Source organism: Accipiter gentilis, chromosome 30 (genome assembly GCF_929443795.1).
Source record: "Accipiter gentilis chromosome 30, bAccGen1.1, whole genome shotgun sequence".
Classification (NCBI taxonomy): Eukaryota; Metazoa; Chordata; class Aves; order Accipitriformes; family Accipitridae; genus Astur; species Astur gentilis.
In genome coordinates, this window is record NC_064909.1 from 8355898 (window position 1) to 8478604 (window position 122707).

The window sequence follows — 122707 nt, forward strand, 5'->3', positions numbered from 1 at the left end:
GATGAAGTGGCTAAGCGATTATCCATCATATTTGAGAAGTCACAGCAGTCAGAGAAGTTCCCACTCACTGGAAAAGGGGAAACATAGGCCCCATTTTTAAAAAGGGAAAAACAGGAAGACCCAGGTAACTACAGGCCAGTCAGTCTCACCTCTGTGCCCGGCAAGATCATGGAGCAGATCCTCCTGGAAACTATGCTAAGGCATGTGGAAAACAAGGAGCTGACTGGTGACAGCCAACACGGCTTCACTAAGGGCAAATCAGGCTTGACAAATTTGGTGGCCTTCTACAACGGGCTTAAAGCATTGGTGGATAAGGGAAGAGCAACTGATGCCATCTCCCTGGACTTGTCCAAAGCATTTGACACTGTCCCACACGACATCCTTGCCTCTAAATTGGAGAGACATGGATTTGATGGATGGACCACTCCGTGGATAAGGAATTAGCTGGATGGTCACACTCAAAGAGTTGCCGTCAACAGCTCGATGTCCAAGTGGAGAGCAGTGATGAGTGGCATTCATCAGGGGTCGGTATCGAGACCAGCGCTGTTCAACATCTTTGTCAGTGACATGGACAGTGGGATCGACTGCACCCTCAGCAAGTTTGCCAACAACACCAAGCTGTGTGGTGCAGTCAACATGCTGGAGGGAAGGGATGTCGTCCAGAGGGACCATGACAGGCTTGAGAGGTGGGCCCGTGCAAACATCATGAAGTTCAACAAGGCCAAGTCCTGCACATGGGTTGGGGCAATCCCAAGCACAAATACAGGCTAGGCAATGAGTGGATTGAGAGCAGCCCTGCAGAGAAGGACTTGGGGGTGTTGGTTGACAAGAAGCTCAACATGACCCAGCAATGCATGCTTGCAGCCCAGAAAGCCAACTGTATCCTGGGCTGCACCAAAAGAAGCGTGACCAGCAGGTCGAGGGAGGTGATTCTCTCCCTCTACTCCACCCTCGTGAGACCCCACCTGGAGTACTGCGTTCAGCTCTGGGGCCACCAACATAAGAAGAACATGGACCTGTTGGATCGAGTCCAGAGGAGGGCCACAAAGATGATCAGAGGGCTGGAGCACCTCTCTTATGAAGACAGGCTGAAAGAGTTGGGGTTGTTCAGCCTGGAGGAGAGAAGACTCCAGTGAGACCTTACAGCAGCCTTCCAGTACCTAAAGGGGGCCTACAAGAAAGCTGGAGGGACTTTTTACAAGGGCATGTAGTGATAGGAGAAGGATTAATGGCTTTAAACTGAAAGAGGGTAGATTTAGATTAGATGTAAGGAAGAAGTTCTTCACTGTGAGGATGGTGAGGCACTGGAACAGGTTGCCCAGAGAGGTTGTGGATGCCCCATCCCTGGAATTGTTCAAGGCCACATCGGACGGGGCTTTGAGCAACCTGGTCTAATGGAATGTCTCCCTGCCCATGGCAGGGGATTTGGAACCAGATGATCTTTAAGGTGCCTTCCAACCCAAACCATTCTGTGATTCTATGATACTATGACATTGACAGGAATGCTTGGAAGGGAAGATCCCATTTTCTACCTGGGATGTGTATCAGATCCTAGTCTATTCACACCTTCACCAGTGGAAACACTTGCTAAAGTACCTGTGTCCCTTACTGTTGACGTACACTGCATGCATACAGCTGGACACCACACCCCAGGAAAGTATTCCTAGTGGAAGAAAAAATACAGCATCACCTCCAGAAAAAGATTACCTACTTGCTTGCATTCATCTTGTGCAGAGCACTGAAAAGTCTGGAAAGAGATAAATGTCTGTTATACAGGGATTTACACACTTCATCCAGACAATTGACTTAAATTTCAAGCCTGAGACCAGAATTGATCATTTATCAAGTTAATCTTCATGATGTATTTAGTGTCTAACTATAATACATTCAATTGCTTTCACAGTCTGTAGACCACAGGGCAGGGGGAGAGCACCTGTTAAGGATCAAGAATTGAAAAAGAGGTATGCATTAGATTGGAGTTATAAATATTGGCTCCAATCCTGCAAATGCTTGGCATCCCCTGAGCACCAGTTTGAATGAAGCTAGAACTGGCCACCTTAGTGGTCTGATGATTGTCTATCTGTTTTAAGCAAAGACCACCTTCTTAGTTCATTGAGAGGCATGCAAAAGGATTAAATGCTCAGCATGGTCCACTTTTTTCATCCCAATGAAACAAAGGATCAAATGAAGGTAACTTGATTACAGCATTAACTTAAATTGTTGGGAGATCTAGTGGCTTCCTTTCACCACTAGTGCCTTGATGTTTAATCATCACTAAGAAACTTTTGTTTTGATTGTCACTTTTTGTAATGCTCCTGCCAAAAGCAAGTATTAAAAAAAAAATAAATCACAGCTCAGATATGTCTCCACCCTCATATACAAGATAGCTTTTTAAATCATGAGCTTTTCCAGCCAGTTAAAAGTCAGAATCTTATTTTCTTTCTTGAATGGATGAAAGAAAGCATAATTTATCAAGCAATACTCTGATGTCAGCAGCACTAGGTAAAACTGTGAAACCTCTGATCAAACTGAAGATTTAGTAAGTAAACATCTTTAAAGCTAAATTTCCCAAAGTACTGCATCTTAAACTTCAAAACTGAACATTTGTAATGAATTTTATTTTGCTAAACTTAAGTACAAATAATAGAGAAAATACTCAAAACTCTATGGGGTTTAGAATACAAATCCTGCCGACTTTGGACAAAATCTATACTCTTAAATCTCTTGAGCATATTTTCAAAGCTTTGCCTGTTTTGTAAATGACCACCATCAATTTTTAACATTTGCTTTGATTTTCCAGCTATTCTTCCTACATATTTAATCTAATTTCATTTTCACTGAATCTTTTCTCTAAATCAGTTTAACTGTAAAGAAAGTGGGCAAACTGCTCATTCTTAAAAGCAAAGGGTGCTGTCTCTGCCATCTTAAGTCTGGAAGAGTGGACGTACAGGCAAGTTTCTTGGATGCCTGTAATCATCACACATCAATAGGTGCTGACTTAAAACAATACTACATGCTGGGGGGAAAAAATGACCTCTTAAATCTCTAATTAAATCACCATCTTCCTTCCCTCTAGCTCTACCCTTTCATTTGATGACCACTTCCAAAATCAGTGGGAGGAGGGGTAGCATTCAACCACCACTGGGGATCAAGCAGAGGAATGGAGGAGGCCCGTTGGGTTATTTTCCAACCCACATGTCACGAGAGGTGATTCTTCACTCTGATTTTGTACAACACCTTGACACCACAAAATCCTGGTTAGAGACAGAAGGTTTTCAGCATTCCTGTAATCCAGTAATTCAATTAACAGACTTGGAGGCCACTGAGGTTATTCAGTGTGTGAAGAGTTGGGGTGCCATAGCTCTACAATCACAGATCCAGAGTAGTACAATTACTTCTATTCCAGACTTCAAAGACTGGCATTTATATACTGAACAATTGTAATGGAGTGTTTTAATTACCCAAATGAATAAGACGCTCACATTTAAAATCATTGCTGCATGGAATGTCTAAACTGTACTTAAACATGACACTTTGTTTTCAGTTCAGTAAGCCCAGGTACAGATCAGTAACATGTGTGAAAGTCAGAAACTGCAGAGGGACCAAACCTGTAAATTTGCATTTGTACATTTTTTAACTCTCCGGGGTTAGTTCTGGATTACCTCTGGTTAAAAAAAAAAAAAAATTATGTCAGGGTGCAAATTCACACATCTGGGTAGCAGGGAAACAATGTGATTTTGTCCATTTATACTCAAGAATGGGTTTTATTTCAAAATGGGAAAAATATATAGGATGCGTATTATTTATTAGTAATTTGAAAAATAGCAAGAAGTACAAGCTAGGCTATGCAAGATAGATGTAAGCTACTTTGGTCTGACTTTTGCTTTCTTTTCTGAACTGCCGCTTCACTAAGTGGCAAGCAGCGGAGGTCAGAGGGCAAACGAAAAGGATAAGCGTCAATGGGAGGCCCTGTGGTGTGACACAAGTGCCTAGTGGTATATTGTCCACAGCCCATGAAGAACTTGTCAACAGCTCAGTGAGAATCCCTCAAAGGAGCGTCTACGGTTTCATTGCATCCTGCTCCCTGGAGGCAGTGGCAGATACCCAGGGAAGGAACAGCTATATAAGCAAGATGGCTCTCTAGGAGCTCTGCTGTCTTCTAGTATTTGTTTTTATTTATCAGCATCAAGACTGTCAGTAGAAAAAGCTTCCAAATAACTGGAAAGTTCTATATAAGCAAGAACTGCTAGAAACAGGTTAGACTAAAAATTAATTATGCCTTAGAGAGCTAGATGTGAAAAATAAAGACAAATAATATTTGCTAATTTGGCTCACACTACATTAGGCCCCTGCAAAATCTTCTTGTGACATCCCAATGTCCGGTCAGTCATTCTCCTATGAAACCTGAACTTACCTAAGCAGCAAACAGGCTTTGATGAACCAGAATTTCCTACAAGGGAAATAACTAAGACATAGTGTCCTTTTCAGGAAAAATTAATTATCAGGTTATCCTCTGAAATTCAACCTCTTGCAACAGGCAAGCTCTCATTTAATTCATTCTCATCACTGAAGTTATCAAGGACAGCATGAAGAGCATCTACTGTTAAATGATACTGGTCAGAGTTTTCAATCTTGGTATACAGCTAATAGAGTTGAACAGAGAGAATCTGTCTTACAGTTAAGGAGAATTCCTGCCTTTCTAGAACAATCAGTTAAAAAGTATGCAATATGCACACACATTGCCTTTGTTCTGGTTTTATATGGCTCCTGGAACAATTGAGTAAGAGCCCAGGAAAGGGCTTTTAGGCCTAATATCATACAAGTAATAAATCATCATCCCTATTCTGTTTTGAAAAGAAACCAAGAAATAAGCTGAAGAATCTTGAATTGTGTCTGTAACAATACAGAGAATGAAGAGGTTCATCAGGAAAAGCAATCAGGAGAAATTAAACAGCATCTGTTTGCTGGACAAGGCATATCACAAAAGTGTTTGTGGATGGACATGCAGCCAGGTTTATTCATATAGAAACAACAGGACTAATGAGAGAGAGAATGTATGAAGAAAAAAAAGTGAAAGAAAGCAACATCTTGTTCTCTTGGCAGTGGATTTTAAAGAAGCTGCAGCTTGTGTTTCTGCACAACAGGTAAGGAACTGGTCTGGGGTGGCAAAGCACATTTTAATGCATCTGCTCTGGCTCTTAATGAATTCAAGCATTCTGTATTTTCTACCTTACTTTCTGACTTTCCCTTAATCATCGTTTTAAACACAATAAAATATGCAAGTAATGAAGATGGATCCCAGTATACTGGCCACCCAACTTTAATGCAGCAGAGGAATTTTTGCCATCTGAGAGGCTGAGTCAGGTTGCTGTATTATTTTTAACTGTTTGTAGTAGCCTACAGTCATTTTTGTCAACTTCTCCGACTATCACCTGTATTATTCCAGATCAGCTGTGTTGAAATAAATGGGGTTATGTCAGCATGAACTGAAATGCAGAGGTGAACCAGACCCTTGCTCTGTAAACATGATGCCATTTGTGGGATGTAATTTTACGTATTTACATCCACTGCTCCCAAAGCCAGAAGAGCTCAGGCTGTCTCACTGAGCAAAGCAAAATCCAGAGCACCAAGTTTTTGGAGAAATGACTGGCAAGGAACCAAACCATAACTCATGGATATTAGAAGTTGGGTTGAGCTGCTCTGAATAAAATACTGACCAAGTTATTATAAAACAAATACCTTATGATTGTTAATAACAATAGTAATCTACAGTTGTCTAAACCTCTGAGGGGTCTTAAAAACGCTGGCAAACATCAGTCAGTCAGCCAAGCCTGACAGCATCCCACATCTTCAAGAGACATGCACAGACACTAGAAGCAGCATTTTCAACTTGAAACCAAGAGTATCCAACTTGAATCAAGTCTTGCTATTCGGCAATATTGGCACCTGCATCTCCTGTTGACTGTAGCAGGAACTGTGACTCCTTCAGATCTGTGAAAATTAGGGTTTCAGACCCAGACCAAAAGCTGTCTTTGGAGCACAGCTCCTCTGCTCCAAGCAAGATACATGCACGCTTATGTCACAGCAGAGCAGACAATGTCAAACAGGAGTCCCAGCAGCTCCTGGACTGACAGACCCCAGTTTCTCAGTCTTTGGAGTCTGTAACAACTAAGTTTACATCTTAGTGTTGCAAGCACTCAAAAAAACCTTGGCACTTTGTTCCTCATAGTGATAATGCAATCCCACTCTTTATACTAAGCTCACCTAAAAACAACCTGACTAGGGACCAGCTGCCTGCTAAGAGCTGCTCGCTCAGAGAAGAGAAGCAACATGGCAAGCAGGCTCACTGGGAAGCACAGGCTAGCACTCAGCCATGCTGCTGCTGCTGCTACAGGAAAGCAACTTAATTTGGGTGCATGTGAAGCGTGTTGTGTTCTCTGCAGAAAGTCACACTTTGATCAGCTGCCTTTAGAAACCCAGAGGAAGCTGCTTTTAAATACAGTATTTGAACCTTTGGCAATAGGAAGCTTTTTGCCTTTTTGTCTCAAAGTTTCCCAGTAGGATCCAAAGGCTTGGGAAATCACAACTATACTCATCCTCAGAAGCCACATTTACTGTTTTTGTCTTGTAAGCCCACTCCCCATTAACATCAACAGGAGATGGACATGGAAGCTGAAGACCTTAAGAGATCAATCCACTTTTCACCCCTTAATGCTCAAACCCCTAATAAGAAGGGCATCTAAATTAACTAGGCACAGCTTTCAAATCCACTTCCAAAACTGACTTTGGTCCTGTTCCTCCCCTGTTCAGAGCCAGAAGTGGCTTTAGCTTATGCAAACCGCATCAGGCTGTTTGTCTCTTCCCACAAAGATAGCATTGGCCCTAACCGCGAGCAGTCTGCTTCATACGTGGCACTTGTGGGGCAATTCCCCATGGTCACGCTGTGCCTGGCTGCCGTAACGCACCAGCACACTATCATTTCTTACAGGTTGTGGTTCTGAACACAGCTGAAATCACTCCCTGGGATATTCAGAGTGTTAATGGGAGGAAGGGGGAGGAAACCAGAAACTTTTTTCTGCAAATCCCACATAATCATTTTCATAAATGATAGAAAAAGTCATTCACAAACCTCAGCAACTGTTAAGGGATCACAACACAGAAACAATAAACTTTTCAGATTTCTTTGTGGAAAATGGACGAGAACAGTCTTTTGAACAAAAGGATAATTATCTGGCCTTTGAACAAAGAAAGCTGGCTGACTTGAGAGAAAACCCAAACGACTAACAAGATCCTGCTAAACTTCTACTCCTCTGTCCAACCAAAGATATCCAGCAAAGTGCCAATCTTGCATTACTAAAGGCAGCTTGACTTTGTTGGATGATGGGCACTGTAAGGGGATGCAGAAGGGAGAGCGACTAAGCAGAAAGAGAACAAAATTTATGTGAGTTTTTTTCACAGACCTGCCAATCCCTGGACAATGGTAGTGTGGGAAACCAGAATAATGCACTGAGCTCTAAAGATGAAAAACATGTTGAAAGGACTAGATGTCACTGTAAAATTAAAAGATAAACAGCATCTTACTCTTCAGTGGCACCAGTACCATGTGACTTCATAAATTATGTGAAAACAGATTTACAGGCTCATGCCCTAAACTCATTCCTCCTCTGATAAGAAAACATGCAAATCTAATGATCTGGAGAAGAAAATTAAATCCCCAGGACTGGATCATATTCAGAATAAAAACAAAGAGGTTCTTCAAAAGCTAATCTCTCAGAAGTCTCGGTACAACACGATACTCTCTCAAGGTGCAGATTTCTCTACCTTGCTGCTTAAGTATGCTTTACTATGCAGAGCATAACAATAAAGAACATTTTTTAAAATTCAGTTAAAAGGTAACAAATTATCTTAAATGGCACAAGAAGAGAAACAAGACCCTAAAGCATGAAATTAGAAGTGGTAGGAATCAGATTCTCAGACAAATACAGAGATGTCACTCATTATTGGCTACTAGATATATTTATTTTATTAAAATCTAGCATAGTGTTTTCTTTATCATCTACTATGTCAGGCATTTCTGAATAAACATATTCAGATATCCAAAGCAACCCCTCCAATGAAAAGAAGTGAATTTTATCATTATACTGACCTGTAAACAAAGCCAACTGCCAAGGGTGTTTCAGGGAGCATCACCCTAATGAAACCAGAGCTGGCAGTTGCCTTCCTGCAGATTTCTCAAAATCCAGAATAATATGAACTGTCCCCCAGGATCCTACCCAAAGCCTCCTCGCTCACACCCTTCCACTCTGTTTTCAGCTGGATAAACCATTTCTCCTCCCCATAAAATTTGCCTGCAGAAAGGACCCCTTAGTTTATACCACCACCATAAAATGGGAAACACATCGCATTGCAAGAGGCCACCTGTGGAGTCTTGAGATCTGGTCCAGTTAAAGTTGCCACCATGGAAACACAGAAACTCTGGCTCCTGTGGATAAATGGCTGTAGAGGAACCTCAATGCCAACAAACTCACTGACTTGTCTGTTTAGCCAGATTGTGACTTTAGGGCTGGTGGTGAAGACAGATGTTGGAGAGAGCTGTTGATGTCATGTTCAAATAAACCAAAGGAGTTTCAAGTTCATATCCCTCTGCAGACGGTTAACCTCCGTGGCGCAGGGAGAGAGCATGAGAGTCACTATCACACGTGATAAGGAAAGCTATTTCTTTCTCCTTTTATTTTCCTGAAAAGGAATCCGAGAAGAAAACACCACCACAACTGCTGTTCCCTAACCACAATTAGGGAAAAGATGCAGACCAGCATCTTTCAAACGCTCTCTTCCATGTGGTGTAACTTGACAAATGATGGAAACGGAAGGCAGTCAGTCCCACCTTTGCAGTCCCAGCCATGCCTCGCATCCTCGCGCTGACAGGAGCTTCTGCACGCAGCTAGCATAAAAGCGAGGGAATCGGTTTCCTCAAGTCAGAGCCTGGCACAGACAGTGCCAGAAGATGATGCCATAGGAGCGAGGTGCAGACTCTTTCAATTGGTAGCTCCTTCCCTGCTGTGGACCCTACCACTTCAAAATCCCTGCCTAACCACAACCCTAGACAACTCAAAGAAAAGGAAGGGGAGGACTAATGCACTGCATATTTACTCTACCTTTTCTGTGATCTTTGGTGGTGAAATTTTGCCCACCCCTCTACCTCTTGCCTGTCAGCTATCATGTGCCCCGTTAAGGACCACTCCTACAAAGTGCTGAGATTATTAAATGTCTTTTGACTTGGTTCTTCGGGCATTCATTGAGTAAAGGGGCTGTCCTGGAAGCCTCTTGCTTGAATCAAGACCTACACATCAAACCCATGATTTGTTGCCTTTCCTACCGTCTTTCTTTCAATCATCCAACATTATCTCCAAAAGGCTGCAACAGGAGCTTTAAAAAAAAAAAAAAAAAAAAAAAAGATTAACTACCTGGTTCCCAGACTAGCTTCTTCCTACAGACTTGCCTATGGAGTAATCCCAATTTCTGAATCAGTGAGGAAGACTCACATAGGCCTATCTTGCATTCTAGAGGTGTCAGGTCAAGCACATGATTGATCTTACTCCAGCTGGTCACTTTAGGCCAGTTACAAAATTGCAAACAAAATTTATTTCAGCAAGTAAGAAATTATGGTATTTATAGATTAGAAACATACATCTTTAACACACTCACATTTTCTTCCATTGGACCTGTGGAAAACTGTAAAATACCTGCAGGCTAATATTCCAGTAGCCCATGCAGCTTCTGTTTTTTCCACATACAGATTGTTCTTCAGAAGGTAGCCACTAAATATTGAGTGCTCATAGTACTAAAACCAGGTAATGAGGTAAATGCATGAATCTAGAAATTGTTAAATTCTTTATTGTGTTCTGCTACTTATATATGTATGGGCCTCAAGGAGGAAACTTCTTCTTTTATATGTACATGTACCAAAAACTCCTCTGTCCTGGGACACACTGACGACTGCTCTTCAACTCACCTTCAAAAGTTAAAACTGCTTTTTGACATTTTTGTATTTAACTAGTACATCTATTAGTAATAATCCCTCATTGTTCTAACAAATTTCTCAAATAATCAAACATTACTGAAAAAAAAAAAAAGGCTAATATCACTTTTATTGTTTCAAAAATAGAAGTGCATACACATGATGCAAAAAATATATTAAGTAATCCAGTGTAATCTGGATCATTACTTTAAATGCATACTCTGAAACCCTGAATGTGTCAGCCTACAAGTCCACTTCCTATGTTTTTCTATCTGCAAGATCTGCAAGTAATTTAGTCTTGTTTTCACAGAGCGCAAAGACATTCCATTTGTTTACACTAGAGACAAATTTTACTCAATTGACGCAATTCCATTGATTAAATAATGGCTTTCTTCCTCATTTTAGGTAATTTTGGCCTTATATCATGACATAAAAGAGGTAAGTGATTGTCATCTGTGTTCATATTATGTGACGAGCAGATTATCAGGTATGAGCCTTACTGCCTAATGACAGGAGCTTTTCAAGGACTGATTTAAGTCTGAATGCTCATAACCTGTTCTGAAAACTAGGCAGATGATTAAGTCAACAAAGGGTCAACTGTAGGCCAACTACAGGTGATTTAACTGGAGGGAACTCTAGTAGTTCAAGTGAAATAAAGTAGATATAATTTGTCCAATTTATGCATTAAAAACACTGCTAAAGACCAGGTTCTATGTATCAGCCATCTTTGCGATAACCGTTCTTTAACAAGATTATTGGACTTTCAGGTCCTCTTTACAGTTTGGGGTTTTTTAAGGGAAAAAGCATACAAAAGTCTGCATATTCCTTATCAGCATGGAGTTTTGTCTTAGAATAAAATGCAGAATTAGCTGTTGCATTTGGAAGATAAGAAAATAAAATCCTTAGCAATCCTAGTAAATAGAGCACCATTGAAACACCTTCACAACAAGAGAGGCATTTGACCTAATGTGCTTGCACAGTGCTAATCCCAAAAGTGTTACTGTACCCACCCACAGGCTCATTTTCTGGTCCTGAACTTGTGCGAGGTATTAGCCACCGCACACAAGGCCCGGGAGAGCCCCGTTCCTCAGGTGAACACGGGGTGCCCGTGGGGATGCCCGTGGAGAGGCAGTACGAGCCTCAGCACAGGAGCATCATCACGGGTGCAAGCACAGCGATGATGCTCACCTGTACACCAGCTCTTTAGCGACCTACCAGAAAAGGCTTTTTGAATCTTATTTCAGTGAAGTACCAGTGACATCTAGTGGGCAGCTCTTCTACAGTAATGGATCTAATGGGGCAAACCCGGTTAACGTTCCAATTTCTCTGAGGGAGGCTACAGAGCAAGGCTTAGCCAGAGGACAGCAGATTTAAAAGGAAACTTTAAAGGTTTTCTAGTCCATCTCCCTGCTCTAAAGCAGAACCAGCTACACCTGCGTCATTCCTAACAAGCACTCGCACAAACAGATCTTAAAACCCTTCTGTGATGGAGCCATAGCCACACCAGCCATGCTTCCTTCTGAGCACTCCAGCAACAAGTTAGGCAGTGAATTACTTGCTGCACTGTAACATCCTTTCCTTCCCCCTCTTGTCCTACTCACATCAGGCATGGAGAACAGCAAATGCTTATAACTTACCTAGTTACCTGGATGAGCAATGGTAGTATGATACCTAAATGGCCCGGACAGGTTAGTTACCTGCCTAGCGAGTCACTCTAACACATGCAGCCTCCGCTTCTCACAAATGTATGGCTTGTCCAAAACCGGGTGAAATTTCACAGATGCAGCAAAACAGCACATCCTTGGCAACAGGACAATGCCCCAGCCAAATTACAATACCTACTTCTAAAAGTAAGAGCACAACCCCCCTCTTCTCAATCTCATTTTCAGCTATAGTTTCAAAAAATAGCCTACTCAAAGTGCCCTGCTCACATTGAAGCTTTTAGCCTAGCTCCAAGGTTCAGCAGCATGTGCAACAGTAGCAGGGATTTTATAAGAGAGAATATTAGGCAGTTGTAGCTCCAAGTACCACTTACCTGTGTTTGCCTGTATATAATGTATCAGCAGCTAATCCTTTCCGAAATAACACTGCTCAAATGATACTTCATTTCTTAAACCATGGTACAGACTTGTTAGGTTTCAGCAGTAATTCCAAACACTAAAACCATCTAAAAGCTATAAAAAAACCCAGTAATTTATTTTCTCAATAAGATTCTATATAAGCACTTTATAGACACTCCTGAAACTTGCTTGAATAACACAAAGATTTTTTTTTTTCGATTTTTTTTTTTTTTTTTCCTAAGCCAGTATCCAGACCTTGGCAGTTTAGGCTGCTGCGTGTGCTTCACACCACACAGCAACATCTGCTAGCAGTTAATTTGGAAAATGGGAGACTGTCACCACAAAATGTAGACCTTTTAAAATAAACACAAGAAAAATATTACCAAGCAAAAATAAAACTGCATAATAAATATAAGTGGGTGGTAGCTACACACTGGTATAGAGGATTTTATAATAGATCAAACAAATCACTATACTGAAACTGCCCACCACAGTGCCGCTACCAAGAGACTGCTGTTTTCAGGCTGAGATCTGGACCTCTCTCTCATCCTCCCTTGCCATTTCTTCCCCTGTAAAAAAAGAAGTCCTAATTATCTATTTACTTTCATGGGATGGTAATATCAAAAATATAAACCTCAAACCCTAAATTTCCGAAGTACTCTGTCAGCAAGAAAAGCTCGCTCTTTATGAGCTCCAGCTATAAAGGAGCAAAGAAGTACACTCCCTCCCAACATTAGATGAAATATGGCTTGAAAGCAAAGTCAGAACTCAGTTACTGGGCCTTGGTGGAAGTGTTGTTCTCGGATGGACTGTTTGCATTAAATAATGGGGTCTGGAGAAAAAGCAAAGTTTTTCCTTATGTCTTTATATTCCTCAGTATGAACAAAAAAAAAAAAAAAAAAAAAAAAAAAAAAAAGAATAATTCTGCCATTTTCAAAAAGAAAACGGAAAAAAAAACCATATAGCAAATAGATAATTTTAAAATGTAGGGCAAAAATTCCAGTGGTCCAGGAAATATGTGGGTGCTGGTCTCTTCTGCCAGGTGGCTGGAGATAGGACGAGAGGAAATGGCCTCAAGTTGAGGCAAGGGAGGTTTAGATTGGATATTAGGAAAGATTTCTTTACTGAGAGGGTTGTCAGACATTGGAACAGGCTGCCCAGGGAAGTGGTTGAGTCACCACCCCTGGAGGTATTCAAAAAGCCTGTAGACAAGGCACTTCAGGACATGGTTTAGTGGGCATGGTTGATGGTTGGACTCGATGATCTTGAAGGTCTTTTCCAACCTAAATGATTCTATGATTCTATATCAACTGCCAGTGGTTACTTTGTGAGCCTTGCCAAATGGGGCTTAGTAGATGTTGTCAGGATCGTATTGAAAGAAATATCCCACTCTTGTATGCCATTAAACCTCAGTCAGGAATCACAAGCCCTCCTCTGTTTGCATTTAACTGGGAAGCCCATTGGCAAAATGAACACTTCAGCTACCGCTATCATTGCAAGGATGGGATCTCCTGTACTGATTTTTCTCACACTTCGTTGCTCTTAGGGAGTCTCCCCCAAGTTTTCAGAAAGACTGTGGCATCTTTAGTCTGAGAGCATATTGCTTCACATGAGTCAGGTTTGTGCTTGGCTCTAACAGTTCAGACCTGTTGATGATCACATGGGAGTCTGTATCATGAATGTTCAGGGTGAAGGGTTTTGTACAAAGCTCCCCAGGAATCACATTTAAAAAAAAAAAAAAAGCCAGAGCATTAAGGCTCTCAACTTGAGTGCTCAGAGTGTTTTGGTGCACAAAATGACCTGGATTTGGGCAGTAGGTTTGATAAAGGTCCAGCTGAAAATAGTGGGGGAAAAAAGCTTTTTTCATCATCAGTGGGGCAGGATTAAATCCCTGTTGAACACTGATGCTGCTGAGGGAGATTTTAAAAACACCCACAGAGATGAGCTGCCTATTTACCATTCACAGGTTTTTACATCTCTCTTGCTTTCTTCCTCATTCTGCCTTTTTGCTGGGAAGAATGGAAGGTGCAAAGTGAATGCAGGGACAGACATTTTCATGGCTCCAGCACATGAATGTTGCTCTCAGCAATTCAGGTTTACTCTTGGTGATGGGCAATGGTTTGAGGTGACTCTAGGCAGCTCAGGCACTCCCAGTTCCTCACAGATAGTCACCAATTCTGGGAGTCTCACCTCGGGGTGAGAGTCTGAACCAGATTTGTCTAGAGTGTTAATCTCTCACAAAACCAGCTGAAATTATCAGAGACTCAATATCCCTGTTGCAGTCTTAAACCCCTCTACCACTGGTTTGGGCCCTCTCCTCACCTCACAGGGGCAGAGTAAAAATGTATGCATTGCTATGAAAGTCTCAGATAACTTCAGCAGCAGCACCACAGAAAAGTCCACAAAAAAGAGAGAGCTTTATATATATAAAGGATTCTTTGGAAACATATATGACCCAGAAGAGCTGGCATAAAACCATGGAATAATAAAGTGAGACACTGAATAACTGTTCCTTCATTCAGCAAGTGCTATCCATCATGTCCCCTGTGCAAGGCTGAGCTGCCCTCAAAGGTGCAAGCTACATATGAGAGCAAAGAGGGCCTCTTCTACAGTGGAAACAGGCATTGCAGACAGTCTCAAGGGAAGAGCCCTGTCCAGTGAGTTCTCTGCCCCCTTGGGTTTGTCAGGAGCTACAGGAAATGGTATTCCTTACAGCAGAAAGATGGCTTTTGTAGGCAATTAAATGCACTACCACTGATAGTACTTAGGTCAGATGTCAAAGGCGGACTGGTGCCAAAACAGTGATATATGGCTGGCATGAAATGGCTTGGGGTGTCACCATCACCTTCCATCTGAAGATATCAAAGACACAGTCGGACATGAACAGATAACATCCACTAACACTTGGAGAAACAGGAATTCCAGCATTTCCAAATATTTCTATCCCCAAGGTAGCCCCAATGAATTAACCCCTGTAGAACCTATAAGTATGCAAGTATACTTGGTTACCAAGCCAGAAACCGGAAAACAGAAAAATAAGAATCTGACAAGCATTTCAGGTGTGCTATGTGACCAATTTTGCTGTCTGATCTGATGAGGTATATTAGTATAAGGTTCCTCTTCCTTCAGTATGAGTAGATCTAGCAGACACAGTTCCCTTTGCTATGGGGAGTGAAAGCTGCTACTGTCACCCTCCCTGCCTCAAGGCTGCCACTCTATACCCCAGACAGCCCTTGATTAACCAAGCCTGAGTTAACCACATTAGACCTATGCTGTCTTTCTCCTCCCACTCTTCTGTTGCTGTGAACGTAGCTACTTGTCCATCTTCATTGTTTTGCTCCCCGGTGAGGCAAGGTCAGAGCACAACATCCCTTTAGGCTCCACAGCACTGGAAATGTTTACATGCAGGAATCACTCTCTGCTGTTAAACCGAAGTGGGCTAGAGCTCACTTGCTTGAGACTTTTGTGTTTATTTCATAGCGGTGATTTTGAAACCAGATCTGTTCACATGGGAACTGCTGTGTGTTGGCTGCAACTATGCCCATAATCCATAGGAATCACAGGTTGGGAACAGAACATCATCTGACTCTTTTACTGGAGGTTCTCACTCCCCTTTTATTATTACAATATAAAGTTAATGATACAGCCAGGCATTTAATGATCTAATTGTAATTGTCTAAGGGGCTCAGCTCTTTCTGATTGGGTGCAGACGTCTCGCATCCAAACTGAGGACTGGGAGTCTTCTCACTATGGTAAAAGTGAATCCCTGGTGGTTTATCTGACTTACAGGCTTTTACAGCTCAGATCTCAGTAATACATTGTCCCTCCAGAAACTGCACTATTATACATTTCATAGTTATAAGTTATCTTTACATTACATTTCTCTTCTGTTATTCAAAGCAGCCCATTTTCCCAAGAAGCATTTAAAGTGCCACACTTACATAGCCTGTTTTGAAACTGGCAGGCAACAATGAAGACACACACAAGTCAGCGTAGCTTTTGCTCACATGCTTGATTTGCTGTTCAGATTCCAGAGCTGGTTTTCACGTCTGTTGCAGGGTGTCTGTCATCACTTCTCTTCAGAAGCCCAGCAGGGTATCCCAAACAATACCAGCCTTGCAATGGGGAAGAAAGTTCTTTCTTCCCAAGGATTTAGTGGCAAAATCTCAAACAACAGAGTGAAACATTGTGTGTCGGAGCCCAAACTGGAGAAATAAAAAAAAAAAAAAAAACAAAAAAAAAACAAAACCCAGCTTTTTCACCCACCCATCTTTGCCATGAGCCCAAACTCTCCCCGACTTATGGCAAGCACCCTGGAAAATACAAGATTTTTCTGAATTAAAAGACCATATGTCCCAACCACAGTTCCTTTCCAGAGAAAATCATAGAAAGTCCTCCTGGAGCCTACTCCAGTGGGAACAAGAAATTCTTGCTTACCCTTTCTCCTAGGATCCTATGGGAAGAAAAAATAGGGAGTGGTTTCAAGGAGGACTACATGGTACTAAGCCCCAGACATCACCAGCACCAGTAATTTGTAAGCGGATATCTTGGGGTCAGCTACATTCTGCTGGTACCTGTCTTTTGTCTGCAAGGAGAAAACAAAAAACAATTTTTTCTTGGTTTCAGAGACTCCCCTCTCAGCTCAGGGCATGTGCCACTGCAGTTTTTGTGGCCTGCCCATCAGACTGCTGTTATCCCAGCTGCTGGCCCCTCCATTACAGTCATCCCAGGATCCTAAGAACCAGAGGGCCACAGGTGCCCATCTCCTCCACACACAGCTGTGTGCACAGGACCGGTTGAACACCAGCCTTTATGTCAACCACTTCCCCCACTCCCTTTTTAGCTGTCAGCTCCTGCTGGTGGTATCTGTCTCACACAAAAAGAAAAAAAACCCACTGCAGTCACTGCAGGTGGCTCATCAGGCCAGGGTGCAAGTGCTCCAGCTGAGGACCGCTGCATGGCTCGCCTTGCACCCTCACCACCTCTGCTGCAGCTCTAGGAGGAAAACAACGGTAACTCCAAAATGCTGCTCTCCTTTTCTTAGGAACCTAGCCCAGATGCATGCCCCTTCCAGAAGCTTTTTCAATCAGCTGCCCATACAGAGTCCATTTAAAGTCCCCTCACACCATTTCTTAATCATACCTAGTATCTGCTGCATTGTGCCTGGGAATTGAGGAAACAGACCCCAGGTTCCTGAATTATAATGATTTCTTTGCAGTGACTTGAGGCTGTCTCAGCAAAGCTTTTTTTTTTCAGGAAGATTGAGGAACATCATATTCATCTGTGGGCTCCTAATCCCTTTAGACTAAAGACTACTTTCAAGAGTTTTTTCAAATTACTTTCAACTTCTTTGGTTAGATCTTGCAGGAAAGAATCCACGGAAGATCTTATCTGAACCCTGGCATGCAATGACCTTGTTGCTCCATTTCATCACTGGTTCTAGGTCACGTTATTAGGGATAACACTGGGAATTACAGGATTATCTTAGGCTTCCGGATACATTTTACATTGACTAATTTATTCTGTCTTCCCTTTCATGAATGCCTGATGTAATATATATGAGACAGAGGGTTTATAAGACTCTAAGGGTATTAAGCTTTCACCTAATCACTATTGTTTGAGGTCTTATGGAAACTCAGCCTGATCTGCAGCTGGGTATTACTAGTATCTGACCCCAGACATGTGATGGTACATTAAAAGTGCTAGTAAAGTATCTGGTTAGCAGATTCATGAAGGGAAAGTTAATGAACTAGTACTCTATGTATGCCGCTGTGCGTGTAAGTTATATCTGGCTGCCATGTGTGCCCAGAAGCAGTTCTTTCTCAGACTATGCTGAAAAGCTCTGTCACCACAAGTCAGGCGCACCCTTGATACTTTTCATAAGGCTCCAGAGGAAATTAATGTTGGTTCTTCCAGGTTATAGCTTTTATATGATAAAAAAAACCCTACACCAGCTGTATCATATGGAAAACAGAAACAGATCAGAACTGAGACAGGTAACATAATCCACATGCAACTGATAATTCAAGTACAGGTCTGATGTGCAGCATTTGACAGAATGATAGATGAGGCAGGGTTTACGTCCTTAAAACATCCAATATCAGTGGGAAAAATGAAAGCAACACAAAAATATGCAGCCTGATCGTGACTGAAGGTGAGCTGTAAAAAGGGAATAATTGTTATTGAAGGTGACCTTTCAGTCTGTAGTAAAGTCCCTTGTTATTTCAGTGTGCTTTATGCTATGACATATGTGACCAATCTGCAGGTATCAAGAGATTTTCTGTATACCACCAAGCTCCGAATTATTTGGTCCTGAAGATGTAGTGGATATACAACAGCAATGCATGCTGTACCCTTGTCAGAGTTGCCAGCCTTATGCACAGGACTGAAAGGCACTCAGTTAACAAGATGACTGGATGCTTAATAAATGCCTCGATGAGGCAGAGAGGTAAAAAGCTTGGAGGTCACTCCCATGGTGTTACCTCAATATCAAACTGGAATAACGCAGCAGTGAGTCAAACCGAGGACATACTAAGCAACTAACACGAGGGCTCATTTCTTGACGTGCTGCACATGAGACTGGTGAGAGCATCAAAGTGAGCCCTGAAGACAGCATTTTGGGTGAATCGTCCCTTCTACCTTTTAGTTACTCATTTGCAGACCCTTTTTGTGGAATAAGGCAAGACGAACTACACATAGAGGGACAGGCTGTGTTTTATGGGAATGGAGGAGGTGTACTTGTAGTGAAATCCATCTTGTGCCCAAAATCCAGTGCCCAATTTTTCAGTAATTATCTGTACCAGTAGCATGTAAATGGATCCCTTAGATTTTAATGCAAATGTTAAAAATATTCAAGTATAGCTGTACAGAATTTATCATTGTCCACATAAAAATTCCTCTTCAGGATCCATCATTTCCCCTGTATCCTCATTTGCCATTTTCACTATCTCTGGCTTTGTCTCATCAGAATTCTTCTTTTAACCTTAACGCACAATTTAACACAGAGAAAATGAAGATTTATGACATCTCATCTGCCCAAAACAGGAAATATTCTACCAACACAGCTCAGCATGTCTGCAACTGCAAAGTCACTCAAGCTCATTGTCCCATGTCATGAAAAAGATCTCAGTTACAGAGAAGGTCCCATACTTTGCCAAATTTATAAATCTTAGAATTTTTGCATGGCTGAACTACTTCACCAATACAAAATGAAGGCCTTGAACCAGGGCTCTGCTATTTCAAACAAGAAATGAATTGTAGTTCTCAGATACTACAGCAACAAGCATGGTGGATACACCTGGCTTGGCATGTAGAAGTCAGATAACAAAATTTAAATCCCCATTCTTTTGATTTTTGGCTGTTTGTTGTCACCCAGTGCATTACGGTTTGAACCTTCTCTCTCACACATGATGCAACTAACCCAGCTTGGCTACAAGGAGACCGGGGCACAGCATTTGCTTCTCACAAGCTACTGAATTGCCATGCGGGCAGAGCCTTGGTGCCAAACCAGAAACTGGTTCCTTTTTCTTTCCAATTCCCTTCTCTGCTAAGCAAAGGAAAGGGAAGGGTAGAAACACTCACAAGGAGATTAACATATCACTGATCCCACCTTCCCTTTCTTTTTCTGACTGGCTGTGTGCTCCCGTCACAGCCCGTCAGGTGGTCAAGAGACAGTGTCTATGACAGCAGCTCCAGCATCGTATGGTGGGAAGTCCAGGGAACCTGCTTGCCGCCTGTTTCACCAGAACTGGCATTGTCTGTGGAAATGAGTCCACCAAGTTAGAGGTGAAATAAAGTAATCTGAAGCGATCAAGGCTTTCTATATCTACATTTTTGAATGGGATATTTAGACTCTTTATTCCTAATTATTTTTTTTATTTTGAAAAAAATCTTGTACAAAGTGAAAAGATAAGAAAGATCTACCCCCCCTCAAATCCTAAAGGAGGACCTTTTGAACCTGCGGACAGCCTCAGAAACAGACTCTTAATTCAGAGAAGTGACAAAGCAGCTCATACTCCAGAATTCAAACTAAAAACAATTCATCAGATTTATGCCTGGCCTGATGGATGCTTTCCTAGCTCATAAATGCATTACCTGTGGCATCTAGGAATAAAGTGTTCAGCCTCAAAAAGGAAGAGGAAATACACACGAATGAAACCTTGTGTGGGAATAGTCAGTGCTGTTCTTCCCTGCTTAGCAGTCTGAAAATGCTGCTTCAGCTTTGGCTATGTTTTCTCAACTTTAGCTGCACTATGACCTCAGATGACCCAGACTGCTATGAATCTGGCCACTGTACATTTGATCCAGAATACTAAACAACCAGTGTCATTTTCAGCCAGTGCTAAATCCAATCTGACCTAGATAGAAAAGCCCTTACATCCCATTGCTAATCCCTTCGGTTCCATCCAAGCAGTGAAGGCTGTAAGCAAACAGAGCACACAGACTTTAAGAAAAGCAGGCAAGCAAATCAGAGTTTCACAGAAATCTGAAAACTCAGACTTCAGGAGATAGACCCAAATAATACCAGTCTCCATATTCTCTAGAAACATATTTCTCTGTATTGCCCAAACGCTTTCAGACCATTCTGTGATGGCAAATAGATTTTATCTTTCTTCATTGTCTATCTCTCTAGGACTGGACTGGAGCAACAATGGATTTACTATCTATTTCTGGTCTTCTAAAAAGGTACACCTTGCACGAATCTTCCAAGAAGTTAAAAAGAAAAGTTATAATTTTAAAATATTTTGCTTCAACATGCCAGACATTCCATTTTGCATTCTTTCCCTTAAAATCATGATTCTCAGCCACAGGCACTTCATCAGTACAGAAAGCGCTGATTTTCCCACAGTTTCTCCAACAGTCAGACAACAAACCTGCACCAAGATGGTTCAATTTCATTGGAGTCAGCACCTACTAAGCAATGTGGTTTAGGTTTCTTTTAAGCATTCAAGAACGTTTTTCATAATAATGCCAGATGGCCTTGCAATCAAAACCTTTGCATTCAGCCCTTTACCTCCAAATTCACTGCTGACAGTATATGGATTCGAATTTGAATACACAATACAGAAGCTGTTTCAGATTTTCTCAAAAAAAATAAAACAAATTACCTCTACAGCAACAAATTTTTCAACTGCATTAACTGTTCTCTGGCTTCCGCACACCTTTCCAAATATTATGTGAAGAAAAGAGAGAGAGACATAAGAAAGTAAAATTTCTTGACTACCATCACAAAAGAAATTGTTCCTTAATTACAAAGAGGACACCCTTAAGCTGAGAACTGAAGAGAAAGGCAATCTATACCTTTCCCCATCATTTCACTTTGAAATATGGGGTAGGTAGAACCAATTGATGTGAACAGATTTAGTAAGATAAACACCAGTGACAATTTTTTATATTCAACAACACCAGGCCTTCTCCAGGGCAAAGAATAGGAATGAAAATACTTGTTATGTACTCTTGCAAAATGTAGCGTGTCTTTAAAAAGAAAATATTTGCTTATCACTTGTGGCTGTATAATGTCAAACATACGGTAGCTACATGATATTTTAACCTTACCCCCAAGCTACAAGGAAATTGAATAGATAGTTGGTTTTCTAGTGTGTTTAAAGTAACTATACATGAAAGGTCAGACTTAGGCAGAACAGTAGATAAGCTCCCCAACAAGGCCAGTAGGGCTGAGGAAGCATGCTCATGTGCAATGGATATCCCAATGTTTGCTTAGAAACATGTCATAAATGTAACATTTAGTGATGGTTTAGAGTACTCCACATGAATAAGTAGTGGAATTTACACAGGAAATAAAAGGATATGAGAGACTGATTCAGAGAGTAGAAAGATGGCTGCATTAACACTCTTAGACCAGTTTCAAATTAACTTGATGATATACTACCATAGTTACTGGTCTTACAATCATGCTTTACAGTAAATGTAATCGTATTTCCCATAGATAGCTTGCACTGAGACACCCAGCCTCAGAACAATATCCCGTATACATTTCAGCCACAGTGTATTAGCCCTTTGTGATGACAAAGCGATGAAATGGGGAAAATGTGCCTGGATGTGCCTAGGCTGGACCCAGCATCCTCTGAAGTCAACTGAAATAAGTTTTCCACAGGCTCTGACATAAAACTCAGAAGAAACATAAGCACAATTTGAGGTGCTTACTATTACAATTTGTAAACTTGTAATAACTGTTGGAGGGAAATTGTGTTGCAAGTTTGTTTCATGTCAATACAGAATAGTCCAATGTTTTGGAGAAAGAGACACAGGATTTAAAACTTCATTATTCAGCGATGGTGCCCAACACGTCTGGAAGGCAGGATGTCTCAGAGAGTGTAACGAGTCCTACCATGGTCACTCACCACCAATGTATAGATAGGACGTTGCAGTGAAGGGTACCGTTCTTCAGGCAGGTGGGTGTCTCACAACAGTTGAAATCTCATCAAAGATGGTGTTGTCTAGTCGTGAACTCTAGAAAATTTTTGTCTGTTCCAGTGGAGGTTTGGTAGGGGAGAACTCAAAGAGAATGTCTTCCCCTCATTAAATTGTTTTTAGAGCGCACGATCCTGCATTGGAACTTGCACAACAGAGAGGCTGAAATAGTTCCACTGAAAAAGGTAAAGATTTTAAAATATTTTTTTCTTTGCAGATAGATAGATATGTGGGTATAGGCCTGTCACAAAGTTACCTTGCAGCTAATTACATAACTTTTTTTTTAATCCCATATCACCACTAATAGCTATACATTTGACTGCTTTTTTCTGAGACCACTTGAAGCAGTAGTCACTAACTGTTGCAGTTTACAAATTTGCAGTGGACAAGACAACTCATATTGCAAGTAAAAAATTACAGCTTTTGTTCAAACAAATCACTCGCAGATATCCCTATTTTCTTTCTGTGGTTCATGGAATCAAAAAACACCTCTCTCACCCAGCTACAGAAAACACTCCCAAAACAATACTGTTTGTCAAATAAGCTCAGTAGGACTGCATCCACAATTTCCAGGTCCCTCTGTAGCTGCTCTTCAGCAGCAACAAATGAAGCTGCACAAGAGCTCAGCAGGACTGCAGAGCTAGCACTTGGCAGTGAAGCAGTCCCTGTCCCCAGCCATGGTCCAAAGCTATCCTGAGACCTTTCACATGTGCCATCTCAGTGGAGCAACATTCACAGGGACACAGGAATGGGATTCATGGACAGAAACATCATGTGCCTCCTTCCACCATCATCCTGAGCCAAAGCTTGTGCTATACTTCCGAGAAACAACGGTGACTGGACCTTAGAAAATCACTAATTTAATGGAGGTGCAAGTGCCAATTTGAACAAACTCTGTTTAATCTGATATTCCCTCGCTGTAAACCTGTGATACTGTACTTCGCCTGAATTTTGATGAAATTTTATTTAACTGAAGTTTTGAGTGTTCCCCCTGACTTCCATAAGTTTGGGGGTTATTGTACACCAGTCAGTTCTCTCACATTCAGCATACAGTGCCTGTAAATTTCAGGTTAATTAACTCACATCTGGTTTTCCACAAGCAGAAATAGTAAGTTCTGCAGCCAACTACTATTACTAGCTAAAGTGCTTTGTACTCTCACTTGTCTGGGGATGAAACTAGTGCATCTTTGATTTTTAAATCTATATTCTTAAAGTCTGATACCTTGTTAGAAGGCCAAGGGTTATTAATTTCAAAAACAGAAGGTAGAGTTTAATGAGTAATGAATAGCAGCTGTTGGAAACAAATCTTTGTAGCCCTGGGACCGTCTTTCCCTATGTTACAATTACACTTTGATTGACCTCAACAATAACTAACAAGCATGCCCAGCTGGATCATAAACCAAGTATATACTATGTCCAGATATGGTGTAAAATTTCACATCAATGAAACACTGTCAGTCTAACTTTGTCCCATCATATGTCAATCAGACTTACAAATAAACTTATTAGAGCTGGGACATGCGATTTCCTAGGGAAAAGTTCTTTACTGGCAATGAATGCACAGTTTAGAAAAATCATAAGTACATAGGGATGGCTCTACCTCTGAAGAAAAGCCTTTTGTCATGACAGACGCGTGGGGTTTGTTCACTGTATGAATATGTACGGGCTTTAAGAAGGAGAGACAGTTTTCCAGGTTGCCTAAAACAGCTATATCCCCATAGTTGGGAGGCTGAAAGCAGAAAAAAAATAAGTTTGGGTTTATCCAGCATCTGACATATTTTCTCTATGAAAGAATGTGCTGCACTGGGACCTAGTGTTTTTGAGGGTCTGTGGGTGGGAGGCCTGTGGAGTTCACTGGGGGTTCAGTGCCTCTCTCCTGTGGATGACCGCATAGTGCAACACCTAAATTTGGGATCTGTCTAAACAAATGGGAATAAAAAAGCAGGGACAAACTGTTTATACACACAAAACCAGAAAAATCTGGCTTGTGCTGTTTGGTGGATGGATTACTCACAGTTTTACATCCTGTCTTATCAGATAGGAACTTTGGTCTATAGCCAAACAATATTAGGGATGAGCCACTGGTGAATAAAATACTCCAGCCTTGGGATTTAGATATACTCACAGCTTTGTAATGCCTTATCCTCCATCTCCTGACAGTTCCAGGTGAAACAAACAGAAAAGCAACAAATCTTTCTCTCATCAAGTGACTGGACTTCTCCTAGGCTTCCCATTTAAAACAGCTATGTATTATTATTTGTATTATTATTTCTATTGCTAAACACTTACACTATTGTTTGTCTTTGCTTTCTTTTCTCCAACTGACACTTCTGCTCTATAATGGCGCATCACTGATCTCAGTCTTCAAGAGAAGTCCCGTTATCAGGGTTTCCTGATCTCATCTGTCTTTACATAGAACTTCTTTATAGATTCTTATCTGATCTCAAAAATTTTGCTCAGGGGAGTAAAACCCAGTACCAGTGAATGAGTTGTATACTCCCACTGATTTCAATGGAATCAGAAATGTAATTAATTAAAATGCAGTTGGCAATGGCCTCAGTTCCAGCCACATGATTGCAGGTATAAACTGCAGTTATGGTATCATTTAAAAAAAAATATACTGTTCTTTCTAGCTTAAAGAAAAAGGGAAAACAAAACAAAACAAACAAAAAAAACCCCAACCACTCACCAGTAGGTACAATTACACTCCACCACCAGCATAAAGCAAACCCCCAGTACCTCACACCATCCCCTACCAGGTCATCAGGCAGACAAGCTGAGCTTACAGCACACACTAACTTTTGACAGACCCCAGCCCAGGTGGATGGATTTGGGAAGTGAATTCCAAAGCCGAGGTCAAGTGTCTCTGGCTGATCTCAGTTACAAGTGCTGCGCTGCAGGAAGGGAAGCAGCCTCCTGGGTAACCATTTGGGGCTTTATAGGTTCAAACTAACACCTTGAATTCTGCCCAGGAACTTATTAACAACCAGCAGAGCTGATCTAAAGTGTTCTTGGCATGAAGCTCCACATTGTGCACCAGCTCCAGTTTCCAAGGGTCTCAGCACACAGCCCCGTATGGAGTGCATGGCGATAACATAATACGGTGTCAAGGCGTCAAAGGCATGGATAACTGTGACAAGGTTTCTCCACCAGACAGGAAAGGCCCATTTTTCTTAATAGCAACATAGGAGGGGAAAAGACATGGATATTTTGTCAAAGACTTTTCTCAAAGTGTTTTTATGCCCTGGACACCACTAATCTTGGAGCCCTTATAAAAGTTCCGTTATGGACCTGCCCTGTGCTTTGAGAATTTCCTGACCTCACCCTGATGAAATTAATAAAGTTACCTAGGTGTGAAAGCAGCGTGGGGGGTCATATCAGCCCCCAAACTCCTCAGGTGTAAAGATTAGCTAGGATATACTAGAGAAATTTTAGTGGATAGAATGTCTGTCTTTGTTCTCCATAGAGCTTATTTCTGCCATGCCCCATTGAAGGTTTATGGAGGTCAGCAAATTTCTCCCCATTCTCAATTCAGAACTGAGCTGTACCAAGTAGTATTTTTTGAAAAACCTATTTAAAATCATATATGATTGAGCTGTTTTTCTCCACATTTCTTCACTTGATACTTATTTTCTGACTGTAATTACATAAACTACTCAAATTACTTTAGGGCTGGAGAAGAATCTAAAGTAATACTTCACTTTGCTTTAACAGACTTGCTGAACCAAAAGCAGAAATAAACAAATACTTGTAAAGTAGATTCCTACATACATAAAGGCAATTTGAGTCTCCGATAGTCCAGGTGCAAGTGTCCAGCACGAAGTTGGGGACACAAGCTCTGACACACACTGTCTGTGTTACTGGTTTATGAGCAATAATATGCAGTAGGGATGCAAACTATTCTAGACTGAACTAGTCAATAAACTAAAGTTACTAGATATGCAAAGCAAAGTATTATTTTAGTTTCTTGTCCAGTCTGGAAAATTTTAAGAATTTCTTCTACAATTGAACTGATCTATGTAAATAGAAGGCTATGTGTTGAATTACCAAGAATGCATCAGGGTGTTTGCAGTTAAGTACCTTCTTTATAAGTGATGAGTCAACAACATAAGGCTCCTGGCCAAAGTAACAAAGCTGGCTAAAAAACTAGACATCAAAAGACCACTTCAGTTAAAAAGCTTTCTAAGAGAAAGGGGTCACAGACAGACAGAAAGAGTGAGTGAAAGGCTACAGAGTGGGAAAGCTTTCTCCTCCATGATACTACAAACAGCAAACATTGAGAAAAATTCAAGCAGTCTGGTACGTCAAAGAGAAAAAGAAAAAAAAAGACCCTTTTCTGAAGCTAAAGAATTTTAAAGTAAACATAGCTTCAAAAACGTAACTTTACTTTAAAATCCACTTACCCTATACTACCTAGCTAGAAGAGAACTTCAGATCACTCTCCTCCTCTTGGAAGGAATTAAAATGAAGGACCAGAGCTCAGAATTGTTCCCACAGAAATGGTTGCACTTAGACCCAGATACACAACAAGAAGTGACCTGAAAGTCAGAAAATTGTGTCATCAGGAGGTTCTCCCATGTCTTTTCCCTTACCTGGGAAGGTATACGAGTTGGAACCCATCTTCAAGCCCTCATTTTCTCTGAATTTTCAATTCAAAGAGAAATTCTACACTATGGAGAACTGTGCAACAAGTGAGTAGAATGCAAATCCTGAAGGATACCAGTTATTGCTATGCAATGGCTCAACAGAAAGCCCATGTATTCATTCAGAACTGGTTATTTCAAACAGCATCCATCACATTCACAAGTTCCCAGAGTCTCAACTCAGAGTCTTTGGCAGAACGAGAATGGGAACAGAGACCCTTCCACAAAACAGCATGATTCCAAGATGTTTTAGCAATGGTATCATGCTTTGTATGGTATAAACATTGCTCCAGGCAGCTAACCTGCAGACAGAAGTTCCTTAAAAAGGTGAATGCTCAGGTTTTACTAAAGTGAGCTCCAACTACTATGAAGATTATGGCTAAACCATTGAAGAACTTAACAGAGCCAACCACCATCCACTCTCAAAATCTCTGCACAGAGGTGACCATTCCTTTAGGGCTTCACTCTAACAGAGACAAGTAATTTTAGATACTATCTGAAGGCCCTGAGAACATAAAAAGGCAAAGTCTTTCTCATGTTGCTGTTCATCACCTGAGCAGAATAGCCACAGATATGAGGAAAGAAGAGGTGCCTACATATATCACAACCAAATCTTACAAAACACCCACAGAATTTACATGAAATACATCTACAAATCTGAACGTGCCTACCTTAATATTTATCCCACTCCTATTGGGACAGGCAAGTACTTGTTCCTAAGCCTATTATTACTTTTGTTTTTGTTAAGTAAGATCCCCTGCCTTCGCCAACAAATGTTGAGACAATACAAACGTAAAATTTCTATCCTATACATCTTAACGTGTCTTGTATGTTGTACCAATTCTATCAGTGCAAACTCTACCTCCATTGCAGGAAGAAAACATACAACTATTTGGATTGGATTTGGCAGGACTGAAAATAAACTGAAAAAATATTATGGAGATTATTAACCAGTCACATAGCACTGGAATCCAGAAACACTGATCTAGACAAACAGAAAAGTTTCCATTTGGCAAAGAATACCCTGTACCAAACCCTGTTGAGATGCACCTTATAGATACAGCCATAGTAAAAATGCACATTATATTGATTTTGTAAACACAGCTCCACTTCAGAAGGACCCTGATTTTAATTGTGACTGACAGAAGCCCAAAACAGTGAGGTTTAAGAAATATGTCATAAAGTTGAAATCTTTCCTCCACTGACAGCAGCAAATATTTTTACATTAGGTCACCAGTTCATACTTAGCTGACTGTTTGGGCACCAAACCAAAATAGGTTCTTCTTTTGCTGAGGCATTAAATAACCTATCTTGAAAGTATCAAAAGACAACACACAGAATTTGAGGAGGGGTTTTACAGTATTCGTGGACTTTTCTAAAAGAAAGTCCATCTACTACAGTCACTAGAAAAAAATAAATAAATGCAGGAAATGCTACATCATACTACAGAAATATCTTGAAAGTGTTCTTTAAAGAAAAAACCCGAAACTCTTACGAACTACCTCCACATTAAAAGAAAACAGAGGTCAGATGTGAATCTAAAGAATAGCAAGTTAATAAAGTATCCTCCTCTGAGCTTCCAGGAGAAGAAAAACAGAAGGGGGTGTTAAATCTTTGAATAAATCTCAAGTAAACACAGCCAGAAATGATGCTGCCTTTAGCCACATGAAAGAGAATAGAAGGATTTCTCTTTTTAAATTAGTCTTTATTGTCTGCTTCGTAAATTGTGATCACATGTGGTACTTATTACAATGAAATTTTATTGTTACTATAGCCCTCTTCCTTGCATTTGGTGCTTCCTTTTTATTTTAAAAAGAAAAATGTCCACAATTCCTTCGGTTCTGTGACTGAAATTTTATGGCTGTGCACATGGCAGAGGGTCACGGTGACAACCAAGGAGCCTGGGTAAAATATAATATACACATTTTTAAGTTCAGATTCAATGCAGTAGAAAAGAGTCTAGATAGTGTTATCCCATCTCTCCATTTCATCCTCACATAGACATCTTTTTATAGGTAGGATGGGAATTAAAGTCTTAACGAGATTTTTGTGTGCCTGTATAACTTCAGGACTTGCACTCCTTATTCTAAAGCCCACCAGAACCGTTCCATTAGGCACAATTATTTAAGCCCTTCTACAACTGACCAAACCCTTTACAAATGTGCCAAACAGGCAAAGCCAATTCACAGATTGACACAAATTCACCTCCCCACTGAGGCCATGAATCACCACATATATAAAACTAAAGAGAGACACTGATATGACCGCGGATAAACACATTCCTCACATTTTTTTTTCCAGTTGGAAACTGACCCACGTTTGGTTTGAATTAAAGATTCATCGCACTGAAACAAATAACTAAATGGAAAGATATGAGTCCCTTTGAAGAGCGTGCAAATCAAATTTGGGTGATAATTAGCAGCAGACAATTGAAACCTACTGTTTATTTGCACAGAACCTGATGTTACTGAAACACGGCTTGAATTCAGGCACACTGAGAACCAAGTGACTGAGTTTTCAGGAATTAATTTAACAGTTTAATATCTGAGGTGGAAACAGCCATGCTTTAAACAAAATGAGACAGATGTGTTCAGACCCTTTATTGCAGCTACTGTCCCCTACTGTCCAGTTACTACACTTTCAAGAGTTTATATGCCGTAATTTTTTTCCCAAGAATACTCCTCTCTTGGGAAAGTGATGCATAGGGATGCCATAATTGGAAAGAAGAATAAGCTGCTCATAGTCAAGTTACAATGAAGTATTACCTCCTATAACGTCTGCCCAACTTAGTCCCTGTTTGTTTAACTTGGTTTGCCAGGGAGCATAAATACATGTGTCATCAGCTGCATGTTTGGCAAACCAAGCAGTTTTTTCTTGGGATGTGTTTGGCCTCAGCATAAGAGGAAGCATAACTTTGCAGCACAAGTGAAGATGAGAAAAATGGCTCTCCAGCACACAGCAGGCTGGAGTAGCAGCTCCCATAAGATAGATTTGGCCAGAGATTTGGCCAGAGCATTGAAGTGAAATTTTGGTGTATTTTTCACTTCACCACATGTTTTATAGATTATTTTTTTCAGTCAGCCTGAGCCACCAGCAAATAAAAGAAGGCCTGATAAAGATTTTTAAAATATTAGAAATGATAGCATCTTTGTGTTGAAGGGAACTAGCAATCGGGATAATGAATTACACAGGAAAGAAATGCTGTTGCAAGCTTTAAGACACAGATCTTCCTGTATCGGGAGACTGGTCCCAGTTTGAGAGACTAAAGCTATCACTCCAAAAGAAGGAGACAGCGTTCATTTCACACTCGCTTTTATCTGCTGGAGTTCTGAACTACGCCAGTAAAATTTGATTCCTACTGCTTGTTATTGCCTCATTTTATATCAATTGTCCATGACAGCAGGGCTGGAGGGACAGTCATTAGTGCAGCAGAGATGGCAACACCTCTCCCACACAGATCACTGGCAGTGGAGCAAGAGCAACATCCCAGGTCGTGCGTGCTGGAGGCCGCTGGGTGGCTTTAAGAAGCACCAAGGGCACCTACTGAGAGGCACTGCAGGCGTTCCCAGCCCTGGGCATGGATCAGCAAGGAGCCATCCCCTGCCAAGGAGAGCAAGGACCAGACCAACATGCTGGTCCTCACTCCAGCCCAAGCCTGTAAGGGAAGCCATCAGAGCTTTCTCTGCAGGTCCCCATTGGTTTTTGCTCTGAACCTGCTGTTGCTGGAGAATTTGAGGCAGTCCCTCCCCTTCCCGCCCAGACAGAAAACAGAGTGAAGCTTTAAGGCAACTGCTGTCCCATCTTGCTAAATGTGACCTACTTCCCATGTAGGTATTGCCCAACTTGACTCCTGTATCAATAATACAATTGCAAAGCCAACGTGTTCTTTCAGGTCTCTGGAGACAAGTTTTGCCTCTTCTGGGACAGCTAACTCAAATAATTTAGCACAGCTCCAGAGATCAGGTTTCTCTGGCCAAGGTTATGTTCTTCAGGATAAATGCATTTTTCTTCAAGTAGTTTGGAGGGTGTTCCCGTGTATTTACCCCTCCATCCAGAGAAAGCACATTCCTATTAAATTTCCATGTTACTGAAGAACAATGATTTCTGTTAAAGCTAAGATTCTATTAATCATAACTACAGTCACCAGAATTTTAAGGCTCCAGAGATGAACTGGGGCTTGGTCATCTGACTGACTGACCACACTAACAGATTGCCACTAATCAACTGAGTATTCAGTAACAAAATGCAATTCTTTTAGCTGTCACAGAAGCTAGCAAAGCTTGACTCCTGTAAAACTCTTTCAGTAAAGCTTATGTTAACATTATTTAGTTTGTCACCAGCTAACATACATAACAAAAGAGACCAAACCTCACCTGAAGTACAGATCACATATCCAAGCTGTTAGAAATCTCAAAGTCCTGGCTATGAGCTAGATGAGTTACTATCACAGGTATTTCAATCAGAAGGAAGAAGATATTATGGCCCTAACTGACAGAGCTATGCTGGAAGAAGCTCTCACGTATTTTGGCAAAAATAAAAATAGTTGTTTATTTCCTTTAAGGAACTGGCACAAATACCAGTAAACTAAAAACAAACAAACAAACAAACAAACAAAACAAAAAAAAAAAAAAAAAAAAAAAGCATCAGCTAACCAACCAAACAACTGGCTGCCCTTGCCTCCAGAAAATAAAATCTTTGGGACGCTGTAAAATACACTCCTTTGTACACTTAAGAACACATTCATGGACATTTTCTCTGGTAGCCACACCATTTATCAAGTCTACCATTTACCTTCCTCACGTCCCACTTCTTTCTAAGGTCACACTACAGCTCAGAGATGCTTGATTTGTGCAACACAATGCTTGTGGGAACAGAGAAATAAGCAGCTCAGAGAAAATGTTTGGGCTAAAGGGAAGCAAAATGACCTTTTGTGTAAGCTCGTAACTGCAACCTTAGACAAACGTCTGCCAAGAATGGTATAGGCATAGAGGATCATGTATGGAGGATGATATGGCTCCTCAAGACCCCTTTCCAGCCTTCTTTCCAAGCAAGTTACTGTTTCAGTCTACAGTTCTACTCCTGTGTTCACTTATTGTAAACAACCGTAATAACATCCCATTCCGATGGCTTTTTATCTTGATACAATCGAGTTAGCCCTGTGCAACTCAGAAACAACCTTAGCACTACTGCAAACACACTTTAACACCTTGAAAAATAACTTGCATGATTTGCCATAAGATGACCAGCTAAAACAGAAGCAGTGCTGTATTGTGCGCACATGAGTATTAACAGAGATCTTTTTTCAACAGAAATTAACCAAATTGAATTTTACAACTAACCAATATTTTCTATTTGGGGCTGACCTGTTTCATCATAGGCAAAAATAGAAATCAGATCGGATGACAGGGTTTAAGACAAGGAAAGGAAACTGCAGATTGCATGCATTTTGATTTTTAGGAGCTGCAAAGACTGAAAACACAGGACGCTGAGAAACACAAGCTTGGGGCTAATTGTGCAAGGTAAGTCCTTCCAAATGCCACTACAGTGAACAGAAGCCACTACAGTGAACAGAAAACCTGAAACACTATTCACAAAATCAGAGCCCTTAGCAGAAACCTAGTATAGGTTACAATATTTTAATTACAGACATCAGCTGTCATTTTTCCTACTTGTATTTTATCCATAAAGAACACCAATTTTACAGTAGAATTGACCTCTAGCAGTGAACACACTGTGGCACGCTGAATCTCAGAGAACCAGGTTTACCTGCCAGCCCAGCCACTACCTTGCTATATGACCACAAGACAGGCATTGCACAGCTGTGGGACTAAGCTTCTCCAACAGAAAAGCAGACATGATCATGTCAGCATCCTTCACAAAGCCCTTGAAGACTTCCTGATGAATCACAATATTGAAATCCCCATTATGGTTTTTAGAAGGAGCAAACCAGCAAGAAAACTTCAGAGCCTGTCCTTGCAGCCTCCCCCTGTGCAGCCTGACAGGCCGGGCGGTGTGGGGGCTGCCCGGTGGGAGAGGAGGGGGGCAGGAGCCCTGCACAGCTGCAAAGCCATCCCACAGCTGCTTCCCCACGCCGGAGCCTGCATCCCGGCACACACCGAAGCATAAACTGCTTCCTCCACCTTGTGGAGAATCATGAAACTGATGTGCAAACCGCAGTCACCAAGAATTGATAAAATACAGGAATTTTAAATCCAGAGAAATACCCCTTCCCCAGCCCAGAAAGCTCCAGAATTTTGGTAGTAGTTTCCTGTTCCACTTGATCTATCATAAGTGGTTAAAAACCCTGGTTTTGTTTTATTAGTATAGAACACCATTAAATTTACAAGAGATTCAGAGAAGCAACTTAAGAGATCACTGCTGAGAAGGAATGGTCAAATCTTAAACTGCCCTGAAATGTATAACTTTTACAAATTGTCTTCTCATTAAAAAGTGCAGGGAGTCCTCAATCAGGGTGGTTTTTTTCATCTCACTGCACTCCAGGTTTCAAAACCTTGTACCAGTAAATATCACTGCTGTTACGCAAGACAGTAACTACTAATCTGTAATTATTCTGGAACAGTTATATTCTTAATAAAAGGGGGTTTTACCTCACTTGATGCTTATCTTTGTTTCATTAGCTGTCCTGTTCTCCTGTATTTCAAGTTTACATGGAGGTATCCGATTCACCTTCTCTGCGTCAGCCACTATTTCACCAGGTTCCCTTTTACTCGATACCTTTGTAATCCCACAGAAACACTTTTTTAATTTCCTGTCTCTCAACTCTCTCTCTTTTTGCTATGTTTTTTTCAGCATAACAGAAATTAATGCTTCATTCAAATTAATTTTAATAGAATTACAATATTACCAGCTTTTCCTGGCTTATTCCTGCTTCCATAGCCTCAGATTTTGTTTGCTTTTTGACTACTCACTTATCTTAAATGGATGTTTTGATTGAAGCGTCCATATTGACACCCACCCCAACACAAAGTATGGTACCACACAGCTGAACTAACCAAATGTATTAACTGGGTGTTAATTGCATAGCAAGCAGCAGTGAAATTAGGTTTAAAATCAACACCCCATTAAGAGAGTTGGGAGAAATTCACACTTTGCACTACTATTGTGTCTGTGCTTACAGAACCTATACATGCTATTTCTTTCTGAAGAGTAGTCAAAATGCAGAAAAAATGGGTCTGCAGAGCAAATTTTAGCTTTTACCCAGATTCTATTGTCTACCTGCTCCCGATTCCTGCTTCCTTCTCTTGGGAAAATAAGAATTAAAAAAAACCCAACACTCCTCAAAACTCATTATCCAGAGGTACAAGTGATTTAAGCCTAAACCCACTCACCTGGCTGAGGGTGAAGGAGGCCAGACCCCTGCATCAGGCTCAGTGCAGTCAAGCATCCCAACAACTAAGGCAGGCTCTAACCTCTGCACCCAGCCGCGCGCCCCTGGGTTGTGGGGACACTGACCCTGGAAGGTCTACACGTTCCTACAAGCAGAAGAGGAAACAGAAGTGCGCAGTCTTGAATACAATTTTTTACAAGTACATGCAACGGTAAATAGCTGTTACCCATTACCAGGGCTAACGATTTCGTTACCACCTTTATAGGCAGCAGTTCACTGATGGGATTTGCCCTCTTCCCTGCTGTGGCTGTTAAGTGCCTAGCCAGCTGGATGACAGATTGCTCTTTGACTGGATCTATTACAGCACAAAGGCACTAAATAAATAATAAATTTTTATCACAAGGACTGATTTCAAGGTGCAGAAAAAGCAGAGGCTCATATGTCTGAACAAGGACCTTCTAAGTTTGCCATCTGTGCTCAGAGAGCAGTTGCCAGCACTGCTTTCACCATGAGCTGAAGGGAGAGATCAAGACTGTTCTCAAGGGGGAAGCTGGCAGCTATTGCAGCAGTGGGTAACAGACTAGGTAACAGAGACTACGGGTGAGGATGGACACTGAGTATTTTTCATGGTGAAAACAGGCAAGGCCTGTTAAAATGAAGAGCACTCACTCCATCCAGCCAACGCTTTATGACTGCCTGCCTGGAGTTAGGAGCTATAGCATATAGCAGACTCCCCAACAGAGGATCGATAGCTGTGGCATTTGATAACTACTCAAGAGCCAGCTCTGCTGAAGATGACACGCACTTTACTGCCAGTTGCTATTTTGGCTTCACAGAGACCAGTACTGGGATCTGGTATCTGTACCTGGGATGTATCCAGGGATCTGGGAGATCGATGCTCTCTTCCCCGCAGAGTCAATCAGAGGAGGAAATTTGGCCCTTGGAGGAGGCTGAGGAAGTGGGAATTGATGCTAAGCATTTTGCTAGGGAACAGACTCTTACCTAGGAAATGGAGATGCTGTTCAGACAGGGCTTTGGCCTCATTAGGCTTGGTGTAACTTTTGTGTAGCACACAGACAAGCCTTTAGATAGACCTGACTATAGTACAAGGTACCCACCTGTGCTGTCTTGCGCACCAAGACGGGCGTCCTTGGAAGAAGAGCAGGCAGTCATGTAGTTAAAAAGCTGTCTGACAGCCAAGGATAATTGCAGGTCCAAAAGGTAGGAATGTGGCGAGTGTGTGTAAGCACATGGATGCACTGTGTGACAATGTGCACAGGGCAGTGCTAACATGTCCTCTGCACTTAATCCATGAGAGCAGAAAAATTAAAAATATGTTCCCTTAAGCAGGATAAATAATCATACAGGCACCTGTTTTTTCTAAAATACTAAGCATTTGACTGGTAACAATCTTTTAACATGTTTCTGATGATATAATTCTCTTTCTAGGTCATTAAGAACTGAAGCCAATGTATTTTTCAATACACCCATCAAGTGTGTGACCCCAAAAAGTTCAATTCAAAACTGCAGTCAGTGAAACTAAAGTTACGTTTAGTACTGCACACTTAAATATCCTTTCTTCACAATTTTTGCTGAATATTATTGGCACAGAATCACAGAATGGTTGAGGCTGGAAGGAACCACTGGAGGTCATCTTGTCCAACACCCCTGCTCAAGCAGGGTCACCTACAGCCCAGGACAACGTCCAGATGACACAGCACTGCAAGATTTCTAAGGCAGTGCTGGACATCTACTTAAGTCGATCACTGCATCAGACATTTCTTAAATTCCCTTATTTTCTCATTATAGGCCTATAGTTTGTAGTTGATGCTTTTGGTGAAGGAAAGGCATGCAACCATTATTTCAGTGCCTTCAGACACTGTAGGCTACATCACTACAGAGGAGCAAAAGGCCTGCCTATAAAGATTAAAGAGAGAACTACTGGAGTAGAAAAAACGTGTGTGCAAAGGACCAACTGACCTGGGGGAAATAAGGCATAAGGGAAATAATATCAAAGGAAAAAATGTACTCACAATGAGATTTGGTTACATCTGTATAACTTTAAAACCTCCCCTCGTAACCCAAAGCCCACCAGAACCGTTCCATTAGGCACAATTATTTAAGCCCTTCTACAACTGACCAAACCCTTTACAAATGTGCCAAACAGGCAAAGCCAATTCAGATTGACACAAATTCACCTCCCCACTGAGGCCATGAATCACCACACATATGAAACTAGAGAGACACTGATATGACCGCGGATAAACACATTCCTCACATTTTTTTTTCCAGTTGGAAACTGACCCACGTTTGGTTTGAATTAAAGATTCATCGCACTGAAACAAATAACTAAATGGAAAGATATGAGTCCCTTTGAAGAGCGTGCAAATCAAATTTGGGTGATAATTAGCAGCAGACAATTGAAACCTACTGTTTATTTACACAGAACCTGATGTTACTGAACTACCTCTGGAATGGACACACACACACAAAGCTGAGTATTCTGCTTTCCACTCTCCCTTTTTTTTTTTAAACCTTTTACAGAAGACTGTCAGCTCACCAATGCTAAAGCTCCTGCAGCCTTGTTAAGTGAAGAAAGGGAAGCAAGAAGCAAGCAAAAATCCCCATTTTTTGGCTCTTCTTAAAAACGACACACTTTAACAATTTATGTCCGCTTCTTCTCCTCTTCTCTCCATACACAACAAAACCAGATTTCAAGTCAAATATTGCCTTTAGATTGTAGTGCAGACAAACAGATCTGTATCTGCCTGTAATGCTTTGAGGCTCCCTTAACCCAGTCTCACCACTTGTGGCATGGTTAACTCCAACCTTCAGTCTCGCATCCTTTCAATGCCTGGACGCTGGTATCAGAGTTGTAGCCATAAACTGCTATTAGCACCTTCAGGTCTGAGAGAGCATGGCAGATGAAAAAAACAAAAAACCAAAAAAAACCAAAACAAACAAACAAATAAAATAAAATAAAAATAAAAAAAAAAAAAAAAAAAAAACAACAAAAAAAAAAAAAAAACAAAACTGAATTTCCAGTTTACACTGTCACCAATAATCTTTCCCTGGTATCTAGATTAGTATTTATTTCTACTAAACTGGCCAGGTAAGAAAGAGAAATACCTTCATCCTGCTTGGGGTACATGCTGAACACATCTGCAAGGAAAATAGCAAAGGGAGTCTCTTAGGTAGAGAGGTTACAAATTTAAGACATAAACCTAAATTCCCCCAAAAGTTATTACATCTCACTTAAGGAAAACGGGAGCACAAATACACAGTTATGATTATTTGTACGATCCTGCTTGCTCACAATGGCTCTGAATTAAACTGGCCAGTCCCTGACAGAACACTGCTGCAGAAACAGGTCCAAGTGACTTAAGGCTAGAAGTATCTGAGAATGCTTATTTCCTTAGGGGCTTCAAATTTGATTGCCAAAGGATAAAACAACAAAAAATCAGAGCAGGGTGGCACCTCTCTTTTGGCTTTTACAGATCAAACGTGGTGTAATTTAACTTTTGCAAAGCAGGCGTTCAACTCCTTGGGAAGTAAGTTTTAACTCTTCAGACTGGCTAGCACAGAATTAAAATTGCCCTCCTTAACAGATGAGTAACACAATGCATTCTCACAAACTACATACTAATTATTACAGGTGTCATAAGGTTGTATACATTTTCAGTAACAACTCAAAATCTACTCTTAACCTCAGAAAAAAACAGCATAGTAGTAAACAGATTCCATGCCTTCCTTACCTCTTGGTAAGGATTATGTTGCCAATGATGCTCATTCAGTATCATGAAAACAATTCCCCAGTTCCACAATATTTTGGAGATTAATCGCAATTTTTAGTAATGTTCTTGCTCAATTTAAAATCAGACTTTGCACCTTAGGTATGTTCTTTCACAACCATCTTTCACACCGTTGTGTTGAGTCCATCCTTGCAACAATAAGACATACAAATCTACATCCAAGTATAACATTCACTATGTTAAATTCATTCTTCACCCAGTACCATCCAGGTATTTCCACAGAGGTGCAAGGAGAAAAAAAACACAGTAAGTTTTAATAACATAAAATATGTTAATTATGTGTTCTAATACAGAAATGCATACAATCCTGTACAACTTCCTGTGTGTACAAGGCATCCTGTGTTTTTAAAATCAAGTTCAGTCATTCAAATCTCAAATGTCCCTGCAAAATCCATCCCACATGCGCCTACCTACCTTCCTGCTCATCTCTTCCAAACCCTGGAGCCTCAGCTACCTTCCTGCTCATCTCTTCCAAACCCTGGAGCCTCAGCTCCCTTCAGCTTCACCTGAATTTCCTTCTCTGTACACAAAGGTTTCCAAGTCCCTGCTCCTGAGCACTTGATATCCAACCTTTCACAAATACAGCAGACTGGTCTGTTATTTGCCCCTATTAATAGGGGCCTTCCAAATCCCTGATTAATTTTACCTTGAAAGCAAGGTGAAATTGAAATTTTCAACCTCAGTAGTATCAGCCACATACATTTTTATTCTGTCTGCCATTTGTCAGCCTCAGTTACACCTAGGAATATCAAGCTGTGAAATGAACTACAGCAGGTTTCCAGCAGTGTTATTTTCTGCTGCTGCTCACTTAAAGGATACGCACCACACGTCATCCACAGTATGGATAAAAAAAGAGCCTAAAAGATCTATTAGGAAATTTAAAAACAAATATATAGTTTCTGTGTATTATTGCATTTTGGAATGAGACTTTGGAAGAAGTTTTGAGATGAAATCAGCTTCAAATTGAACTGAATTTTTTTAAAAATTTGAATTGAGTAACAGTGCAGAAGTATTACTGTTTACAGCACTTAAAAGTACTTGAGAGAACAAAACAGACATTTATGTATGTATGTCTTTTGTCACTGCTGGCCCAGTGGCTGAATACCACAATGTAAGAAAAGCATCTAAATACCCGTATTTATAATGTTAGCCTCTTGACTTCCAACGATAATCAGTGAAGCCAAATCAGGCCAAATTTTCTTTAGCTGAGTATTTCTGCATGCAGCTCCCTTGAAGCCTATTAGCTGCCTGACTCATCAGCAAATGGAATCCACTCACAAAAATAACAGCAAAATTTGTGATCACAGCTCTAGAAGTTATATGAAAAATTTAAAAACAAGCACCTTTTTCCAGTGTTGTTTATGCACCATCTGGTAATTTCAAAAAGCTGGCAGTTTTGAGTATCTCTGAAGTAATTCCTAAAGCTTGAAGTCAAGGAGAATCCAATTGCTGAGATGCAGCTCAGGAATGTCATGCATTATTTTAATGATTTCAGCCTTGTACTTCTCCAATTAAACTTCACAATTTGTCATTTCTGAGTTTAATTTCAGCTGCTGAACTTTAGTTTTGATCACAGTAATCGAGACAGGATTTTAGCCCCATATAAATGTCAACTATTTTAGCTCACTTTTATAATTCCAGCCACTGCACCACTTACTAACGTTAACTACTTGTAATAATTTCTTACCATGACTTGCACATGGTTTCACATGTCAGTATGAACATTTGGAGTCAAAGTTCACAGGACAGAGTAAAGCTTTGTATTTTCAGAACTTTGCAGCAGTTATTAAGTGTATAATGTTTAGAGGGAAAAAAAATAGCAGCTTATATGAGAACATTTTATTCAATCACCACCCAAAATAACACCATTAATGATATAATGCTACCTACCTAAGTGCTGAGATGGTCATCGTTGTAGAATCTGAGAGTCCTTGCATCGCCTTCCACCCAAGGATATCGTATCAATTAAATTTCTGCTTTTTTAATTTTTTTATTTTTTAAAGAGAAGTATTACCACCATAATCCTGAATTGAAAATCATCCTTCCACTCATTCAACAGACTGTGGATCAGGCCCTAAGTGCCAGGCGTCTAGAAAGGAATGTCAGAGTTAGGTCTACATTACTTCCAAATCAGTGGTGTGCAGAGACAGTGGAGCTCTATCAGGACATGCCTGGTATTGTAAATTCATTAGAATGAAACATTACTATCTTCACAAGTTGTAATAAACATATGACAGTAAGAACTTGTATAGCCCAGAGTTCAGGATAATTCTGAAAATTTGGCCTCTAGTATGACTACACTATGTAATGAAAAACTATGTATACATAAAAGCTAACTGAAACATTAAAAGCTGTCTAGATGTATCAGCATGGACTAACTAACCTTGCTTCCCCTTCAAAGCACTGAATTCTAAAATTGCTGTTGTTTCATTAATATTGTTGCAACAATTCACCTCAAATGAGAACACCTCATTTGACTTGGTAGTCTTAGGTTAACAGCTGGACTCGATCTTAACGGTCTTTTCCAACCTAAATGATTCTATGATTCTATTATTTCCTTTTCGGAGTGGGGTGGATGGGGGATCAAAAAAATTGGAAGAAATTCCTCCAAAAAAAATCCTGCAGTGCAAAAGCAGCAGTGAATACTGAGCACTACATTCCAGAAGGCTAGTAATCTGCAGAAACAATGGCACCCACATAAACAAAAGCTAGCATGAGGCTGAGCAAAGAGTATACTACAGAAGAGCCTCACGTTCCGATTTAGCTTGTTCCTCCGTTTGTAAAACATTTTTCCCCACAAAACTGTATATCAAGTCTAGAAAAACATAAAGCAGGGTTTTATGCTCAGCACACAACATGGCAACTTTAGAGGTTTTTGCTTTTACACCAAAAATACTGGTTCAGCTGGACATTTTGTGTCCTTTTATCTTTTTCTTCCCTAGTACAGCAAGCCTGCTCAAGCTTGCTTGGTGTTTACCTATTGCAACTCATCATTATGGATACATTTTTTTTTCATTTCCAGTACAATGACTAGTTGCAAGACTAGTAGCACAGAAAGACAAATGCTGATCCATAAATTATAAACACAAGTAATTCAGCATACCCACCACTACTGCAATCTGAAATCTGTATACAGTGTATTGTATCTGTGCACCAGAGCTGCTGCTGTTCAGATCTTCACTGGAACTTGTGTATTTTCTGCCATGACTTTCTTTAACCAAAGTGACACTGACCCTCAAGTCATGAAGACAATTTCTTGTATTTCTTGAAGCTGTCTGACAAACACATCATTGTGAAAACTCCAAGAAAGTGTACAACTCTAAAGGAAAAATTCAAAGGCTTATAAAGAAAACACTTTCTGAAGAAAAGAGGTATTTCTCTAAGATTTAAAATTACATACCTTTTCTTGTGCCAAGCTTATTATAGCAAATTTTTTTTCCTTGTATTGATCCTCAAAAAGAAAGGTGTTCTTTCTTAAATAAGCTATGCATTAACACATATGCCCAAATCTTCAGAAATTCTGCCCTGAATGTTGGAATAAGCGTAACAAACCCCACCACAAAAATACTATTGAAAGGCAATTAAAAAAATACACCATGTTCTTGTAATGAAAAGATATTCTAAAGTGAAGACAGCTGCAGAGTAAACTATACATCAAATGTTTCCCAACCAAGAAAGTTTGCCTGGTAATTCTACAGGGATATGATAAAGAGAAAAATAATCCAAGATGCTTAGCCATCCTAACCCAAACAGAGATTAAAATAATATATAACTGATTTTATTCATTTTTTCACTGACTGAATCCATGTGGGAAGCATTCAAAAGGTATGTTTATTTTGTCTCATTGACAAAATAATGAATACTAACCATAAAAGATTTCTACCTTTTAACACTGCAGGCCCTACTCCAAGTTGAGAGGCAGTGCACTTCACCAATCCTTCGTTTTCATAGCCTCCAAAAATAAAAGTGTTGAAGTTCCAAGCATAAGAGCTTTACTAGACCAGAATCTCAGCATACTTTCTGAAAAATTCAATCACAGTAAGAAAAGGTTCATCACCCCTCTAACAGTAGGAAGAAGCATTGTATCACCAGCAATTGTAATATCTTCTCACAGCCACAAGGAAGGAATGGGAAATACTGCAAACACTGTTATCTATAACCAAATACAACTGGCAGAACTCTGAAACATGTAGCATGGATGAGGTGGCCAGCTGACTAACAAAATCCCTCTTTTTGCCCTCCATCTCCCTGAGGTATGAGGAAGATGATGCCCCCTCTACCTTGTGAAAACGTTCTGGAGAAAGAGAGTGTGTCTCAGTAACCTCAGCATGGCAAGATTTCTAATGACAAAAGAGCAGGACCATTCGCAATCTTGTTATTTGGAGATCAGCATTACTATATGTAGTTATAATGCCACATGAACCAAATCCTAACAGCATATGTTCAGAAAGATTCATAAAGAGTATGGAAAGTTGGCCTATTAAATATCTTATAGCAGGGCTGCATTATAAAAAGCACAGGACTAAGAATATTTTGCAACCATATTACTTAAAACTGAGAACAATCCTCTTTTGGAAATGTAAACATTCAACTTTGTTAAATCAAGACAATCACAGATAGTTTTTCCCAAATCTTTGGCTGTATTGCAATGGTTGTTTCAATTTGTAATCTCCAACTAAACATTTCCTATCCATGGATTAACAATATATTTACTGACTTGTGTCTTTTAACAGTATTTATCCAACATAACAAAATAAACTGCAATTTGTTATACTTTTTTTTTTTTACAAAACATTTTATAAATATTTTTACAAAATGTATACAAAGCAATTTCAAGTGAGACATACTTTACAAATGAAGGTATTTAAGCAAATAAAGTCCATACCACACTGACAATAAGTGACACATCCTCTTTAAGTGAAGTCAGTCTGTAAGGCCTCCCTAATCTAACAGATAAATTATACTAAAATCTTCAAAATGAACATAGTTTTCTTAATTGCCAGTTTAAAATTTGTTTTAATATTAGGCAGTATTAAATAACATTGAAATCACAATGGTGATCCAGCAAAATAATGAAAACATGTTTAAAGTCATGCACATTCACAATACTTTGCTGGACTTGAGCCCATATGATTAATAAATTCATACTTTTTTTTAAGCACAACAAAAATACAATTCTTTAATTTACTGCTTCACCACGTACCAGAATTCCTTTAGAATTGAATTCAAAGGAATGAACAACAGAACATTAACAATCTAAGATTAATCTTGCTAGGATTGTTCAATGGGTTCCTCTCTTAAGTAGCTCAGAGAAATGTGTCTGACCAAATCAACCATGATTACCTTTTGTAATTTGTCGCTTTTTATATGCCATTGTCCCTGATCCCCAAACGGGATCCAATAGAAGACACATAGCCGGATACTTCAATTTTCTATTTGCTGTAGAGAGGCTGGAAACCCCATACCCATTTTGAGGTGGTAAAAAAAGCAAGTGGATCAATGAATGTGCAACTTTTCTTTTTTTTCCCTATAGAAGAAAAATGTAACTAGTTAACATACAGCTGTGTAACTTACTGTCTTCCTTCCTAGATAGTTCAGTTAATTAAATTTCCAAAATGATAAAATAAAATACACATCAGGATACACAGCCATTAGCGTATTATTAAATCTAAAAAGGCAATAGGTGAAGACTATATTGTCAGTTTTGCCAATAAGAAAACAACTCATCGCCTGAGAGTCTATTCTAAGGACACCTAACTAAAAATTTAAAACTGGCAATACTTATTATTACCTTGAATATTTTATACAACACTTGGGAATGCTGGGTTTTTACAAACATGTACTTTAAAGTTGGCACATTTTTTTTAAATGGCAATTAGTAAGTAACATACAAAACCAGTATTTCCATTCACGTTGAAGGGGAAATGAATTTTAAGTAAGTTCATCTTTCTCACATTGCTTTCTAGATTGGTTTCCTTTAGTGGTCAGACAGTGGACTGTAGCTCAGTACTGAGTTGCACTGTAATCTTCTACTGTCACAAGGATCTAATTCTGCCGCCTTCTGCACTATTCAGATGGACTGAATTACATGACAGCAAAACCTTTTGTTTTCTTTCCTGGCAATCTGACTGACAACCACAGCTTGTCACAATGAGCCTCTGTATCATGAAAACTGTAATCAGCAAGTCTGGAAAATGGCTGATAATTTTTCTAAGAAATTGTGGAGAAGGTCTGGGGGAGAACATGAGCATATCTTAGAAACCACAAAAGCTATATCCTCCTGAGCAGACGTATGTACTACACGCACGTGACAAATGTCAGTGCACTTATGTGCACAAAAGCACTCATGACCAAAGTAAACTAGGAAAAAGCAGCATGGGCAGCAAAAAAAAAAAAAAAAAAAAAAAAAAGATGTCATAGATTAAAATAAATAAATAAAATAATAAGAAATAAGATTCTATCTTAACAACATGACAGTAAGCCAAATACAAACCATGCAATGGTTTTCACTTGGCTCTACAATATGAATTAATAATTACACACTTTTCGATATGTTTAAACAATGGGATTGCTGATCAACTTTGGTCTGTACATATCTTGATGATTATGACTGCTACGGTGGATGATTTAACATTCTCTGACAGCAAAAAGCAAAAAAAAATAAAAAACAAACACTGGCCTTTAAATTTAATCAGAGTAAGGCTAATGTCCTCTTAAAATATAAGCTACAAATACCATAACAGTTTTCAAATAAAAGTGCTTTTGACACTTGGTCTAAAAAAACCAACAAATTAAAAAAAACATTTATACCACTTCAGAAAGACTCAAGGCTGACTACATCCAATTATAAAATGCAAAATCTTTTCCTCAAGAGTTAACATATATATGTATTATATATATAAATTCATGGCTCTATCATGGCCTCATCCTGTACACTTTGCCATTTACTGGCTCCCATTCTACCTTCCTTAGTCAAGCATTTATTACTTCATATCATGCCACTGTGACTAAGATCATATAATACCATCCCACAGACTAAAGTTACCCACTACAAATATATCATCAAGTACTAGTTTCTGCTCAGAAAGCAATAGAAAAGCACTTTAAATTATGAAGCTTTGTAAACACACTGATGATATCCTTCCAACTTAAGAATCCTAGAACTCAGATTCATTAACAAAGCAAATAATCACTTCTGAATAGAGGTACAGTGGCTTTTCCAGAAAAACTAAAAATTTGATGATTTGTGGAAGGGTAGGGGAGAATTGTTGCTTCCATCAGTTTTTAAAAACATTTTCTTAATAAATATATCCTTTCAAATGACTGTGATTGTCAGTATATTACCATATTACATAGGGCCTAATGACCTGCAACCTTGTTGTGTTGCAGTACTGCACAATTATCAAAAGCACTATCATAATACTTGAAATAGTAAGGCCCTAACAGACTGCATTCTAACAAGGATTAACTTTACTTGGCTATCTCACTGTAACCACAATGAGTATTGCTCTCAAACACAGAACAGAATCTAGTTTAGAAAGGTTAACCTTAAATGCATGTCAGGCTGTACTTGTGGTGTCATTCACATTTGCTTCTGCTAAGAGAAACATAACTTGTCCATGGTACTGTAACTATTAACACTCTAAGATACTATTTACAGCTGCTTCTAAAATAGAGTCAGTTTCTACAACACCTTCACTGTGGTCTGGAATAAATTTTTCCAGGCAGTTTTCCTGTGAAGCAATAGGTGAAAAATTAGGAAATTCTAATTCAACTGAGCCACTACTTGTTGCTTCGTTTTGTGGCTGTCTCCCAGCTTTTTTAAGTTCCAAGATGTTTTTAAATGTAGTTTCTAAACTCTTACTGAGCAGTAAGTCTTGCTGGGGTTCACCAGAGCCTTTCCTGTTATCAGGGTGTAAAACCTCATTCTTTGGAGAGCTCCTCAGAGTTTTGTCTTGGAGGGAATTATTACACGTTACCTTTGAGAAAGATTGAACTGTGTTCCTTGATATTTTATTGTGTGTTCCATGACTGCCTCTTGACACAGTTTTTGACAAGTCTTCAGAACTCGAAGAGTTCTCAGTGGACTTGGCAAGATCTTTCCCAGCCATCTTTTCTTCAGAAAGGGCCACATATTGGCTCTCAGAAGAACAATTAGCTTTTTCAAACTTTAAAGCTTTAGTGAGGCTCTCCGATTTTTTAGTAGAAGCTATTCCTTCTTGTGGTGTCAGAATGTTGTTAGGCACTAGAGGAAGTTTACTGTGATTTGCGGACTCTGCTGAGCTGGATTTTGGTCGGTCTCTGGCTTGGGTTTTGGTAGTCTGACTTCGAGAAGGTAATGTTTTGCTAGACTGATGGTCACTTTTGCCAGACTGTGCTTCTTCAGCTGTTTTATCAAATTGTTTGGCAGAACAACAAAAGTCGGCTTGATAACCATCTGAAAATTAAGTAGCAACATTTTACTTAAATTACCTATACATCAAAGTAACAGACACTCCCAATGTAGTTTCTGAGTATTATAATACAAATAACATCCACAGCCTACAGATTCATGTCTTTGAGAGATGTACACATGCTTAAGTGTTCTGCTGTGTCCACTGTAGGAGATTATCACCAAATTAATCAGCATACTACACACATATGTGCACGGTAAAACCAGACTAACGGCACTTCCCAGCATTCCAACTATGTAAATATGGTATCTGGAGGACTAATACCTTCTCCAATACATCCCCTGAGTATCTTTTAAAATATGCAGGCTATGCAGAACATTTGAACAAAGAGTAACTCTTATCTTATAAAAAAATAACGTGTTCCTAGTTACTACATTCAACAACAGCCTAGTTAAACATGCTGCCATTTAAGTGGCCAAGACATTCCAAAAGCAAGACTTCATTAAGATGAACAAGAGTATTCATGCTCCATACAGTGGTGTTTTTTCTGACTGCCAGCAAACTCACAGATTCTTCCCTACTAGAATTGAGACCATGCAGGAGTCATGACTATTGTCGAAAGAAACTCAGAAATATTTCTCTGCCGAACAGACCAAATATATTTTTTCCCCCCAAAACTGCCTTCAACCTTACAGTGTCTCTAGATTGTTGACTTTGGGAGTTATTAAAATTTAACTTGCAACTGTTTATTCAGTATTTCAATTACTGGAATGCCTAGCAGTCACTACCTCACAGTGGCCACAACTATTTTTTAAACACTCTGTATTTCCACTGCTTTTGTAAGATTTAGAAGTTAACCATTACTTACCAGGATCCACAAGTGCAAGACGCTTATCCCGGGTCAGAGATGCCCTTTCTTCCTGGTTAAACATCCTATCAATCATAACCATTTCTGCAGAGGGGTTTATCCGCTGCAGGAAAAGGAAAAAAACCAACCATCTCTGTAGTCACTCATATGTTGGTACCACAACATTTATAGCTTAGTTACTCTTCAGAGAAAAAGAACGTCTTTCGTTACGTATTTGTGGAGAATGTTCACAATACCACAACATCTTCAACAATCTTGACTGTGAGCCCAACCACTATTGAAACTCAACCATAAAATATTATTCACATTTTATGGTACATTTTATTTGTTAAAGATTTTAAAACAGGGAATTACTATTCCAATTGTAAGAATTGTACCTTTTCAGGATGCAGGATGTTTGCCATTGTACACCACAATTTTTTACACCATACAGTATCTTTCTCTTTTAGAGAGAAATCTTGCAAAAATCTTGCAATGGGACCACCCTATCATCTTTTTTCTTCCCTGCACTTCTCTCCCATCCTTCTAACTAGTTGGTGCTGAGTTGCATTTTGCCACGATGCCTTCAAGTCAGGTGGATCCATCCATCACAGAAGAAAGTTCACTGGCTACTAAGTCACAACACTTGCAACTAGTTCCAAACCTGAACGCAGTGGGGAATAACCTCTTCAAAATGACTGAAGAGGATTTAACATACAACACACCAGCTGGTAAAAGAACAGATTTTAACCTCCATCCCCCTTTGCACCTGCAATTACTTGCAAATATTTGATGGTTACTATCTTTCTTAATGGGACTGCCAGATTCCAAAACCGTATTAATTCTAACACTTATATTACATATTCCTGTCTCTAAAGCAGAGTGATTTAAATGTCCATTATAGTGAAATTCAGAACCTTTCCAGGCTCGAAAACTAGCATGTCTGAAGCCACAATGATAATTTCTGATGCTTGTAAATTACATTCTTAAAGTAACTTTGTCAGTTTTCTTTTTACCTCATGCCTGGGATTGTGAAACCACTTAAATCAGAAGCATTTCTGATAAAAACGTGAGGCTCCACCTAGCCTCTAAGGAGAAGTAATGATTTCCTGAATTGTAATATGATTTGGCTCCAATTATAATATGGCTGGAGACCTCTGAATGGAGATTTTCAACATTCTTTCAGGCTCTATCATCCACAGAAATATACAGAAATCACCTGCCTGATTACTACAGCCAGCTCAGCACAAGAGCAAAGCATAAGCAGAGAGCAGAAGTTCATGTGTTTTCAACATTTATGGAACTTACATGTAACAGCACGCTTACTTAGGCAGTACATGAAATACAAACTCAAGCCATTTCACCGATTTTAAGATGTGTGCATACACTTAAAAATGCAGGTTGGCCACTGAGATTGCTGGTGCAATAACAAGTACAATGGCTATACATATGTACCTCTAAAACCTTCATGTATATATTTATCACGTTTGTAAGGTGATAAATAGTATCAGTGAAATGAATTGTAATGCTAGCTCTCACCTTCCTGTACGTGTATCTTTTTTAACAAACTGAATCACATCCTATAAACTTAAAATGTACCTGTGTTATACACCTTACCATTGCATCTTCTATAAGCAAACATCTGTATTTGTTCAGCATAGCCTGTGTCCTCTTCAGAAGCTGTGTAGCTACAGATTCAAATTCACTGTCCACTAGAAAGACAAGAGTATACTTTCAAACACTGTTCTTCAGTAACCTGCACAAATTTAAAAAATGTTCCCTTTCTTATTGCTCTAACTTACATAAAGAATTCTCTCAATACGTTGATTAAAAACTTACTGCCAATTTTTAAAAAGAAAATTACCTTTTCTTAAGTCTTCCTCTGTTGGCAGTGATCCCTGGCACACATGGTATGAAAGCAGTCTCTGAACTGCATCATTTAATGATCTGAACCGACTTTTATCTGGTGTCACAGCATGCACCTGATCCTTCTGTAATTGTTGTAGAATACTAAAAGGAAAATTAATGACATATAATTAACACATACTCTAACAGAAGTTTACACATTGACAAAAACTAGAAAGAAATGAAGGTTAGATGAAACATCTGCAACAAAATTATAAAAGAAGAAGGACTTACAAAGCTCCTTTAGTTAACTGTTTAGCAGCAGGCCTTTTCTGTCCAACTAAATGACCATCCACCTAAGTTCAAAACAGAAGACAAATTACAATATATGCCCTCCTTTGCAAAGCCTAAGTTTCAGCATTTATTTCTGCCAATTAAGTATATCACCAATACTAAGTGTAACCACCACATAAGCATAAACACTTAAAACTATCTCCTATTTTCACAGGGCACTGTATCAATGGAAAGGTAAGTCACTTCTCTTACATAAACCAAAGGTCTGAAATGTTGTTTGTAGGCAAATTCCACTGTAGTGCACATACATGCTTCACTAGGAAAAAGGTTGGTTATCAAATTTAGGAGGTGGAAAGAAGAAAAGGTACAACTAAAACTTTTCCAAAGAAATCCGCTCTCAAGAACTGTCTCTGGATTTCGCAGCTGATGTCACCTTGCCTGATTTTGATGGATTAGAGCATCTGTCAGGAAACAGGCTAAGATTGTGTCCTTAAATTCTCCAAAGCCATGGTGGCTGGGTGGGGAGTGAAAGTGGTTCTAGGAATTCTATTTCAGTGTCGATGCTACAGATATACCCATCAGGTAGATCTACATAATCTTTTCCTTTCCTCTGACATTTATGAAGCCAAGGTTTTTCAAGGGAACACTGTCCTAAGATGTGAGGCTTTCTGAGGTGGTAAAGGCTTATGTTCCTACTGTATGAGAGGCATTACTGCAATCTAAGTATTCTCCCAAAGAAGCCATTCTGGATCAGAGTCTTTGTTTAATATGAAGTTGTTGGGTTTTTTTAGTCAACTAGTCTTACTAATGAAATTGGTCACAGAGAAAAAGTTACTTATGATTTAAAAAAAAGATTGCATGAAAGCTCTTTTGAACTACAACTTGGTTAGAAGGAATAAAAAAGAATGTGGTACAGAACATCCTTCTCAGCAAAGTAGGAGCAGCGTGAAGCAGGCACACTGTAATGGTACTTGCTGGCCAAAAAGAGTCTAGCGCTAATCAGAGCATGAAAAGTATTCACCACCACAGGAGAATGAACATCTGACCAACAACTACAAAACCAGGCTGAACTCATAATTGAGCACTACTGTGAGTATCTTCTGCTCTACTTGTACATCAGTAAGACAGGGAAAAACATTCATGTCATAACTACACTGACAAATACCTTTACAGCAAGGAACAAACATTTTAAATCAGATCCTGCCTTGTTTTCTTCTGTGATTTTGTAGTTTAGTTCCATCCACAATGAAGCCCACACTTTCAAGCCTACATCAAACCCTCGCTTCTTGTCCTCACCTACTCAGCCCATGAATGTAACAATTGTCTCCTCCCTCCAGAAATTCTTGTATTCCCTCTCCAAAAAAGCTGGCCTCCCCTTCCAGCCCCAAACCCTGGACGCAGTGTTAAAATTTTGTACATAGTTACCATATATAGGAGAACTTTTGGTGGTAAAAAAAAAAAAAAAAAAAAAAAAAAAAAAAAAAAAAAGGAAGAAGACAATGCAGTGAAGAATAAAACTGACAAAGACCAGATGGAATTTTTCTGCTCCTTCTCACAAACCATCCCCTGCCAATCAGCTAGAGAATAGCTGAGTTTGTAAGAAGTAATGATAAGAATAGGTCTAACTTATGTCCAACTCAACGAAGAATTGCTATGTCATACAAAATTATATCCAGGGAACAGTACAGTCAAGACTCCACTTACTGAATTAAATATCAAAGCAGCATTCAGAATATCAATTTGCAAAATATTCAACATTTACTATGTCAAGGTAGAATTTGACAAGCTTGAGTGACTTCATACACTCTAAAAAAACCTGCAAGGACTCCTAGATTATCAATATGGAGTTGAAACACCCCTAACTTCACTAAAATTTTAAGGGAAAGGGAAACATATAAATAAAAGTATTATTTACCTGTATACTCTGTTGAACTGATGATGATCCTATTACTTTTTCTTGGGGCTGTGCTGTTCCTAGAGATTGCTGTATGATTTTTCCTCCAGAGTCCTGTCCTACAAAAAACATGTTAAACAGACTGTCATCCTAAGAAAGAACAGAATAATTTCAAGTACCTATCCTGATCATTTTACTTGAGTTTTTAGCTTTTAGGGGAAAGACACATGTCTCATATGCTTCAAAGCATTAGTGCAACTACCCTGTGGAGAAACTGGCTCATAAAAATGAAACAGGACTGTTATTTTATGCTGCAAGCTACAAAAATCCTCAGATATAAATCATGTCCTACCATAGTACTGCAATGCAAGAAGAAATTCAAGTACCATAAGTATAGTGTCTCAACAATTTACTGAAAATCATATAGTACATTTTATCAAGCTTTTCAATACTAATCCTCTCTCAAGCATATAAACTAAATTTTTCTAGAGCTCCTGAAAGTATTTAGACAGCAAGCATCATATTTTTCTTTTCTAGATTTTCTAGATGGGCAGACTTCTTCAAATTGCCTTGCTCAGGAATTCAGACAGCATCTTAACAGCCATGCTACATTACAACCAACACAAATAATAATTTCCCCCTGCCCCAGAAAAAACATTCTGTGCTGATTGTAGAGAATTGCCTGGACAGCTTGCACATAACAGTACACAAGGAAAAAAAAAAAGGCAAGTAGATTAGGGAACCTTATTCAAGAGGCTTACTTATGTACAAAGAGAACATGAAGGTTACTGCATTTTTCTGTTTGCTTTGAATACATTGGGTTTGTTCTTTTAGTAGCATGGTATATTTTGCCATGAACAATTCTAACCAAAAGTGACACATTCAAAACTAAATCAAGTGATGACAGCCTTCACACAGCCTTGTAATCTCTATTTTTCTTTCCTCTGTATCTGAAGCAGCCATCACAAGAGAGGGTCTAGAAGTTTTGGAGAATTTTTAGCAGATGTCCATATTTTGAAAATTACTTATTTCTATTTTCCTAAGCTTAAAAAAAAATAAGAAAAAGGAAATACAATTCTGGGTTTTGTAGAGGGAAGAAGTAATTGCTTATTGTGGAGATTCAACTTTTCACTCTACAAAATGAAGTGCCATGGCTGGGAAAAATAAAAGCACACATTTGATACTGAAAAATTTAGCTTGCTTTCTTTTAAAAATAAAATTCTGATAACCTTTAGGACCCTATCAGCATGAGCCATCAATGCAAGTCTGACAGACTAAGAAGAACCACTTTCTGTTGCTGGAGAAAATTAAGAAAATTATTTTAAAAAGACCTTAGTTGACCTGATAGTGTGTTGCTCAGAAGACTTGTTAGCTGAGGCTGTCTCAAATTATCCTGCGTCTTCAATGCAGAAACTGGTGATGTCTGGTTCATAGCTTTTTTCTGTGCCACATACATTAAAAAAACCAAACAAACAGACAAAAAAAAACACCCAGTCAAATATTTACTGAAAGCTTTAACAAATGGAGGAAAAAAGCAAAAAAGGCAACTAAAATTCAGCTCTACACATCCTTTTTCAAGTTCAAACTCATAAGTGGTGAAATTTCAGACATCTCAATTCCTCCTAAGTTCAAGAATTTTATAAAGTAAATCAGAGATGAATAGAAATTACACCAACAATACAAATACACACCAGTTACATTCTAGAAGACCCATGATTTACCACTACAATGGGCCCTCAGAAAGCTCAGCTTTTTCAAGTCTCAAAATGGCAAGATGACTAAATAAGCTGTCTCCACAACAAAAAAAATATACAGTGGAACAAACTGTCCAGTGTTTAGCAACTAAGTGATACACTGTTTATGATATAGTGCAATATTTAAAATGCAAGTACAAATTAAAAAGATTCTGGTGAACTGTAGAATTTGTTCTGTGTAGTTCCCATTTTCAGCTCTGAAATTTCAGCACAAAACCAAAATTATCTTTTACAGCAATAAGAAATATTATGCTTTTGTAACTGCTGAAACCCACAGACCCAGCACATATCCTACGAATAGGAATATATACACACATGAAGAGAAAGGCAGGCCTCAAATTACTCATCTGCAAACAAAATGTTACGACCTGTGCTAGCAGTTTTGGCAAAAACTAAAAATGTGGTTCTACAACATGTTTGCCCTTATTTTCTAAATACACAGTATTTTCTAAGACACATTATTTCATTGCCCATTTTGGTCTTGCTTAAAAAAATCCATTAGACCTCTGCAAAAAGAGAAAGATCTAAGGTAATTAGCGTAAGTGCATTCCAAGACAGTTATTATCAGTATTTTATAATGACCAAGGAAAAAGAAACAAAAGCAAAAAAAGGGCATAAGTGGAATAACAGCTTGTTGCTAATTGTGTGACAAGTCACTGAGTTAAATATTGGCAGAGTTTGGAAGTTCACTTATGAAAACAGACAAATTTGAATATATACCGCAACTACATCAACTGGACAAAAAAAAGACCAGTTCTCACCTTAAAAGTAAATCCAGAATTTTTTAATTATTACTAAGTAGATCTCTTCTTAGAGAAAATATTTTTTAAATGTTATGCTTTTACAAACTGCTTTAAAAGTATTTCTTTTTAAGGATGCTACGAAACACCTCTTGCCTTGTCTTTGCTTCAAATTTGAAAGCTTCTAACTGCTCCAGACACACAGAGCTACAGTGGGCAAAATGCCAGTATGGTAAATAACAAAGAGAAACCCAAGAAACCTTTTCATCTTTAATTTGAATAGGTCAAACCTTGAAAACACATGCATAGTTTTTAGTGAGGTCAAAAGACTTGTAAGTGCTAAGAATGTACCTGAGCCTTTACATCTAGCTCTACGGTAAGATTTTCAGAGGAGCTCATAGTTGTATAATCGTATCATGTCCATTCCTTTAAATAAGGGCAGAAATAGACCACTGCTAAGCAGTTCTGAAAATATTACTATAAATCACCAGTAAAATCTTCTGACTCAATGAAAGTCACAGACTTATTCACTCAGTGACAGGCTTTAGAAAATACCCAGTCAAATGATGTCTCTGGGTTACAGTAATTTTCAGCCGTTCTGCAGTATTGTAACAATACAAACTAGCAAAATTAATGTTCTCTGTATTAACACCAACTATAATACTTCGTTAACCAGATTTTAACACAGCTTATAAGCAATTATTTGGCTACATTCTCAGAAAACTTTCATACCTGACCAAAGGCAAACTGTTGTTGTGTTACTCCAATTGATGTGTGACTAAAGGTGCTGACAGATTTGGAAGAGGATGCTGGAAGACGATGCGATGCACTGACTGGAACTTGAGTTCTGTTCTGTGTGAGCTGATCTCCAGTGAAGTTTCCTCCTGATGCAACAGACTGAACTGAAGGTCCCAAGCTAGGATGTACTGAACCAGAAGAACTTGCAACAGCGAACCGATTAGAAGCTGACATATTTGAGACTGTAGACTGCCCAGGTGACATCGTAGTAAAACTTGATCTACCTTGAGAAACATTAGCTTGACTGGGTGACAAATGCAACACCGTTGGTGATGCCTGCTGCAGTGGCACCTGTCCACCAACAATCTGTGAAGCTCCATGATTTACTATAACTTGGTTTCCAGGAGCTGTGAATGTCTGGCCGGAAACAAGCTGAACAGCTGTGTTCTGATTATTCAGCATCTGTCCTGAATATGACTGGTTGGGTCTTAGCATGTTTGTAGAGTTCCTATTGAGCATTACATGCTCAGCAGACACTTGGCTAGGAACAAGCTGGGAAGGCTGAGTCTGAAGAAGCTGTCCATTTATGGCCTGGACATGATGAACTGAATTAGAATTAACAGACAAACTTGTAGGTATGAGAAACTGATTTTGAGGTGCATGAGGCTGTCCCATAGGAGAATGGATAACAATACTACCTCCAGCATTGCTAACTGTCTGAGGTGTAACTGATTTTCTTGTATTTTGTTGATTAACGATATTAACAGACATATGAGGACCAACTACTGAACTCTGAGGTGAGTTTGCAGAAGCAAACGGAATCCCTTGCTGTACGTGATGTTGCTGTATTCCCAAGTTATTCACATTGTAAGCAGTCTGCTGACCCATCTGGATAGGCTTTGGTTGGATATTAATGGGAACTTTGTTAGAGTTTGGTGCCAAACCCCTCTGAATGATGATATTATGGACAGGCAATGATGTCTGAAAATTTGTGCTGTTAAACGGAACAGTTACAGGTTGTGCTACTGGACTTGAATTTGAGTTACCAAACAGTGAGTTACCATTTGGAGTTTGTCTATGAACCAAGAGGCCACTACTCATGTTTGCAGGTGTTTGTTGACCATTGCCTTTCAGTATTATTTGAGATCCATCAAGGTTATTAATGGTCATCATGGAAGGCTGATTACTAAATGAACCAATTAGCTGTATCTGCCCAGAACCACTAATCTGGCTGCTATTAGACAAATGCTGGCTGGGAACACTAATTCCGACGTGTTGCATAAAGCCATGTTGCACACCAACTGTATTGCTTGCAAAAGATGCTCCAACAGGTTGCTGTACCACTTGAGTAACTCCTATAGGTTGCAACGTCTGACCTGAGTAATTAGAAACATTAGAAGCCTGAGTAAAGGATGCTGATGAAGAAGGATGAAGCTGAGCTTGTGCAAACTGTTGGCTAGAACCTACACTGGCATCCAAATATGCCTCTTCTGCCAAAGTCTGTTCAGTAATGTTAGCCTCCTGCAAGGACTTCTGAAGAATATCAAAAGGCTGATCCTCAGTAAGATCAGGTAAAGGAGAAGATACAAGTTCATCTTCAAGAAACTGAAGGCTACTGGACAGCTGCAGTCCATCACTAGGCCCCTCTCCAAGCTGACCACTTACACCTTTTACAGACGACTTAGGATCAGTGTTCTGAAATGCAAAACAAGAAATAAATAATTTTCAGAAATTCCAAGCTCTACCTTGTTTCCCCATTAAGCTTTTTTTCATGCAAGCAAATTTTCTTTACAAAATTATATTCTTTGCATAGTATCTATATAAGGTGATGTTCATCCCATACAGTGGGCCAGCATAAACATGTGCATCACTTGCATCCCACTCATGCCCTCATAACAGACTGCTGGAGACACTACTCTCACTTCTCAAATCTCCCAATTCCACAGCACTCAGCTCTGCAGCTGCACTGTTTCAAGAGGATGTGACATGCTCTTGAAGTACCAATTTCCCTTCCTCAAGCTGAGCACTGTATGGACAAAATGATAAAAGAAAGGAGTGAAAAGACCTCCACTGTAACTCAGTTTGGGGCAAGGTTTCAGTAGCAACAGTAGTAGCAGGGAAAAAGCAAGAGAAACCTGCTCTTTCACAGATTTCCTCTATCAAGTGAGATCCATCTCTAAAATCCTACCAGTATTTCTATAGTCACACAGTGCAAACTAGTGACCATTTCATAAAGTTAAAGAATTACATTAATTCTTTGTTTAGAAAAATTTTAGAAACAAAGCAGTAAGAGAAACAACGCTACGGACTTTGTGGTTTATGCTAGCAAAAAGATTACAGAGAACTGTAAGTATTGAAACTACAGCAAATATTAAGCTGCACTTTGAAAAAATCCTTCAAATTTACATTCATAAATGCTGTAGTAAGGAAAATCAGAACCCACTTTGCTCTGGCCTACTGTCAATAAGATTTTCCTAAAATAAATTTATGTCCAGAAACTCTAGACAACACAAGTATCAGGTTTCTACAGGTGGAATGGCAAATTTAAATGCACAATAATACTTGCAATAGTTTTAAGTTAGACAGAGTACACCTTTATAAAATGCAATATCATATTTCTATTCAAAACCAACATCCAGTTTCTTTTTAGGTCAGGGTAAATGCAAAATGTGGGTGTGAAATTATCAGTCACATTCATACTCTGAGCCTTCACTTCTTGAAAGTCATAGACACTTGTTTTCACCTCATATAAACAGCGTGAAGATGCTGCAAACCGTAATTATCATATGCAATAACGTCCCCACCCTAACTTCAGTTCCCAAAGCATATTTATTCAGAATTTTACTCCGATCTGTTTCTGAATCAGCCTGTGTTGTTTTATGAAACTTTGGTCATGTTTTAAAATACTAAGAGATTGTTCCTAAAATTCAATAAAATATTTTCAAAATACAATTATAAAATTACAGTAAACTTTTTAACGTTTATGTTAACAGAAGGAATTAAACTAGTACTTAAATGTCTCAATGTCTGCACCTCATGAACACCTAAAATTACAAATCAGGTTCTCAACTGTACCTAGCTATCATCAGGCAGAGCAAAAAGGAGTCACTAACTAGGCCATTATTAGGACTCACAACCACCAGGTTCTCGTGGAGAATTCCCTATTGCATCTGAAACTTGTCTCCAGTGACAATGACCAGTCTGAAATCTTTCATGACTGTGTAACTTAAGAGGGCTCCAGTTAATGCTATTCCAGCTAGAACTCACAATACACCTATTACTATTATTACTAATAGCAACAGTAATAATAAATAATATTACATGCAATCAATATTAATAGCTTGAAACTCTCCCACTGGAATAAGAATCCCAAGTTTCATTCTCTGCTCCTAGGACTGTTTAACATCCAAAAACAATTTTATGTGCATAAACTGGAACCAGGGACCTTCCAAGTTAATACCTGAATCACTGCTGCCCAGACTCAGAACAGCCACGCAGAACACCATACTAATTTCAACAAGGAATTAGTGCCTCTGCAACTTCATGAATCTACTTACCAACAAGAGTCTTATTCTCACTGGCTCCATGAATATTGTACTGCCCTCTTAAGCTGTTCTACTATACTATAACAGGAAGGTGGAAGCAGTCACTAAGTACAACCCAGGTAACGGGGCAATGGCTAAAGAACCCTCTCATGAGGGTTGTAACAGAGACTGATGATTGCCCAAGGACACCAACCTGGAATCAGCACAGGTGGTACACAATAATTTAACTCAGAGCCGGGGCAGGGCAGGGGAAGAGGCGGGGGGGGAAGAGTGGACACTGCTTTCTCGTCCTTCAGTCAGCAGGAACTTAATCTTGTTTGTGTTAGGTATTGGCTGAGCACGCTTACCAGCTGAGGCACTGAACCTTTGACACTGAATTAGTAAACTCTGCCACTGAAAGGCATGAGACGAGCATCAAGGCTGTCAATCCTACTTCATGGTAGCAATGCTGAATACATACAAAGACAGAACTTTCAGCATCTGCAAAAACTTTAACGACAAAAAACTCAGAAGCGTTTAACTTTTCAGGTATCTTATAAGCAAGGACTGTGAAACCATCTATTTATATTTTAGATACCCCTTGCTCCTTCACAATGCACTGTAAGAATCCATCTTTGCAACCACGTTATTCTTCACTTAGATCAGCACAGGGCTCTCACACGAGGGAGGGAAGAGAAGATGGCATTGGTATTCATTATGAAGATACAAAAGCATGAGAACAGAGCACAAGTGGAAGAAGTGCTGGAGAATGAAAATACAGTAAGCCATCCTAGGAACACAAACTAGAAATCTCTGCTCCTCTTACCACCTGCCTTCTAGATTACCTAACCCCCCAGTTTCATATACCAAAAAGATCTTTTGGCTTTCACCAAATATTTTTGTTTCTTCCAACTGCTACTCCCTATAAAATAATCCCACCCTGCCCAGAATTTCCCAATCACTCTCAAAATTACTCCAAAAACTCACTGTCTGAAAATACATCAGAAATACACCCCCAACTCCTGCCCACCTCCTCATGCTTATCAGAATAATCTCTACAAAGAACAACTAGGAAGCCTAGGCTATGATAAATGCACGTCATATTTTTTCTCCATAACCTCATTTTTCTTAGGATGAGTCCTCAAAACCCACCTCTGCCATGTTGCATACAGGAAGTTGCTGTCTGATAATGGCTAGCCTGGCACCAAGTTGAAACCACTGTTCCCCATTAGCTGAAAATTGGGCACATCCTATTACTACTGGTACCCCACTCCCCCACAACTATCTCAACCAGCTTATCTGGAGAAAGAACTGTCACTCAACGTATATTTCTTCTACAATATTTAATAATTACACTTAAAGGGGAAGGACAGGACAAACATTTCGCATCACACTACCATGCCTACAGAAAAATCACTAGTTCTCTACACATAGATAAACAGTTTTCAGGATTTATTTATCCCAGTTATTTAAGGTCCCTACACACCTACAAGTGCATCCACATATCTGTTAGGAACATGGGACAAAGAGGCAGAGTCAAGATATCAGTACAAGAGGAAGAGGAATTACCAAGGAAACCCTACTCTATGTTTTCAAATAACTGAGTCATGGGATGAATGTTTTTTTAAAAAACACACCAATGAAATCAAAGAAATGTGGGTCAAAAGGGATCTCTGGAAGTCATCTAGTCCATCCTTCTACTCAAAGCAGGACTACTGCCAGCACTAGAGCAGATCAGCCTTGGCTTTATCTCCAAGGATGGGGATTCCACAACCTCATTGGGTAAAACTTGGTCCAGGGCTGCAATACACTGCTAGTGAAAAAAGAACACTGAAGACTACTTGCAACACCTAATGAATTTTAAGTGACTTCCCTAACACTGACGTTACAGGAAGGAAACATCCCAAGTTAGCTATTCAGTCTAAAGAACAAACAACCCCGATTCATTAATTTTAAAAAAGTGCTAGCTTAGATTCTACTTAGAAATAAGAAACAAAACCATCCTAACATACACAGGAGATGTATGAAAGACCAACTTTTAAGGTCTACATTTGAGCACTACTACATCCACAATCACTAAAATTACAAGTGCAGTTTACTGGAGAGACTTACACCACAGAATATTTTCACTGCTCAGCGAGCCATTTTACATATTTACAAAACACAGCCCAACAGTGCAGTATCTTTTGATTAATTCCCCACTGAAGACCCAATGAAATATTTAAAATACTAACAGTGGTTCACTGTTAGCATTAAGAATTCACATATGAAAAAAGGTCAAAACCCACATCTACTTCATTCAGTTTTATAAAAGCCAAGTAAAGTCATAACAAGAGCATGCAATCTCAATACAAATATAATTTATCTCCTGACCACTTACATTGGAGTTGGCAAAAATTGAATTTGAGTTGGCTACAGAATATTCTGCATTAGTCAAGTCTTCATTGCTCTGGTAAAAGACAAAAATCATATTTAGAAATAATACACTTAATGAAGCTTATGTATGTCTAATACACAGGAATGCTACTTACAGATTTACTACTAGGTCCATGTAGAAAATAATTCAGTGCCTGTGGGTCCCTTAAGGGGGAGAAAAAAAAAAAACGTTACCAATTTTAGGAAGGTATTTGCACTGAGTCTAATTTAACTAAGCCAGACACTGTATTCTTATAGATCAGGCTTATAGTAAAAACACGTTTCTTTCAGTGACTCCAATGCCAAGCTGAAAGTTTATACCATCTGAGGATCTGTGTTTCTCTATCAGCACAATTTTCAGATGTTGATCATATTTGTTATCATTATACCAAGGCATTTCAAGCAATAAACTATGTTCATCAGAAAATTTTAGTTGCATTCTACTTTACTTCCCTTTATGAGGAAATGAGTCTTACTCATATTCTCTTAAAACACACAGTATTTTATGACAGCACATAGTACAAAAGCAAAGGAAAATACCACCACCAAGTAACACAAGAACTAAACCAGTTACCACCTCTTCTACAGAGATGAACTATAATGCCTGTTTAGCTAGAGTCTAAGCCAACAGGGCATTTACAAACCTGAATCTGTAACGTATTTTCTGCCACCCTTAATATAAGTTAACAAAAATTTATGCTTGCCAGAGTAACAGTCCCTTCATGTGAAGAAAAAAGCAGCACCTTTTCCTAGTGAAATCAACCATAGAAATAACTAATTAAATATTATTAAATACAATTTCAGAGTATTCATTAACTTAGCACTACCACTGAATAAGACTCAGATTAAAAACATGGTCTGATAGAGTAAGTGTTGGCAATTCAAACAAATCAAAAATACATTAATGTAGCTGCACATATAGACCAAGTAAAAAACATTAAAAAGTTGTGTTAGCTGGGATTATTTTAATACAACAATTATACAGCACTTCCCGACATGTCCATTAGCATGAAAAGTAAAATGACATGGAGGTTTTTGATTTTAAAACATTTTTATTGATTAACAAGTAATAATAAAACATTTCTGAGAAGCAGGAGATTCTCATGTAAAAAACCATTAATTCAAAACATCTCTCCTTCTCTCTTGATCATCCTAGAAAATAAAGAAGGAACAAGTTAAAGATCTTTCAGGTTTACAAGTACGCTTCTAAAATACACCTCTATTCCTCGTTTTTTCATTTAAAAAACAAACTGCATTCATGTGTTTACAAAAGGTGTGTTAAACAGACAGCACGTGGCAGGGACTTTATGGTACAATACTACTTACAACATAGAAGTGGTTACATATATTTTCCAACAAAAGTGTCATTTTCATAGTAGATTACACTACATTTCAAGAATCAAAGAGAATAGAACTCATGATCTTATACAGGGCTCTATTGTGCTTATGAGTTTTAACAAAAAAATAACCAGGCTGTTTAATACTAATTACACTCACTGGCTTTAAATCATACAAAATGCAATTTAAAATGACAACACTTCATCACCTTAAATACTGTCTTTAGTAAGGAAGGAAATTTTAGAAGGCACTTACCAAAAATCAAAGATCAGGTGGAAAAAAAAAAAATGTTGTTTTCCATTCCTCTAGATGCTTAAGACAGTCATTGCTGCCAGCAGCAGGAAGAACACTGTAATTTTTCACACAAACACTCATTTGTATAGAGAGCACTTCATTTTCTGGACCACCTGTGAACTTCTACCAGTATCCTCCATGATTCATGCTCATGACAGACCACTTAATTTTCCCATGCAGTCAATTATCATCTTTATGTTCCAAGCAGGATGTGTTTTCATATGGCTACAATCTGCAATCTTGCACAGTATACTTCACAGAATGTAACTGTGACCCAGTACTGGCAATGCTTTTGCTATAGCATCCACAGAGTAACCCCAAAATCACAGCAGCCACTGTGGTGATATTTTGGTTTTTTCTGAAGTTAAAGCTCTCAGTGGTTTCACTGGAAGATTTGACTGAGTGAGAAAAGCCTATTTATTTACTACATTTAAGACAGTAAAAAATTCTTTTATCAAGTGGAGGTGACCGTTTAGTAGCTGCTACTAGGCTGATGTCATACTAGAAAGTTATCATATATGAAATGTTCAATTTTCTTATGTTTTAAATGCATTATAGCCTATTATCTGTTCTTGAATACTGACATAAATGTTAGCCAAAGGAAAGTAACTTGTCATATACACAAGCCACAAAAAAAACTTTCTCAGGCTTCAGCTATACTAATTATTTTTTGAGATTCCCATATGGAATTATAAACCTTCAAATAAATCTGTTATGGAAATAATGAGGGGGAAGAAAAAAAAAAACAGAACAAAACAAAAAAAAAAAAAAACAGGACCATTTAAAATCCCCAATTTTATTAAAATCAAGTATCTTTGAGCAAGATGCTAATAAATTCTTGTTTGTTGTGAATACTTAACAGTACTGGGTAATAGTTCTATTTTTCTAACACTTTTATGCAACTGCATGTTATTAGTAAAAATTAAATATTTATAATTAAGAAAATAATTTTACTTTTACCTTTAAAATACAAGCATAATGTGAACAAAGTATCTAGTTCCACTACTCAAAAAACTGAGATCTTTATTTTTTTTAATCCAAAAAAATAGTTCTTTGCAATGAAGTTTGTAACAACATTCCTAGTAATGTGCTTCAGCAGTGACCTGATATTACCATTAGCTGAGAAGACAATCCAACCTCCATGCACACTCATTCTTTAGCCTCTCGAGGCGAATGCCAGCATTGGACTGTCAGCTAGTATACACTGGAATTGAAGGCTTTGTGATAATGCACATCTCCACATGGAGGAAGTGAAGCATAGCTACTCATTTCATTTGCAAGTCACCTAGTCTTGAAACAATATTGAGATAGAATCACCTTCCAGAAGATGATTTTGCAAAATTATTTTTTCCAAACTTTTCTGAAAAAAATTGCTTAAGGAAAACTTACCCAATAAGATCAAGGAGACAGGATTCATCATCATCATCATCCATGACAACTAGAACAAAAAGGGAGAAGATGGATATCTGGTATGTATCAGACAAAAGATTGCTTTCACCAATAAAACCAATTTAGAATATCTCAATATTTTTTATTAAACAATTTATGAATTTGACAGATGTCTACTACTATTGGCAAAGTTCTTAAATAAACCTGCATCTTCTACAGAGGTCCACTGATCTATCTCAAAATCAAATTCAGTCACATGTAATGGTATACAAAATCCCATGCAACACTTTACTGTTTAGGGGTTTCACTTTACTGTTTAGGGGTTTTTTTAGAATTTTAAATTGGAGAAAGACAAATTATTAACCAAATTAACTGAACAGAACTTCTATGACTTAAAAAAAGTAGTGAAAAAATCAACAGTGAATGCAGTATCAAGACTCCAATTAAAATGCTTCTATAGGAATTTGCTCCCAGCTAATCCCAGTGAGGGAATAACCAAACACCACAGAACCTAAAAAGACCATTAGAAATTAGTGGCTATAATACTGGCTAGCCAAAAAGGTAAACAAATTTAGGTCAGTATCATGACAGTGCTGTTATAGGCTAGAACCAAAACTACAGCCAAGACATTACGAAGCATTAAAAAGAACACTTATTTTCTAGCAGACCTTTCTTAGGTATTGCTAGTGCCAATATGGCCACTTCCAGTTTCTCCTCAACAATACTCAGAAGTGTACTTGAACAAACTTGTGATTAACAGTAGAGTTCTGACAATCCTTTTAACAACAGGTAGGGAATTCATTTGCATTAAGCCAAACTGAATGTAAGCATCCATTCATTGGGTGCAGAGCATTTTTAGCCTCACAATATCATCACCACCAACTCTCTTATGCAGTGCCTACTCAGTCGGGTGCTGCCTGTACCAAACATGTCCTATCACTCTTTCCTCCGTCCACTGTTCCTTCAAAGCTTCTGTTTGCATATCCTGCTTCTCCTGTTCACCCTAAGTCTCAGAATGTCATCTGAGACCGCACCTTCTCCCTTTTTCCTGTCAGTAACTCTCAGGACTATTTAATCTTCCCCTATTCTCTCTGTAAAGATCCCATCTAATCCACCAGTTCAAATATCAACTGATGCTAGCATTCCCTAAACCTCTTGGTACTCTGGCTTCCATTTAGTTATCTAATCTAATCTTCACAGTGTCTTCTAATAACATCAAAATGATCACTGTGCATTCCATGCTTGGTTTTTTTCTCAACTTCCCTTAAAAAGTCTGCTATCTTATTTATCACTCAAATTTGTTAATATAGTTTTGGCTTTAATTCATTTTGCACTGTCTTACTTCTTGCCAAATAGAAACTTACTCTCCCTGATCAGATCCACACAAATCATTCTTCAGGCTCTCCCTTATACAGCCCTTTAGCTGAACATGCAGTTGGCTTTATTAGAAAAAATAATTACGTTTTTCCTCATTTCACAAACATGATACTAGAAAAGTCTACCCAAAATACTGTAAACTCCTACCAGTTTACAACAAACACTAAAACTCCAAGAAAAAGCTACATTTTTGTTAAACGCCAAGAATCACAACCAGTCTCCTCCAGAAGTGCATCTTCCTAATAACAAGCTTTAACAACATTCTTGTCATCACTAGCTGAATACACATGAAATATTATGTCACCTTTTTTTTTTTAAATGCCGGTTTACCAAAGAGCTAAACTGTATAAAACCATTACCAAGTTTTTATACAGCTGATCAATGTACCATCACAGAGCCACGAACCCACCTATGACACACAGCTCTTGCTACACTGAAAAGTTGTTCTGATCAGCATTCACAGCCTAAGGGGCTACATTCTCCTGCACCTCGAATACTGCAAATATAAAACACAGCCAGATCGCTACCATCTCAATATCCCCACAAATGATGGCTAGATAATACTACACAAACATGATGCCACATGGTAGAGCCTTTGTGACATACCACAGGACCAACACACAATTTAAACAGCACACACAGGGGTGGGTATGTGTGCTCAATATTTTTGCCTGTCTTCACTGGCAAGTGCTCCAGCCACACCACCCAAGTCACAGAAGGCAAAGGCAGGGACTGGGAGAATGAAGAACCACCCACCACAGGAGAAGATCAGGTTCAAGACCATCTAAGGAACCTGAAGGTGCACAAGTCTATGGGACCTGATGAGATGCATCCGCGGGTCCCAAGGGAACTGGTGGATGAAGTGGCTAAGCGATTATCCATCATATTTGAGAAGTCACAGCAGTCAGAGAAGTTCCCACTCACTGGAAAAGGGGAAACATAGGCCCCATTTTTAAAAAGGGAAAAACAGGAAGACCCAGGTAACTACAGGCCAGTCAGTCTCACCTCTGTGCCCGGCAAGATCATGGAGCAGATCCTCCTGGAAACTATGCTAAGGCATGTGGAAAACAAGGAGCTGACTGGTGACAGCCAACACGGCTTCACTAAGGGCAAATCAGGCTTGACAAATTTGGTGGCCTTCTACAACGGGCTTAAAGCATTGGTGGATAAGGGAAGAGCAACTGATGCCATCTCCCTGGACTTGTCCAAAGCATTTGACACTGTCCCACACGACATCCTTGCCTCTAAATTGGAGAGACATGGATTTGATGGATGGACCACTCCGTGGGTAAGGAATTAGCTGGATGGTCACACTCAAAGAGTTGCCGTCAACAGCTCGATGTCCAAGTGGAGAGCAGTGATGAGTGGCATTCATCAGGGGTCGGTATCGGCACTGTTCAACATCTTTGTCAGTGACATGGACAGTGGGATCGACTGCACCCTCAGCAAGTTTGCCAACAACACCAAGCTGTGTGGTGCAGTCAACATGCTGGAGGGAAGGGATGTTGTCCAGAGGGACCATGACAGGCTTGAGAGGTGGGCCCGTGCAAACATCATGAAGTTCAACAAGGCCAAGTCCTGCACATGGGTTGGGGCAATCCCAAGCACAAATACAGGCTAGGCAATGAGTGGATTGAGAGCAGCCCTGCAGAGAAGGACTTGGGGGTGTTGGTTGACAAGAAGCTCAACATGACCCAGCAATGCATGCTTGCAGCCCAGAAAGCCAACTGTATCCTGGGCTGCACCAAAAGAAGCGTGACCAGCAGGTCGAGGGAGGTGATTCTCTCCCTCTACTCCACCCTCGTGAGACCCCACCTGGAGTACTGCGTTCAGCTCTGGGGCCACCAACATAAGAAGAACATGGACCTGTTGGATCGAGTCCAGAGGAGGGCCACAAAGATGATCAGAGGGCTGGAGCACCTCTCTTATGAAGACAGGCTGAAAGAGTTGGGGTTGTTCAGCCTGGAGGAGAGAAGACTCCAGTGAGACCTTACAGCAGCCTTCCAGTACCTAAAGGGGGCCTACAAGAAAGCTGGAGGGACTTTTTACAAGGGCATGTAGTGATAGGAGAAGGATTAATGGCTTTAAACTGAAAAAGGGTAGATTTAGATTAGATGTAAGGAAGAAAAGTTCTTCTCTGTGAGGATGGTGAGGCACTGGGACAGGTTGCCCAGAGAGGTTGTGGATGCCCCATCCCTGGAATTGTTCAAGGCTAGGTCAGATGGGGCTTTGAGCAACCTGGTCTAATGGAATGTCTCCCTGCCCATGGCAGGGGATTTGGAACCAGATGATCTTTAAGGCCCCTTCCAATCCAAACTATTCTATGATTCTATGAGGTCTGTGAAAGAACAATCAAGATCATAACCAAGCCACAAACCTACCTATTTAGACTAAATTCTGTTCCTATTTCGCCATACATACCCAAGATCTACATAACCACATAACTGCAGGTTTAAATCTTTTTAACTGACACAGATTTGCAATGAGGATTTGTGTCCTGTTAACTTCAGGACAGCAACATAGGAGATGCACAATCAGACAAGTCCTTGCACACCCAAAAGCAACTACCCATTCAGTCTACTTAGAAAAGAGGGCAACTTTAGCAACACATGACCTTGACAGAGATGATCATTTAAGTGTGTAAAATATAAGCAAGCCTATCCTGTGAAATTTTCCTAACACGCTTTTTACAGCACAAATAGTAGAAGAGTTTGCTGCTTTTCTTGCCAACTATCTTTTCAGATTTTCTATACACAAGTTATACAAATTCTGTCCTCACCACTTGTTAACATACAGTGGTCCAACCGATGACTGATGTATGAAATGGGCAAAAACTGTATTAAGTCAAGACAGTTTGAAAATAAAACTCAACACAATGAGTGGAATTAGAGGATTAGAGTTACATAGCCTAGACCAGTGGTCTCTGAAGTGGGGTGCATGCAAGACAATCCACTGGGGTGCAGGAAGAAAATACTAGAACTTCAGTACACGTACACATATATTAGGGGTGCATGCTCAAAAAACTTTTACCAATAGGGGGGTGTGATCAAAAACATCTGGAGACCACTGGGCTAGACTCTTAAAGATTGACTCACTTCTCTGTTTGGATCAGTTGACAGAGGCTTCAGCCCATGGGCAAGGGGTGTGGATGGAGTCCCCAGGTGAGGCTCATCTGGGCAACTGCGGTGCACCAGTGCACCCAGGGCCCTGACAAGAGCCCATGCTAGAGACAACTGGGGGAAAATACACATTAGAAAGATTCACACAAGCTGCTGGAGAGCTGTTACAATGCAGCCTAATAAATATCTAGTTATCATCAATACTGTTCTACAGTGCCTTTTAAAAAAAAAAATTAAAACCACAAAAAAACCTGTTTATCATAAGTAGGCCAAACTCAGCCCTCCTGGTGCATCCAACTAATTTACAAGGGCAGTCCTTACTAATTAGTCACAACCCAGCACAGATATTCCCTGTAACTTACTATTAGCAAAGCCTCTACTGTTTTATTTCACACTGCTGCTACTGCACTGGTGAGCCTAGCATATACTTCAACTTGGGTCACATGTACTTGTGGAAGCAGCACTGCCTATCCCTTTTGGGAAATAACCAGAGTGCCCTTTATTGCATGCTCCCAAACAGAATATAAGAAAAGTTGAAAGTAATAAAACTGACGAGGAAATCCCAGTTATGCAGGCCAGTCCTCTGCGGGACTGTTACTACTTGGCCTTAAAGCATCTGCCTCCCTTTCGACATTCTCACCTACTAAAGAGCAAAGACCAACAAAAGAGGAAGACAGCAGTCCTGCGCCCCTCTCATCCACTTTCCCGAGTCAGCTCAAGGCTTTGAACAGTCGCCTGGAACAGAAAATTCATCTGACAAAATACCTTGATCTGTTTCAACTTGGGATTAGCTTCTTGATTTGGTTTTGGCCTGCCACAGGGCTACAAGAGTGCTAGCGCCAGCACAAGAGAGGGAATACGAGGGAGCTGAGTAGGTGAGTACAGCAGAAGGCAGCGGTGCTTCAGCCAGCTTAAAGCAATTGTCAGACTGTAGCCACACACGGTACAGTTAATCCAGCCACCACTTTCACATTAGCTGCAGTGCAGGCAGGTTGATGGAAGTGATTATTCTCCTCTACTCAGCATTTGTGAACTCCCATCTGAAACTATGTCTGGTTTTGCCATGCACACCCCTCCCCTGCCCCCTTTAAAAGAAATATAGAAAAACTTCAAAGTCCAGCAGCATGCCAATAAAAGCCTGCACACACATGACACTAAGAAAGTCTGAGGGAACTACATTTCTTCAGCCTGGACAACAGAATGCTAACCAAGGCACTACCTGCAGCCTGCCACTAGCTAAAAGGAGTACCAAGAAAAGCACAGCCAGCCTCTTCTTATCAATAAGCAGCAAGACATGAGGCAACAGCCAAAACATGGAACACAAAGTCCCAACCAGATATAAGGAAAAAAGCAGTTCACAAATAAGAATGCTCAAGCAAGAGGGTGGAATCACCCTCTTTTGAAATTTTCAAAACTCAAATGGCCCTGACTGACCTGTCCTAACTTTGAAGCTAGTTCTGCCTACAGCAGGGGGCAGGGCCAGATAACCTCCAGTGGTCCTTACCACCCTAAATTTTTAATCACCATGCTAGACAATCCACAGTATCACGCAACACATGCAGGGTCTACAAGCTGCAGAGTCATTAAAACTCGATTTGTCCAGAAACAGCCCAACCATTCATACATGCTTCATATACTGCACATGGGTTTTGTAACTTAAAAAAATGGGAGTATTCAAAACCACTGTAAATACTGGATTTTAAATTCACTTAAATTATATTCAAGCCTGGGTTGTGGTTTAACCCAGCAGGCAGCTAAACACCACAGAGCCATTTGCTCCCTCTCTCCCCAGTAGGATGGGGGAGAGAATAGTAAAGAAGGTAAAAATTGTGGGCTGAGATAAAGACAGTTTAATAGGACATAAAAGGAAGGGAAAATAATGATAAAAGAATATACAAAACAAGTGATGCACAATGCAATTGCTCACCACCTGCTGACCAATGCTCAGCCAGTTCCAGAGCAGTGGGCCACCATCCCTTGGCCAACTCCCCCCAGTTTTATTGTTCAGCATGACAGCACATGGTATGGAATAGCCCTTTGGCCAGGTTGGGTCAGCTGTCCTGGCTGTGTCCCCTCCCAACTTCTTGTGCCCCTCCAGCCTCTTCGCTGGCAGGACAGTATGAGAAGCTGAAAAGTCCCTGACTTAGTGTAAGCACTGCTCAGCAACAACTAAAACATTCATCAGTGTGTTACCAACATTATTCTCATCCTACATCCATCCAAAACACAGCACTGTACCAGCTACTAGGAGGAAAATCAACTCTATCCCAGCCAAAACTAGGACACTTGTCACAAAAGAATTGCTTTCCTTTCTCAAAGTCATTTATAATTTCATACAACCTTAATGCATAGCTTCAGATACAAAGAAGTAAAATATTATTTTCACGTTCTGTAAAAAGCCTAAGATAATGTCTAGTTTAGAAAAGCAACATTTAGAGCAGTAATTCCCCAAAGTGCAACACGATCAACATCAAAACTTGGTAAGCCAGAAGTAAACAAATTTATCTGCAAAACTGTTGTAAAAATCTACAGACTCACAAATTCTGAGAGTGAACACTGACCTTTGGAAATCAATGCTTTAAAGCAAGGAAATGGCTGGTCTAGTTAGAGCTTCATAGCAGGAGATAATCAAACTTGCATACAGTAACATACGTAGGACCTGAAGCACCTACTGTTTGAGTTACAAGATATGCACACTAATCCTCACAAGTTCAGTAAGACTTGGTACACATCCAGTCAGCAGGAACTCTAACGACACCTGTCATGCTTTGTAACAGCTCTGAGCAATCAAATCTTCTGTACTGTTCTGTTGCTCTACAACATTCTCCAGAATTTTAATCTACAATCCCAACATTAATAGTAACTTCACTATGGAATATCTGAAGAAATACATTGTCACTATAACAATAATTGTAACAACAAAAATAGAAGAAATCAAAGTTACTGTAATAGCCACTGTAGTAAATGGTATTGTAGCGAACTGAGTGTGCTACATCAAATTTATGACATTTTTATCCCTCATATCCTTTTTGAATACAGATGTAAGATAACTTTATTAGCCCAATACAAGCATCCATTCCTTGTTAAATTACATCAAAGGATCACAGTAGCGTTAAGTGATTCCACACTGACTGCAGAGGCGAAACGCCCAGAGTTGGAAGTCCTTCCCTCACACAAATTTCCACCACGACTTCCATTAATTTTCACAGTGCTAGTATTTCGCACAGTGCTTCTGAACTGGAGGGAAAAAAAAAGATGCCATTTTAGCACATATTAGGTAATGCATATCATTTAAGCAGTATGAGCTTCAGGTTGCTAAGGTGCTGTAACTACTACCTTACTGACACCGTCAGTTACCTCTGGTTCCTAATAAACAGGCAGCCGTGGATTCATTGAAGGAAACTTATACAAGAACAACCGGACAGACCTCCTTTGCATTCTCTGCAACACATGAGTATAAGAAAGGAGTATAAACCCAAGCACTTATTAATATATATTCTATTCTTAAATTTCGAGTCCATGCTACTTTTGAACAATCTAGTATCTTGCAAACTGGACAATTTCAGATTCTTGTAACTAACCAAGCATGTGTTTTATAATCAACTTAAGAGCTGCTCACCACATCAAGCCCTTTATTTTCAAGAAACTGATTTTTTGCACAGATGGAATACAAAACACAAATGTTAAGAGGTATTTGCACTTCCCCCCTCATTACTGTAAAAAATGATGCGCAGCAGAATAATGACACAGTATTCAATAGAAAAGAGGTAAATATTGAGAAACTTGATGGCAAATTAAAATCTCACTCTCAATTTTACTGAGGCAAAAATACAGAAGGCATAATTATCAAAAAGTTGTCATTTCAGGACAACAGGAGAAAGGAAGCAAAATTAATTTTTAAAATGTACTTTGTAAAACACAAGGATTTAACTACTCACTTGTAAACGATGCTGTGCTTATACTCTACAATATGTAATTATTCCTTACAGATATTTTGTCTTCCAGAGTAATCAACAAAAAGCAACTACTATACAGTTGCAAAATCTACCAGGAATTGTGCTCTAAAAAAGAGCTACCTAAGAAATTTGGGATTCTAACCTAGTAACACAGTACAATACACAAGTGTGAACTTTCTATATTTATGAAAACATGTTTTAATTCCAAGATTTTAAATCTGAGTAGTACTTTTAAGATGAACTTACAATGTTTGAAATTAGCTGTGGAACTGAATTTAATCATCAGTATTTCAAAGACATCCATACGCAACAGAGTACAAGAAATTTGTAACTTTAAATATTCAGAAGAATGATGCAAAACCTCTCTACAAAAAAATACTCCAAAATATGGATACTATTCAGGAGTCAGATAAATAGCAACAAGAAAAGAAACACAAAAGCGTGACATCTCATGAATTGCTAGGTGCGACATTATGCATCTTCATGGTTTCTAAGATCTGGTGGGACATGAACACCTAAGAGGACAGGCAGGGTCTTTACATGGTTATGAGGTACCAGCCCCACATACAGAAAGGCAAATAAAAACCACACACTAAAGCACAGACAACCCACAACAGGTTGTTTACCCAACTCTTAAATTTTATTTCCATTTAGTATACCATTAAAAAAAAAATTCTTGATTTGAGTTTGGCAAATGTGGTAACTTACCAAGCTTCCAAAACCTAGTGATACTTTAATATATTAAGAAAAAAATGGAAATCTGCAGTTCAGTTGTTAACAGTATGTATGATACTAAAGGTTAATCCAGCTACAGTCAAGCAACCGAGTATATGTGTGAACCCCCAGTGCAGCTGTCTAAAATCTGGTTTCCCTCAGACACACATGTTCAGCATCAAATCTCTTAATTTATTCAATTTTTTCCTACTGCACCCAGAGCTGCTCTTGGAAACACCAAAATCTTGACAAGACTTTCATCTGAAAACAGATGTTTTAAACCACATAGAGAAAATCCAGAGTAACTTGCAGCCGGGAGGTCAGGATGCTTACCTACCCCACAGGATTCACCAGGTTGAACACTAGGCTCAGCCCATTTCCCCAGCAGTGACTATCCTCATCACTATGCTACGGCCTATTTTGGGCTCAGTCTTCTAAGCTGCTCCACAGCATACACAATTCTTCAGGAATTTCAATATTCATAAAATATTTTGAAAGGTCCTAGTTTCATACCAAAAGAGGAAAAGAAGGAGGCGTAACCTCAACAGTTCCTTATTAACTGCTCAAAGGAAGTTAGATGCTCTTAACTATTTCTAGAAACTACTGTATGCAATAACGCAGGCTATTAGCATACATTATTTGTCCGATGCAATACTCAAGAAACGTCGAGTCAGATGTTTTTACCTTGTTCCTACTAGAGAATACCTGTGTATCATACTTCTCATTCTGTGCATATAATTTTCAAAGATTCTGAAAAAACACTTACGCAGTCCCAGAATGTAACTTCTTTATGAACTGATCATTTCTCAATTAATTTATAAACCAATGTGCAATTAATATCTTTTCATTGTCATTCTAGTCCATACTAGTTTAGGAGGAAAAAAAACCAAAACTGGTTACCTTGCCACAGGCATGGTTCACACAAGCTAACATGGTTTTATGTATGGGAAATCAACTGAAATTTGAATATGATGAATTGACAGACGTGCAACTAATTCAATAGTGCAGTCCATATCAACACCCCCCAAAACCAGACAGAAAATCCTCCACACTGCCAAACTTGTTCCTGTTGAAGTCAATGCCTTGCTGAAGCCAATGGAGATTTTGCCATCTATTTCAGTAGGGCCAAGATATTTTCTGTAGTTGACATATCTCAATAAATTCAAGCTTCAACACCAGATCTTGAAATTCCACACTCAGATCAAGTTCACAGTAAAACTACTACTGCAAGTTCCACCTGAGACATAAGATGGCATAAGATCAGCCCTTACAAAAATGATCAGTCTCTTGCAATGAAGTTAAAACTTTCTCCCTGGACTCCTCTCTCTTCACTTCACCACCCTTTCTTAATACCTTCAGTGAAAGAAAGGCTATTGTATTAAGTTTTGACAGCAATGTGCCCACTTTCTTTTCCTTTTGGTAAGCATTCTGTTACTCAAAGTAACATCAGAAATAGCTCTGGAACATTTTAAAACGAGTGCAAGAAAAGTAATAAAAAAAACTTGATAGTCTATTTGCACTAGTTGATCAAGTTTTTATTTTGTTTAAAACTGCAGCAATTCTCAAATAAAGCAAAAATAATACAGACATGGTAGTTCAGGGGCAAATGAACATTTGAAAATAAAGATACACGTATTCATTTAACTACATGATGATCTTGAAAAAACGTCAGTTCAGGTCAGTGTTCATGCATTTATATTCGTGCAACAAGGACTTTACCAATACTGCTTATTCCAACTTTCAAACTAGAACAGCTGCAGGTCACAATGAATATTAGAACAGTTTATTACTTGATGCTTTTCCTCTACTGCAAGAAAGCAAAACATGCTTGTTTTTGTAGACAATCCCCATGTCTATGCTGGACCGGGTATGTCACCATAAAAAAACCTTTCAAGCACAGATGCAGCTTATTCCAGCAGAACTACTAGAAGAAATTATGCCAACTCTCTGAACAGAATGAACTACATTATCAAAGAGCCTCTTATGTCTGGACTGTATCTGTTACTTAGACAGGGATGACACACTTTCGCACTCTCACTGCCGCATCTACACTAAAAAGCACCAGCCATTAGATTTAACCACAAGCCTAATGCAGCAAGAAAAGGCACAATCATTGACTATTAGAGCCACATTATAAAACCCAACTGCAGTTATGCAGATACAACTTGTCTGGAACCGAAGTGGAAGTATACCAGCAAAACTCTGAAAATACAGCTAGAGTACAATGAACACCCAAGTAGCACACCAACGCATCCATGCCTGCAAAGCTCTTCGACTATAGACTTACCTCTGTTGCAAAACTTTATGGATACAGAAAGGGACCTTGGAGGAAATTGGAAATGCAGCTTATACTAACAGGATTTGGGTTTTTTTCTCTCAGTACAACTAAACTAAATATATAAACTCTCCTGAAAAAGGACGGGGGGGGGGGGGGGGAACACGGGACGGACACGACAGACGACGGGACGGACGGGACAGGAACTAAGGGAACGTTAAGTATTTAACTGTGATAGAGCCATCTCAGTCAAGGGCACAACTATGTAGCACTGACCTTACCTGAGGCCACACATACACTGAAAGTATTATCAACTCAAGAATACAGGCGTAATATACAAGGTAAGTTCTCAAAGTACGAAAAAAATAAGAACACACTTAAAATACATGAGTAACATACTAGTGAATAAGCCAAGGTGGACCAATGAAAGCATAACTGGGCTTGTGTATTGACATGGTGAGCTTCTGCACTCCTCCATCAATGTATACAAGCTATGCAAAATACAAAGTACTACTTGCAACAACAAGAAAAAACTTCAAAGGTCAGATGCGGCCAAAGAAATACATCTAAAAAGAAGAGACCTAGTATATTTAAATACTATCTGCCAAAGATCTCAACTCAAGATGAGAATACACTTTACTTTAATGCAAGCAGGTCAGAGTAATAAGTATATGTAGTCATTTGGCATTATGCCCTGAAAGTATATAAACTGGTCATTTTATCCAATTTTGTAATTTCTTCATTATTTTCACAAATTAGTGAAAAAAATCCACACAGAACCTGCCAGACATTAGTGCATAATAAAGAAATTTTATTGTATAAAAATACACTACCGCTAAAAAAAAAAAAAAAAAAAATCACTATCTTGATCCCAAGACTACTGTTGACAAAAATAAACAATAATCATTTCAAGAAAGAGTGGATTTCATATAGTAATAAGATCTCTGAAATATGTGAATACTGTACTCCACACTCAACAGATTTTCAAACAGTTTTAGCAGGTGTATTGTTTAAAAAGCTAAAATGTTAACAAGGTTGTCCCCATGAAAGCCTTTAGAAAAGACAGTTTATATTCAGGCAATTTTTTTAGTATATTCCAAGCAATAAAAATGTGTATTTCACAAGAAACGTCATTTAAAAGCCTTCAACACCAACAGGCAAAGAATTTCAACAGTCTTAAAATGAACCCCAAATTTAAAAAAAAATCTCCCAATTCCTTCAGGAACAAGCAAGAGGCATGGGAAGCCCTCCTCTGATCTGTCAAAAAGCGTAAAATGAAGAACTAAACAAGCATTCCACACTTAGTGGGCACAGCATGAGCTGGTCTGGCAGCATACTTGCTGTTCCTGAACACAGATGTTGGCATTAAACTCAACCCTCTCGAAATCAAATTACACAGAAATGTACAAAAAAAAAAAAGTTCTGATCAAAAAATAGGAAACCATTTTCAACACTCTCCCTAAAAAACAGTACCAAAACAAAACTTTAAAAGCATATTAAAGTGGAGCTGCCAAATTTGGAAAAAGCACTGCTTCCCAAGACATAAAGGATAAAAACTTTAAAAGACGTTAGTCCCTCCCTCAAGAAAATTACCAAGAGAGTAACAGCAAGAAAATGAGTTATCTACCCACCCACCAAAAAGTCACTTGCCCTTGTATTTTTTCAAGCACTTTTAAAGGTATTGAAGGCTCTTCAGTGAAGACTACTTTGCCCTATGTGCTACACTAGAGCATTTTTTAAAGGTGGATTTCTTTTTCAATGACATGTATTTTTTGATCATTCAACAGATGATGTTCTTTCAAAACTTTTTTGTCCTACACTCTGAATGCATCTCATGTCAAGAAACACGTAGTTTAGAAACATGAAAAAATGCTCTGATCTGTGAGCACAGGCGCCTCTGAACCAAACCAGCTTAATACCCCACAGGACTGTGACCCAGACTACGCAGATGGGGGAAGCCTGAGAAGGCAGCAATTCAGAGCAACAACTCTGACGGGGCCCTTCCCGAAAAGGCCCATGCCCGAAGCAATCCACCCTTGTTGCTCCCTTTCACACACAGAGCCAGGAATCCTTCACCTCTCTCGCCAAACCACACACAGAAGAAACTCTTTGAAGAAAAAAAGGGGGAGACGGGGGGGAGCAAACAGCTTCTGGGATTTCGGGGAGAGGATCTCAAGGCCCGAGAGAGTAACGTCTTCTGAGACAGAAAGAGAAATGACCCGAGCAGGGCGCGACGGCAACGCCCCACACGGCGCGACGACAGCAGAAAGGACCTTAAAATGGCGCCCGTGGGGGAGGAGAGTCGGAGTGAAACTGCGCAACAAACGCTGGCAGGAAGCCAGGCAGCGCCATCTTCCCCGCGCTCTCCCACTCCCACTCGCACCGAGAGCTGCACCGCAAAGGCTGGTCGCCGAGCCCGGGCACGGCCAGAGCCGCCTCCGGAGGAACTCTCCCTTCTCCCTCAAATCCTGTTTCGTTCCGTACTGCCGAGCCCCGAGGAGGAGGGGAGCGGGGAGCAGAGAATCGAGGAAAAGCAAAGGCCTCCACCTCTCTCTCCTTCCCCCAGTGGTAATTTAGTAACAGTTCTAAGTAAATATAAACGTGCCCTCTATACGTAGTTTGATTTTGGCCGGTTTTTAACAGTACTACATCTGCTTTCTACCATAATCTGTAAGTGAATTTTGCGATTAACAGCAAAACCAAATTATAACAAGTATTGAAGCGCCCCATAAACCAATAAATGTGAACTGTGAAGAGTTCAGAAAATCCCCTCCACAAACAACAACTGTTTTAAGCCACAAGTAAAAACTACTTAGAAAAACATTGTTTCTTTTACGGAAAATAATCCCAGCAGCACAAAGGATCAGATTCACATCCACTCTACAGCAAAGCCAAACGGGTTACTCCAGAAAGAGACGGTTTATTGTTAGGTTTTAAAAAGAGGCGTTACAGTTAAATATTCTCTCCCCAAACGGAAAAAAAAATATTATATATATATATATACACAGCGGAAAACTTGGTCCCGAAAAGGAGAAAAAAGCGCATTAGCCCAAACCTACCGCCTGAGCATTTTGCGCACCCACAAAAAGCAGCACCGTTTCCATTCCTTGGTTAAAAGCAGGAGGCACGGAGCAATTCAGAGGAAATTGCAAATAAAGAACCAAACAAATCAAATCAAATCTAGTGGCGACACCAAAAACGAGGAAACCAGTGAAAAATAAATCCCCAGAAGGCACAAATCTGAGACACAAGCTCAAAGAAATGACAAGATTAGGGTGGTGGCGAATGGACGGGGTAAAGGAAAAAATCAAGCCAGGAGTGAAAATGGAAAAAAGAAAAGAAAAATCCTTCCCAGCTCCACAGCCAGGAGAGAGACGAAGTGTCTCCATTTTCCCAACGAGGAGGAAGAAAGAGTGTTTCACAGACCACAGAGCTTTAGAGAAAAGCAAAGAAACGAGGGGGGAAAAAAAAGAGGGAGGAGATTTGAAAAGATTATTTTTCTTTCTCCCTCACACACTCTCTCTATCCCCCTCTCTCCCTCTCACTCTCTCTCTCACACTCACACATACACACACACACACTCTCTCCCTCCTCTCCTCTTTCCATCCCTCTCTTGATGGCCATCAAGGGGGCGGAAAAAAAAAAAAAAAAAAGACAACAACAACAACTAATTTTAAACCGGCTCAATCAATGAGTCATTAAAAGAGATTTTTCTTCCCTCCTCTCCTGAATTTGCATGGCATCAGCAAGAAAAAAAAAACCCACCCCAAACCTCTCCCCTCTCTGCAGCTATCAGCCTGGACCTGAAACCTTATCTCTCCCTTCTACCCCCCCGCCTTTATTTTAAGAAACAACTTTTTTTTTTAAGTGCCCTCAGCAGCCACCGCCACCAGCCTCGCGGAAAAAAAAAAAAAAAAATATATATATATAGTTCATTTCCATGTGAATCCACATCTGCCCAAACAACAGCCACCCACAAAATATCCCTCTTCTTCCTCCTCGTCTCCCCTCTCGCTCGCTCTCTCTCTAGATATATATTTATATACATAGCCCCAGAGCCAATAGCTCTCTGGGCTGAAACCTAATATCCTGGTTTTGGCAACTCCTGGTTGTTAATTTGCTCCTCTTTCTTTTCTGTCTGTCTGGAGATAGATTTCCCCCCTCTCTTTTCCCTCCCCGAAGGAAGGGAGGAAGGAGGTTGTGTGTTTTTTTTTTCCTTGAAATTTTTATCACAAAATTATAATACACTCAAAGGGAAACTCACCGTCATGAAAAAGCAGTGCCTTGTCAACGGGGTTTCTTCGCCATCACATCAGGGGCTGGCAGTGTAAGAGAGAGAGAGGGAGAGCGAGAGAGCGAGGGAGGGAGGGGGGAGAGAGAGAGCGCGCGAGCGAGGGAGAGAGCGAGAGAGGGGGAAAGAGAAAGCGAGCGAGAGAGGAAAGCACGGCACCGCGCCGCGCTGCACCGTACCGCGCCGTACCGTACCGCACCGCGCCGTACCGCACCGCACCGCGCCGTACCGCACCGCACCGCGCCGGCGGAGCCCGGCCGTGCCGCTCCGCCGGGAGACAATGCCGCAGACCGGCGCCCGGGCACACGCACCGCCGCCCTGACATGATGAGTCCCCAGCTCCAACGCGGTCCTCGCTTCGCGTTTTTTTACAGTCAGTCCCTTTAAAAAGTTTAGCTGCCCCTTTTTTTTTTTTTTTTTTTTTTTTGAGAAAGCCGTAGACCTGGCAATCTAGACGTGCCCCGGTTGTTTACTTTCCGTTAAAAGTTGGGGTGTGCTTGGGGTTACAGAAAAGAAAAAAAAATAAACAGGTTCTTCCCACTAAAAAGAACATCAGTTCTAACAACTCGGTTGCTCTCCCTCGTGTTAAGGTTGAAAGCCACTACGCGCTTGGGGGTGGGCGCAGGGGTCCCCCAGAAAAATAAATGCAAGGTCACCTTGAAACAAATAAGATTTGATCCTCTCACACGTTGCAATATTTTGAATATTTTTAGAAACGTTCTTCTTCTTACCACCACCTTTGGTGGAAACAAATGACATTCATTTCAAGATGCTTAAAAAAAGTTTTGGGTAACCTAAAAATGCTAATTTGGAGTCAAATCTTACAGCTCTGGGAGTGCATTGATACAATTCTACAATTTATTTCAGCTAAAAGCATTAATAATTTTGTTCAAAGCTTGTTGGTTACAAAAACCTAATTCAACTTAAAATAGTTTATTAATCAAAAACATAATTTTAAATCCTTTATTCAGATGATTCAAAGAAGCCTAGTTCATTTAAAACAAAAACATTTTGATTGAAAACTGAGTTAGCGTCTTAGCATGTAGAGATATGTAAGGTAATGCTTTTAAAACAAGAAATCTCTATAAGACCCTTTTTCTGCTCGTAATCGTAATTCCCACGGACTTGCACACAGCAAGCTTTTCTATTTTTTTCCTAACAAAAAGAAACTTTGTTAGGACCCCTTAGAGACAAGAATTTGAAGACTTTATTTAGTAGCGCATTCTTCTTTATTAGCTTTACAGCTCAAAAAACACTTCGAGTTTTTAGTTTTTAGATACAATTACATGAAAGCAGTTATAGGCAGTGTACTAAGTAGACCTTCTCAAAAAATTTGGCCAAATTTTTTTAATGTTGAATAAAAAGTCAGCACCTCAGCATTGTTTTCAATTAGAATCAGGTTATTATTTTTTAAGTAATCAACCAATTCATGTGATAATATGGGAAACAAAGGTTAAACCTGATTCCAAACCTTTGCCAAAGCCAAGACTCACCTGCAATTCTTGTTTATGTGCATGCCCACAGTAGAAAATTTAGGTGAAGTTTCAAATCACTCCCTAAATGGAGAGGTTGGGCCCTAGCAAACAGGCCTTAGCATGAGTCCAACAGATTCTTTATGCAGTCCAGACATAACTGAACGCAAGCATGGCGCTGCCTAGTCCATCAGTCAATATATTAACTTCACTTTTCATAAATTCAGTATGGACCCGAATAGCCAACAATATGGACGTAAACACCACATACCAAAGAGCTCAGCATCCTAACTGCTCTTAAAGCCTATACTCCTGACACCAGCATTAGAAAATCAAAAAGGCCAAGCTTCAAAGTCCCTAACTTCAGCACATGCTTCAAGGGGCTGCCTACTCACCATCACTGGCTTTAGAGAACACTGCTCAAATAAGAACTTAAGAGCTGGAGGGACACCACAAGCGTTTTTCTGATTTGGTTAACAGGAAGGAACATTGCTTCAGAGGTTACAAGGCAGAACATCTGATCAGTATATTATTATTCTCCCAGTCCTACAGAAACCACAAATAGGAAGTAGCCAATACAAAGAAGGAATAGGAGGAAGGAGGACAAATCCTTTTTAATAATTTCCTTATCATAAGAACCATAAGGAAGCCTACCTAAATTGTCCATGATTGTACCATAATTTACACTTGCTCTCCCTGAAGGATGTTTCAAAGCAGCATTGGCAATAACTGTGCTAAGCAGGAAGAGTACAAAAAGGGAAGGAGAATGAACATCTATACAATGAAGCACCCTGTAGCAACTAGATTTCTCCAGATCTAATCTACACAAGTCAGTGAGTTTAAGAATCAAAACCTTTTACATTGCCACTGAGTGGACAAAACCAAACCAGAACACACTGTACCCTCTGCAGAAGTAAATTTCCATATATATCTATATTTGCTTTATCTGTTCAGAATCAAAATTGGCTTAGATAGAAACAGTTATCAAAAAAATCAAGGGTTGGATGTAACTTTATAGGTCAGATTGAAGTACACGCTTAATGTTACCTTCAATACTAAAAAGTTTGAATACAGTCTTCAGCTGTAGTGTTAGCCCTTTCTGGTGTGCTACAGAATTTTCCAGACCCCATTTATAAAGAAATACTGCTTTTTGCTGTGAGGTACTCATGCTTTTTTTAAGAGGATCACAAGGTGTTTCTGAACTGAGTGTCACTGCCCCAGGAGGTTGCCCCTCTTCTCACTGCCTTACTGCATTAACAGAAAAGACCCTACCATGTCAAAGTTCTTCTAACGCAAGGTCACTTGCCCAGGGCTGTAGTCCTCAACCAGAATCCTATTCTCCAACTTACGTACAGTGCACATGCAGTTGCTGTCTCTCCTTAGCCTCCTCAATCATATTAATTCATTTTCTCATTTATTTTCCTGTAGCAGCTTCAGAAGGAGTAAGGGGAAATAAGCATGAGAAGAAAGGCAAGACCAGTGTCATCAGCTGTCAAACTATGACCATGCTATTTTAACAGCTACCATTCTCACAGGTGTGCAAAGACACCAAATGACACTTGGAGTGAACTGATACACATAGCCCTGAAATCAGATTGTGCAGAAGTGAAAACTAGACTTAGATATTGAGAGAGAGAAAATAAGGGGGTACAAAACACCCTTCCTATTCATTCTGTCTCCAGGTTTCTCCTAGATCAAGTCATTTTATTATTCAGCTCATTTTTCCAGGTCTACATCACAAGCATACCAGTTCTTGTGCAAACATAAGTTAGTACCTCAAAAGAAGATCACACAGCAGCAGATTCATAAGAAAGAATGTAAGGACTAAGCTATTTGCATTAAAGGAATGAATTCCACAGTCATCCTCAGATTCCTGCATGAATTGTTGCTTTGTAACCTTAACTCACTGCATCATTTCTCAGGTATATTGGATGTAAAAGAATGCCATTTACTCCACTGCAGCCTTGCCTCCTCAGACTGAGTGCTTCAGCTCTATTGATGGACTTCTACCTCCCATACTTCTTTCTCTCTCCATCCCATAACATGTTTCTTGTGCCAGCTTATCACCAGACACGCCATTTACCCAGCTACATACTGCTTTGTTAATTACTAATTTAGATAAGAATAAACAACTGTAAGCTTGAAGGCACAGAAACATGTAGGTCATCATTAAAAGGTACAAGCAATGCAAAGGTAGAGGTCACAACACTTGAAAAGTAGGGCACTCAAATACAGTGGCAAGAAGGGAGAAAAGGACTTTAACTTGGAATATAAATGCAACATACCACCTGAAAAATTCAGCTCAATATCCGTATCAACTGCCAAATTTTGAATAGTTGCCACAGATATTTTGATGACCCACCAGTAAAAATTTCCTAAACGTGACAAATTTCAGCTTGATACCATCCCTTACTTACACAAAACACTACTTACAAAACCAAGGTCATAATTACATGATGTAACTCATAAAGCTGTATGACTCCAGTATCAATCATCATACCAAACATAGGACTATCTAACCAAGATGTATCTTAAGGGGTGACTGGTTGGGACATAGGCAGTAAGAGGAGGTAACAAAGAGTGAACCTCAGAACAAGAGATTCACACCAGTACCAGAAGACAGACAGGTTTCTATGGCTGGAGATTGTGTGAAGGCCAACAGGGCTGTTCTGTGTTGAATCCAAAGAACAGATTTTGGAGAACTGTGCTGCTCTGAGATGTGGATCTGACATACGGAAGACAATGAAGTAAAACCAGAGAATATGTGGTGACTGGGCCTCCCATTGAAACAAATGACATTGCAAAATTTTTACTGGAACAGATCAAGAATAACTATATCATGCTCCAGGTTATTTAAATAGAGTCTCATATTCTTCAGCTTAAAGTACCTTAAAAAGGAGAATTAACTTTGAAAGATTAATAGCTCTTGCTTCCGATTTACAATAATCTTAAGATATCCAGCCACTGAAATGTTTTGGGAAAAAAAACACCTCTGGAGACAGAACTTTACTACGGTATCTGGAGTACTACAGTATCTCCAAAAACTAACACCACCAAAATTTATAGAAGAAATTTAAGCTAGAAATGATGACAGAAATTGGGAGAAGCTTCTACAATATTCGTAGTTAATTTGGTTAGCATAGATGAATGGGAAAAAAAGTTAGGCAAGTAAGGATGCAGAAAGACATAGGAATATGATAATGAGTAGATGGACACAAGGTTAAAAAAAAAAATTAGTAGTAGTAATTAAAAACAGCAACCAGGCAATAATGCTAACAAAAGGATCATTCCTAATACCAACTGAGGTGCTGTGGATAATTAAAAAAAAAGAAAAAATCAAATAAATATTAATAGAAGGAACCTAAGCAGAAAACAGAAGCCTAAAACATGACAGGAGGCGTTACAGCAGTGACGGAAACACAGTGGAATAGTAAGTTATACCAAAAGCATTCATGTTCAGGAAAGAAACACAAACATGCTAAGCTATACTTGTATAAGGACAAGACAAAATGGAGGAACAGAAGGGACATTATGAATAAAGTACCACCTAAAGTCACAACTTAAAGAATGGCTTTACTTGGGTACTTCTGGGACCCTACTAGAAACCAACTGGATAAGACTTAGATATGAATAAAGATTGCTGTAAGGTAACTCTTAATATTATCACTAGAAAGTGTACCAATATGAATGGAATTTATTGTCTCAGATTTAGACTGAAGAACAAATGCTAATAATAGGAGGCAGTCCTTCAAAATGCTGCAAGTTTAGTTAACTAATGAATATACTAGGAGACAGCTAGAAATTTACTTACAGAAAATAAGTAAATTTGGATACAATGACTTCAAGTTAATTCTATTTAAATTGTTCAGAAAAATAAATGGAATATGTTTGCATTTAAGATTCACAATTCCAGAATGGAAAACTTTGATGTACTATTGAACCTAGGCAGTCCATTGAACTGGCTAGTCCGATAACCAAACATAGTTTTCTGAAATGCCTTAAAATTAAAAAAAAAAGTAAAAGCATCTGAAGTCTAAAGTAAGGCACTGAAAAAAAATTTCTTAGGAACTTCAGAACTAATTGAATAATTGCCTCAAAGGGAGAGTCCATAAGACAGCATCTGTAGCTTACACACTTGGTCTCCAGAATTTAACTAATGTCAATTAGCAAGTTAGGATTCTAAATACCAGTTAGCAGCTAGGCCTGGACCAAACCTAAGTGCTCTTCTGCTCTGAGCTTTTGTGTTTAGCGTATTTGGGCCTTGCTTTGTTAATCTTGAAGTGCCTCTTGTCATAAAATGTTATGCTTTGAAGTCTGTCCCTAGTTTTGGAGGGTAACTCATTTTCATAGAAATGAATTTCTCTACCTTTGGCATTGGGAATACCAGGTTCTCAGAAGGGACCAGCTCAGACTCGTTTCAAAACAAGTGCACCTTGACTGGTTGGAATATAATTAGTATCTTAAGCATTCCCAAGGATTACATTTCAAAGTTTTTGCATTACTCACAGCAATTAAGATGCACCAAGTAAGTTTTATAGTTTTAGCTCTAATTAGTGATTTTAAAACACACATATTTTACATTGTCTTGCCTTTCCATATGGCCAAATGTATAAAGCACAACATTCTAGTCCAAACAAAAGCTTTTTTAAAAACAATCAGTATGCCAAACAATGTTAAAGGAATTTATTTTTTTCCAAGAGAACACAAGAGATACAGTGACTTGACAGTCACTTTTACTGAAGCCTCATTCCACTGTGAAAAGCGTACAGTCTATAGTATCTTAAATGAATCATAATATAGCTTACATCTTTAATGCCTGATCACAGTGCCAGAGGAGTTCAAAGAGCCCTTACTAAAACGAGCAGTAGAATACTATGGTTGTGCAAGCCACTGAATTACCTACTTTGTAGCCAAAAGTAATTATGTTCATCTGCTCATCTCTTCTGGAGAAACTCGATCTAACAGGCAGAGATCACATGTATCAGATAAGAGCTCCATGCAAGATGCAGGGGCTGATGCTTTTCTTGAAAACACAGCTAAAAGAAAAAATAGCATTTTGTGTGTGTGACGGTGCAATGTATGTGCATTACACCCTTTGGAATAAAAAAATGTCAGTGCTGGGAATACATACCCGTGATAAGGAATAACTGTTTTTACTTCCTTCCTTTGCTTCAGAGTGCAAATCTACATCTTGAGATCACACCACAACTATGAGGTTCTTGACTTTCACAAACTCAGGGACATCAGGTTTAAAATTCCATGATTATGAGGCCAGACACCCAGTTGCCTCTGTGGATCTTGCTTCTACTCCCCACTCTTCTTAAAATAATGATGGAATGAGACAGGATCTTGAACCTTCACCTGAACTATGCAATACATCTCACTTCAAAAGGCTATGAGTTAATGCTGTTGAGCTAGTTTAAATCAGTACAAAATATTTCAGGTAGATAGCATCTAAGAGTGATAACCATGGGATACAGATTTAAACGTGGAAGCATGCGTAATGGAGCTTATGTTTTGGAGTTTCACAGCGCTAGATCTAAGTGAGCAAGTGCAACCTGCAACTTCAGATAAAACAAATTACAATGTACAGTCCAAGGAACAGCAAAAGGTGTTACTGAAATGATTACCATCTACTTTCAAACCAGAGAGGAACTAAAGCACATCTGGGGGGGAAAGGGTGGGGAGAAGTAGGAAAAAAACTATAACACATACAGAACTATGTACCTTACTTTTATCTAGCATCCTCAAACAGCTAAACTGCTGTTGCACCTTACCAAAATGAGTCTAAGCCTGAGGTAGAAGGCTTTCATTTTATTCAGGTGGTTACCATTTAGGAAATTGTAAATCTTCTGTTCTCTATGGCTTACAATGGAACACACTAAGCAGCCTTAAAACATAAAAGTTGCTGCCAGCCAAGTCAGGAAGAAAATTGTCAGTCTTTGTATTACCACAAGAAAATAGATATATACCAATATCATATATACCAAAACCTCAAATTGGAAGTGTGGAAAGTAATTTTGGAACATCAGGTTGAGATAGTTGGAAGAATTTTACTGCTCCCTTTTTAATTTTTTCATTATGGTTGTACACTTCACCTTCTTGTATCTGCGGTTATTTTGCTTCTAAGGCCACAAATCATTTGTGTGCATTAGCACGGTGAAAAGATTCCAGTCTCTCCCAGAAGCTCCTATTCACAAGTGTATTTGGTCCTCATTAATTTAAACCTCCAGTCACCTCTAGAAAAAACAATTCAGAATACCTAGCTTTCTAAGTGCTCAAATGGAATAAAAAGTAATCATTATACTGCAGCATGAAATATTTAACATTTATTTTGAGCTGTGTACACTAGTGTTTTCTTGTAATGTTTTCATATATAAAGTTGTTTTACCCACTGCAGTTCATCCTACTGGGTCACATCTGTGTAACAATACCAAGGCCATACTCCAACATACTGAAAAATAGCAAAAGCCTTTTTCTGTCCATATTCTCATGTATGGGATAACTACTTCCAGCACTTACCAAGTGTACTACCTACACTCATGGGAGCATAAGGCAGAAAAGCCTGCTATGTAAAATGAAACTTACACCTCTTTCTTATGAAACAAGATAGAAATAAGGCTGGGGTTTTTTTTTCTTACAGTGAATTAATTGCACCATATTCCTGCCTAATATAACATTACTGCAATTACTGCAGGAGTGGATTTGACTATTTATTAGCAAAAATGCCTAAGATTTACTAAATGCATCACTTAAACACATTAATAGGAAAAAAAAAAAAGTGACAATATTTCAAGACATCCTTCCTTCTTCATGATTGAACATTCTCCCTTTCTACAAGGTTAAGTGGTTTTAATTTAAGACTCAAAATCAATTTTTTTCAAAAACAAAATTCCGGACACATTAACATTGCAGTGTTGTGACAGTTAAGACCTGTAATGCATTAACCATGATATTACTCATCCTGCTGTCCCCCATCCAACCTGCTCCAAGGTACTACTGTTATACAACAATCCCTTGAAATCCCCTGGTTTTATATTGTAACAACGATGAGGAAAGAATATTCTCTATTTTAGTGCAAGTCCTTTATGCATTACAAGAATTAAAGGCATTTCACTGCCTTTCTTCTGTCATCCCAACTAGGCCTCCACTATTACCTTCAAGTTTCAGGTACTCCCTGCCCTCTAACTATGTTGTATCACATCTAACACGGAAGTTAAGCCATATTTCTCAGAAAACAGGAGACAATGGCTACTTTCAAGCTAAAGCTACTTTTGAATGCTAACCTTAGGTAGCATAACAATCTATACTTCCAAACAGGAACACGAGACAAAAAAACTCACGCTGTCGCCAGAGGACAGTGAATTCAGAGTATCTACTTTGGGTTTACCACCTCTTTGTTTCAATGGATTGTTTTAGGTCTTATGTTAACTTATAAGTAACTTTGAAATGCTAAGGGAAGGGAAGTGATATTTGTGGAACTGGACAGGAGTTAAATTTATTTTCATATGTTTCTAAGAGTGCTTTGTGTTAACTTTCTTTGCAAAAATTAACTTTCCATTGAACACAAGAGCAGTTCTCAAAAGAACACATCAGGAGGATGATCACTTTTCTACTTTGTAGCCAGGTGTACTTAATTTCTGGTTCCTGCTGCAGATGTACTGAAAGCACATCTCCTAAAAAAACACATAAAGAAAGTCTGCCTTGCCATGTTTCCACATGGGAATCCTCTGTGGATTCCTCATACAGACCTCCCTCCGGGGCACAGTAACCCACAGGCACGGCACTGCTCTCACGTTTTCCCTCTGGAACTGAACCCTCTTCCCCAACAAAACACTCGAGAAATCAAATAAGCCGCTAAGCAGAAAAACAATCCATTTGGCAGCACCTTTGCAGCTACCTGCAAGTAGTAACAGCCTTTTTCATAACTACTTCACTGCAGAAGAGGAAACGGCAGGCGAGGTTAATTAAACCGCTCCATTCACAGAGCCTCCTGAAGACATCGGCCCTCTGAAGCAGCCACCCACCCCGGCGCGCAGCTCCGCGCCCACCCGGGCACGGGCAAGGCCACCGCCAGCCACCCCGCTCGGCCGTGGGGTAGCCTGACGCCTACCAGAAACACACCACCGGCTCAGGCAGGACCCGAGCAGCCAGCGCGGCCTGACTCCATTTTTAACGGCGGGCGGAGGCAGCCCGGCTGAGGCGGCCGCGGCCCTCAGCCGCCCTCGCCGGGCCCCGCCACGGAGCCGCCCTCCCTCGAGCCCCGCGGCGGGAGGGGGAAGAGGCCCCCGGCCCCGCTCGGGCGCCGTCGCCCGCAGGAAGGGCCGCGGGCGGGTGGGGGGGGGCGGTGTGCCGGCAGCCGGGGCCGCCCCCGCGCCGAGGGCCGCCGGCCCAACGGCCGCCGCGCTCCCCGTCGCAGGCGCGGCCTAGGAGGGGGAAGGGCGGGAAGAAGCGGGCACTTGCGCGCGCGCAGGGGGGAGGGCGGGGGAGGGCAGGGGGTTATTTATAGCCCGGCTGCTAATTTGGGAAGCGGGATAACGCGCCCCGCGGAGCGCGGCACCTGCCGCCAGGACTCACCCCATCCCGCAGAGAGGCGCCGGCCCCTTTAAAACCGCAGGAGACCCCTCCCTCCGGCCCTCCTCCCCTCCCCCTCCCCGCCCGCCGGGAGCCCCCCCCTCCTCCCCCCCCCCCCCAGCCCGCCAATCGGCGGCGGCGACGCAGCCGGGGCTGCCGGCAGCCAATCGACGGGCCGCTTAGTGACCGGAGGGGAGGCGAGGAGGCAAGATGGATGCGGCCGGCGAGGCGGCGGCCGCCGCCGAGGAGCTGCGGGCGCCCGCCGCCTTCGTGGCTCCCCTGCAGCCTGGGACGGCCGCCGCCGCCGTGGTGCTGCCGGAGCGGCTGCAGCGGCGGGAAGCGGAGCGGCAGCAGGGCGTGCAGCGGCAGCGGCAGAAGAAGGAGGCGCAGGCGGTGAAGGAGGAGCGGAGCGAGTTCTTCGTCGCCGCCTTCGCCCGGGAGCGAGAGGCCGTGGAGGCGCTCCTGGCGGCGGGGCCGCTGGAGGAGGCGGCCGCCCGCCTGCAGGGGCTGCAGAAGCTGCTGACCGAGAGCGTGCGGTTCCTGGCGCCCTACGAGGTGCGGCAGGGGCAGGAGGCCGTGGCGCGGCTGCAGGGGGACCTGGCGGCCCGGCGCCAGCAGCTGCAGCCCAAGAAGAAGTTCGCCTTCCGGGCCCTCAAGCGAGAAGCGGCTGCGGGCAGCGAGCCGCGCCCCGCCGAGCCCGCCCGGCCCGCGACCACCGCGCCGGCCCCCGGCCACGGCCCCGCCGAGGGGCAGCCGGGCGGGCCGCCGCTCTGCGGGTTCAGCGGCGCCGAGGGCGAGGACCTGGAGCTCGGCCCCGCCGAGCTGCTGCAGCGCGACGTGGTGCTCGCCGGGCTGCGCGGCTGCCGGGTGCGGCTCCGCGGCAACGCCAACACGCTGCGGGTGCGGGACTGCCGGGGCTGCACCGTGCTCTGCGGGCCCGTTTCCACCTCCGTGCTGGTGGACGGCTGCGGCGATTGTCTCCTGGTGGTGGCCTGCCAGCAGCTCCGCACCCATCGGACCCGCGACAGCCGCTTCTACGTGCAGGTGACCAGCCGAGCCGTGATCGAGGACTGCGCTACGGTCTCCTTCGCCCCCTACACCTGGAGCTACCCTGGCATCGAGAGAGATTTCGAGTCTTCTGGGCTGGACAGAAACACGAACAACTGGAACCTGGTGGACGACTTTGACTGGCTGGCGACTGACAAGCCTTCGCCCAACTGGAGCCTGATCCCCGAGCAGGAAAGAATCAGCTGCTGGGACTGACTGCAGAGGCAGCTCGGCGCCGAGCGAGAAATCCCGCTGGAAATGCGTTGATTCATAGGCTCTGGGACTTCGCCCCCAATGTGCCATTACATGATTCCATTCGGTATTTAAATTGTGATTGGCAGTGTATGACTGGATTTCTTAAATGGGAGAATACCGGTCAAGTACAGTTTACTGTTCTTACACAAGTTGCTGCTATAATCTTTATGCATCACTGTGGAATTTGCCAGCTGCTGCAGTACCTCATTGCTGAGTTTTTCTAATTAAGGTGGGGCAAGGGGCAACAATACACAAGCAACAGTGAGCCTCTTAAGAGCTGTTGTGCTGCTTTCACTCACCCAGGCAGAATCTGAATTAGCTGCAAGTGGTACAAGCTGTACTGGAATGCAAAGATCAAATACCAAACTTTTCATGTTTTTGTGGTTCTCAAGTTGCAGACAACAGTACACTGTATCTTAGGGGGAGTACAGGAGAGGACTTCTGTGAGGTAATGAGAACAAAAGGTTAATTTAAAGAAGGAGTTTGTAATTGAAGAGTGTAACAGACTGCAATGAATTGTAGGCTACGATATAATTACGAGCCAGGTTCTGTTGATGTGGGTGAAATCTGTAAGTTGTCCTTATTCAGGCTTTTAGGTGAGAAGTCTAAAGGAAAAAAGTCACCTAATGAACATCTAATGCTCTTCTAATATATTAATGATTGTTTGGAATTTACAAACCTATAGAGGCTATATAAATACTAAACCTTCACAATTTGAAAATATTATGCGAGAGGATGCTCCTGTAAACAGTTTTAATTTGATATGGTTAAAATGAATGCGTTGAGTGTGCTTTTGGGGGCATACAGTAAGTGCTGGTTAACATTACATAAGCAAGGTAAACTGCTCTGCTGCAGTCTGAAACATCAGGGGAGAGATGTTCAGCTATGTCCTACTGGTTGTTTCATCTCTCTACTGGACAGTAGGCTCTGTGGTGCTGTGATCTTAATTTATAGCACCCTGCTACTGTGTAAGTGCTGTGTTGACAGAGGGAGTCAGTAAAATTGGAAGATAAAGTGCTATATTCCAGTTCCAAAATTGCATGTTATCTTGCATAAAGTGCACAGTAACTTGAGTCCCATTTCTTCACGCCTGCTAAATTAAAAAAAAAAAAGTCGCAGCATTATGGAATGCAGTGTTTTTACAATTGCCTGTTAGTGGTGAAGTGACCACTATCCGTACATAAAATATACATAGTAGATCTAGGTTTCTAAACCCACTCCTTAACTTGTGACATTTTGCAAGAAAACATTGTTTATCTTGCCTAAGAATCAGCTTAGGGTTTTATTTTAAAACTAAAATATTTATGCTGCCCTAGCATCATAATATGTGCCTCTAACAGAAAATGGATACTAGCCAAACCATCAAAAACTTCATCATTGCTATGAGAAGTACTTGCAACTCCACTTGAGTACTTGACTGGTTTTGAGCAGAGAAACTTTTTATCTAAGTTGTTTTCAACATATTTAATTTAAAAAGGGAGGGGGGGGAAAAGGGAATTTTTATATATTCTTCACAACTTTCAGTTTTGTTTACTTTTGTTAATATATACTTTTTGACTGAATTGGATTTTGCATTTCAAATATTTGGCTTGAATTGTTTCAGTTGTCCCTATGCTAATGATTCTTTGCATTGACAGCATCATAAAATGATTTAAAGAAAACACCCTTGGTCTGGCTTTGAAGTAGATAATTTATAATATCTGTTGTTAAAGGTGTGTGATCAGATGAGGCTCTGGAGTATCCGAAGATATCCATCTTGGGCCAGAACCTGATTTTGTTGTTAATTTTTCTTCCCCACATATACTGGTAGTGACAAATCAATCCCCTTAGCATTCTCTAGTCCTGGGACTGCAATTTGTTCAGCCTGTAAGAACTACAGAAATGCCTTTGTTCTGCTAGCCAAAGGCTATAAACATCTATGTTTACTTACTATGTTGCTGGACACTGGCAAATCTAGAAATGGAGAGACTACCACTAGGCCGTAGCAGGTATCAGAGACGTGCGCTTCTCCATACACTTCAAACTGGCACATAAGTGCATTCCTGTATTAGCTGTCAGTCTGTTGTGTGCAGTATAGCCTGAACAAACAGAGCACAAGTCAAAACAAGGAAAGTTAGACTTCCATTTCAGCCTGAATATGCTTCCTTAGTGACATTTTTCAGAGGTCAGTTGCTGACATCCCCATTGTAATGTTTTCTTTAAATACTTTTGTCAAACCAAAATTACTAGGTAATACTCTTCAAGAACATGACTTCCGAGGAGGCTGCTGAAGATGTTCCAGATGACTACTTTCCCTTAAAGATTTACCATTACCTTAGTAATACAAAACAGGTAACTGAATCTTGGTCTCAAGCATGACATGAAACAAGAAAATTCAATTTGAGAACAGCAAGTCTGAAAAAGTTTGGTCAGCTGAATACTTAGATGTAATTTATAGTTCTAAATGCATAGCTTCATATATATATATATACACACACAGTTGCACGTGTTTCCATGCACTTTTTTAAAATGTTAGTTTTCTAATGTAGAATCATACTAGAAGAAATTCAAAGCTATTTTGAAACAGAAGTATGTTATGTTAATAATAATGTAGTATGTGAACACAAGTTAGGCACTAGAAAAGGTTTGCTAGCATATTCATAGGCTCTATCAGTATAGAAATTGTAGCTTTTTTCAGGTCTGGAAAAAAGGGAAACACCTAAGCATTTCTATCATCTAATTAGTTATTTTAACAATGGTATTTATTTTTTTTTTTAATTAAAAATACATATGGAAAAGGAAGTCGCAGTATAAGCGCTAGCAGGCTGTCATCTGTGTCCCAGAACACTTCCTCCTGACAACACCAGAACAGACAGGTTTTGTGTTACTCACCTGTGCTATAACCCCAGCATTCTGCAAGCCCTTGTAGGTAGGAAAAAAAGTAAAATGCTGTGTGAGTGAGAGAATATTAGCTGTTATCCCAAAAGTACAGTTACTCATTTGAGAATCCATTTTTCCAGTCAAATCTAGTGGAAAGTGATAGCTCAAACCTATTGAGAATTATATACTCAATTTTTTACAAAACTGTGTCAAAGCATGGTAGGAATAAGTGTGTGTGTGTATATATATATAAAAATGTTTTACAGGATAGTTATATATAATCTGTATTTAAAATTTCTCAGCTGTTTCTTAAACTAATTTCTTAGCATCTTTTCTTAGATGGAACAAACTTTTTGTGTTGACGCATACTCAAACTAATGTTTTGGAAATCAAGATGTTGGGGGTACTTTGACAGGTCTAGACTACAGAGTTGTCTGGATTATTTTATTGGAACTACTTACAGAGTAAATGCTAAACACAGAAAGACTAAAAGTCTAGTCCACAGCATTTGTAGCTTCATCATATTCCTTTAGTTACCTTTTGCCTCAGCTGACAAGGTACCAGAAAAATTGCTTCCTGTCTGCAGGTGAGCCTTAAGCTCTTTGTTCAAGAGGTCAAAAACGTATCAAGTATGGAAGTGATGAAACAGTTTTACTGAGAGTGTCTGGTTTCAACAAGTAAGTAAGTGAGGAGTTTTGTGCTGTCTGGTGTCTAGATGACTCAGTGATGGAGCATCTCGCACACTGAAGCAAACCTCCTTCAAAGAGAGTAAGGAGCCTGCCATGACATGCCCTGAGCTGCCAGCAGCAAGTGGCTGGGCTCCCAAATTCCCCTTCGGAAGCTTGCAACTAAGAACTATCCAGAGGGAAGGTTGGGCAGAGTTCGTGCAGCAGCTGGTTTGAGGAGATGGGCCAGGCTCGCTCCGTTCTCCTGGGTCAAGGAGACTTGCAATGCCGGCCTGGTCAGAGCCGCTTTGTCTCTCCGCTAATCGCAGCTTGGAGAAAGGAGCGCAGCACATGCTTGGGGTTTCTTCCCTGGGAGCGGTAAGCAATGCTGACACAAAGAAAGTGCCTGGCAGCCTCTTCTCGGCCAGGAGCCAGGATTGCTTTCTAACCTGCTAGGGAGAGCTTGCAAAAATCCCTTTCCCCGAGACCAACAGGGGAAGAGGTACTTTGTTCGGGAGGTTTTGTGCAAGCCTGTGCGCTGGGCAGGTGTCACGGCTGAGTGGGTAGCAGGTAACATCGCAGTCGTGCTACAGGGAGGGCAAAAGCAGTCAGAACTGCCGTGAAAACAAGCTGGTTTCAAGCTACCTTGCCTAGTAGCAAGATGGAGGACTAAAAACATGATGCAAGAGAGAAAGCTATTCAAAGAAGCCCACTGAATGAGCATGCTGAGGGACGGTAATTCCCCAGCCAGTTAAAAGGACCATCAGCACTGCTTTGCCTCTCTCTGCAGCAGTTTGTCAGTGTGAGCCGCACGGCGGCTAGATTCATGTAACCTACATAACGCAAGACTGAAGCAAAGTCTCCTCAAGAACTCTAGCTCTGGTTTGCATCTTGTTGCCACCAGAATTACCAAAGAACTTCTTTACGAACACATACCCTAAAGAATTTAATTTTGCTAGGCATCAGAAGGGGCTGAAAAACAAATGCCTGGCAGGGACGTGGTTGTGAAGACATTATTAGGATAACATAAACATCAGCACCATAAACTAGGTGCAAATTGGCCCTGAATAGAGGGCTAACGGGCAGAAAGGCAGAAAGTTTATAAAAACAGCGCAGGGCATTGAAGCGTGTTCGGAACCATTTTCCACAGGGAGTCACAAGAGTAAACTCCTGCTTTAAACCTTTCTGAAAGACAGGCTGGTCGGACAGCCCTCCTCCAGCTGGCAGTCTTACCAAAATCTTTAGACCCAGTTCACCGCAGCGCTGTCACTCAATTTTTTAAAGCTCCTACGTGTCTGTGAATGAAATAAAATAGTTTTATGCAAAAATACACAATAAGAAATGCATAGAAGAAAATTGAGACAATTCTCAGCACTACAGAGAGCTTTGAGTGTAGTGTTTGTTGAGGCTGTGAGCGGTAGCACAGACCAAAGCTTGCCTCCAGAGAAGCAGCTGAGAGCTTTGCTTCTTTCTGCTTCCAGTAAGGCCACCATTTCACCTGGAGGTCCTGTTTCCAGAGGGGCTGACCCCCTCGGTTCTCACGGGAATCCAGGCATTTCCCTCTTTCAGCACCCACTTCTCTGAATACCAGGAACAAACCAAGTTATTTGCATTCCCTCTTTATCCAGCCCTGTTTCATTTAAACAGATTCTGGTGGGGGCTCTAGCAAAATTATGTGAAAAAACAGGTAAGAAATAAGTGCCTAAGTTTCTTACACACTTACGCATTATATTTTTGAGAGCTTGTATTTATTCTATTTTTTTAATATCAAGGGTTTTTTTGAAAGTTTCTTCCTATTTTGGCACTAGCTATGTGTAGACAAGGATCAAATCTCAGTGGCTTTACCTGAAATTGTTTCAGGTGTTACAAAATACTTAGGAATTCTTTAGTGGAAGAGTTTTTGTGAATACATACAACCCTTATCCCTCCCCCCTTCATATACATTCTGCTTCTCTTTCCAAGTGGATTTCTCCCAGCGTGTAAGAGTGGGATATGAGGGCAGACTTGTTGGATTTGAGAACTGTATGCAGACAAGCACATTTCTTTACCTTCTTTATGCATCATCCTTTGGCTGCTCAGCTCTGCCCCCCTTACCTCCTGCTTTCCATCAGGCCCTTCCCTACTTCTTTTGAGTGCAGCCTTTTTTCTACGCAGCTTTCCTGTTATGGCCATTGGATCTGCACAAGAGAGCTCATAGCCTGTACTGTACTAAAAAGCCAATTTCATCACACACAAGGAAAGATATAAATAGCAAGAAAAAGATATGTCCAACTTGCGGGATTTCAGCATTTCCATTCACTTCGTGATCTGATTTATCTGACTTACTTGAGAATCCATCTGTTGTGCTGAGATGTTTTCCGGCAGTAATGACTATTGTGAGCCTTTTGTAAGTTTCCTTCAATTCCTGATATATTTCTTTCCTGTTTCTGCAAATACAAACATTGATTTATAACTCTCATTCTTTCAGCAGTGAACACTACACTCTAGGCATCACAGTAATACAAATAAATACTCATAATGAGCATCCGGAGGGTCAAAGAAAAACTGTGTTTTCTGAACCCATTACCCACACTCTGAATAAGGATGGCTGAAATGCTGGGAACTACCCAGAGGAAAACCCCGCTAAAGCCCCCACAGTATGCCCCAGCACAGTCTAGGAGCCACAGGGTGCAGCAGGTCAAATTGCTCTTCCCAGGGTGTACAACAGCCCCAGCAGTGAATTTAGCAACTTGCCTCTGTTTCCAGCCTCAGGACCTGCAGTCACCTCACATGCCACAAAAACAGTAGCCTACCAAGTTACTTGTGTACATAGGAGGAAAAAAAAGAAAGAAAAAAAGAAAGTCCTAAATCAGACTTTTCTCCACCCGTTAATCATACAACGTGGTACAGCCATTTTATCACGTTGTTCCTCAGGAGCGTCCCTGTACAAACCACACCGTTACAAATGCAAGCTAAAGCACAGACTACAGTGCAAAACCAAACCTCTTATCTCTACACAATAACTTCCTATCATAGGTAAAACCAGACATCTTCATCCTTACAATGAAACATAACCACTTCTAAGGAAAGAAAATTTAAAAGAACCCAAGAAAGCCACATACTTCATATCACAGAGCAGTGTGAAAGAAAGCTTGGGTCAGGAAATAATTTTTTTTACCAACTAAGAGCATTTCTGTAGTTTAGGCACACAGGATATACCTACCTAAAGAGAATTTGCCTTTTATATCTTGTATTCCTGAAGATGGAAGGAGCATGGTTGGTCCAGGACTGGGCAGCAGACTGTAAAGCAAAAACCAGATTGAATTGTTTGCATTAAAAACAATTTTTTCCTCCCTCCTAGCGCTAACTGGTAAGTTTGTGGCTTATATTTAGGTTAGCAGGCATAGTTTTTTGGAAAGGTATCACAATTGTATTGTTATCCATAGAAATTATAGGTTTTTAACAGTATCTTGAATTTGAACACATTCATGCTGAGTTCTAGCAGATCAATAATCATCTGAATATTTTATTCTACCATTTTTTCCTCCAAAATGGCATATGAATTATACATTTGAGTTAATATGCAACCTCTGAGGAGACTATTAACTCAAACATCCTTGCTGCAATTAGCTTTTGTCTGCTATGGATCAGTTTCAATATTTTCTATTTGAATTAGAAAGTGGTAGTAAGTCTGCCCAATTAAAGGTGATTACCTGCCAGGATGAAGATTTGTAAGAAAAGCAGATGCCAGGCAAAACCAGTTTTCTTTTTCATGCTGTCCACACCCCAAAACACTTCTCGATGATCCCCCATAACCTTCTTCTTCCTTAGGTTACTCTGCTTGTGACAGCCCTCAGCTGATCAGCTGGTGCTGAGGCTTGCACAGGGCTTGTCAGTTCTGTGTCTGGGATAAGCTGGAAGCCTTAACTCCCCGCTTTTAAAAGTGTTAACTTCATTTTTTGAAGGAAGCAGCAGAGTATAAAATATGATTTAATGTCACCAATGCCCTTTAAAGTTTCCAAGCATGGTGAGTTGACTTGATAGGTGGGTAGTTTTTGCCACTCAGAGTCCCCAGCTGGTAAGTGAACTGTTGAAACTATTTAAACACACACAGCAAATTTCCAAATCTGGGTTGTTTTGGGTATGTTGATTGCTCTCTGTGATGACTTTCAAGGTATTACCTGAAGTCTCGATGGTCTAATTAGTACCTGAGTGTCCCTTCCTGGACATCAGGTGAATCACTGATCATCTCTCAGAAAGCATTAAGTATTTAGGAGTGGTTTATTAGGACCCCTCCTGTTAACTTCATTTAAGGAGAGGAGTAGATCAATGAGCCCTGAAGCATATGCTGCATGTTCTATTTCACTATTTTTATTCCTGAATTAACAGGAAACACTCCAGTGTGTACAATGACATGGGTTTGCTGCATCAGATTTATTGCAGACATCTGAATGTTAATTAAAGTAATGAGTATTCAGACCATCATCTGTGCTCCTGAATATAAGCTTCCCAATATCCAGAGCAGCGCCAGGCTTACAACTGCCATGAGCAGATTTACTATTTCTTGTCCTATTAATTGCACTGCAGAACATATTTCACTGTACGTCCTCGTCATCCACAGACCTGATGATAGAAAATTCTTTTTCACTTTAACTAGAGTTTCACTCTGTCATTGCCGACAAGAAAGGAAATACTTTCAGGTTAATTTATCTAGAATTAATTTCAGGCTGTCAGAATAATACACCCTCCAAACTGCCTTGTATTTCCTAGCTGAGCCCTGGAGGAGTCAGTGAAATGTACTAACGTGTGCTGCACGGTTAGGGGATATTTTGCCAAGAAGCCAGGAGAGACGTGATTTCAGTGCTATGGCTTATTGCACAAAAATATTTAACCGGCTCTTCTGAGAAAGAGCACTTTTCATCCACTTCACGGCAAGCAGAGAGAATAGCCCCTGATGGAGAACTGCCTTCCTCCTTTCCTCTTACACACTTGCCCTTCACCTGCAAGGGCAGCAGCAATGTGAATAAGCAGGCCTGCTTTAGGAAAATCCCAGTTACCAGCTGTTCTCCAGGTCACTGCGATAGCACCCGATGGGCCAGGACAGGTCTGTGGCAAAACCCTTCTATTAGCACAGGAAAAAGAAGCAGCTTGATAGCCTTTGTCCTTACTGAAGAGACCTCTGGCATCCCAGGATCTCAAACAGTGAGCGAGCAGCATCCACAGCAGCAGACTACCAAATTGCTATTTTTCACTCCTTTTTTTTTTTTTTTTTTTTTTTTTTTTAAAAAAAATTCTTATTATTTTTCACACTGGCCTTCTTCCTGGGCAGGTCCCTCCACCTTTCCTTCGGGGTTGGTGCGCCATGCTGCTGGCAGCCACTAGAGGATGCCCCCAGGGCACTCCGGCAGCAGCAGGTCAGGGTGGCTTGGGTGGGGGCAAAGCCTCCGGGTCCTTCTCCTGGGGCTGCTCCTTTCTCACCTGCCGTGCTAGCACCCACGCCCTCACACACCCGCAGGTTCATTTTGCTTTGCTTGAGGTTGCCCGAGGCTAATTTTGCGTCGCTGCGGCGGCTGGTGAGGCAGCGCAGGGCTTCCTCAGTTGCTCTGAACCTCTGCGAGGCGAGGGGGGGAGCAGGAGGTGATATTTCGAAGTGAGCAAAACTCCTAAAGCGCTCGAAAGAGCCAAAGCCCAGCAGCCGCGCTTGCCTGAAATGGCTGTGCGGGGTAAGGAGGAAGGCCGCCGCCGAAGGAGGGGGTTGCATCCGTCCGTTTCTGCCCGCCGCTACAGCGTGAAAGCCGAGCCAGGCAGCAGGTCCCTCGGCAGACCCCGAGGACCCCGGGGATGCCTCCCTCGCACCGGCTAGCCACAACGGCCAGAGGGTCCCTCCCCAGCTGCTGGGTGAAATTCCTCCCTGGTGTAAGCTCCCGGGACTCCTTGGGCAGCCCTGCTCCCCTCCCTGGCCTGGTGATTATCCAATAAGCTGCTCACGTCAGCTCGCTTTTTATAAAAGCATCTCTAGATTTCAGCCCGGGGTTTATTTATTGAGTTTCTCCGAACTTTTCCTTTCTCCTTCCCTCCTGCCAAGGCCTGGAGATGGTACAAACCCTGGAAGTAAATAGAAAATGCCAAGCTTGGGTTTTTTAGGTCACTGTAAACTACACGCTTATCTGCTTCCAGAACACATAAGCCACAGGGTGTCATCTCGGGTCAACGCAGAAGGATAAGGACTAGAAAGGTGGTTTGGGCTGTAGATATGAATAAATCAGGATCATGTAGGGGAAGTATATCTTTGTATTCAAGCAAGCCTTTTTTAATCTTGGAGCCTTCTTCCTTTTTCCTCAAAGGATCCATATTCTTATGGCAACAAAGATCTCTTTCTATCTCTGTGTTTTCATATTCTGCCCAGCAGCCTATCATAAGAAAGCACAAATCTACTAAATAGTAAAACGAGGGATTATTTCCACTCATCTGTTGACAGACATTTCTCCAAATTGGATCAAATGATTAAAGGTATTAGAATGACGTCTTGCAGATCCAGATCAAACCATTTGAAACCTTGAGACTGTTTCTCCTTTGCTTGGAAGGAACCACCAGAAATAGTTGTAGGTGCTAATTGCCCATTATTCTCACTAATGTGAAATTGTTAATTGGGATCTTTGAACATTTTACTTGCTTGATTGAACCCTAACTGGGGGAGCTCAAGATGGAAGGACCGTTCAGTGGCTCGCTTCCCGTCGTGCCGTTCGGGGTCTCTTCCAACGCCTGAATGGTTCTTCCTCGAGTTGCTTACGCCAAGAAGAGGGGTCCAGGCTACGAAGTCTTCCAACATCTCACATTACAAAGATGGCACTGCTGAAAGTCAAATTCAATCAGAAGAAACGGGTAAAACTAGCGCAGGGACTATGGCTCATGAACTGGTTTTCAGTGTTTGCTGGAATCATTGTTTTTAGCATGGGATTGTTCCTCAAAATTGAACTCCGGAAGCGAAGCGAAGTGATGGACAATTCTGAAAGCCACTTTGTGCCCAATTCTTTGATATTGATGGGTATATTATCCTGCGCCTTCAATGGGTTTGCTGGCAAAATTTGCTATGATTCTCTGGATCCCGCTAAATTTGCCAAGTGGAAGCCTTTCCTGAAACCTTACCTGGCACTATGTCTCTTCTTTAACATACTCATTTTCTTTGTTGCTCTGATTTGTTTTCTCATGCGGGGCTCTCTGGACAGCACGCTGGCCCAGGGCCTCAAGAATGGCATGAAGTTCTACAGGGACACAGACACTCCCGGAAGATGCTTCATGAAGAAGACCATCGACATGCTCCAAATTGAGTTCAAATGCTGTGGCAACAACGGCTTCAAAGATTGGTTCGAAATTCAGTGGATCAGCAACAGATACCTGGACTTCAGCTCCAAAGAAGTGAAAGAGTAAGTGAATTAGTGGGGTTTGCATCGCATAGTATCGTTATTTGATCAGTATTATACTAAAGAAATGTACAGCCCAACAGGCACTGACTGGAGAGGGTTTTGTATAAAACAAATTTTTTCTCTGCTCTTGCTTAATAAGCATCCCAAACAATCAGCTAGATGGCTTCCTCCCCTGACAAATTCTTCTAATGTTATACAGGACATAAAATATAAAGCACCAAAATACAATTCTCACTCTTACTCAATGCGATGTAAACAGACTTAAAATAGTACTTTTTATTGTCTTTTACCTCTTTATAAACCCATTACATTAAGCCACACATACCTACTCCCAAAATCAACAGGAAAGTATTAGAACATCACTATTCCTAAAGAAGATTTCAATGCGACTTGTTAAGTTCCTAAAAAAAGACTTCCCTGGATATATACTGTTGATAGCACTTTTAAAATTCCACTTTAGATAATGGCAATTAATCAGTCTCACGGAAACAAATAGAAACAATAACACTTTACCAATAACTTATGTGTTTTAGATCCTTAAGATTTAGAATTTTATTTTTATATTCACTCAGTGGATTGCTTCAGCGCTGTGACAATATTGAGCGACAACACCTGTTGATGTTCCTAGCTTTACAGTGTCCTTTGTAGCCAAATGTGTTTTAAGTTTTCGCCTGTATTAAAACATGTTCAGTATATATACTTGTGCCTAATTTTTTTAAACCTCACATGAAAACAGCTCAAGTTTCCTCTGTACAAACCAGAACAGCTCGTTGACCAGAAACACCTTAATGGCTCTGATGTCAGTGCCCAAAGAGGCAGTAATCTCAAAATCAGGTTAGGTGCAGTAAGCACAAGTAAAAAATAAACATGAGAACAAATGAACTTTTGAAATTAAAAAATGAGCATTGAGCATAAATACCCACAACATGCTAAAAAATTAAACACTGGAGGAAGAGATCGTTATTCAGAGTTCTTTGGAAACATAATTCGTTAACATTCATACTTTGTGGTCGCACAAAAGGTCTCGTAAATTGGAAGCAATCTGCCTTTTAAATATACTACCTATGTTAAAAATGTCTGAAATAGTTTTGAAAAAAAACTTTGTGTATCTCTTGGGATCTCTGCCTGACTCCGTAAACGGTATTTCACTTGTGTGTCTCTCTGCATATTATTTTGACTTGTTGGGTGGTCTGGTTGTTTTTGCAATTCTGTATTAGGACTTTATAGTGAAAACTGTTACAGGCTTAACCTATTGTGCTGCAGGGTTATAACAAATACATTCACTATTTAGTAAGGGAGTATTTGCATAGTAAAAGTATGCCCATGGTATAACTAACTACTTGAAAACATAGTAAGTTCACCTTGCCAGCATTATATGGAGATTTGAGAGCTGTAACTTAATCCAGCAGCAGTGGAAGGTCAAAGCACAGAGGGAAAACAAGGTTATATTGTCCTTAATAAATGATGTCTTGTTTAGGACTGAGAATCAGGGCAATTTCTTTGTACTACTGAGGCAGGAAATAGGGCATTAAAAATCCACAAATGGATGTTAACGAGTGAATTCAAGGTTTGAACTACGTGGTGGTGCACAATCTCTGCTTACATTCCTAGTGGGATATTCTGGCCCCTTTTGAAGTCAATAGCAAAGTTCTCCTTAATTCCAGAGAAGGTGGGAGCCCGCCCCCCCCCCCCCCCCCCCCCGCCCCCCGGGATTTTTATATTATTTGTGGAGCAAAGGCCTGATCCAGTCTCTCTGAAACTGGTGGAGCATTTACACATCAATAGCAATTAGACCCAACTCAGAGCACACTTTACATCTAGAGATAAAACCTCAACTGCATTTGGCGTTTATATATATTTAGGTTGGGACTGCAAAGTGGAATTTTGCTTCACCAGGCTGTTGCGATCACCTGGCTCTCTATGACACAACTTTAAGATATCTGTATAGAAAGCTACCAGCAACTCAGATTTTTTTCACCTTTCTAGATCACTGGGGCTCTCCATTCTGTCATTTTCTAAGCAAAATGGCATTTGTTAGAGTTGCAGTCCTTTTATCATAGTCTTTTTTTTTTTGCAGTGCCACTGGAACTATTTGCCTTCTAGGTATCTCTCATTTAAACATCTCATGAGGCACCAGACTAAATGGCTGTTTATGGAGAGCAACCACAGACTCAAATGAACAATTGTTGGGGAGCTCCTGCAAGGACATCCTGTTGCTGAAGCACATTTCATGTTTTAAATACTGGCTACCTTCCTAAGCCAAGAATAAATGCATAACCCCTTCCTGAAGCTATTATCATCAAAGAGAAGCTATTAGGTTTGCTGGATCAATGGTCTAGCTGGATATGGTGCATCCTAAGGCTATTGTGTGTCCTTTTCCAAGGAAAAGGTCCCAAGCTCAGGTCACGTCCAGCATCTCCCTTCCACCCTAACTGTGCTGTGATCACTTTTTCCAGACTGCCGCTTCTGATATTTCTCTCTGCCCTTTACTTTTCTTAAAAATTAATTTCTCTGAAGAAGTGACCTGAGAGGGCGTGTTTCCATCATGAAGAGTTAATTATAGACTCAGTGTAGCCTTGACATAGAAAAGGATTTCAGAGAGGAAAAACACCCAGCACAATCGCTGCTATATGAACAGGGGATGCAGAGAAATGGCGTGGCCAGGAGGCATGGTGGAAAATCCACGTTGCCTTTGCTTTCCTCTCGTGTGCAGGTCTGCTCCAGTATATCTTGTGTGTGTGTGTGTGTGTATTCACGCTTCCTTCTGCCCTTGCCCATAGTCGGATCAAAAGCAACGTGGACGGAAGGTACTTGGTGGACGGCGTCCCTTTCAGCTGCTGCAACCCCAGCTCCCCGAGACCCTGCATCCAGTACCAGGTCACCAACAACTCAGCCCACTACAGCTACGACTACCAAACGGAGGAGCTCAACCTCTGGCGCCGTGGCTGCCGGGAAGCCCTCCTGCACTACTACAGCAGCATGATGAGCTCCATGGGTGCTGTCGTCCTCCTCGTCTGGCTTTTTGAGGTAACCCTCTCCCCTCTGCACCGCTTTGCTGAAGCGCCGGCTCCGGAGGGGCAGAGAGTTTTTCAGCGTGGACTTTCGAGTTAAAGACGAGATCTGTTTAAAATAAATCGTCTGTTCTTTGGTTGAGAAAACATCTAATAGTGAACATCTGCATAAGGCCTGAGAGGTCCCAGGGTGGAGACACAGCTGGGAAGCATGGGATGGGGGATGGATTACAGACACTCCCTTCAGAGCAAGGGGCCAAAGCCTCGCGTATCCCACAGCAAGAGGGAAAAAGGGACTGATTTTCTGCCGAATGCAGGGTGCTGAGCAGGGAAGAGTGTGTGAGGGCTCAGCTGTCAAAATGCATTAATTTTACATGTGTCACCATTAGTGGGGCATGAAGAGTACACAAAGCAGCACATCGGAAAGAGACGGCAGTAATTTGTGGGACAGAAAGTGCAATTAAGGGGTTTATGTGCTGATGAAAATAAGACCTAGAGCCATGCGCAGTGCCGAGCTTCAGGGCAGCATTTGGTTTGAAGTCCTTCATCAGCTCCACCAGTGATTTTGGTCACAAGAAGTGGTTTAGGTGAAGCAGATGGATTAATTTTATTTCATTCTGCTTCCTGAAACCACTGTGCATATGCAAACAGGTGCCAGTACTGCCCAGTGCAGATGTTTGCAGGCACCATAACCCAAAGTGCAGCTTTGCTGCTAAAATACTGTTCATTCGATGTGAGGAAAACACATCCTTCTGCCTCTGGGAGATGGCCAGTTTTCTAGCCAGGGTATTTAACCAATACTAATACGCAGGGAGCGTGGGCTGGCAGTGGCACGAGGGCTGGCGTGTGAGGTGCTGGGTGAGGAGGTAGGGCAGGACCAGATGGCAAACGGGGAGGGTGCAGCTCACTATGCGACATGGAGTGCAGCAGACCCTTTCTAACCCTTGAAATGGCTGCTGCAAATGACATGGCCTATTTTAAGTGATTCAGCCAGCTTTTTTAAATATTTAGATAGATAAATGCAAATTAAAAAAAAAGATTCATTATATTTTGATACAAGGACTGGCCTACACCCTCCCAGGAATGAAGATGCTTTTTAGAAAATAAACACCTACCCAAATAATCTGTGAACTGAAAAAAATATCATAAAGTTACTTCATGTTGTATTATTTTAAAAATAACTACTCCGCACGGCTGAGAAACATACTACCTCCTTGTAGTGCTGTTGTTCTGGTAAGAAAAGAAAGAGAAGCTCATGTCTCAGCCCAGATTCAAATGAAGAGTTCTTGAGGAGAAGGCAGTTTCAGCTGTGTATGAAAAGCAGAAGGAAATTTAAAAACTCGGGGGAAATATGCACAGAAATACTAATGCCAGCTGTGAAAAATCATGGCTAGAAACCTGTAACACATCTCTGCTGACTTGCAGGAGATTAACGACAGTGATGCTTTAACATTAATAGCAGCGATAGAAATGCCGTATTTTATTTCTAACTCATCAAAGTACACCCGGGCATGTTTTTCAACCTGTGGCATAATGAGAAATACGATCTTCTCTTTTTTCTTTTGCCTTTTTCAAAATAGAAGGTGAGAATTTTTTTCGGGCAATCAGACGACTCTTGGGGTAAAGCTTTAAAGAAATAGCAAAATCCTGGGTTATATTAATTTGCCCTTCTGAATATTTATGACTTGCTTGATATTCTACCATAAAGGGTCCAGATTTGGGTCTCAAACTCCCTCTGCTTTTAAGGCAAACTCTGAAAAGAGGAAGCAAAGCAGGAAGCAGACATTAATTTAGTTCCCCTTGAAATATAACCACTTTCTTTAAATTCCAGTCCAGGTAGGAAACAGTTTTATACTGCGTAGGAGCGTAGCAGAGTTCCTGACTCCTGGCCAAGGTCAGATATCGGTCTGACCAGGGTGAAACCCAGCAAAACATGCTGGCTCCGTGCTTCTCATTTTCCCTTCGACTGGTTTGCTGAGAAGTTACAGAGAAGTGCAAAAGCAAAGGAGTGTCCTGGTTTGCTTTGCGCCTGGAGCCGCTGTGAACTCACAGCCACAGCACCTCCCCAGCAAAGCCCTTCTGGGGGCCACCGGAGGACTCCTCCAGCTGGGCTGGTGGTATTGAGGTGCGAGAAGGGGGACAGAGCACGGAGGGAAACACTATTCGCAGCTATTACTTTGAGCTGTAGAAAAACAGAACTTGTCAAATGGGCGTAGGGACCTCAGGGAAGGCCAATTTAGGTTTAACGTTTCTATATTAGGTGCAAGGAAGAATGAACCTATTTTGAAGTATCAGAACTTCTATTTGAAAAAAATGTAGTGTGCCATACTTTCTGGAAATACATTATTATCCACATGCTGCTTTTACTAGCAAAAGCTTCCCATGAGTGACAACCGGTCATGAGAGTGACAAAAGAAGATCACACCCTGCTCTAGCTAAGCCGCCTCAGGCTAAACCCTGGCAAACAGATGGGCTTCGCTGCAGAAGGTCAAGCAGAGCAAACCTAGCTGTCTTCTTGACCTGCCTCAGCCAGCGAAGAGGAAATGGGGGGTTCAAGGGTGCCCTGAATAGAGCACATCAAAAGGAAAGGAGGGCACTAGCCAGTTCCTGAGATGCTCCAGGTCCTTCGCCTGTATAAACACATGGCTCTCGATAGGCCACAGCTATTGCAACGGCCGAGACCCTGAGATTCATCTCACACGTGGTGCCACAGAGGGGGCCCAGCACTGAGCACCAGGAGGTGGGAACCCAAGAGACCGATGAGACATGAGCGGGAGGTACATTGCACATCGTGCACTGGAGAGTAAACTCTCTGACACCTTGAATGCTGGGAGTGAACTCCCGGTAATCTTCAAAACCAGCCCACAGGCAGCAGGGACCCTCCAGAAGGACAGAGTTTGCTCTGCTGGCACAGATCGAGGGGCTGAGCATGCTGTGGTGCAGGGGGATGCACCGGCCCAGCCTGCCCACACCTAGTCCTGGAGAAACACTGCGGCCTTGTTCTTCCTGCCACTTTAAAGTTGCTGTAAAATGACGGAAGTTTTCATGACATTTTGTCTGTTGGCCAGGGGAAATCATCACTCGGCAAGACTGGGCTACCTTTGGGACCCTGACGCCCAGGCCTTCTCTGCTGGATTGTGTTTAAGCACAGGTCTACAACTCAGAGTCACGGACTGGTTGAGGTTGGAAGGGACTCCGGAGGCCATCTCATCCACAAGCCCCGGCTCAAGCAGGGCCACCTGGAGCTGGTTGCCCAGGACCATATCCAGATGGCTTTTGAATGTCTCCAAGAAGGGAGACTCCAACACTTCTCGGGGCAACCTGTGCCAGTGCTCAATCACCCTCACAGTGAAAAAGTGTTTCCTGACATTCAAAGAGAAGCTCCTGCACTTTGGTTTGTGCCCATTGCCTCTTGTCCTGGCATCGGGCACCACTGAAAAGAGCCTGGCTCCATCTTCTTTGCATCCTCCCTTCAAGTATTTGTACCATTGATGAGATTCCTCCCTGAGCCGCCTTCTCTCCAGGCTGAACGTTCCCAGCTCTTTCAGCCTCTTCACACAGAAGAGGTGCTCCTGTCCCTTCATCATCTCAGTGGCCCTTTAGTGGAGTCCCTCCAGTACGCCCACATCTTTCTTGTACTGAGGAGCCCAGAACTGGACACAGGACTCCAGCTGTGGCCTCACCAGTGCCGAGCAGAGGGGAAGGATCACCTCCCTCAACCTGCTGGCAATACTGTGTCTAACCGCAGCCCAGGATACCCTTCCCGTTCTTTGCTGCAAAGGCTCATGTTCAACTCGGTGTCCACCAGGACCCCAAGGCCCTTTACTGTCAAGCTGCTTTCAGCCAGTCACCCCCAGCATATACAGGTGCATGGGGTTGTTCCTTTCCTGGTGCAGGACTTCAGCAAAACTGATGGTCCAAGGCTCTATGCTATCATGTAGAATATAGACTAATCTACCAGATAGTTTTCTTCAACTTCCTGGACTCTCTTATCCGGCAGAGAAGGCAGGCTCAGGTCACTGGAGGTGATGAGAGCCCGAACATTTTGCGCTGCTTTTAGGAAATCTCAACCCTTGGGACCTGAAATCTTTCTGAGCAAGATTTTTAAGAAAATGAAGTCTTAAACTGAGAGAAAAGGTCACAGAATCTCATCCAAGAGCAGGTCAGCTGCTCCCTTCTGCACAAGCACCTTCCTTTTTTAAAGCACAATAATATTTAGTGACTTAGAGCCATCCAGGAAGCCTGTAAGTACAGCTAATTTTGCTGTCAAATAGTGGGACTTCGTAAGTCAGTCACAAAAAAGGGCTTCTGCTGACATGCAGTGAGGTAGCACAAGCAGAGAACAGAGTGAAGGCCATCTTTGCATCCAGTCCTATCAATCTTTACTTGCAACAGCCATGAATATGACAGATACTAGTCCTGTGTCTGAAAGCAGCAAAACTGGGGCTCAGATTGAAAGGAAGATGTCAAAGGCTTTAAATCCCAAGACTAGTGTGATGCGATCTGTCACTTCTTATGACTTTTATAGAATAGTGTTTCAACTGATTTAAGTCATCATAGTATTGAGTAGATCTACAACAAAATGAGACTGGAAAAATATTTCCAGCTTCAGGGCCAGCAGAAACTTCTTTGAGGACCAAGGTGTTGCGAGTCATGCATTCCTATGTTAAACAGGATGAAAATTTGCCTTTGGATATGGAAGTATTTGATGAAGCTTGTTTGTTTGACCAATGTTTTTCCCTTTCTGGTCTTGAGTGAAGGCAGAGAAAAATGAACATCTGAAAATTTCAAGAGTAATCAATGGTAGCTTTAGTTTTCCAAGAGTTTGGAGACACTGATCATACACAAGCAGCATGACCAGCGTAGATAGGCTAATGAATGGTCCACAGAAACACATGCTTGAGCAGTCCCATGGGTCCAAAAGCCAGATGTGAATTTTGCCATTGGCCACGCTACATGGCTGAATCCCAACTTCAAATCTGCCCAGCTACCTGATGTTGTAATCCTGCATGATAGTCTGCAAGCTTCCTCCACTTCTAGTTTAAAAGCCTCAACAGGGAGAAGCACCTTGCAGGTCCAGGGCAGCTCGCCGTGGTCCTCAGCTGTGCCGCCAGATAAGCAACACACCGGGGGGGGCTGATCTCTTCAGCCATTAGGGTTTAGGAGGACCAGAGGTAATCACTTCCTTGGGAATTTGGATAGGATAACAGAGGCATTGTACTTCCCTTACAGAACAAATCCTATGAGGTCATTAACAACAATAAGTGGTCTCGATCTTAGCTTTACCTAGCACATGAAAGACTAAACTAATCTTACTGCTGCCCCATCCTCACCACCTGCTCTACCACCTCATGAAGCTGGCTCTTCTGGGCACTGCCTTTTCTGTCTTTCTCTGCTGCACAGACCAATAACTCCTCCTCATAGGCGCCGCAGCAATGGAAGTCAGATTGTTCTGAATGGTGTTAGAAGGCAGGAGACTGGCTAAAACCAGCCTTTCTCTCTGGAGGCAGGTTTGGGTTGTTGCTAGTGTCAGGGGTGTTACATCAGCATAATACATCAGAAAAAGTCTCAGTCAGGGCTGCTGGGACTAGTCAATGTTTTATCAGAAACAGAAATTGGTTTAGATGTTTAGTGAGAGACACAAATCACCTACTGCCTTGGTTTCCTTATTTGCACGTACCTATATAAAAACAAAACCCGAATTTGAAGTAGACAAGCCGATGGCTCAAATCCTAACGCTGCTCTGTTCTGCACAGATGCTGATTCATGAATATTTCCTTGATCAGATTAATGTACTTGCCAAACATATTAAGGTCAATGTGAAATAAAAATATTTAGAGTTAAAATCAAGTGCGTAGTGGCGGAGGATGTTGTTGCACGTATAAAAAGCTTTATCGACATGCAGTGCACAGGAGCAGAGGTTTCATTAAAATCTCCCAGGAGATGCTGACCCTGTGACGGGGTACGTGGAAAGCCCCCCCTGTGCACAGGGCCACCGAAAGCTGCTGTTCCGCAGCAGCCAGAACGTACTTCCTTCGTCAGTTGATGCATCCGCTTGTCAGCGGTCACGCTTCCCCTGGCGCTCACTGATTTCGGACCTCCACCCTTTCCTTTCCATCCTGCCGGCTCCCCCTCACCCCTCCTGGCCATCTCAAGGGGGAAGGCTGCTCCGGAGCTCCTCTCACGTAGAAGATTCCCGCAGCCCTTACGCTGTATCTGCTTCGTGCCTTTGGCATTTTGTCCACGCTGCCAGCCCAGGCTGCTGGTAGTGGAGGACGGTGAAGATGCGGGCAAGGGTATAAAGGTTTGCCTGACTTTGCCTCTCTGTCTTTTCCATTGCATGGCACAGATGTCCGTGATGGTTGGCTTGCGTCTTCTGCATACCTCTCTGGAAAGCATTGCAAATCCCGAAGACCCTGAATGTGAAAGCGAAGGGTGGGTCCTGGAGAACAACCTGAAGGACACTTTGAAGTCTGCGCTGGAGAGTTTGAAAAAGATTGGTAAGTTCAATCAGGTGGAAGCAGACGCCGAAGGGGCTGAAGGAGAGGAAGGTGGGAAGACGCCAGCCATCACAACGGTCAGTTGAGCTTCTAACTGATGTGGACTTTTTATCAGAGAGAAATTAAAAAAACCTGAGAGTTGTGAATACCTACATTTTAAAAGCTATGTATCAACCATCAGAATACACATTTCTATGCGTGCTTTTTTTTTTTGTACACGGGAGCATACAACATAGTGCACCATGGGATAATACACTTATCCACAATGTGAGTACACCCTATTCATACCTTCTTGGGGAAATGACCCCACTAGGACTTACAATATTCACATGTTCCCTTATCAAGGACAGTTAGTTAAAAAAAAAAAAAAAAAAAAAAAAAAAAATTGCTGGCATCACACGGTGATCCATTCCATCTTATTTTGAAATTAAAAGTGGAATTTGAAAAGTTAATATTTTTGGTCAAGTTGTGTTATCAGCCTATTTTATGTATTTCAACTTTTAAAGACAAACAGATTGGTTTTCTGGGGAGTAACATGTTAGAAGTCAAAGAAAGAAGGATTTTCAGAATTGTATATAACTTAGTATACAGGTATTTTGACAAACCTCTCATATAATGTGATTTTTGTTAATGTGCTAAGCAATGGTATTTTCTGCTGTATTCTTAAGATGTACATAGAACAAAATGCAAACTTAAGCTGAGAATTTATGTCCTAAGCAAAAATTGTAATTTAATGAAACAGCACAAGTATCGTGAAAACAACATTAAGGTAAGATTTATGGGTTTTGTTTCTCAGGGTTTTTTTCAGCCTGTATATCTTGAATGGGTGTGTTGTAGACTTATGTTTCACCTTGTATGTAAACAAGCAGAAGCTTAGAAGATTCCTCTTGTAGTGGGTGGAATCAATGCTCTGAGCATGTGCCAGTTATGGTTATTCTGGACATTTTTAAAAGTATGTAATCTCATAGCTTGCTCCAGAATATTCAAGCCCAACTATTTTTAAAGCAAGAAAAAACCAAACCAAAACAAAAAGGCTACTTAGAACTAACATTTGAAATGTTTTCCAGAGTTCTAGCAAATGGATACCATTCAGCCGCAAGTATGTCAAGCCTCAAAACTTTGAGGCCAAGGAAAAGTAAGTTTAAATCAGTCCCCAGTGTGCAAATTTTACAAGTTTTATTCTTCTTTATCAGTGATAGGGTACCCTTCATTATATCTTTTAAGTCAAAGGGAAGGCACATTTTGCATATCTCGCTGCATCTCTCCAAACATGCTGTCATAGCTGGAGGACCCTGTTCTCATACAAAGTTGGAATAAGACATGGAAAGAGTTTGCTGTGATGTGTGGCCTCTAGTAAGGGAACAGAGCATCATCTTGAGTTTATCTGCAGCTGCCAGATAATTCAGCTAAAGGGAAAGAAACCTGAGAGAGCAAGCCCCAACCTCTTGCACAAACGATTGCAGACATCTCAGTCCCTCAGCTACAAGCCAGGCACCACACTTATTTTTACCCTGGCTGTGCAAAACCTCTACTTCTCTGTGGTGTACCTGGGAGAGTTTTCTCAGCAGGTCCCTTCCACCTGGCTGGTGGCTGGCCTTCAAACAAAGCCATGTTTGCAGCTGCCTAATCATTGCACAGCCCATTAGTGTTCATTCTTAATCACTTGTGCACTTGCCCCAGCAGCACTCAGCTCCTCCAGCTTTTGTTCAAACTCCTTCTAGGATGGACATACCAGTCCACAGTGGGACAGGTAGGGACATGTCCGTATATCAAACCCTAGTCTACATCTCGGTGGCCACGCTCTTTTAGGCCATCTGCACGCAAGGTTTGATTTTGAAAGGTATTTGTGGCATCCTTTCACTTTTACAAAGCTGGTCAAAGCTTTTAAGTTTAGTCACAATAATGAATTAAAAAGTCAACTCTGTTCTTTTGTGCACAAGACTGACTAGAACAAGGGCACTAACATAAAAGCCAACTTGCTACTCACCACAGCCTATCATCTATTACTTTGCTGAGGGATGCTCTGCATGGCAGAACTGTACAAACCAAACCAACTCCTTCCTTCTCAGTAAGACATCACTACGACTGGCTGCTCCTCTCAGCTCGTCCATTAGAGAAGAATAGGATTGTGGATGGTGGATGATGTGGCCACATATATCAGAGAAGAGCTTTTCGGAGGAGTCACATATGGATAGGAGCTGCATTACAAGGATTAATTACAGTTTTTCCTTGTGACGCTTCAGTGTGCTGTGATCTATACCAGTTACTTGACTAGACATCTGATTTTTCAAAGAGATCTAGATTTATTGCTGCCCTAGAAAACTGGTTTAGGCCATTGATTTAGACAGGACTCTCCAATTATTTATGGTCTCTATTTTTTTTTTTCCCCAGTCTATTGCTAGAGCAACATAACAAATTGTCAAATTATTCTTTCAATGCCACACTGGAGAAGCCAGTTCCCAGAGCAAGGGTCTCATGGTATTAGGCAGGTAGAGAGACCATCTGAGACAGATTTATGAAGAATAGTACTGGAATCAGGGGTTTGTACAAATAAGAATAGTGTATATGCTAATCATAGAATGGTTTGGGTTGGGAGGAACCTTACAGACCATGTAGTTCCACCCCCCCTGCCATGGGCAGGGACACCTTCCACTAGACCACGTTGCTCGAAGCCCCATCTGACCTGGCCTTGAACACTTCCAGGGATGGGGCATCCACAACCTCCCTGGGAAACCTGTCCCAGTGTCTCCCCACTCTCACAGTAAAGAATGCTGTCTAAAATAAAGCCTCCTGGTTAATGAAGAACTTTGTAACATCTTATGATTACTACAAGATTGTAATGTGACTGCTTTGTAAAATATTACATGTAATATATCATTCATCCAATCTTACATATACTTTCTTGTGACATTGCAAATGCTGTTCTAGATAAAGGTATCTCTGCGCCTGCAAATGTAAATTTAGGTATTAAAAATTATATTGCAAGTAAAGACCTCTTAAAAGAAAATGTTTAAATATATACAATTTAATACAGATTTCTTTAATTTGGACCTGGTTTATGTGTTCCTATAGGTGGGGAACTCCCCCCCCCCCCCCCCCATATAATGCTATGAAAGAACGCAAATCTTCCTCTTCTCATGTGGCAGCTAAGCTTAGGATGTGCAAATAGACCCCTAAATCAATTGCCTCTTACTAGAAACAGAATTTTCTGGACCATTTTAATAATATCTTCTTGTAGTACATCAGAATTAAAACACCTTCACAGGCCTTCACTTCTAGACGTGCTCAACAACTGAAACCACCAGCATCCTTAAGATCTTTGATGATCAGCTAAACTGGGTTTATAACATCTTTTTTCCACATTTAAATCTAACTTGGAACAGACATTCGAAAGAAAGTATTGTTATTTTAAATTTAAGTCTAAAGGTCACGTAGTCAAATCTGCCTGCAGCAATCCAACAACTTCCAGAGCCGTGCCCTGATTTTCAAACTAATAAACTTCAGAAGGATGTGAGCTTAATTCATACAAACCAGGCCACTTCTTTTTTGGTACCTCCACATGGATTACCGGCTTAAATCCAAGTACCCAGATCTGAAAGCCAGCCCAAGGCCTTGAAGTGTCAACATTTAAGAAATATAATTTCTTTTTTAAAAGGAATCATAAAAAGTGCACTATTTTACTGGTGACATTTATTTGAAGGGACCCAGAACATTCACTGAAGTACTTTAAAGGAAGAATATAAACAGCTTCCTTAAAGCTATTAATTCCTAAGTAGCCTTAATACAATTGATAAGATTAGCCTCTATGCATTACATGAGCTTGGACATTTTATAATACCAGACAAATGCATGTGTGCAGCTTAGCAAAGAGCATGGGAATGCTATATCGGGCTCGTAGGCACCACGCACTTCCTAACTAATGGTCAGGGAAGATTTTCAAGCTGATAGAAAGAAAAAGGGATCCCAGCAAAACAGTTGCTTACTTCCACCTGACTTGTTTGTTTTTGTAAAAAAACCAAACATTGCTCTTACCATAATCAATGTAAAATGGGGACAGGTCACAAATGCTTATTAAAAAAAAAAAAAAAAATAAAGAGCATTATTAGAGATTAGTTAATTAAGAGATAAGGCCAGAAAAATAGAATGGTGCCATGTGATAACAGCCCCCTGCAGGGAGACAAAAGCTTAGGCAAATTTATTTCCGGTAACGGCAATGCAGCTATCGCAAATCTGAAGTAATGCGTATGTGAAACTTTTTTTTTTTTTTAATTATATCAGACCTATAGTGTTCAGTGACTGACTGAAACACTGAAAAAGTAAAACACCTCTCTCAAAGCACCTCCATTTGCTGATCCCATGTCATTTCACAGGTATTACTGAATTTTGATCCAAAGCGCATTTGTGAGGTGGGAAAGCTGCAGGAAACCCCAGCCTGGAGCTCAGCTTTGTGGGTTCTCCATCACAGGCACGACCTCTGCAGCACCCTTCTCTGGGGAACGCACCCCCTTTTGTAGTCTCCCTGATGCACGGTGCCAAAGGAAGGGCTGAGCAGGGCTCCCAGCTCCCATCCCACCAGCCCCTTCCAAAGCCGCACACACAGAACAAGTCTTGCCTAATTAACCTCTTTCTACTACAAAGAAGGGTAGTCCACAAGCATGAGTCAACTATTAAGTTCGTTATGAGGTGCATTTCGATAGTTTGTTCTCAAAGCCAATTTTTCCAGAGCAAAGGGTGGTGTGCGAATCGGAGGTAGCAGGCAAACTCAGCAAAACACGGAGCAAAGGGCAGGTCTGCAGCCTGTCGTCTGACGGAAGGCACACCGCTTCACCAGGCGACCGAGCCGCCGCACATCTTGCATCGTGTTCTCCGGCAAAACAGGGTCAAGCGCGGCAAGTCAGAAATGGGGGGACTCGGGCATGTGAAAGTTGGTGAGGCGTGACCGCAGCTGGAGAGGCAGTGAAAGGAGGAGACCAAAGCAGTAGGTCCAAGGCACACAATTCCCCAGACTGACAGTCTTGTTAAGAGGGTGAAAATGAAGTTCAAATCTTGGAAAGACCGAGCCTGCTCTCCAGGCAGGCAGCAATGTCAGTACACGCAAACTGGAAAGAGATGGCTCACTGCGTTCATCTGTTCCAAGACATGCATAGTCCCCAAATGCAAAGCTTTCCTTTCAAGAATTGCTTTTTGCCTTCCCAGCTGCCCATGTAACCTGTTCAGAGGGTAGTACAGCTCTGCCTTAGACAAGCGCTTTTTCAAACGGGTGTGAGCTTTCCCATTTACACACGTGTTTTCTCTGACACCAATAACACACTAAGGTTAAAGACAGGAGAAAACCACAGGTGGAAAATACAAACGAGGACAAGGTGAATTCACAAATTCATATGAATGAATCTTTCAATAATTACATAAATTAATCAAGAACAGAAGTAACACTGATTCTGTAACATTGCTGTAGGCATATTTTAAGTAAGTTATGACAGCGTTTCTTGTTTTCACCCCAGAATTTTAAACGTAATTAGGACCTAAAATTTAAATTTACTCTCTACTTAACTTTTTTTTTTATTATTCATTTTAGAGTACTTCAGATTATTCTTGAGATTAGGTAATGTTAAAAATGGATTAAATTCATTTCAGGAAGCATTTTGTTCAGGAAGAGACTCACAATCGTACTTCTAGATTTCAAGTAATTACTACCGCAGCATGTCTCCAACTCCAGTGGGACAGAACGACTTTCTGTCCCCTCCCTCTTTGCAAGCTGGCACTCAACAGGAGCGCTGCTCGTGCAGGTACGCATCCCCAGTGCCGCATACCTCCTCAAATATTTCGCAACGAGGTCTCTGTCACTGGTGAAGACTTTCAAGCGGATCCTGAAGCTCTGAGAGCAGGAAGCAACCCCATCCTCCTTTCAGTACAATCACTGCTACTACAGCCCTGGAAACCACATGTACCTCACTGGCCCTGCCTGGAGCTGGGCTTCCCACCCGGAGCACGTGTTACGCTCCAGCGCAATGAAGCAACCATGTTGGTTCTTGCACTTGTGGTCTTAGACAGGTGTGACACCTTTCAACACCTGCATAACTTTTATTCCACATCTGCCCAACCATTTGAAGTGCTACCCACTCTGAAATGCTTTATTTACCTCACATACGTTGATATTAACAGCAGTTACTCCCTAGCCTCCCAACTGAACACTGTGTGCTTCTGCATGCTTCGAGTGCCATAGATGTTGCCATCACATAGCATTTACCTCTCCATTAAAAAAGACACCTCAAAATTCCTTATTTTCAGCTCCATCATCTTCAAAGCTGACAGTAGAGGGGAGCTTAAAGCTTACATTGTGAAGTAGTTAGCACACAAAAAAAAGAAAATATAACACAAAGTACTTTGTTTCCGAGTTCACGCCATGTTCTGAGCTTTCAGCTACTAGAGCACTTTACGAATTACCAAAGCTTGACATGGAAAGATTTACGATACACAGATGAGATGCCCAACTAGTTCAACAGCATTAGATGCCCAACAATTACTGCAGATTTTTTTTTCTCCTAGTGTACTGTCTGCCAAATTGCACATTCATTCCAAGACCGCTACAATCACTGCAAGAAGACACAGGCTCCTTGGATCTGTCTTTATGGGGAGCAAACGTCACCTCTCTAATGCAGGCATCTCTGGTTAGAGGACACCAGTGGATTACATCATTGAATGTATTGCTGATGTCCTTGACTTCGTTATTTTTGTATAACCTTTTCTCCGATTTACTAACATGCTTTAGCATCCCCCATGTTTAGACTACTGCAAGTATAGAAATATGTTCGACATATTATTCCTCAAATACGTGGTTGATCTGAAATCAACACCCTGGTTTTGTAAGTCACTAAAACATCCCGTAGCAGTCTACACGGATGCTGTCACTAGGCTGAGCTCAGCTGTCCCACCCTGCCCCAGGCTGACTAGCCAGTCTGGCTTTCCTTCCCAGATCCTATGTGAAGGACAAGCTGTCTGGAAAGAGACTGTGAAAATACATATTCACAAACTGATGAAAAAGTAACATTTAATCATTGCTGTCATGGAGACGAAGATCAGTACTTGCCATTTCTTAGCTCCTACACCAGGCGCACTGTGAAACTCCTCATGCTCTCCCTCTTCTTTTTTCCTCCAAGAGAAAAGTGTTTGACAAATCTCTCCATCAAGACACAGATATAAGATTTGGGCATTTAATGTTCACATGTCAGGAGAGGGGGGAAGGTGGCAGAAGAGCAGGAAAAACTAGAGGATGAACACGCAACAGCCTCAAGATAAGGATACGCAAAACTGCTACAAATGAAGTATGAATAGAAACATACATGTATGAAACAGCAGAAGAAATAATGGAGCAAGCCTTTGAAGAGCAGCACGTATAGATAAGGAGGGACGTGACTGACAGCAATAAAGTGGGTAGATGCTGAGAAACGTGTTGTGTACACACCCAGCCCGGGAAGCCTGAGCTCCAAGTGGCCACAGTACCGCAGACTTCTCAGAAGCAGACCTGCACTTTGGTAACAAGGGAGAAAATGCGGTTATAGTGTGGTATGTGTGCCATTCCTCTTCACGTTACTATATTCTAGCCAAGGCACCCCAAAACAAGAAAAGACAACGGGCAGCCTTACTAAAGATTTATGAAGGATGAAGCAGGGTACGGAGGCAAAACATGGCACCACAGCTACTGCTGAGTCCCAGTGGGTATAAAAGATCTTCCCAAAAGCCAGCTTGCCATCACTAACCAAGGGGTATGTAGGGAGGACTCAGCAGCCACTGCTCCTGTCCTCTTTGGCGCATAGTCCTGGCCAGACCACTTGGGCGCACATGTCTTGGTGCCTGTGGGTGTAAGTATGCGGGTGGATACAGTGAACTTAAAGAATTAAATAAGATAAAATCACCATGCCATTCCATAAGGTCTCAAGCAGAAGCAAGAGGATGTTTTAGTACGAAGCTTCCACCCATCACCATAAATACTCAAGCTATTTCTCAGGGCCAGCTGATGAAACAGTGTACTAAACGGCATCGGAACAATCCCTACATGATCAGAGAGGTACAACACACGTTCAATGCGTGGTATTCACAGGGCCCTGCTTTGGCAATGTCTGAACTATTTTATTGTAGCTTATGTTCCTGTATCAGCCTGTAACATGTTTAACAAAATACGTATTGATTAATATAAGGTCAAAGTAATATTATTGACAAAACTAGCTCAATACAGTTGCATAAAAGTCACACCCGAATTAGCCACCAAACACTGAGCTGGCTCTCCCAGAACAGGACCGGGAATCGCTATTTCCCCTGACCATCGTTGGCCTCAGAATAAAACGGACAATAATAAAACCCCTTCTCCCTCTTACTGGCAATGGAAGTTGCCCAAGGCTGAAGAGCACAGCTCTGTGGGACTTGCAGCCTGGCCTCGGAGGGCTTTCCAGGGGATGAACTCCCAGAGCCTGGTCTGGGTGCAAGCACTGACTGCTCGAGAGCCTCAGTCAAGCCTGGGATCCCCACGCACCCACCTGACATGGAGTTCTTCACTGTCCTTTACCCAACGGTTCAAACCGCCACGACAGCAAACACCCGAACTGCACGGGCACTGCTGGCGGGAAGCAGGGAGGCTCCAGCTCCTTCTGGGAATGCCGCCACGCTCCAGAGCTGCCTGCGGCCTGTGCTCTCGCTGCGGTCCCAGCAGCCAAGAAGGCAACTCCACTTAGTTGTCCCAGGCTGATAGTAACACCCTTCCACCAGTGACTGCTGGCTCCCCAAACCAAACAAATGACGCTCCAACAAGGTGAAGCTGCTTACTGGTAACTAGACGTTATCAGCAACTGGAGATTAAGATGTGCTATTGACACATACACACACCCAGAGACTTCCATCACGTGCTAAACGATAGAGACTTTTTTGCCTCAGCAACACCTGTTTGCAACGTTCTTACTGTGGGACTCTTTGCACCTTTGCTTGAACGTAGCCCAAAAGGAGAAGCCAACTCTCCTCCTTCCCATTCTTCTAAACATTCAAATCCTATGAGGCAGAAAAAAAAAGGGGGGTGGGGGGGTGGGTGGGAAATTTATGGTAAGGAGAGACATTTCCCTAAAGAGAACTTGTCTGTAAGACTTCCCATCTCTGGTAAGCAACGTTTCTGTGTGCCTGATGCCGAGGATATGTTGAAGCAGTACCATACAACCTGAACCAGTTACCCAGAGAAAGCAGACGGTCAAATGGTGACATGTTAGCTATGTACACAGAGGTGTGCTTGGCAGGCTCCCTGGCTGTCACCTGAAAGCATTCCTGCAGAAGGCAAGCCTCGATAATAACTGAATCCAGTGTTGTTCCCATGAAGTCTCTAACCTTCTCCATGCAGGGCCAAGTCAGACCCTGGGATACTCACCGTAAGGAGCCAAGGAACTTAACAGCAAAATGGTAGAAAAGTGGATGCCTCCCTAAGAAAGTTTTCCTTTAGTGTCAGTTAAGATACGAAAAATACCATCCCGTTTCCCACTGAGATGCAGGACTGGCCAGGTTAACGGTCCTGGCTCACCAAAAGCAAGGCAGATTGTAATACAAAAACATGAAGCTCAAAAGACCCATAGAAGCCCCACAAAGATCAACGCAGTATCTCCTGCTGTTACGAAAGATAGCCTTGCTATCCTGGTCATACACAAAATGATTCATCTGTTGGGTTAGTTTAAAGGACTGTTCCCTCTTTGCTTCTTAGTAAATGGAAGTTGCTGTAAAACCACCTTCTCTGTACAGGTTATGTCTTTCTTTAGAAAAACTTTCGATATGATTTCAGACAACATCCTCATTACCAATCTGGGGACACGCAGACTAGACAGACCGCAAGATGGACAGAAACCTGGCTGGATTTTCAGGCTCAGAGGACAGCAATGAACAGTTGGAAACCAAGCAGTTACAAGTGGCATTCCCTAAGGGCTCATATTCAAGCCAAAACTGTTTAATACTGTCACATTTGACTTACATAATCAATAATCCTAACAGTGGAATGGAAATATGGAGCCACTACTTCTTGCCAAAGGCAATTCTTAGAAGGGAGCAGAGAAGGAGAGTGCAGGGCAGAACGGAGGTAGACTGCACACTCAGTTGACCGTAACAGGACTCTACTGGGAAGAGATTTGAGATGCAACTCCCCTTGTGCAATTCAATCTTCCAGAAAGGAAAACAGCTGGGATTTTGTGCTGAAGGTACTTGCACAGTAGGTTGAGCACCCAGCTTCTCCTCTACACATTCAGGACATAAAATTATCACAATGATGGAGCTTCTAAACAAAGCACCAAGTCATTTAACATAAAATAAAATGCACTTAAAATGAGATGCCAGGGCTGGAGCACGAGAGCTGGTAGGGCTTCATGTCAAACATAAAAGAACAGAAAAGGGTCTATGCAGCTGCACGTGCAATGTCTGCTGTCCAGTAAAAGAAGTTAACTGTACAGTGCAGCAACATGTTGAACCATTCAGTCCAGGTTGTTCCCAATGCTAGAGTAGGACATGAGGCCCCAGTTTTACTTGCCTAGTCATCAGCATGAAGACGAGTGTGAAAGACATAGCAGGAAGCTGTAGGGAACTGGGGGAGAGCTCAAGATGTAAACAGGCTGAGAATCCACGAGCACTTCAACTCAACCAACAAATTCCCAATAACATGACAGATGAAGGAGTTAGAGAGCTGTGGAGAGCACTGGCTCTTTGCATAAGTCAGAGGGCACCAGGTGTTATCTCGGCTATGTACTTCCGCCAGAGTAAGAGCCTCCTATGGCAGATCGGAGGGAGTACAAAGTGTTATCTTGAAGTATGAACAAAGTAAAAAACATTACTGATGTGAACCTCAACCCTTGTCCCTTTACAAAATGCAATTTACAATCCTTTAAAAAGACGATTAGACTTTTTGGTAGAGGTCAAGAAAGGTTTAGCTGACTGAAGGAAATGACACTAATAATATAATCACCTTACATTTATAGCCAGGGAATTGCAGATGTTGCACATCCACGTATTTCTGTTAGCTTGTGATTAACAAGGCGACGCACTTGAACGAGCAAGCTCAGCAAAATTCTAAAAACAATGTTTAAAAAGTACTTATTGAATGTCAACACCAAAAGCATTTACTTGATGCTTTCGGCTTTGTTTTGTATTCTGTTATGATGTTTTCAGGTTTGGCTATTTTGTGGGCTTTTGTTGTTGGGTTTTTTTCTCCCCCCAAACACATAATACATTCTAGATTGTACACATAATCCATAAATATTAAAGTTATAGCCAATTTATTACAGATATTATTTCCCTGATACGGAAACAATGTTATATATAAATATTTCTACATTAATATAAATACATGCAAAACAAATCAGAAAATAGAAGTCTTGAATAAAGAATGACTAAATTGAAAAAA

At 40.9% G+C, this 122707-nt stretch overlaps 3 protein-coding genes and 2 long non-coding RNA genes across 12 annotated transcripts; 2 read left to right on the forward strand and 3 right to left on the reverse strand.

Moving 5' to 3' along the window:
- Positions 1-15406: 15406 nt before the first annotated feature.
- On the reverse strand, positions 15407-39266 carry LOC126052765 (uncharacterized). 3 transcript variants are annotated; one of them, XR_007510140.1, is made up of 6 exons: positions 38256-39266; positions 37630-37662; positions 35619-37407; positions 34502-35502; positions 16516-16663; positions 15407-16283 (listed from the first exon to the last, which is right to left on the reverse strand). It is a non-coding gene; the product is annotated as an uncharacterized LOC126052765 (long non-coding RNA). The 3 variants fall into 3 exon arrangements; XR_007510138.1 differs by having other exon boundaries at positions 34502-34645; positions 35366-37407; XR_007510139.1 differs by having other exon boundaries at positions 34502-37407.
- A 525-nt stretch (positions 39267-39791) lies between these two features.
- On the reverse strand, positions 39792-42772 carry LOC126052767 (uncharacterized). The gene is made up of 3 exons (XR_007510141.1): positions 42196-42772; positions 41420-41587; positions 39792-40401 (listed from the first exon to the last, which is right to left on the reverse strand). It is a non-coding gene; the product is annotated as an uncharacterized LOC126052767 (long non-coding RNA).
- A 92-nt stretch (positions 42773-42864) lies between these two features.
- BICRAL (BICRA like chromatin remodeling complex associated protein) lies at positions 42865-98180 on the reverse strand. Of its 6 annotated transcripts, XM_049833370.1 has the most exons (14): positions 98073-98180; positions 96706-96806; positions 93728-93757; positions 63778-63826; positions 60873-60921; positions 60722-60790; positions 54812-56512; positions 52927-53026; positions 51607-51704; positions 49692-49753; positions 49417-49562; positions 49170-49264; positions 47574-47676; positions 42865-46749 (listed from the first exon to the last, which is right to left on the reverse strand). In XM_049833370.1, exons 4-14 carry the CDS (start codon positions 63819-63821, stop codon positions 45947-45949), a joined length of 3270 nt encoding a protein of 1089 aa, XP_049689327.1. In that variant the 5' UTR covers positions 63822-63826; positions 93728-93757; positions 96706-96806; positions 98073-98180; the 3' UTR covers positions 42865-45946. The 6 variants fall into 6 exon arrangements, with proteins under 6 accessions (XP_049689327.1, XP_049689324.1, XP_049689326.1 ...); XM_049833367.1 differs by lacking the exons at positions 93728-93757; positions 96706-96806; positions 98073-98180 and adding exons at positions 65142-71510; positions 71631-75373; XM_049833369.1 differs by lacking the exons at positions 93728-93757; positions 96706-96806; positions 98073-98180 and adding an exon at positions 89558-89609.
- TBCC (tubulin folding cofactor C) lies at positions 89719-93708 on the forward strand. The gene has a single exon (XM_049833372.1). It carries the CDS (start codon positions 89765-89767, stop codon positions 90815-90817), a length of 1053 nt encoding a protein of 350 aa, XP_049689329.1. The 5' UTR covers positions 89719-89764; the 3' UTR covers positions 90818-93708.
- A 2731-nt stretch (positions 98181-100911) lies between the features above and the next one.
- On the forward strand, positions 100912-114336 carry PRPH2 (peripherin 2). Its single transcript, XM_049833849.1, has 3 exons — positions 100912-101783; positions 104564-104810; positions 111144-114336. Exons 1-3 carry the CDS (start codon positions 101203-101205, stop codon positions 111378-111380), a joined length of 1065 nt encoding a protein of 354 aa, XP_049689806.1. The 5' UTR covers positions 100912-101202; the 3' UTR covers positions 111381-114336.
- The last annotated feature ends 8371 nt before the right edge of the window (positions 114337-122707 follow it).

What these genes read in the sequence shown, in the direction of transcription:
- PRPH2 (XM_049833849.1), top strand. Translation starts at nt 101,203, where the DNA reads ATGGCACTGCTGAAAGTCAAATTCAATCAGAAGAAACGGGTAAAACTA. An exon ending in AGCTCCAAAGAAGTGAAAGA is followed by an intron (nt 101,784 to 104,563) that starts GTAAGTGAATTA and finishes CCTTGCCCATAG; the next exon opens with TCGGATCAAAAGCAACGTGG. An exon ending in TCCTCGTCTGGCTTTTTGAG is followed by an intron (nt 104,811 to 111,143) that starts GTAACCCTCTCC and finishes TGCATGGCACAG; the next exon opens with ATGTCCGTGATGGTTGGCTT.
- TBCC (XM_049833372.1), top strand. Translation starts at nt 89,765, where the DNA reads ATGGATGCGGCCGGCGAGGCGGCGGCCGCCGCCGAGGAGCTGCGGGCG.
- BICRAL (XM_049833367.1), bottom strand. Translation starts at nt 65,169, where the DNA reads ATGATTTGTGTGGATCTGATCAGGGAGA. An exon ending in TGTCTCCTTGATCTTATTGG is followed by an intron (nt 60,922 to 63,777) that starts GTAAGTTTTCCT and finishes CTCCCCCTTAAG; the next exon opens with GGACCCACAGGCACTGAATT. An exon ending in CAGTTCAACAGAGTATACAG is followed by an intron (nt 49,754 to 51,606) that starts GTAAATAATACT and finishes TTTTGAACTTAG; the next exon opens with GTGGATGGTCATTTAGTTGG.